Below are 124127 nucleotides of genomic sequence, written 5' to 3' on the forward strand. Positions count from 1 at the left end.
TCTCACGATTTAAACTTCTCCGTCAGTTCATTGTGAACGCTGTAGCCTATTTTATATCCAGCAAGCAAGAGCAAAGTAAGTGACCAAACTATATTGCTAGTTCTGGGACACGCATTGGGCTAGGATACTGGTTCAAGAGCTATAAGAGGAACAGAGGATGGAAGAGAGAGAGCCCATTGGAGATGACAGCAGAGATGCATGAATTGTGCAAGATAGGAACAGTGAAGACAGAGATGTGTAAATGAGAAGTTAATTCATAGGCTATTAATCCACCATTCGTATTCTAGCCTGGATATTTGGCGAAGCCTACTACAGGGAATTTTGGAGACCATCACCTGTGCGATGCAAGCCAGAGACAAAAATGAATTGAAGTTGAACATCGCCAAATGCGTCAGCTTAATTACATGTGCAATAAAAAAGTAGGCCTATAGCGCCTAGACCTATTTAATGAAACCCTGGCTGTTGGCGTAGGCAACAGATCACAAAGCAGGGAATCCCCATTCCACACTGAGCTCATTTTTGGAAATGCCAAGTTCACTTTGTCATCTATAAAGTGAAAGTGCTCTGCCCAGCAGCTCACATCAGCAGGATGGGGGACCTTTCAATTAGGGGGGACTTCTAACGTGGATCGCCCAAAAAAAATATTACAACACATTACCTCAGTTAAAATATTAGAACTATGGGGACACCTATACATTTGGCAGCCAAGCACGAGTGAGCATTGCAGTCTTTTATCATCTAGACATGATGTTGAAATATCTTCATGCCTAGAATAAAAAAAAAACAGGTTTCCGTCACAGACTAAATAAAATAAAATGATAAAGAATTACAGGGGGGCAGTTTAGAAAAATGAATCCCATGCAAATCTTCCTCTGGAATAAGGCACATGCTTGGATAATAATTATATAACCAACCTCTCTACTATAGCCTCCACCTCCCCCTTCAAACTCTTGAAAGGCAACATTATTTTAGCATTGTGCTATAATGTGTATTTGTTACCTTGTGCCTGTATCTTTGAGTAAAGTACGTCGCTCACTCATTTTGCTCTCCTGCGCCTGACTTCATGCACCAGCTACACTCACCTTCTGACATGCATAACATTGTTCAAACAACCATCCTGACAGAAGTCCTCTGATTATTCCTACAATAATGAGTATTTTCACCTGAGAAAACAAACTTTTAAATCTAAATAAATTAGGCCAAGCATTAAATAGTAAAAACATAGTAGGCCAAGGATTAAATAGTAAAAATATAGTAGGCCAAGCATTAAATAGTAAAAATATAGTAGGCCAAGCATTAAATAGTAAAAATATAATAGGCCAAGCATTAAATAGTAAAAATATAGTAGGCCAAGCATTAAATAGTAATGTATCTGTCAAGCCCTGATCTGTTTCACCTGTCTTTGTGATTGTCTCCACCTCCAGGTGTCTCCTGTTTTCCCCATTAGTCCCCGGTGTATTTATCCCTGTGTTTCCTGTCTCTCTGTGCCAGTTCATCTTGTTTTGCCAAGTCAACCAGCGTTTCTCCTAGCTCCTATTTTTCACAATCTCTGTTTTTTTCCTAGCCCTGGTTTTGACCCTTGCCTGTCCTGATGCTGAATCCGCCTGCCTGACCTCTCTGCCTGTTCTGACCTCGAGCCTGCCTATCCCCTTGTACTGCTTGGACTCGGACCTGTTCACCGAACCCTTGCCTATCCCCTGGTACTGTTTGGACTCTGACCTGGTTTATGAACTCTCGCCTGTCCCCGACCTGCCTTTTGCCTACCCCTTCTGGTATAATAAATATCGGCGCTCAACCATCTGCGTCCTATGTCTGCATTTGGGTCTCGCCTTGTGCCCTTATAGTATCAGCGTTAAAGACAAAATGTTTCACTGCTGACAAATGTAATCCAATCAACAAAAGCATGCATGAATGCATGCATAAATGAAATGAAAGCCCTATCATAACACCAATGATTAAATCACTTTTCACAGTGAAAACTCAGTAAACATTATTTTGGATTTCCAATAGGACATGTCTGGTTTTCTGGTTGAATCTACATCAGATATTTGTTTTGATCTCCTGTATGTATCTGGTGTGATTTTAAGCTGCCTGTTTGAGAAAGATTATCTCCACGCTCAGAGTAGTGGTAAGACTTTTCTCTTGTGTGAACTGTCTAATGAATTACATTACTGGTCAAAAGTTTTAGAACGTCTACTCATTCATGGGTTTCTTTATTTGTACTATTTTCTACATTGAAAAAATAATAACGAAGACATCAAAACTATGAAATAACACATATGGAATCATGTAGTAACCAAACAAGTGTTAAACAAATCAAATATATTTTATATTTGTGATTCTTAAAATATCCAGCCTTTTCCTTGATGACAGCTTTGCACACCCTTGGCATTCTTTCAACCAGGTTGGCTATATGATCACACTGGTAATATATCCTTGGTTTTATTACTTGTGAGGCACAGCTGAGTGAGCATACATTTAAACTATTTGCTTTTAATTTTTATTTTACTGGGCTGATGGTGTCTGCATCTGATGGTCAGTCTCAGCGGAGGGAGAGAGCAGCAGAGTGAGGGTCCGCCTCTCAACATCCCTCCGCTCTCCCTTTCCTCCACTGACACTGACCAAAAAGGGATCCCTTTCCTCCACTGACACTGACCAAAAAGGGATCCCTTTCCTCCACTGACACTGACCAAAAAGGGATCCCTTTCCTCCACTGACACTGACCAAAAATGATCCCTTTCCTCCACTGACACTGACCAAAAAGGATCCCTTTCCTCCACTGACACTGACCAAAAAGGGATCCCTTTCCTCCACTGACACTGACCAAAAAGGGATCCCTTTCCTCCACTGACACTGACCAAAAAGGGATCCCTTTCCTCCACTGACACTGACCAAAAAGGGATCCCTTTCCTCCACTGACACTGACCAAAAAGGGACACCGTCTTCCAGCTGATGGGGAAACTTGAGTCGCACTGCATTATTTAATGCAAAAATTGTTGTTACTCCTATGAACAGAGGAAGTGAAATATTCCTCTATTAAAAAATACCCAAGCTGCTAATAATAACAACGCAAGCCTATAAATACACTTGCCCACTCATTCATTACTGCTGCGCTGCTTGCTGTAGAGCTGAGTGGAAAAAGGAAGAACGCACATTTCATGGCTTATAAAAGTGTTGAATACAAAATGTTGACAGTGCGGAGTAAGAACTTAAAGATCAACTCACTGGGCTCCTGAGTGGCACAGTGGTTTAAGGCACTACATCTCAGCGCAAGAGGTGTCATTACAGTCACTACAGTGCAAGACGTGTCATTACAGTCACTACAGTCCCTGTTTAAAATCCAGGCTGAATCACATCCAGCCTTGATTGGGCGTCCCATAGGGCGGAGCACAATTGGCCCAGCGTCGCCGGGGTAGGCTGTCATTGCAAATAAGAATTTGCTAGCAGGAGAACTTCCGGTGAAACTGGAGGGCGCGTAATTCGAATAAATAATCATAAGAATTATAGATATTATACATGTAGGTACATACAAGTGTCTTATATCGGTTGAAAGCTTAAAGTATTGTTAATCTAACTGCACTGTCCGATTTACAGTAGCCATTACAGCAAAAGCATGACATGCGATTGTTTGAGGACGGCACACCACATACAAATGTTTTTCCACCGACACAGGTTTCATAAACTCAAAAAATATTCACTTACTTTTTGAAAATCTTCCACTGATTTGTCATCCAAAGGGTCCCAGCTATAACATGTAGTGCCGTTTTGTTAGATAAAATCCTTCTTTATATCCCAAAAAGTCAGTTTAGTTGGCGCCATCGATTTGAGTAATCCACTTGTTCAACATGCAGAGAAAGGAATCCAAAAATGTACCGCTAAACTTTGTTAAAACAAGTCAAAATACATTTCTATTGACTCCTCAGATACCCTAAAATGTAATGAAACTATAATATTTCATACGGAAAGAAGTATGTTCAATAGGAAACCGATATTAGCAGGTGCGTCTTGTCTTCCTCGCGCGCCCAAACACGAATTTACAATAGTGTGTCCCAGTGCTAAAACTCATATTTCTTACTCGTTTTGGAAGAAACAAGCCTGAAACCTTGAACATAGAGTGCTGACACCCTGTGGAAGCCATAGGAATTGCATACTGTGAGCTAGATTTAATTATTTCCCTATACTTTCCATTGTAAGAGCATGGGCTCTCTCAACAAAAACAAACTGGTTTGTTTTTCTTTGGATTTTCTTCTACCATATCTAATCTCTTATAGTCTCCTACATAAACATTTCTACAAACTTCAAAGTGTTTTCTTTCCAATGGTACCAATTGTATGCATATCCTGGCTTCGGAGCCTGAGCAACAGACAGTTTACTTTGGGCACGTCAGTCAGGCAGAAATTGAGAAAAAAGGACCCTAGCCCTGACTTGCCTGGTTAAATAAAATAATTAAAAACAGCAGCTCTTTGCTGTATTCCTTGACAGTTTCTCTTTGCCTATCCGGCGCGTGAATCGGGGTGCACCTAATGCCAACAGCTCGAGACAAATAAAAAATATAGGAACACAAGGCATTATCATTTTTACAGAAATGTTTGGCGATCGACTAGGAATGCCTTGGAGATCGACCAGTCGATCGTGATCAACCGGTTGGTGACCACTGCTCTAGAAAGTTGAGTGTTCAATCTCATGATTTTCTTCCGGGCTGATATTTCTGCCTTACAGTCCCAGGGAAGATGTGCAGCATTCTTGGGGCTACTGCAAGCACATGCACAGTGTGCAGTTTAGAGGGACCATTGCGCTAATGCTTTATTTATCCTTGAGTGTCAGGGACTACTATTATACTGTACATAATCAGATGGTATTATGTTTGATGAGAGTAAATAAAACGGATTAAATAACATCCAGCTCAACCAAAAGTCTCTAAAGCTCACATTGGCAGTTTGAAGTGTCTCAAATCCTATTTATTTCTTTTCATATGCAATTAGTATCTGTTCTTTTTCTTGCAGTCTGGACAGCCTAAAAACACATGGAATCTGATTTTTCAAGGACCCCACACACACACCAGTCACGAGCTGTTCTCTCCCTTACCATCGGGCAGACGTGTCAAAACATGAGGTCTGATACCAACAGGCTCAGAGACAGTTTCTAGCTACAAGCCATCAGACTGCTGAACACTTGAACTGGACTGACCACCTGCTCTGATTCTCCGCACCTTAGCACACATCACAACTTCTGCTACCAGACTCTTACTATACTGCTCCATTTATACACTTGCTCCGGTCCCCCCTTCACCAATACATGTGTAAATATTGTATTATAAATTGTGCCTTCCTCTATTATACTTATGCTAAAAAAAAATCTTATATTCTGCTGCCATTTACTTTATGTTCCTATTCTTATTTTTCTTATTTCTTATTGTTGTTGCATTGTCGAGAAGGAACATGCAAGAAAGCACTTAATTGGACGATATACAATGCGTATCCTGTTCATACGACTAATAAAGCTTTAAACTTGAAAATATTTCAAAACACATTTCAAACCACCTTCATAGTTAGTTTGAAGTCAGATACAAATCTGATTCCTGGCCATGCGACTTGTGTCTGAAGGGTCAAATCTGATTTCCCTCAAGTGTTTTTTAGACTGTTATTTGGCATGTCTTGTTGCTTACTAGCTACTTTGGTGAGCTGGTTGACAAGAACACGTGGTAGCTAACTAGCTTGTTAATTGTTTAGAAACAAATTATTGAAGATGTTGGGAAGATAAACAGCTCTTGTACCTTGCTAGCTAGTTGACTGCTGTTGTTGTAAAGGGTCATGGGACCCCCACAGGACTCCAAAGGCTTCCAATTTCCCTAGGCCACGCCCCTTCCCTCCACACCTGTTCGCACTCCCTAATCACCTCTACCTTTTTCACCCCTTTCAGTTCCGTATTTAAGCAGCATGCTCCTTCCGACACTCTAGAATAGTTTGATTGGTGATGCCACGGGGTGGCGCTATCCTTCCATTTTGCGTGATATGATTAAGTGTCTTATATTGTAGGAGAGTTAACCATGTATATTATCTCTCTTGAACTTATGTTGTATCCTTTATAGCTATGCTAATTACTTTTTATGTTTAGTCCTGACAGCCTCCTTAGTTTGTAGTTATACTGTCACGGTTGTCTCTGGAATGGAGGACCAAAACGCAGCAGGAATGTGGATGCTCATCTTGTATATTTATTTAAATAACAAGAACACCAAAAAACAACAAAACAAAATGAAACGAACTCACGAACAACGAAACAGTCTTGTCAGGCACACTCAGCAAAACAAGAAACAATCTCCCACAAACACTAAACCAAACACATACCCATATATAGGACTCTCAATCAGAGACAACGAGAAAGCACCTGCCTCCAATTGAGAGTCCAACCCCCCATTAACCTAAACATAGAAACACAACTAACTAGACTAAACATAGAAATACATAAACAAGGAACAGTGCCCAAAAACCCCGGAACACATAAATCAAATACACTTCTACAAAAAACACCACCCTTCTACAAAAAACACCACCCCGAACCACATAAAACAAATACCCTCTGCCACGTCCTGACCAAACTACAATAACAAATAACTGGTCAGGACGTGACAGTACCCCCCCCCCCCCCCCTAAAGGTGCAGACCCCGGATGCACCTCATAAATAAACAAAACCCAAAACAACAACAAAAAAATCCCCCTAAACTAAAGGGAGGGAAGGGAGGGTGGCTGCCGTCACCGACGGCACTTGTGCTACACCCCCCCTCCCCAACCCACCTATACAGGTGGTGGTTCAGGCTCCGGCCTACTGTCCTCCAGAATGCAGACAGACTTAATCTGTTTCGGGCCGTAGGCAGACTCCCCTCGTTCCGGATCGTAGGCAGACCTCTTCCATTCCACACTGTCGGCAGACTCATTTGAAACACAGTTACTTATATTTAGTTCTGGATCATTAATAGACTTACTCAGTTCCGGGTTGCTGCTAGACTCCTTTGGTTCCGGGTCATAGGCAGACTCACCCGGTTCCGGGTCACAGGCAGACCCCTTCGGTTCCGGGTCACAGGCAGACCCCTTCGGTTCCGGGTCACAGGCAGACCCCCTCGGTTCCGGGTCACAGGCAGACCCCCTCGGTTCCGGGTAGACGGGCCACTCTGGCAGCTCCGGGCAGGCGGGCCACTCTGGCAGCTCCGGGCAGACGGGCCCCTCTGGCAGATCCGGCGCGGCGGGTCCCTCTGGCAGATCCGGCCAGACGGGCCACTCCGGCTGATCCGGGCAGACGGGCCACTCCGGCTGATCCGGGAAGACGGGCCACTCCAGCTGATCCGGGCAGACGGGCCACTCCGGCTGATCCGGGCAGACGGGCCACTCCGGCTGATCCGGGCAGACGGGCCACTCCGGCTGATCCGGGCAGACAGGCCACTCCGGCTGATCCGGGCAGACGGGCCACTCCGGCTGATCCAGGCAGACGGGCCACTCTGGCATCTCCGGGCAGACGGGCCACTCTGGCGGCTCCTGACTAGCGGGCGGCTCTGGCGACTCCTGACTGGCGGGCGGCTCTGGCGACTCCTGACTGGCGGGCGGCTCTGGCGACTCCTGACTGGCGGGCGGCTCTGGCGACTCCTGACTGGCGGGCGGCTCTGGCGACTCCTGACTGGCGGGCGGCTCTGGCGACTCCTGACTGGCGAGCGGCTCTGGCGACTCCTGACTGGCGGGCGGCTCTGGCGACTCCTGACTGGCGGGCAGCTCTGGCGACTCCTGACTGGCGGGCAGCTCTGGGGACTCCTGACTGGCGGGCAGCTCTGGCGACTCTTGACTGGCAGGCAGCTCTGGCGACTCCTGACTGGCAGGCAGCTCTGGCGACTCCTGACTGGCAGGCAGCTCTGGTGACTCCTGACTGGACACTGTTGCCGGATACTCTGGACTGCACACTGTTGCCGGACTCTCGAGGCTGGGCTGACGCATTGGAAGCCTGATGCGTGGTGCTGGTACTGGAGGTATCAGCCTGGGGACACGCACCTCAGGGCTAGTGCGGGGAGCGGGAACAGGCCGAGTCGGACTGGGTTGACACACTGGAAGCCTGGTGCGTGGTGCTGGTACTGGACGTGCCAGACTGGGGACACACACCTCAGGGCTAGTGCGGGGAGCGGGAACAGGCCGAGTCGGACTGGGTTGACGCACTGGAAGCCTGGTGTGTGGTGCTGGTACTGGACGCGCCAGACTGGGGACACGCACCTCAGGGCTAATGCGGGGAGCGGGAACAGGACGAGTCGGACTGAGCTGACGACTGGAAGCCTGGTGCGTGGTGCTGGTACTGGACGTGCCAGACTGGGGTTTCGCACTTCCGGGTCCGCACGAGAGACAGGAACTGGAAACACCGGGCCATGGAGGCGCACAGGCGGTCTTGATCTCACCTCCTGCACAACCCGTCTTGGCTGGATGTAACTAGTAGCCCTGTACGAGCGGGGTGCTAGTACAGGGCGAACTGGGCTGTGCAGGGGCCTGATGGTTGCCGTGCGTAGAGCGGGAGTAGGGTAGCCTGGTCCTAGGAGGCGTACCGGCGACAAGACGCGCTGCGCAGGCATCCTCCTACCAGGCTGGATGCCCACTCTAGCACGGCATCTGCGAGGGGCTGGAATAACTCGCACTGGACTGTGCGTGCGTATGGGCGAGATTGTGCGCACTTCAGCAAAACACGGCGCCCTCCACTCCATACGTTCCTCCATATAAACACGGGTAGCTGGCTTATGGCTCACCCTTGGCCCAGCCAAACTACCCGTGTGCCCCCCCCAAAAAAAATTATTGGGGGTGCCTCTCGTGCTACAATGCCAGTCGTGTTCCTCGGTAGCGTTCCCGGTCCTTACCAGCCTTTCGCCATTCCTCCCTCTCTCTTTCCACCTGTCCCCATGGAAGGCGATCCTTTCCTGCCTGGATCTCCTCCCAAGTGTAGGAGCCTTTTCCCCCCAAGATCTCCTCCCAGGTCCATTTCTCACCATAGTCCAACTCAAATTCCCTTTGCTCCTCAAAGTCCACCTGTTGCTCCTTCCTCCGCTGCTTGGTCCGTTTGTGGTGGGAGATTCTGTCACGGTTGTCGTCTGGAATGGAGGACCAAAACGCAGCAGGAATGTGGATGCTCATCTTGTATATTTATTTAAATAACCAGAACACCAAAAAACAACAAAACAAAACTAAACGAACTCACGAACAACGAAACAGTCTTGTCAGGCACACTCAGCAAAACAAGAAACAATCTCCCACAAACACTAAACCAAACACATACCCATATATAGGACTCTCAATCAGAGGCAACGAGAAAGCACCTGCCTCCAATTGAGAGTCCAACCCCACATTAACCTAAACATAGAAACACAACTAACTAGACTAAACATAGAAATACATAAACAAGGAACAGTGCCCAAAAACCCCGGAATACATAAATCAAATACCCTTCTACAAAAAACACCACCCCGAACCACATAAAACAAATACCCTCTGCCACGTCCTGACCAAACTACAATAACAAATAACCCTTATACTGGTCAGGACGTGACATATACAGTGCCTTCAGAAAGTATTCACACCCCTTGACTTTTTCCACATTTTGCCTGGATACAGCCCAAATTTAAACTGTATTCAATTGAGTGTCCTACACACAATACCCCATAATGTCAAAGTGGAATTATGTTAGAAATGTCAACAAATGAATAAAAAATGACATGTCTTGAGTCAAGTATTCCACCCCTTTGTTGTGGCAAGCCAAAATAAGTTCAGGAGTAAACATATGCTTAAATTGCATGGACTCACTCTGTGCAATAATAGTGTTCAAGATGATTTTTTTAATGACTACCTCATTGCTGTACCCCACACATACAATTATCTGTAAGATCCCCTCATTTGAGTAGTGAATTTCAAACACAGATTCAACCACAAAAGACTGGGGAGGTTTTCCAGTGCCTCGCAAAAGGGCACCTATTGGGAGATGGGTAAAAAAAAAAAAAAAAACAGACACTGAATATCCCTTTGAGCATGGTAAAGTTATTAATTACACTTTGGATGGTGTATCAATACACCCAGTCACTACAAAGATACAGGCGTCCTTCCTAACTCAGTTGCCATAGAGGAAAGAAACAGCTCAGGTAATTCACCATGAGGCCAATGGTAACTTTAAAACAGTTACAGAGTTTAATGGCTGTGATAGGAGAAAACTGAGGATGGATCAACAACATTGAAGTTACTCCACAATACTAACCTAAATTACAGAATACAACTATTCCAAAACATGCATACTGTTTGCAATAAGGCACTAAAGTAAAACTGACACATTATTGCCAAAGGAATTCACTTAATGTCCTGAATGCAAAGTGTAATGTTTGGGAAAAATCCACCACATCACTGAGTACCACTTCATATTTTCAATCAAGGTGGTGGCTGCATCATGTTATGGGTATGTTTGTCATCGGCAAGAACTAGGGAGTTTTTTGGGATATAAAGAAATGGAAATGTCTTGCTGTGTTTGGTTTTCGCCAGACATATTGGGACCAATCTTGTACAAAAAGTTGACTACATTTTCCAAAAAGCACCTGGAAGCACCTGGAGGATCATTAACCTCTATGGGCAAGGCGGGACGAATTCGTCCCACCTACGTAACAGCCACCTGAATTCAGTGGCGCGATTTTTGAATCGTTTGAAATACTATTACTTCAATTTCTCAAACATATGACTATTTTACAGCTATTTAAAGACAAGACTCTCCTTAATCTAACCACACTGTCCGATTTCAAAAAGGCTTTACAACGAAAGCAAAACATTAGATTATGTCAGGAGAGTGCCCAGCCAGAAATAATCAGACACCCATTTTTCAAGCTAGCATATAATGTCACAAAAACCCAAACCACAGCTAAATGCAGCACTAACCTTTTATGATCTTCATCAGATGACACACCTAGGACATTATGTTATACAATACATGCATGTCTGTTCAATCAAGTTCATATTTATATCAAAAAACAGCTTTTTACATTAGCATGTGACGTTCAGAAAAAGCATACCCCCCGCAAACTTCCGGGGAATTTACTAACAGTTTGCTAAATTACTCACGATAAACGTTCACAAAAAGCATAACAATTATTTTAAGAATTATAGATACATTACTCCTCTATGCACTCGATATGTCCGATTTTAAAATAGCTTTTCGGATGAAGCACATTTTGCAATATTCTAAGTACATAGCCCAGCCATCACGGCTAGCTATTTAGACACCCGGCAAGATTAGCCTTCACCAAAATCCTATTTCCTATAAGAAAAATGTTCTTACCTTTCCTGTTCTTCGTCAGAATGCACTCCCAGGACTTCTACTTCAATAACAAATATAGGTTTGGTCCCAAATAATCCATCGTTATATCCAAATATCCTCTGTTTTGTTCATGCGTTCTAGACACTATACGAATGGTAAATAACGGTCGTGCGCATGGCGCATGGCGTGACAAAAAATGTCGAAATATTCCATTACCGTACTTCGAAGCATGTCAACCGCTGTTTAAAACCAATTTTTATGCCATTTATCTCGTAGAAAAGCGATAATATTCCGACCGGGAATCTGCAATAAGCTAAACAGCCGAATGAAATTTCTCCACGGGGGCGAATCGTGCACGCGCCTCATTCAATGGTCCTCTGATCGGCCACTTGGATGAGGCGATAATCTGTTTCAGCCAGAGGCTGCCTCGTCATCGTTCAGGTTTTTCCCGGGTTCTGAGAGCCTATTGGAGCCCTGGGAATTGTCACGTTACAGCTAAGATCCTTACTCTTCAATAAACAGATGCAAGACACACGACTCCTTGTCAGACAGGCCACTTCCTGCATGAAACCTTGTCAGGTTTTTGCCTGCCATAGGAGTTCTGTTATACTCACAGACACCATTCAAACAGTTTTAGAAACTTTAGGGTGTTTTCTATCCAAACCCGAACAATAATATGCATATTCTAGCTTCTGAGTTGGTGTAGGAGGCAGTTAAAAATGGGCACATATTTTTTCCAAAATTCTCAATACTGCCCCCTAGCCCAAACAGGTTTTAAAGACTCTTGGAAGAATGTTCTATGGACAGATGAGGCAAAAAACTTTTTGGATGACATGGGTCCCATTATTCCTGGCGAAAACCAAACACTGCATTCCACAGTAAGAACCGTATACTAACGGTCAAGCATGATGGTGGTAGTGTGATAGTTTGGGAATGCTTTGCTGCCTCAGGACCTGGACGACTTGCCTTCATAGAAGGAAGCATGAATTCTGCTCTGTATCAGAATGTTAGGCCATCCGTCTGTGAGCTGAAGCTGAAGCACAGCTGGGTCATGCTGCAAGACAATGATTTAGAACACACACTCAAGTCTACATGAAAATGTCTAAAAAGCAACAAATTTGAAGTTTTGGAATGGCCTAGTCAAAGTCCAGACTTAATCCCAATTGAGATGTTGTGGCAGGACTTGAAACAAGCAATTCATGCTTGAAAACTCACAAATGTTGCTGAGTTAAAGCAGTTCTGAATGGAAGAGTGGGCCAAAATTCCTCCACGGTGACGTGAGAGACTAATCAACAACTACAGGAAGCGTTTGGTTGGAGTCATTGCAGCTAAAGGTGGCACAACCAGTTATTGAGTGTAAGGGGGCAATTACTTTTCCATACAGGGGCATTTATATATGAAATAAATGAAATAAGTATGTAATTGTTGTGTTATTTGTTCACTCAGGTTCCCTATCATTCAGTCTTGAAAATAAGGAAAAGTAGAGAAAATGTGAAAGTGGGCAAATATACTGAACAAAAATATAAACGCAACATGCAACAATTAAAACAATTTTACTGAGTTACAGTTCATATAAATTAATCAGTCAATTGAAATAAATTCATTAGGCCCTAATCTATGGATTTCAAATGACTGGGCATAGGCCCACCCATTGGGAAGCTAGGACCTGTCAATTAGAATGAGTTTTTCGCCACAAAAGGGCTTTATTACAGGTACAAATACTCCTCAGTTTCATCAGCTGTCCAAGTGGCTGGTCTCAGATGATTCCGCAGGTGAAGAAGCCGGATATGGAGGTCCTGGGCTGGCGTGGTTACACATGGTCTGTGGTTGTGAGGCCGGTTGGACATACTGCCAAATTCTTTAAAACTACATTGAGGCGGCCTATGGTAAAGAAATGAACATTACATTATTTGGCAACAGCTCTGGTGGACATTCCTGCAGTCACCATGCCAATTGCAGGCTCCCTCAAAACTTGAGACATCTGTGGCATTGTGTTGTGTGACAAAGCTGCACATTTTAGTGTGGCCTTTTAGTGTCCCCAGCACATGGTGCACCTGTGTAATGATCATGCTGTTTAATCAGCTTCTTGATATGCCACACCTGTCAGATGGATGGATTATCTTGGCAAAGGAGAAATGGTCACTAACAGGGATGTAAACATATTTGTGCACAAAATTTGAAAAAAATAAGGTTTTTGTGCTTATGGAACATTTCTGGGATCTTTTATTTCAGCACATGAAACACGTGATCAACACTTTACATGTTGCATTTATATTTTTGTTGAGTATACTTTTTCACAGCACTCTATATGGGATGGAAGTAACTAGATATGGTTCTATTCCTAAATACACCCTCCGGGTCCTCCCATGAGCATGCCAAACCAAGGGTTGGAAACCCCAGAATCTGAAATGAACTCATTTATTTTAGGAACCGAAAACAAAAGTGATCTATAATGTTCCCGATCAAAACCGTTATTTTAGAAGCATGGGAACCAATAAGCATGGGAGCCAAAGCCCTCTGTCACTCAAACGTATTCCAGCGTCTGCTTGCCAGCTGGAAATCTTTGCCAGTGGGTGTGTGTGTATAAACTACCTGCCCCTCCCCTCTGAATCATAGGTTACTGTAGCCTTCTGATGACGTTACAAGCGTAATTCAGAAATTAGGGAGAGATGTTTAATTAGAGAATAATAAAAACATTTCAATGCTAGTTAATGATTCTATAGCCTAATTATCAAGTTTCACATTGGTATTATTAACTACAAAAAGTTAAGACGAGTTTTTAAATATAGTGCTGCGCTCCACACACAAGCGTGTTAGCTAGCTAGGTAACGTTTGCTCTGGTCCAACATTAAACCAACTCGGAAGTTCAGACGTTCAAAGTTCCTCCATAGAAGCTGCTGCTCCGTAGGTATGACTCTCTGGGCCTAATTCAGATAATGCATGTCATAAAATGCCCAGTGCTTCCTCAATCCTCAATAGCACTCTCCTCACCCTCAAAATTGCAGTTGCATCTCGAACCCTACACTGTGACTGGCAGCACAGTGTGTGTGCTTGTCTTTCATTATGATTAAACCAGGCTGTCACGGCAAAAATACAATTTGCTCTTTACAACTTTGCTATAGGCCTACAGATTAAATTGCTTACCCGCTCCACAGTAAGCTGCTCTATCCGCTCCACCTAATTTAACGTCGAGCTATATGTAAAAATATATATATTTCAGAGGTTTATGAAGGAACAGAAAGGATTTATATAAACCAGTACTTTTTGGGGGGTTCGAACCGGTTCAGAACTTTATTTTCCTAGACAAAACAGTGGGACGGAACAGAAAAATATATAGCTTCGGTTAAGAAGTAATAGATTGAACAATCATTTTGGTTCCAGCCTCTATCGCACTGCTTTGTATGTATGACATGTATGAGTACTTTTCAAACAATTATTTATGAAAATGCTGTGGTGCTTACAAACATAAGGGGAAAGGTTCTAGTAGACGTAAACCATTCCAGGAGACTTGACACCTCTTTCACGCTGAGCATTATTCCAATGACTGAAAACATCCATTAACACCTGAAACAAAATGAAATAGGCTATTGATTGTCCATTGGCTTTAGGCCAATTCTAAGAAGCAGGCCTTGTTAAGATTTATCTTAGCTCAGAAAGGGCTCTGAAATGAAAAGTAGGTACAAGGGCATTAATAGTTCCAAGGTGTCTACTATGGATGAGTTTCTTATACCTGAGAATACAAACATTTGTAATTAAATCAAATCAGCTAATCCGAAAAAGTAAACTAATATGTACAACATTCAAGACAAACATTGTTCAATACTGACACAACATTTTTGTATTGATCATAATGCTTTACGGTGTAGAGGTCCAACCTATAAGCTTCTAATTGTATTGATCATAATGCTTTATGGTGTAGAGGTCCAACCTATATGCTTGTAATTGTATTTTGAGCATTATATTGGCAGTTTATTGTGTTCATCAACATGTCCTGCGTGCAAAATCAATTTTTAATGGAGAGCAATTTCATACTTTGATCAAATTACCTCAAAAGAGAGAGTGGGAAGGGGAAGATTGCACCTAGCTACCGTTTGTACGCCAGATATGTGATAACTATGTTTCCATTGGTAGGTGTTACAGGTTAGCTTATACAAAACACCATGCTTACGCGAAATCTATCGTTCTGCCCCTGAACAAGGCAGTTAACTCACTGTTCCCCGGTAGGCCGACATTGTAAATAAGAATTGCCTAGTAAAATGAAGGTTAAATATTTTTTTTTAAATACATTTAAACAATTTTAAAATAAGAAAAATAACAAATAATTAAGGACCAACAAAAAAATAACAGTAGTGAGGCTATATATAGGCGGTACCGGTACAGAGTCGATGTGCGGGGGCACCGGTTAGTCAAGGTAATTGAGGTAATATGTACAGTTGAAGTCGGAAGTCTACATACACCTCAGGTCTGCCCACAAATGTTCTACAGGATTGAGGTCAGGGCTTTGTGATGGCCACTCCAATACCTTGATTTTGTTGTCCTTAAGCCATTTTACCACAACTTTGGAAATATGCTTGGGGTCATTGTCCATTTGGAAGACCCATTTGCGACCAAATTTAACTTCCTGACTGATGTCTTGAGATGTTGCTTCAATATATCCATATAATTTTCCTACCTCATGATGCCAACTATTTTGTGAAGTTCACCAGTCCCTCCTGCAGCGAAGCACCCCCACAAGATGATGGTGCCACCCCCGTGCTTGATTGGGATGGTGTTCTTCGGCTTGCAAGCCTCCCCCTTTTTCCTCCAAACATAACGATGGTCATTATGGCCAATCAGCTCTATTTTTGTTTCATCAGACTGGAGGACATTTCTCCAAAAAGTACGATCTTTGTCCCCATGTGCAGTTGTAAACCGTAGTCTGGCTTTTTTATGGCGGTTTTGGAGCCATGGATATAGATACTTTTGTACCAGTTTCCTCCAGCATCTTCACAAGGTCTGTGCTGTTTCTGGGATTGATATGCACTTTTCGCACCAAAGTACGTTCATCTCTAGGAGACAGAACGCGTCTCCTTCCTGAGCGGTATGCCGGTTGTGTGGTCCCATGTTGTTTATACTTGCGTACTATTGTTTGTACAGATGAACATGGTACCTTCAGGTGTTTGGAAAATTGCTCCCAAGGATGAACCATACTTGTGGAGGTCTACAATTTTTTTTCTGAGGTCTTGGCTGATTTCTTTTGATTTTCCCATGATGTCAAGCAAAGTGGCACTGAGTTTGAAGGTAGGCCTTGAAATGCATCCACAGGTACACCTCCAATTGACTCAAATGATGTCAATTAGCCTATCAGAAGCTTCTAAAGCCATGACATAATTTTTTGGAATTTTCCAAGCTGTTTAAAGGCACAGTCAACTTAGTATATGTAAACTTCTGACCCATTGGAATTGTGATACAGTGAATTATAAGTGAAATAACCTGTCTGTAAACAATTGTTAGAAAAATGACTTGCCATGCACAAAGAAGATGTCCTAACTGACTTGCCAAAACTATAGTTTGTCAACAAGAAATTTGTGGAGTGGTTGAAAAATGAGTTTTAATGACTCCAACCTAAGTGTATGTAAACTTCCGACTTCAACTGTACATGTAGGTAGAGGTAAAGTGACTATGCATGGATAATAAACAGAGAGTAGCATCAGCGTAAAAATGGGGTTGGGCGGCACTGCAAATAGTCATTTCGGGTAGCCATTTGATTAGCTGTTCAGGAGTCTTATGGCTTGGGGGTAGAAGCTGTTAAGAAACCTTTTGGACCTAGACTTGGCGCTCTGGTACAGCTTGCCGTGCGGTAGCAGAGAGAACAGTTTATGACTTGGGGCCTTTCTCTGACACCGCCTGGTACAGAGGTCCTGTATGTCAGGAAGCTTGGCCCCAGTGATGTACTGGGCCATACGCACTACCCTCTGTAGTGCCTTGAGGTCGGAGGCCGGGCAGTTGCATATCAGGCGGTGATGCAACCAGTCAGGATGCTCTCAATGGTGCAGCTGTAGAACATTTTGAGCATCTGAGGACCCATGCCAAATCTTTTCAGTCTCTTGAGGGGGAATAGGCATTATCATGCCGTCTTCACGGCTGTCTTGGTGTGTTTGGACCATAATAGTTTGTTGGGGATGTGGACACCAAGGAACTTGAAGCTCTCAAGCTGCTCCACTACAGCCCCGTCGATGAGAATGGGGACGTGCTCTGTCATCCCTTTCCTGTAGTCCACAATCATCTCTTTTGTCTTGATCTTATTGAGGGAGAGTTGGTTATCCTGGCATCGCCCTGCCAGGTCTCTGACCTCCTCCCTATAGGCTGTGTCATCGTTGTCGGTGATCAGGCCTACCACTGTTGTGTCATTGGCAAACTTAATGATGGTGTTGGACTCATGCCTGGTTATGTAGTCATAGATGAACAGGGAGTAGAGAATGGGACAAAGCATGCACGCCTGAGGGGCCCCCGTGTTGAGGATCAGCGTGGCAGATGTGTTGTGGCCTACACTTACCTCCTGGGGGCGGCCCGTCAGGAAATCCAGGATCCAGTTGCAGAGAGAGGGGTTTAGTCCCCGGGTCCTTAGCTTAGTGATGAGCTTTGTGGGCACTATGGTGTTGAATGCTGAGCTGTGGTCAATGAACAGCATTCTCACATAGGTGTTATTTTGTCCAGGTGGGAAAGGGCAGTGTGGAGTGCAATAGCGATTGCATCATCTGTGGATCTGTTGGGGCAGTATGCAAATTGGAGTGGGTCTAGGGTTTCTGGGATGATGGTGTTGATGTGAGCCATGACCAGCCTTTCAAAGCACTTCATGGCTACAGACGTGAGTACTACGGGTCGGTAGTCATTTACACAGGTTACCTTGGTGTTCTTGGGCACAGGGACTATGGTGGCCTGCTTGAAATGGTCAGGAACAGGTTGAAAATGTCAGCGAAGACACTTGCCAGTTGGTCAGCGCATGCTCAGAGTACACATCCTTGTGATCCGTCTGGCCTTGCAACCTTGTGAATATTGACCTGTTTAAAGGTCTTACTCACATCAGCTATGGAGTGTGATCACACAGTTGTATGGAACAGTTGATGCGCTCATGCATGCTTCAGTGTTGCTTGCCTCGAAGCGAGCAAAGAAGTTATTGAGCTCATCTGGTAGGTTCGTGTCACTGGGCAGCTCGCAGCTGTGCTTCCCTTTGTAGTCCATAGTAGTTTGCAAGCCCTCCCACATCTGATGAGCGTCGGAGCCGGTGTAGTATGATTCAATCTTAGTCCCGTATTGACACTTTGCCTGTTTGATGGTTCGTCGGAGGGCATAGCGGGATTTCTTATAAGTGTCCGGGTTAGGGTCCCGCTCCTTGAAAGCAGCAGCTCTACCCTTTAGCTTAGTACGGATGTTGGCTGTAATCCATGGCTTCTGGTTGGGATATGTACTGTCACTGTGGGGACGATGTCATCGATGCACTTATTGATGAAGCCAATCCGGGAACATATTCCAGTCTGTGCTAGCAAAACAGTCCGGTAGCTTAGCATTAGTTTTTGCTTGTAAGCCGGAATCAGGAAGATAGAGTTATGGTCAGATTTGCCAAATGGACGGCGAGGGAGAGCTTTGTATGCATCTCTGTGTGTGGAGTAAAGGTGGTCTAGAGTTTTTTTCCTCTGGTTGCACAAATAAACATGCTGGTAGAAATGAGGTAAAATGGATTTAAGTTTCCCTGCATTAAAGTCCCCGGCCATTAGGAGCGCCACCTCAGGATTAGCATTTTCTTGTTTGCTTATGGCCTTATACAGCTCGTTGAGTGCTGTCTTAGTGCTAGCATTGGTTTGTGGTGGTAAATAGACAGCTATGAAAAATATAGATGAAAAATCTCTTGGGAAATAGTGTGGTCTACAGCTTATCATGAGTTACTCTATCTCAGGCGAGCAAAACCTCCAGACTTCCTTAATATTAGATTTGGTGGACCAGCTGTTATTTACAAATAGACACAGACCGCCACCCCTTGTCTTACCGGAGGCAGCTGTTCTGTCTTTTTGATGGACCGAAAACCCCGCCAGCTGTACGTTATCCATGTTGTTGTTCATCGACAACTCAGTGAAACATAAGATATTACAGTTTTTAATGTCTCGTTGGTAGGATAGTCTTGATTGGAGCTCATCTATTTTGTTACCCAATGATTGCACGTTGGCTAATAGGACTGATGGTACACTAACCTGCTCTTGGCGATTCTGTCTTCATTCTCGATTCGGGGAAAAGGTATCTTAAAAATGAGAAGGTTCCTCACCATTTTAGCTGCCACACATCTAGCATTTCCCAGCATCTTTGCAGGAACAAGTCGTTTCTTTGCGATGTGGCCACACACAGAATTAGATGACAGCACGTCACACAGTGCGACCAAAACAAAGATCTACACACACGCAAGAGGCATTTCTCACACGATACAAAACATGAATTCAATATCTTTGAGTTTTCTCTGCCAATAGGAACAATGTCCCAAACATTCTCATGGCCATCTCTCTCCCACTTCACGTGTTGCCAAATTCTAATGTCCCACAGTGCTTTGCTCCTGCCTGTGTGATGTCTGGACCACCTGCCTGGGAAATCCAATCTCCAAAGCAGGATGTGTGGTGATAGTGATGACAATAAATGAGGAAAGCTCCCGCTGAGAAAAGCTTTTGTCGTCTTCCCCTAATAGAAACTTTAAACAGCAGGGCTACTGTGGCAATGGATTTACATGGTTCATGGATGATCAATGCAACAAGGAAGGCTACAAAAGTGACACTTACAATTAATGGAGATTAGAATGTATGGTTGCTGACAGAAGTCATGGTACAGTAGAAATAAGAGGCATGATTTGGAAGCACTAAAGTCTATCTTTTTTATGTATTGTCTTTATACCATGTTTCAGGTAACTTATTTTAGTGAATTTACATGTCAACTCTTTGTTTTGATCAAAATAAGCCCACAAGGACCTCTTTATATGCATGGTTTGATTGCCTGCGTATGGGACAAAGTTCAAGGGTCAGGATTAGTATAGTTCCGGTTGCAGGACCTAACATGAGCTTGAAGGCGTGTGCGAGGGCATGACTACCCTAAATCCTATTGTGGTCAATGTTAGGCTTAGGGATGGTCATTTTAACAGTAGTTATTCGAATAGTCTATGTCCACCGGCAGCAATTTCATCTCCTGGCAATGCTCTGGTGGCCAACAGCATGCTCATAACAATGTCAAAGCGAGCCAGCGAGACCTTGCCTTTCCTCGATCTGTTGTCACACTGCTTCGGGTTGTCATATCGGTTGTCATATCATCACAGATATACTTGCATAAAGTTCATATTTCAGAACTATTTTGCCTGTCCCACTCACTGGAATGAAATCGCCAATGCTGACATATGGCTCGCTTCGCCTCAAGTCGCTCGCCATCCATTGAAAATGAATGACTTCCTATATTTCGGGGAACCTTCCATCTTAGAAGGCAATGCCCTCCAAAGTGTGAGGCCACAGGTGTACTGGAGTCAACAACTGGGGCAGTTGGATGGATACAGCTCTGTTATCACCGAGAAACACGAGTGTATCTGGAGTTCAGATGTGACTGCCAACCGTACTGATCCGTGACTCTAAGCACAATTAATCCCTCGCCTGATCTCTCCAAGAAAGAAACAAAAGAGATAAAAAATAAATCCCTCAATCCTCTCCACGCTTTCATATAATACGATCTCTCGTTCTCTCATACACGTATTTAGTAGAGCAAGAGAGAGGAGGAGAAGAAGGGCAGAGAACAGAGAGAGGGATGAGGTATTTGGATGGGGGGGGGGGGTAAGAAGGGGTAGACCAAGGCAGGGGAGGTAGAGAGAGGGATGAGGTATTTGGATGGCGGGGGGGGGGGATAAGAAGGGGTAGACCAAGGCAGGGGAGGTGAGGTCAAACGTCACTGTCTCAGGCAATTTCGGTGTCAATGGCCGAACTAGGGATTACAGGTGGATTTTTATCAAGGTTCAACAAGAGATGATAGTGTTGGAGAACAAGCCTGACACAGGCAACATTTGGCATATAATGTAAAAATGATGTAATTTTCTGGTGGAGGAGACCAGATTATATAACCAGATTACAACCAGGTAAAGACGTCTTTTTTCAGGGCAACATCAAGACGTCATGGAGAGTGCTGCATTCCCCCCCCCCCCCCCCCCCCCCCCCATCCAATAATTCCAATCATATTAAGTCTCGGCCTTCATGGAGTAAGTCACACGCTTCAGGAAATAAGAGTGGCTGCCTCCTGGTAATGAAGAAATTAATTCACTGGGATAAGTAGGTGCATCGTACAATGCCCACATTCTCCCTCACAGTAGTAATCCCTATGACGTCTCTCAATAGATAATCCTTACCCCAAACGCTATCCGTATGGCATGATATTCCATATATTGCGCATCGTGGATCTATTAGGTAATGATGAAATAAACAGTCATCTATGGCATATGCCTTCCAAGAGTGATATAGTACATTATGCCATGTACACAGATCCAAACCAATCTATACAATTCTATACATTTACAGAGAGGCTATTTTAGTAGAATCCCACACACATTACCCAGCCTCTCCTGTTTAGCAGCAGACTTGTCTGCAAACACGTTCAGTCACACCCACTCAGCACAGGGCCCATAAAAGATGGCATCCTTAAACAAAAGTGAAAATGACTGGCTGGCACGCCCAAGGTCTAATTTGGGTGACAAAACCTATAGCGGGGAGAGCTGGGAGGATGGCGGAGGCGGCCCCCCCACTGACGATGCCATTCTGGTAAGTTATGATTCAGCCATCAGACTCTGCGCAGGCGGCTGTGGCTTTAATGCCTCCCTCCAGGACAGTTCTAGGAGAAGGAAAACATCATGAAAGGTAATAACCGTCATAAAGCAGCCGCTGACAGGCTAGAAACATACCATCTGTCTGTCTGTCTGTCTGTCTGTCTGTCTGTCTGTCTGTCTGTCTGTCTGTCTGTCTGTCTGTCTGTCTGTCTGTCTGTCTGTCTGTCTGTCTGTCTGTCTGTCTGTCTGTCTGTCTGTCTGTGGGAGGAGTCTCTTTCTGATGTAGTTAATGGAGATGAGACCAAGAGGTTGAACCCAGGTCTCCTGCATGCCACACAACAAGACTGAAATCAATTGTTTAGGCATTTACTCCAGGAGCAAACGCAACATACAAGTCACAGTTGCGTACACGTCCCGTCGTTGGCCATAATGGTTAGGTTTAGGCCTATGCTTGGCGGGCAAAGCTGATCAGTTGGCGTCACTGCAACCAGTTTGCAACCGTTTTTTATTTTTTACCACCGGGTGGTAGGGAGAGATGATCTGAAATAAGTAAAAGAGGGAGAAAAGTATTCTTCATCTTTGAATCCCTACCTGACCATTCTGTCACTCTCTCCAGAGATTTGAGCTAAACACACACAACCAGACAAGAATTGAAATTGACAGGCACCGGGCCGAATTACTGCTCACCCAGCTTGGTGGATAAGTTGATCAGTCACGGATGAGAAGCAGCGTGGACACACACTGATACACATGACATGTTCTGTGACTGGGACATTTGCTCATGCATGAATTGGTGAACAACTGGGTTTGGGCAATAAAATAAAACGCATCACAGCGGGCAAAACTGGATACAATCCCGTCAGTCTGACGTCTTCTGTGACATCATGGGCCAGGTTGTTCACTGGACATTGCGAGCTGGCTCTTTACCTGGCTGTAATCTGGTTACATCAGTTCAACTAAACAACCAGTTCACAACCAGAAAAATACAGCATTTTGATGTCCCATGTCAAATTTACTCAGCCTGAAGTGTCCCCACTTGCACCATCAAATAGCTAGCTTTTCGGTGGTGCCGACGGGTAGACACTTTGGGAGAGTGGTCAAGTGTGCTAGCAAGGCAAAAGTCCTGGGTTAGAGCCATGGTGTGAGCCAAATGAGGAGGAAGCGGAACTTGCTAAGCAAGCAGTGTGACGTCTGTTACACATGCATTGGAGCCATTGCTATCCAGAAGAGTGAGACGTATTCTCTGGCTCTGCTTACTCAGGGGTAGTTAGTTTGAGTTCAGTGGCAGCTCCCTGACTTTGTTTACTGCCAAGTCTCCCTCAAAAGCCCTGAAGTGAGTTGCGGTCTGCGAGTTGAAATAAATTGCCTTTTGAGAAACAGGACTACGGCATAAAAAAAGTCTGCTCTTAACGCTCAAAAAGACCATGCCAGGAGGCAGAATGCAGGAGTGCTTTTTGAGCATTAATAAACGAGTGGGCTTAAAATAAATTCTGTCTAGGTGGACAGCAAGTTCAGTTCACTTCCAAACTTTACCTAGAGTGAGTCGATGACCCTTGGTTATTTTTAATGCAGGACTCTGTAAAAAGTGCTTCATAAAAGATGCAGGTGGACGCTCAGCCGCTGTGTGCGCTTTTTACGTTGTTCCTGGGCTGGTGTTAGTGTAGACTGTTCCTGGACTGCTTTTACGCAGTGTTACTGGACTGGGGTTATTGTAGCTCATACTGAAGAGAATGTGAAGATGGATGCCTATCAATGCATGTTTTTCATCATTCAATTACATATAGTAGGCCACATCCACTCAGTACGGCCACATATAGAAACCACATTCAACCAGTAATGCTTACATTTTTCCCCCAACTTTTGACCTAACAATATCTATTCCGCTGTTAATTGTTGTCTTGACTCGAATCCAGAACCAATTTCAGTTCCAGGCTGTATATCAAATGAATACAGAGGAGCCAGGTTAGCATTCCATTTACTCTCCCTCCCTTCTCCTTCCACAGGTCCATGTCCATTCTTATAGGATACCAGGGATTGCGGATCAAGGTTGGACATGTGTTTGAGGGGTGGTGGAGTGTGACTGGTCCCTTATTTCCATATCCCAGGTAGGTAGCGCCCCCTTTCCCATTTGCACACATTCACCCAAGGTAGATCCAACATAGCAATTCTACACTACCCTGCATTCCCCCACGCCAGCTACTTTTTTAATTTGGCTACATCACATTTTTGTGAACACCGATTCCCACCATATACCAACAAGCCTTTGACAGACTACCTTGTGGTGTAAACTGGGTGGCCACGTGGAAAGCTGACCACAAACCCAGGATGCTACACTTTCACTGGTTTTCCTGGTCATGTGACGGGCCACCGCACAGTTCAATCAAATTAAACCCACTTGGTCTTTGACCAGCTGATAGGCTGAGTAATGAATATGAGTATGACACACATAACTGTAATAAACAAATAAATCAATCATGGAACCATAGGCGGGTGCACTGGCGGACTTACCATTAGGCAGAAGAGGCGATTGTCTCAGGCCTCACATTATCCAGGGGCCTCGAGAAGGAAAAAAAAAGTATGCTCCACTCAAGGCATAATAATGAATAAAAAAATTCCCGCTCAAAAACTGTCTGTTTAAACAAGATAGATTTTTTTGGTTGCATGGGCTGCGTCTCAATCCACCGCATCTGCCGATATCGCCCTTCCTCATCTGCGGTGGAAGGTGGCATAGCTACAGCGGTGTTTGTCAGACCAGGAGACATCTCGAAAATGGATCTTTTCACAAAAACATCTGTAGCGTCTGAACAGTTTGGAGAGATGAGACTCTCGTGAACATGATGGTGTTCTACGTTTTTTTCTCTACGACCCCCACAAGACTCACGAGACTCGTCCGAAAGTAACCCTGTACAGGTGAATAGGGCTTTTCCACATCAAAGGTATACAGGCAATTCCACGTTTCTTTCCAACCTGAGCTTTCTTACACTATATATAAACAAAAGTACGTGAACACCCCTTCAAATTAGTGGATTCGGCAATTTCAGTCACACCCGTTGCTGACAGGTGTATAAAACCGAGCACACATTCATGCCATCTCCATACACAAACATTGGCAGTAGAATGGTCTTACTGAAGAGCTCAATGACTTTCAACTTGTCACCTTCATAGGATGCCACCTTTCCAACAAGTCAGTTCATCAAATTTCTGCCCTGCTAGCCTGTTGGGTCTAGGGGGCAGCATTTGCACGTCTGGATAAAAAAAATGTACCCGATTTAATCTGGTTACTAATCCTACCCAGTAACTAGAATATGCATATACTTATTATATATGGATAGAAAACACTCTAAAGTTTCCAAAACTGTTTGAATGGTGTCTGTGAGTATAACAGAACTCATTTGGCAGGCAAAACCCTGAGACATTTTCTGACAGGAAGTGGATACCTGATGTGTTGTATTGACTTTAAACCTCTCCCATTGAAAAACACAGGGGTTTAGGAATATTTTGGCACTTCCTATTGCTTCCACTAGATGTCACCAGCCTTTACAAAGTGTTTTGAGTCTTCTGGAGGGAGATCTGACCGAACAAGAGCCATGGAACGGTGATGTCCCATTAGACACCTGGCGCGCTACTTCATGTTGGGTACCCTCGTTCCAATACGTTATAAAAGGCTATGCATTCGTCCACCTTGAATATTATTCATGTTCTGGTTAAAAAAGGCCCTAATGATTTATGCTATACAACGTTTGACATGTTTGAACGAACGGAAATATATTTTTTCCCCTCGTTCATGACGAGAAGTCCGGCTGGCTTACATCATGTGCTAACGAGACGGAGATTTTTGGACATAAATGATGAGCTTTTTTGAACAAAACTACATTCGTTATGGACCTGTGATACCTGGAAGTGACATCTGATGAAGAGAATCAAAGGTAATGGATTATTTACATAGTATTTTCGATTTTAGATCTCCCCAACATGACGTCTAGTCTGTATCGCAACGCGTATTTTTCTGGGCACAGTGCTCAGATTATTGCAAAGTGTGATTTCCCAGTAAGGTTATTTTTAAATCTGGCAAGTTGATTGCGTTCAAAAGATGTAAATCTATAATTCTTTAAATGACAATATAATATTTTACCAATGTTTTCTAATTTTAATTATTTAATTTGTGACGCTGACTTGACTGCCGGTTATTGGAGGGAAACGATTTCCTCAACATCAATGCCATAGTAAAACGCTGTTTTTGTATATAAATATGAACTTGATAGAACTAAAAATGCATGCATTGTCTAACATAATGTCCTAGGAGTGTCATCTGATGGAGATTGTAAAAGGTTAGTGTATCATTTTAGCTGGTTTTATGGTTTTGGTGACCCTGTCTTTGACTTGACAAAACATTACACACAACTCTTGTAAATGTACTGTCCTAACATACTCTAAATTTATGCTTTCGCCGTAAAACCTTTTTGAAATCGTAAAACGTGGTTAGATTAAGGAGATGTTTATCTTTCAAATGGTGTAACATAGTTGTATTTTTGAAAAATTTGAATTTTGACATTTATTTGGATTCAAATTTGCCGCTCTTGAAATGCACCTGCTGTTGATGGAGTGCACCACAGGTGGCACGCTAGCGTCCCACCTAGCCCCAAGAGGCTAGAGCTTCTCCGGTCAACTGTAAATGCTGTTAATGTGAAGTGGAAACGTCGAGGCGCAACAACAGCTCAGCCGCGAATTGTTAGGCCACACAAGCTCCCAGAATGGGGCAGCCTCGTGTTGAAGTGCGTAGTCCTCGGTTGCAACACTCACTAACGAGTTCCTAACAGCCAATGGAAGCAACGTCAGCACAAGAACTGTTCGTCGGGAGCTAAGATCCCCAATGCGCAATACCAAGGGTCGGCTTGAGTGATGTAAAGTTCGCCGCCATTGGACTCTGGAACAGTGGGAACGCGTTTTCTGGAGTGATGAATCACACTTCACCATCATGTTGGACTACAAATCTGAGTTTGGCGGATGCAAGGAAAACTCTACCTGCCTGAATGCATAGTGCCAACTGTAAAGTTTGGTGGAGGAGGTCCGCTGTCTCCCATCGGCAATATTTTGATTGGATGCTACGTTTCAAGAACCCTCCCCACATGCCCGTTGGTGCTACACATTTTGCAGAGTGTGGTTCCTGGAGGAAAATCTTAATTCTGTTTGTCAGAAGTGTGCTCTATACACAAAATCGACATACATCAACATATTTTGATGGGGCTTTAATAAGTTATTTCCCAGCCATCCTCACCATAGACTGTAAAAAGAATCGTCATGCACTGTTGCACCTACGACAGTAATCTAGTGAGCACTATTTGAGCTCCGCCCAAGCAAGGCATTTGATCGGTTTGACGTGTAGCGAGGCGTCACTGATCCCCACACCGATTTAGCTATTTTTCTGTCATGAACTTCCCCACGCTTACTCGTATTAGGGAAGCCTGGTTCTCGACGAGGCTAGATTAGTAGAAACAAATCCCCGGGCCCTTAAGTAAAAAGACAGGTGCTGATGATAATACTGCCATCGTTGTCGAGACAGAGGACATGTATGTGAAGCCCATGTATCTGATGCTGTCTGGACAAAAAGAGTATGGCATGTCATACAATTTTTTGGGCCAGACAGCATGCGATACATGGGCTACATACACTGAGTGAACAAAACATTAAGAACACCTTCTAAATATTGAGTTGACTCCTGATGCTTCCCACAGTTTTGTCAAGTTGGCTGCATGTCCAGTGGGAGGTGGACCATTCTTGTTACACGAGGGAAAATGTTGAGCATAAAAAAAACAGCAGCGTTGCATTTATTGACACAAACCGGTGTGCCTGGCACCGAACTCCCACACCCCATTCAAAGGCACTTAAATATTTTGTCTTGTCCATTCACCCTCTTAATGGCACATACATCAATTTCTCAATTGTCTCAAGGCTTAAAAATCCTTCTTTAACCTGTCTCCTCCCCTACACCGATTGAAGTGGATTTAACAAGTGACATCAATAAGGCATTATTGCTTTCACCTGGATTCACCTGGTCAGTCTGTCATGGAAAGAGCAGGTGTTCTTAATGTTTTGTACACTCAGTGTATAGTAAGACAGAGGGGCGCTGTTTCGTTCGGTGAGACATTTTCAGCCACCAGAGAATTAAATGAAATTTGGCAGGTGCACAGTGCATTGTTTAGATGTTGCAATTATTTTGGATGAGCGTGTGAAGGTAACCTACTTTTTGAAGTGATTTGTTTGGCAATCAGATTAAAACATCTTGACTGGTTGTGTTCATGGCACATTAAAAGGCAATACATTTTTTACAGATAAATTATGTATTTACTATAAAACCCATGAAAAAATGTTCTTGCATGCGTTTGAGGCCTTCAAATCACTAAGTCTGCCCTGGGGCGGGTAGTTGAGAGAGAAATCTCTAATGAAATGAAATGTTGTTGGAGCCTGGATCGTGTTCATTAGGGCACACCATAGCAAAACGTTTTGCAACGGTAAACTAGAACTCCCCATTTCACTCTGCTTCATACTTTACTCTTCAGTTTCCTGCCTTGAGAACATGACCCTTGTGTAGCTGCTATTTCCTGGCTCCTTCGTAGTTTTTGCTTGCATTGTTCCCCACAATTGTAATAAAGTGCATAATACATTTTATTCGTAACTGACTATATGCAGATTGTTCTGGGGCACTCATTCAAACAGGACCACAGTGTTGCCAGGTTCATGATTCTCACATACATTAGGGATGCTCTTTCTTTGGGCAGCTGGCAGACTATTCTTTTTTATGGTGTTTGAAAATGCAATTTGAAAAATTGGCGAGTGGAAATAATTAATTGTTTGCAGAGCAAGTGTTGGCAACAAAGTAGATTATTATTCCAATAGCTTTAGGGTTACCTTAGGGTAGGTTTAGATGAACAATTAGGGGCGGTTAAGTGTATTTTAGAGTTATTCCATCTGTACTGCAATGTCATTTCCCCCTTCTCGTCATTAGACAGTTTATGGGCAGATTGAAATTGCATAGTTTGGCCATTCCCATTCCAACCATATTCAATGACAATGTCTTGGAGAGGAGAAACTTCAGGGTATGTCAGTTTTAATATTGTTAACAACTGATAAAACACAAACATTCTGAGTAAACCCGCAGGGTGGTTTTCGTTTAGCTGCAATCGAGTTGGGGCCTTCCGTCCTCCCCCACCCTTCCGATAGATTATCAGAAGGACATGACGTCCCCACAGCCCAGTTTGGACATTGTCATTGAATATGGTTGGAATGGGAATGGCCAAACTATGCAAACTACTTTGAAGAATCTCAAATATGAAATACATTTTGATTTGTTTAACACTTTTTTGGTTACTACATGATTCCATATGTGTTATTTCATAGTTTTGATGTCTTCACTATTATTTTACATTGTAGAAAAAAATGTAAATAAAGAAAAACTCTGGAATGAGTAGGTGTGTCCAAACGTTTGACTGGTACTGAATATGTCACAGGCATATGTCACGAGTGCATACTGTATACTTTTTATGGTCTGGAAGTACTCGAGAGCACATCATAAATCGATCAACTCCAAGAAATTGGTGTACGATACACTACATGGACAGACTAAATGTGCATGCAGTGCTTTCTGACTGACAACCATACTGTAATTGAACTAATAATTTGCTTGCACACAACTCAGATTCAGTGCAACATTCCAAGGTACGTTGGTATTAAACCATTGGGAGAGAACAGTGGAATGAAAACATTGGTGCCACAATGACCACGTCCTTGGTCTGGCCTGTTGTAAATGGTAAGAGTACGCTCTCTTGTGTACTAAGCATGTATTGCAATGAAAAGCAAACAACTGAATATGGCCTACAGTCCACAAATAGGTAAAGGGAAGGGAAAGGGGTTACCTAGTCAGTTGTACAACTGAATGCATTCAACCTAAATGTGTCTTCTGCATTTAAAACAACCCCTCTGAATCAGAGAGGTGCGGGGGGCTGCCTTAATCCTGAGTGGTGCAGTGGCCAGCAACCTTGTGGTTACTGGCCCAACGCTCCTACCCGCCATTTAAATAACTTTAAATAAAATTGTTTTAACCGTCATATAGGCAATATGAAGTCCACAAACCCCGAACAAGCCTCAGTCCCGTTTATTGAGTATTGAACTGTAATACAAAAGGGATAAACCAAACAATACACATTGGTTTAATCGTCTGGTCTCTGAGATGCTTACCTTTGCGATGCAGAGTACATGCCAACAACTGGAATTGTATGAACACATACCAGGCCAAATATAGAGACACATATGACTCTGACACAGACATAACTTCATCAGGAAGCAAAAGGTGCTGGTGAGGCCAGGTTAGGACCTAGGCTATAGAGAACCAGGTCCTCATTTCACGACAGGATAGGGACCAGCTCACGGGTCACAAGGTGCCTTCAGATGGAGATGGGGACAGGGCCAGAGGGAGAAAGGAGACCTCCTGGAAGGGAGGGAGGGAGAAGGTCCATCATTAGTTCATATGTTCTATCACATCTAATAACAAATGTTCAGTAATGAGAGCTCTTCTCTTCTACACTGTGATGGTCCAAGACTCCTCGCCTCTCTTTTGAAATAATGTCAGGCATGGGTGCGGACATGACTACTTCTTCTGGGTTTTTTTACCATGTAAGTTCTTATTTAGCCTAGATTTACAGGCTTCTTCCAGAGACTTGGAAGGATGCCATCGGGAGACTATGTCTTCGTAAATACCCGGTAATTTCTGAATCGTCAAATAAAAGTCTATCCATAAGTACTGGGCTCTGTAGGGCACTCATCCAGGTACATCCTCAGCAACCCTCGCCTTTGGCGACCCATGAGTTTCTGCTGGCCAGTTTTCGGACGTGTACAGAAGGGCCAGAACCCGTAAAGATACACCTCGGCAAACAGTTCCAAAGCCAAACTTACAAGCATAAAACCTCGCTGTAGTAAACCTGTTCACCTTCAGGCCCTCTGCATCCCAACATTTTGCCAGCCTCTACAGGTATTCCGGGTTCAGGAACACAGGCCGGTCTAGGTCGTGGTTCTCCTGGAGAGTGTAAACTGAAAGCACAGAGATGGCATGTTGCGCTGGTAGGAGAATGCGGGGAGGAGGAGCATCGCCGTACACGTTTAAGAGATTCCACGAAAGGGCGCCGAAGATCCATCAGTGAGGCAAACCTATCAGAATGGTGACCAAGTTTCAGACCGCTCAACACAGAGGAACCTACAAGGATGCTGGGATTGGCAGTCACAAGGTTGGTCTTGTTGCCAAAATCTCTCTCATAGCCTTGGTTCAAAGGGGGAGAGAGAGAGAGTGGGGTAGAGATGGGGGAGAGAGAGAGAAGAGAGAGAGAGGTGAGGAAGAGAGAGGAGATATTAAAAGAGGGGGGAGAGAGAGAGAGAGAGAGACCACTGGGCACATCATGTAATTTCAACATGAACAATTGGGAAATATTTGCTCGAGACGAAGACAGCCAAAGGTTTGTTGAATTCCCAATGTGTTATCACTATGCTTTCAACCATCTAAAAGCACAACAAAGTTAAAATCGGAAAATTGTATTTATTTATACAACAACTGAATGTGTCATCACTGTGCTTTATCTAATAGCACAACCAAATTACCTGAATTGTAGTTTCTATGGCATTAAAAGTAGATGGTATAAGTGCTCAATAGTCCCGTGTGGCTCAGTTGGTAGAGCATGGTGTTTGCAACGCCAGGGTTTTGGGTTCGATTCCCACGGGGGACCAGTACGGGAAAAAAAACATGTATGAAATGTATGCATTCATTACTGTAAGTTGCTCTGGATAAGAGCGTCTGCTAAATGACTAAAATGTAAAATCAATGCTTAGAGATTCTGCACAGATTATTATACCAATTGTGAAGATCTGCACAGATTATAGTCGTAAAACTGACTATCCTACTGATCCTCGACTTCGGCGAAGTCATTTACCAAAAAGCATCCAACACTCTACTCATCAAACTGGATGCAGTCTATCACAGTGCCATCCGTTTTGTCACCAAAGCCCCATATACCACCCACCACTGCGACCTGTATGCTCTCGTCGGCGGGTAGTCTTCAGACGTGCCCCCAACATCAGTCAAATGGTGGTGAGATCTGATCTTCCAACAGTGCCACGTAGTACTTTTCTAGACAATGTGCCGGACGGCAACTTCACGAACAAACGCACAATGTTCAATCACTTTATTACAGGCAAGGCCATTACGATTAAATGTGATATACCTGATCAAGTGTATTTGTGGTCGGTGCTATTGTAGGAAAAACGAAACAAGCTCTGAAAACAAGGATAGCAGAACACAGGAGAAATATCAAGACCCTTGACCAGATAAACCCTGTGGCTGGGCATTTCCTGGAGGCTCGTCACAACATTAGCTCTTTGAGATACATTGGCATCGAACATGTTAAGACTCCTAGGAGGGGCAGAGATACTGATAATCTATTATTGAGAAGAGAATTGTGTTAGATTCACCGTTTGTGTACCATGTCTCCTAGAGGTATGAACCAAGAGTTTGACATCAGACCATTTCTTACAGGAAAATGTCACTTCGATTTCTGTTGCCTTCAAAGTCATTTTATTAATATATATTATTTTCTGTAACTACTACATGTACCCATCTCATTGTTATAAAATTATTAGAGATACACATTGTTTTTGCACCCTCCATGTGTAATGTCAGCAATGGTCATGTGAGGTGAAATGTGAATATTTTGGGATGTGAGCACTCAGTTTGTTTGTTTGACCTGACCAAGATCGGCTTCGGATTGAAACATTGTCAATAAAGCGGTGAATTGGGAGCTTTAACAGTGTTACGGGCCTTCTTCTTCTTTAGTAGGACTGTTCCTGCTCACTTCATCTGACCTGACCTTGGGCTGAATTCCTCGCTCCTCCCTAGTCCATGGCTTTTGCCTAACCTTAAGAGCCATGCTATTTAACAATAACATGTTTGACAGAATGTAAACTTTCTGCACTCCCTCTTGTCTCAGTCAGTAACTTTCCATACACCTAGTTCTTATCCACCCTCCATTGACCCCAACATATACAGTACCAGTCAAAAGTTTGGACACACCTACTCATTCAAGGGTTTTTCTTTATTTTTACTAGAGGTCGACCGATTAATCGGAATGGACGATTAATTAGGGCCGATTTCAAGTTTTCATAACAATCGGAAATCGGTATTTTTGGATGCCGATTTAGCCTATTTTTAAAAAAAAATGTGTCACTTCTCTTGCAAACAGAGTCAGGGTATATGCAGCAGTTTGGGCCGCCTGGCTTGTTGCGAACTGTGAATACTATTTCTTCCTAACAAAGACAGCCGACTTCGCCAAACGGGGGATGATTTAACAAAAGCGCATTTGCAAAAAAAGTACAATCGTTGCACGACTGTACCTAACCATAAACATGAATGCCTTTCTTAAAATCAATACACAGAAGTATATATTTTTAAACCTGCATATTTAGCTAAAAGAAATCCAGGTTAGCAGGCAATGTTAACCAGGCGAAATTGTGTTACTTCTCTTGCGTTCATTGCACGCAGAGTCAGGGTATATGCAACAGTTTGGGCCGCCTGGCTCGTTGCGAACTAATTTGCAAGAATTATATGTAATTATGACATAACATTGAAGGTTGTGCAATGTAACAGGAATATTTAGACTTAGGGATGCCACCCGTTAGATAAAATACGGAACGGTTCCGTATTTCACTGAAAGGAAAAACGTTTTGTTTTCGAGATGATAGTTTCCGGACTCGACCATATTAATGACCTAAGGCTCGTATTTCTGTGTGTTTATTATATTATAATTAAGTCTATGATTTAATAGAGCAGTCTGACTGAGCGGTGGTAGGCAGCAGCAGGTTCGTAAGCATTCATGAAAACAGCACTTTCGTGCGTTTTGCCAGCAGCTCTTCGCTGTGATTCAAGCATTGCGCTGTTTATGACTTCAAGCCTATCAACTCCCAAGATTAGGCTGGTGTAACCGATGTGAAATGGCTAGCTAGTTAGCGGGGTGCACGCTAATAGCGTTTCAAATGTCACTCGCTCTGAGACTTGGAGTGGTTGTTCCCCTTGCTCTGCATGGGTAACGCTGCTTCGAGGGTGGCTGTTGTCAATGTGTTCCTGGTTCGAGCCCAGGTAGGAGCGAGGAGAGGGACGGAAGCTATACTGTTACACTGGCAATACTGAAGTGCCTATAAGAACATCCAATAGTCAAAGGTATATGAAATACAAATCGTTTAAAGAGAAATAGTCCTATAATAACTACAACCTAAAACTTCTTAATCGGCATCGGCTTTTTTTGGTCCTCCAATAATCGGTATCGGTGTTGAAAAATCATAATTGGTGTTACGGGCGTCGTATGAAGTGGACCAAAATGCAGCGGGAGTCTGTATACTCATCTTCTTTTTATTGGCAGAAAGAAGGAAAACCAAAACAAAACACACGAATACAAAAACAACGACAAACAGTCCTGTAAGGCATACAGCTGTACACAAAACAACTACCCACAAAATCCCTTTGAAAAAACACCCCTCTTAAATAGGACCTTCAATTAGAAGCAACTAGGAGCACCTGCTTCCAATTGAAGGTCAACCCAACAAACACCACATAGAAATAGACATAATAGAACTAACATAGAAATAGACTAACAAGAACATAACCCAACAAACCCCGAAACACTCTAAACAAACACACCCCTGCCACATCCTGACCAAACTACAATAACAAATAACCCCTTATACTGGTCAGGACGTGACAATCGGTTGACCTCTAATTTTTACTATTTTCTACATTGTAGAATAATAATGAAGACATCAAAACTATTAAATAACACACATGGAATCATGAGGTAACCAAAAAAATCTAAATATTTTTTATATTTGAGATTCTTCAAAGTACCCAACCTTTGCCTTGATGACAGCTCTGCACACTCTTGGCATTCTCTCAACCAGCTTCACCTGTAATGCTATCCCAACAGTCTTGAAGGAGTTCCCACATATGCTGAGCACTTGTTGGCTGCTTTTCCTTCACTCTGCGGTCCAACTCATCCCAAACCATTTCAATTGGGTTGAGTTTGGGTGACTGTAGAGACCAGGTCATGTGATGCTGCACTCCATCACTCTCCTTCTTTGTCAAATAGCCCTTACACAGCCTGGAGGTGTGTTTCAGGTCATTGTCCTGTTGAAAAACAAATGATAGTCCCACTAAGCGCAAACCAGATGGGATGGCGTATCGCTGCAGAATGCTGTGGTAGCCATGCTGGTTAAGTGTGCCTTGAATTCTAAATAAATCAGTGTCACCAGCAAAGCACCCCACACCATCACACCTCCTATTAGTATTCATTATTTGTTTCTAAACCGGTATCTCTTTGTTCTCAGTTCTTTTATAACATTCATTTTTTTATTTTATTTATTTAACAAGGCAAGTCAGTTAAGAACAAATATTTATTTACAATAACGGCCAGCCAAAAGGCAAAAGGCCTCCTGCGGGGACGGGGGCCTGGGATTAAAAAAATAAACAAATAAATACAATATAAATATAGGACAAAACACACATCACAACAAGAGAGACAACACAACACTACATAAAGAGAGACCTAAGACAACAACATAACAAGGCAGCAACACATGACAACACAGCATGGTAGCAACACAACATGACAACAACATGGTAGCAACACAACATGGTAGGAGCACAAAAACATGGCACAAATATTATTAGTCTTCCCTGTGGCTCAGTTGGTAGAGCATGATGTTTGCAATGCCAGAATGGTGTGTGCAATGCCAGGGTTGTGGGTTCAATTCCCATGGGGGGCCAGTACAACAACAACAAAAAGTATGAAATGTATGCATTCACTACTGTAAGTTGCTCTGGATATGAATGTCTGCTAAATGACAAAAATTATTAAGCAAAGTCAACAGCACAAAGGTCAAGAAGGTAGAGAGAACAAAGCAGCCACAATTGTCAGTAAGAGTGTCCATGATTGAGTCTTTGAATGAAGATTTTGAGATAAAACTGTCCAGTTTGAGTGTTTGTTGCAGCTCGTTCCAGGCGCTGGCTGCAGCGAACTGAAAAGACGAGCGACCCAGGGATGTGTGTGCTTTGGGGACCTTTAACAGAACGTGACTGGCAGAACGGGTGTTGTATGTGGATGTACGTCATCACTGCGAACCATTTTGCAATGCGTAGCTTCAAAGATGTTGGTTTCTTTTGAGCTCATCTGTTTGATGGCGCTGTTCACGTCAGTGAATGGGAGAACACTGTGAGCAGGTGCAGCCCTTTTCGAATCTGACCGCAAAGACATGTGCAGCGGTGGGCAATGGAGGGTTTCTAACCAACAGCAGCTGTGATCTGGAAATGTAATTGATATTCTATATTCCCCGTGAGGTAGCCACCTGCGGGTACAAACCACTTTCATATATTGGACACGAAACACTCTGTAATTATAATTAAGCATGTGCTGACAATTCATAAGTCATGCTAGGCCCTACATTCATTCATTAATTACATGCATAAATCATGTGTACATATGAACACAAAACTCATTATGATTCAGACCACAGTTTGTTGGTTACCTGGGCAAACATGTTGAACAGTTTGGAGGTGACCAGGAGATTTTTCTTGTCGTCGTCGTAAGTGACGTTTAACCACAACGGGATGTTGGCCTGGGTCACAACAGCCCTGGAGCGCCCGTGACACGTCTTGGCCAGCTGAGACCTGGGAAGTTAGACATAACGCACTAATAGTTGCCTAATTGATGTCATATGGGGAAGGGGGGGGGGGGGGGGGGTGCATTTGTTAACTCAATTACCCAAAGTTACTGAGGTTTCTCATGTCTCTCCCAGGGTTTCCCTACCTGCTCCTGGTCACTGTATTTGACGCTTGCAGTTCTTGGTCAGGATATAAGGTCAAAGTCCTTTTGTTTCCTGAATCTTTTCACATCTGGGTATAAAGATACGTCTATCCTTGCATTCAATACAGTCAATCCCTAACAGTTTACAGACAGACTTTATTATTATAATTCTTTTATTTAGGCTATTTAACCAGGTAGGTCAATTACAGTAAAACATCTTATTTCAACAACTACCTGGAAAAATAACTGTGTGGAGATATAAAAAGCCGGTTGACTGGTAAACGACTGGGGCCTGAGGGCAAGGAGCAGAACAATCTGTCATTACCTTCCGCCGTCATATAGTTGAATACATCATATTTTTTTATCAAAACGAGTGGAGTTGGGCTAGTCTTGGATGGACTCTCTGAGTCGTGCCCCTAGTGTCAGATAAGATGCATAGCAGAGTAGGTGGACACATATGGCATGTCAATGAATGCAGGAGGTAAATAAATATATACAAGGCTGTAGTAGGCTGTGAGTTAGCTCTGAAACTCTCCCTACAGTTCTCAGCCATCAGCTTCGCCCACGACCGCCTCGTGAACTACAATCCCGACGCTGTGTTTTAACGTTTAGAAACGTCAATAATCATCGCTCGCGATACAGCTTTCGAAACGTATGACCCTTCTCTTTCATCAGCGAGAAAGAATCCTTCAAATAAAAAACATACACTTACTGTAGCAATCTTGCACATTATCTACACAGCTATGGGTGCCTCCATCCAACGAAACTACACTTCTGCTACACTTCCCGAGTTACGCTTTCACACAGGTATTTGGAGCATTCTTGACAGATAATTAGTACAGGTGGTCGCCTCTTGTCTTCCGTCTGTTTTCCATAAATAAGCCATGTAACATGGAGATATGGCCGTGTGGGAACACTAACCCTTACCCTATCAAGGTTGTAGTATCTGGGATCTACATCTGTTTATATAACTTTTTATTTATTTATTTTATTTCACCTTTATTTACTACATAATATATATATATATATATTCTGTAACCTATATATATATATACCTTTATTTACTATATATTACTATGCTGTTACTAAGCAGTAATGTATTACGGCAGTGTTACGTTACTACACCTAATAGGAAATGCACATGCGCACTATTGTGCCGGGGGCTGTAGAGTACTAGAGGTTTTGACTAAACGAAAAACTAACTGTACTCCCGTCTCTTGCCAGGTCATTTCTCCACAACACAAATATTACTAAGGTGTGTATGAATTGAACCTTTTCATTCTCACTGATATGATCAGATAAGATCCTTATGCTTCCAATTTAGGGAGTTTCTCTCATTCTTCTCTGCAGCTCCTCTTAAGCTCTGTCAGGTTGGATGGGGAGCGTTGCTGCAGTTATTTTCAGGTCTCTCCAGAGATGTTCGATCGGGTTCAAGCCCAGTCATGGGAAATCCATAGATTAGGGCCTAATGAATTGATTTCAATTGACTGATTTCCTGATATGAACTGTAAAATTGTTGAAATTGTTGCATGTTGCATTTTATATTTTTGTTCTGCTTTGACAGCAATTACAGCTGGGAGTCTTTCTGGGTAAGTCTCAAAGAGCTTTGCACACCTGGATTGTACAATATTTGCACATTTTTCTATTTAAAATTCTTCAAGCTCTGTCAAGTTAATTGATCATTGCTAGACAGCCATTTTCATGTCTTGCCATAGATTTTCAAGCCGATTTAAGTCAAAGCTGTAACTAATCCACTCAAGAACATTCAATGTTGTCTTGGTAAGCAACTCCAGTGTATATTTGGCCTTGTGTTTTAGGTTATTGTCCTGCTGAACAATTACAAGCATTTCCATAACATAATGCCGCCACCAGCCTCCTTGAAAAGATGGAGTGGTACTCAGCGATATGTTGTATTGAATTTGCCCCAATCATAACACTTTGTATTAAGGGCAAAAAGTAAATTCCTTTCCCACATTTTTTACAGTTTCACTTTTGTACCTTGTTGCAAACAGGATGCATGTTTTGGAATATTTTTATTCTGTACAGGCTTCCTTCTCTGCAACTGTTTTGAGTCACCATTGAGTCACCATTGGCCTCATGGTGAAATCCCTGACCGGTTTCCTTCCTCTCTGGCAACTGAGTTAGGAAGGATGCCTGTATCTTTGTAGTGACTGGGTGTATTAATAACTTCAACATGCTCAAAGGGATATTCAATGTCGTTTTTTTTTTTTTTTTATCCATCTACCAATAGGTGCCCATTTTGTGAGGCATTGGAAAACCTTCCTGGTCTTTGTGGTTGAATCTGTTTGAAAGTCATAGTTTGACTGAGGGACCTTACAGATAATTGTAGGTGTGTGGTACAAAGATGAGGTAGTCATTCAAAAATCATGTTAAACACTACCATTGTACAGAGTGAGTCCATGCAACTTATGTGACTTAATTTATATAACTTATTTAGGCTTGCCATAACAAAGGGGTTGAGCACTTAGACTCAAAGATGTTTCAGCTTTTCGTTTATCAATTTGTACAAATTTTTCAAAACAGTCTCTGGCCTACACAAAATACCCCTACCCCTAATATCTCAATGTAATACATGTTTATTTAATTCAAACTGTAAGACAACAAAAGGTGGGAAAAGTAAAGGGTTGTGAGGATACTTTCTGAAGGCACTGAACAAGTTGTGGTATTTTTTCAATTGGTATTGGTGGCAATAGCGAAAGACTTCAGCACATAGTATATCGTCACAGATGGAGACTGAGCCTTGTCTGTTTTGGGTCCATTTGTTTTAATTAACATTGAAAAGGGGGAAGGGGGGTGGATGGGCGACTCATTTCTTGGTCGTCTCCTCCTCCTTTGACAAGGTCTTGATGATCTCTTCCTTCTTGGCCGCTATGCGCTCCTCTCGGCGCTTGCGGGCCTCCTTGGTCTTCGAGCGACGAGCCTCGGCCTGGTCACTGGTGTGCGAGAAACAGATTAGAGGTTACAGAACGCAGATAAATTACAGCCCAGGTTCTAAAGGACTCCTATTCAATTAATACAGGGCTAGGTTTAAATCTGGGTTAGTTAGTCAAGAACTAAACATTTGATTTCATTGATAAACCTTTTCATCTGAAGTGAAAATTAACCATAGTCCAGGAATTATGACAGCCAAATTATCATTCGTTTTGGCTAGGTAACATGCAGAGGTTGATGGGAGTTGTAGTGTCGACTTACGACAGGAGCTTCTTGCGAGCCTTGTCTGCCTTCAGCTTGTGAATGTGTTCCATTAGGATGCGCTTGTTCTTGAAGACATTACCCTTCACCTTCAAGTAGAGACTGTGGTACCTGGAGAGAGAGAGTGTACGGGGAGTTGAGGACAAGCCAAGGTTCCCACTCAAATCACAAACATTCCAGACACACAAATTCTGTGCATATTACAAAATCAGTATGTCCTATTGAGATGGTTCATTAGACGTTCCAACACTTTACCAGGGTTACATAATGTTCCCAAGGACAAAACTACAGTTCACCGATTACAAGTATCATTTTAAAGAACAGATAATGGACTTCACTACAATCTTGACTAAGATACTTTTGTGGTTTGAACACTAATTTCAGGGTCATTGTTGTATTTTGCACTACATTTCATTACAAAGCGATACATTTGTTCAAAACTATAACATTGCCCAGTCTTTTCCAGGATAACATTCTTCCTCAATTGCAACAAGATGATTCAGACATCTAAGTGTAGACTCACATGTGCCTGTCGATTTTCTTGGACTCCCTGTAACGCCGCAGTAGGCGGCGCAGGATCCTCATTCGTCGCATCCACGAGAGCTTCTCTGGCATACGGGCGTTGGCTGTACCCTTCCTCTTACCTGGGCAGGGGGAGAATCATCAAATACCAACACAGCCCAGCAATAGGTCTACACCCTGAACAGGTAATTTGTTAATTAAAACCTTGTCATCATTGGATTTATAGATTTGATTCCCTCTCCTTTTTAGCACTGGTGATATATGAAAATAATATACAAGAGGTCTACAGGACCCAGACATTTTCTATCAACTGTCCAGATATTTCAATAAGTGCGTTTGTTTTAGCTTGCCCGGCGCACCAATTGGGTAAAGATTGAACTTTACAACCAATGGAATGATCTTGAATGTGCAAACTCACCCCCCTGGCGAGCTAAAACAAATGCAGCTTCTCAGTTCAAATGAGGGAGAGAAGGGGACAGGGAGCCACTTTGAACAATGTTATCACAGCCATGATGTTGGCTGTATGATGGGATGACGGTGTTGTGAACCTCTCTGTACCCACCTATGCCCGTGTGGCGTCCTTTGCGGCGTGCCAGCGTGTTCTTGCGGCAGCGGGCACGGGAATGCACCGTCACAGGCTTCCTGATGATCAGACCATCCTTCACCAGCTTGCGAATCTGCTGGCCTGCAGGGGTGGAGGTAGACAAGTTGATTAACTTGTATGTGGCCATCCTTGTCCCATGGTCTATTTCGGTATATGTATCTTACAAGAACACAACTATTGGTATCTTGGAACATTTCCCTGCTGCACAACACATGAACTTTCCAGAATGTCAAAGACAGACAGGCAACAGTCTCCTAGCGCATTCATAGGCGCTAATTACCTTTAGCCCCTATTGACAATAGGATCTTCTGAAAACAAAAGGTTGAATTACTACACACCGTTGTGTGGTTTGGGTTCCCACATGGCCATATTTCCATGTTACAGCACTTGTTTACAGAGAAAAAGACTGAAGACAGAGTCGACTGTCTGTGCTAACTAGCTACTTAACCTCTGAACAACTGTGTGTAAATGGAAGATGGATTCCAGAAATGTGTTGTCACTGAAAAATACTATTGGCTGCAACTGTGTTATAACCGGTTAAAACAGTGTACAGTAAGTGTATATTTTGCATTTGTGAAATAATTTAGACGTGATATGAAAGTAGAGGGCTTTGTGTTTCTAGAACAGTACCGCAAATGCGATTCGATTTTTTATTTTTTTGCCAGGGCCAATTCACCTATAAACAGGCTTCTTTAGTACATTATTGGGCTAGTCTCTCTAGTACGGAGGTGGAGTGTCTTACGGGAATTGGCGTTGGCAATCTCATTGGTTTCATTGGGGTCCAGCCATACCTTCTTCTTGCCACAGCGCAAGACGCTGGACGCCAATCGCTTCTGAAGCCTGAGCATGCTGGGTAAAGCAAAAAAAAACTTAATTACCATCCAAATGAATAGCCTTCAATTGCAGACATATAAATAAGCATTGCACTACTAACTAATAGCAATGGGTAGTTTGCAACACAACCAGGCTACATACCCTGATGTATTTGCTAGTTTTACAGTACAATAACAACTAACTGATTCAGAGCGGTTGGGTTAAATAGGGAAGACCCATTTTGGTTGAATGCATTCAATTGTGCAACTCCCATAGTAAATGTAAATCCGGGAAACTCAAATTAATATGATGTTACGTTTGGTATGGTTACATAAGATTACTTAATTTAATGCAAAAACCAATCGAGGCTGGTTGATCACGTTGATGGGTGGACTTATAAGGCGAACTTCTAGCAACCCAAAGGTTGCGTGTTCGAATGTCATCATGGACAACTTTAGAATTTTAGCTACTTTACAACTACTTACAATGTTAGCTAACCCTTCCCCTAACCCCTAGCCTAGCTAACGTTAGCCAGCTAGCTAATGTTAGCCACCTAGCTAACAATAGCAATCACAAAGTGTAATTCGTAGCATATCGTATGAATTGCATTCGTAACATATTGTATGAATTGCAATTCGTAACTTATCGTGTTAATTGTCATTCGTAACATATACAAAATGGATGGACATTCACAAATATTTAATGCATACCACATGAAAAATAACATTTAACAAATTTGTATTTTGGCTTTACACACAGACTAATACAAAATGCTCTGAGACCAGGTTGGGCTTTGTAAAACCATTAGATTACACTCTGCTTCTCTTCTAATGTGACATTACTGACATGCTGGAAAGTGCAGGGCGCTCGTGGGCAAATTGCTAATGACAGTAAGTAGCTAACTAGCCAACCACAAGTATGAGAGCCACAAATGATGCATGATGACCCCTACCGAGAGATAACGTTAGTAACCTGCTGGCTAGCAAGTTAGTTAACACTACTAAAAAACTGCTAAAAAGACAGTGGTCCATTTTCCCTGTGCATCACACGAAGAAGTCTACATAACTATTAAACTATTGCCCGTTGGCTACATAAGCCCGAATCCTGCATGACCATTGCGTTTGTTACCAACTTTGCATAACTAGGTTCGTGTACTAGACATGTTTCGACATGTCAGATGACATCTCCGACCGTGTACAAGTCAGCGTACAGCAACGTCAACTGTTTCAGCTAGCTATCATGTGATGAGTTCAATGAATTTGTGCCACATTCATTGCCTTCATGTTACCCCAAAACAGAAATACAAGGGTCATTTTAAACGAGTAAAGTCATGACATATTTCAAGACCCTTACCTCATGACTGCGAATCTTAGAGAAAGGAATAGCGTGTGGAGTATGGGGCCCTACCATTATAACGAAGATAATATTGTTATCCATTATCGAGATGTGCACGGGGCTTAACTTAATTCGTGTTAATTAAGCAAACAATATGCGTCTGGTAGAATTTAAAAGGAGTGTTTCTACATGGTTAAACATATTGAATCCTGTGTTACGATTATACAATAATATGATTAAGTACAGTCTCACTATCCTTTGTCACAGTGGTACATTCCAAATAATACAAATTGCATTATGGGATAAGCGTACTAGAGGGAACACACCAACAGATGGCACTGTTTATCAACTTTTTGGTTCAGTGTCAACATTCCAACATCTCTGCCATTCTCTTTTGTGTGCTTTCTCAGTCACAAACTACGTTTTCAAGTAAATTCAACTAATTAAATTAACCCTCAGATTTGAAAGAATATGACACAAGCACAAAACGTTGTTATTTTGGATGTTAATGATGGTCGAGTTTGTTTTGCATGGCCCTGTGCCCCAGGACGGTTGATATTTCACTTACAGACTAATGGAATTGTCTAAAATGAGCAAACTTCGACCACCTCATCGCCATGGAAAATTATACAACGGGTGGGTTAAAACCGCATTCCAGCTGGTGTCTATTGCACAAGTTACCACCGGCTAAATATATGACATTAAAATGACTATTTACTCTGTTCCATCTGACTGCGCAGTACACTGTCTCATCAGCCCAGCCAGGCAATTTATAAACTATAAAAAGCATCTAAACATTATCTCACATTACCTTTAGACAAACATTTAGTTTTCAACAGTGCAGATTTCTGTAAACCTTGCTGTCTGTCTCTCCGACATTTGCAACATTGTTTCAATATTGAAGTTCGATCTCCAGCTGTCCCATAGTAATGAACGTGTCGGGAGTCGGGACGAGACAGACAAGCAGGCAGGGTTTCTCAGCCAGTCGAAACCATGAATCAGTTGGCATCATTTTTATGGATATAAACAAAGAAATGTCAATTGAAAAAAGGTAAAACGAAATGAGGTGGAGAGAGTTTGCAGTCTTTCCAGCTTCAGTTTGAAGTGATTGTGTTGGTTGTGTTGTTGGCTACCAACATTGTCCTGGCAAGAGAGCACATTTTCTATGCCAGGACAAATTGCGCCACATTAGCTCATTGTTATGGATGTATCCAAATAAATGTCACTAGAAAACAGCTTAAACAAATGAAAATGCTGCTACTTTGCTGTTATTCTGGCTGCACTTTTTTGACGTGACTGTAAGTTAGCCGTAGTTGGCTAGCTAGCAAGCAAGGGATAAGAACGTTGCCAGCCAGTATGGCAATGGAACATTTAGAACGAATTACTGGGTCACGTCAATAGATACAGAACAAAAAGACTGAACAACTGGGTCGCGTCTCTAGCAACCAAACTGATAGAACAAACGACCAGCCAGCTTGGGTAGCAACCCTAGATTTGTGTTGGGACTATATCTTGTGGAAGGATGAAATAGTATGAATAAATTAATTAAAATAACGTTTTTATTTAAAATATGTCATACCATGTCTTGTTTTGAGGTGTTTTCACTCATGTCATGTCTATGCTAATTTGGCACAAAAAAAAATGCTTACAAGCTAACCAACAACTGTAAAGATGTATTTGAGAGGCAACAAGTGCTCACTGTGCAAATGTATTCATGTTTTCAATAAACATCTGGATACAAATATAATTTACATGTTGTCAACAATCTAAAGCAACCCCATCTTCTTTGCCCCATAGTTGTGCACACATCGGTTTTGTTCAGTGTTGGATAAAGTACACAACATTCATCCTTGAGTAAAAGTGAAGATACTAATAGAAAATCATTCAAGTAAAAGTGAAAGTCACCCAGTAAAATACTACTTGAGTAAAAGTCTAAAAGCACTTGGTTTTAAATATACAGTTGAAGTCGGAAGTTTACATACACGTAGGTTGGAGTCATTAAAACTTGTTTTTCAACCACTCCACAAATTTCTTGTTTACAAACTATAGTTTTGGCAAGTTGGTTAGGACATATACTTTGTGCATGACACAAGTAATTCTTCCAACAATTGCTTACAGACAGATTATTTCACTTATCATTCAATGTATCACAATTCCAGTGGGTCAGAAGTTTACATACACTAAGTTGACTGTGCCTTTAAAAAGCTTGGAAAATTCTATAAAATGATGTCATGGCTTTAGAAGCTTCTGATAGGCTAATTGACATCATTTGAGTACATTTTGGTGTACCTGTAGATGTATTTCAAGGCCTACCTTCAAACTCAGTGCCTCTTTGCGTGACATCATGGGAAAATCATAAGAAATCAGCCAAGACTTCAGAAGAAAAATTGTAGACCTCCACAAGTCTGGTTCATCCTTGGGAGCAATTTCCAAATGCCTTATGGTACCACGTTCATCTGTACAAACAATAGTACGCAAGTATAAACACCGTGGGACCACGCAGCCGTCATACTGCTCAGCAAGGAGAAGCGTTCTGTCTCCTAGAGATTAACGTATTTTGGTGCGAAAGTGCAAATCAATCCCAGAACAACAGCAAAGGACCTTGTGAAGATTCTGGAGGAAACAGGTACAGAGGTATCTATATCCACAGTAAAATGAGTCCTATATCGACATAACCTGAAAGGTCGCTCAGCAAGGAAGAAGCCACTGCTCCAAAACCGGCATAAAAAAGCCAGACTACGGTTTGCAACTGCATGTGGGGGCAAAGATCATACTTTTTGAGGAAATGTCCTCTGGTCTGATGAAACAAAAATAGAACTGTTTGGCCATAATGACCATCGTTATGTTTGGAGGAAAAAGGGGGAGGCTTGCAAGCCGAAGAACACCATCCCAACCGTTAAGCATGGTTATCCTAACTGACGAAAGACAGGGAATTTTTACTAGGATTAAATGTCAGGAATTGTGAAAAACTGAGTTTAAATGTATTTAGCTGAGGTGTATGTAAACTTCCGACTTCAACTGTACTTGCTAAAATATACTCAAGTATCAATAGTAAAAATATAAATCATTTCACATTGCCTATATTAAGCAAACTGTATTTTTGTTACGGATAGCAAGGGGCACACTCCAACACTCAGACATAATTTACAAACATTTGTGTTTAGTGAGTCCTCCAGATCAAAAGCAGTAGGGATAACCAGAGACATTCCCTTGATAAGTCTGTGAATTGGACCATTTTCCTGTCCTGCTAAGCATTCAAAATGTAAGGAGTACTTTTGGGTGTCAGGGGAAATGCATGGAGTAAATACTACATTATTTTCTTTAGGAATGTCGTGAAGTAAAAGTTGTCAAAAATATAAATAGTAAAGTAGAGCTACTTTAAAGTATTTTTACTTAAGTACTTTACACCACTGGTTTTGTTGCTAAACAACCAACACGTCTATGCTATCACATCAGCAGCATCATGCACATGGCATGCTGCTGTTACCTCTCTCTCACTCCGACTATACCATGACCAAATTCATAATTGACCACGAGTCATGACAGCCTGAACAGGTGCTGTTCTGGTCAGTGATGTATACAAACACTAGATTGGTAATTCTACTGTATGTATTGACCAATGTGGGGCTTTGACACCACCGTTCGACATATTGGTACGACTCAAAAGGACTCAAGTCCTGCATAGGAATTAATTAAATTCTGCAGTATTTCAATGGAATGTTTCAAGGACGAAATTACATGTTTTTAAGTATTTCTTTGTTGTTCTAGGGACAGTAACATTTGTACTCGCTTAAAGTTCTATTTTAAGGAGCATTTTCATATATATCTATTTATATATATATATATATTCAGTTCACATAATATAGACTAGTTTAAACGTTTGCTTTAAGGGGTCTGTAATAGAATATACTTGGCAAAAATGAATGTACTGTCACGCCCTGACCTGAGAGAGACGGTTTATTTCTCTATTTTGTTAGGTCAGGGTGTGGGGTGGGCATTCTATGTTTTGTATTTCTTTGTGTTGCGCCAAGTATGGTTCCTAATCAGAGGCAGCTGTCTATCGTTGTCTCTGATTAGGAATCATACTTAGGCAGCCTTTTCCCACCTGTGTTTTGTGGGTAGTTATTTTCTGTTTTGTATTCGTTACCTGACGGAACTGTTTGGCTTTTCGTTTTTGTTTCTTTGTTATAGTGTTTCATTGTTTAATAAATATAATAATGAACACTTACCACGCTGCGCTTTGGTCCCCTCATTACGACAGCCGTAACAGAACTACCCACCACCAAAGGACCAAGCAGCGTGGTCAGGAGGACTGGACCTGGGAGGAAATCCTGGATGGGGCAGGACCCTGGACAAGGCCTGGGGAGTATCGCCGTCCGCAAGAGGAGATAGAGGCAGCGAAAGCGGAACGGCGATACTATGAGGAACAAGCACGGCAACAATGGAAGCCCAAGAGGCAGCGGCAAAAACAAATTGTGGGGGAGGGGGCATACGGGGAGATTGGCGAAGTCGGGTTTGAGACCTGAGCCAACTCCCCGTGCTTACCGTGGGGAGCGAGTGACCAAGCAAGCACCGTGTTATGCGGTGATGCGCACTGTGTCGCCAGTGCGCACTCACAGCCCGGTGCGCTCAGTGCAAGCTCCTCACAGTTGTCGTGCTAGAGTTGGCAGTCAGCCAGGAAGAAGTGTGCCGGCTCAGCGTTCCTGGTCTCCAGTGCATCTCTTCGGCCCAGGTTATCCTGCGCCAGCTCTACGCACGGGACCCCCCCGTTCACCAGCACAAACCAGTTCGTCCTGTGCCAGCGCTCCGCCCTTGCTGGGCTAAAATAAACATCCAGCCAGGACGGGGTGTGCCAGCCCTAAGCTCCAGACCTCCAGTGCGCCTCCACGGCCCAGTATACCCTGTGCCTGCTCTGCGCACCCAGTCTCCTGTGCGTCTCCCCAGTCTGGTGAGACTGGTCCCAGCTCCACGTAGGAAGCCTCCAGTGATGATCCATGGCACGAAGCCTCCAGTGATGATCCATGGCCCGGAGCCTGTAGTGATGATCCATGGCACGAAGCCTCCAGTGATAATTCATGGTCTGGAGCCTGTAGGGATAATCCATGGCAAGAAGCCTGTAGGGATGATCCATGACACGAAGCCTCCAGTGATAATCCATGGCCCGGAGCCTCCAGTGATGATCCATGGCACAAAGCCTCCAGTGATGATCCATGGCGCGGAACCTGTAGTGATGATCCATGGCCAGGCCGCACGGCCCCAGCGGAGCCTGCATTTACGGTCCCCAGTCCGGAGCCTCCAGCGACGGTCCCCAGTCCGGAGCCTCCAGCGACGGTCCCCAGTCCGGAGCCTCCAGCAACGGTCCCCAGTCCGGAGCCTCCAGCTGACGCTCCCCAGTACGGAGCCTCCAGCGACGCTCCCCAGTACGGAGTCTCCTGAGACACTCCCCAGTACGGAGTCTCCTGAGACACTCCCCAGTACGGAGTCTCCTGAGACACTCCCCAGTACGGTGCCTCCTAAGACGGCCTGCAGCCCGGAACCTCCTCAGCCGGTTTGCAGCCCAGAGTCTTCAGTGGCGGTCTGTAGCCCAGAGTCTTCAGTGGCGGTCTGCAGCCCAGAGTCTTCAGCGGCGGCCTGCAGCCCAGAGTCTTCAGCGGCGGTCAGCAGTTCAGAGCCTCTGGCGATGATCCATGGTCTGGTTCCTCTGGCGACACAGAAGCGGGGGGATCAGCGGGCGGTGTGGGGGCTACGCCCCGAACCAGAGCCGCCGCCAAGTATAGATGCCCACCCGGACCCTCCCCTATAGGTTCAGATTTGCAGCCGGGAGTCCGCACCTTTGGGGGGGGGGGGGGGGTACTGTCACACCCTGACCTGAGAGAGACGGTTTACTTCTCTATGTGGTTAGGTCAGGGTGTGGGGTGGGCATTCTATGTTTTGTATTTCTTTGTGTTGGGCCGAGTATGGTTCCTAATCAGAGGCAGCTGTCTATCGTTGTCTCTGATTAGGAATCATACTTAGGCAGCCTTTTCCCACCTGTGTTTTGTGGGTAGTTATTTTCTGTTTTGTATTCGTTACCTGACGGAACTGTTTGGCTTTTCGTTTTTGTTTCTTTGTTATTGTGTTTCATTGTTTAATGAATATAATAATGAACACTTACCACGCTGCGCTTTGGTCCCCTTTCTACGACAGCCGTAACATGTACACATTAACAAATGCATTTCTATAACTTTCCAACCTTATTTACGAATGCCAAGAGTGTGCAAAGCTGTCATCATGGCAAAGGGTGGCTACATTGATTTGTTTAACACTGTTTTGGTTATTATATGATTCAATATGTGTTATTTCATAGTTTTGATGTCTTTGGTATTATTCTACAATGTAGAAAATAGGAAAAATTAAAAAAAAAACTGAATGAGTAGGTGTGTCCAAACTTTGACTGGTACTGTAAGTCATGGCAAAATGGGTAGAATTGCAGGAAATTAGCTTTAAAACTGAAAAATAGAGTCTGCTAGAGTCACCAGGAGTGGTATGGTGTGATTTATTGTGTCAGAAGAACAAAGGAACGTGTATTATGGCTCAGAAAGGATGGGAGCATGAAGTGAAAAGCTTTGACTTTCTGAGCAGGGCAGCAGTAAAAGGTGTCATCTTTGGCGTCTCGTGGAAATTGAGCTCAATGTCTTAAACACCACATACGAGGAGTAGTAGAGGCACTTCGCCTGAACCATATGGAGGAAGAACGAAAGCCTATCAGTATTATTACTATTTGATGAAGAGTTTCTCTCAAACATGTATAGCTGGGGTATATGAGATACGCGGTGAGAGCTTTTCTGAACAGGCCATTGCAATGTCCTAATTGTAAGAAAGTTTGGCCGTGTGTCAGACGGAAATAAATACTGCATATTGCTGAAGACTCAGTGGATACACAGTGCTGCAATTGTGGTGGGAACCACATTCCCGAGTTCCATTAGTGTCGTGTAAGAGTGAAGGAGGTCGAAGTAGGAAGAATCTAGGCTGTCCAGCAGGTTTCCTGTGCAAAGGCATTGTAAATTGCTGAAGGAGCAAGTTGAAATGAGGAAGAAATGTCAATAGATGTTTTGCAGCCTGCAGAGAATTTTGTTTCTCAATTGAAGGATCCTGAAACTCTGATAGTAAAAACAAGGTGGATTTTGTTGTGTTAATTGTGCAGGCGATAAATTGTACAGGAAAAACCAACAAGAAATCAAAGTAGTTAGACATGATTGTGAATGTGACTAAAAGGTTTTGGGATCTACAGGACATTGCAGGGAATACTGTCTGAAGATGTTCCCACCTTGCAGGCCCCAGAGCTTGTGTAGGGTTTTGAGTAGACATTTGAATCTGACTGAAGGAGAAAGGTGAACAGTTTTTATTAGAATTTCTTTTAACAGTTTTCAGTTTTTGCCCCGCCTAGTTTGTAGCGGCAATGCACCTTTTTGATTGTGGTACGCCAAAAAACCTAAGAGAAGAAGAAAGGCGAGCATTTTTTCTAGCTTGGAAGCCAAACATTGTGCCAGGAAAGAAAGATAGCAGAAGTGAATATTCTGTTCAAAACTGATGGCACATCAAGTGGAGATGCGAGTGAGAAGAAATGGATTACAGTAGCGAACAAAAATGAGACAAGAAGTAAAGTCTAGTAAATCTAGTAAATCCAAGGCTAGTTCTGACTTTTTTTGTTGGAGTGAGGGTTTTGGAACAATGGAGTTACGTGGGAGATTCGAATTGAGTCATATTTTGGGGTTATGTGATATACCCTGTAAGACTTTGTGCCCAAACCTATGCAGTGTGACAAATGCAGAATATTTGGACATGTGTCAAGTGTATGCAGACAGGAGGAGTATTGTATGCCAGCTGAGGTTAAATGCTGAAATTGTGGTGGTGAAACATGTGCCCGAAGTCCTGAGCTGCCCTGTTAGGGTGAAGGAGACAGAGGTGGCAAGAATAAGGGCTGTCCAGTGTGTCTCCTATCTGGAGGAGTTGAGAAGAGGGGAAGAAGGGAGTGACGTTGAAAAAACAATGGTAGTTGGATTTGACAGACAGGTAAATGTTCCTTGCCAACAGAAGGATCCTGACATGTTGCATGTTAAAAATGTGTACTTTGTAACGTTTATTGCAATGGTTATAAACTGCACAGCGCAAATAGAGAGAAAATAGCTGTCATTGTGAGTGCAGCTGAAAGTTCTGGGGGGATTTTACAGCAGCGACATCACAAGGAATCCCGTCGATTAATGTTTTGCCCTCACAGGCCCCTTGAGCCTGTGTAGGGATGTGATTTGGACTGCGAGTGCGATGGGTTTTGATGAATTGATTATTCATTTTTCTTTATTTTTTATGATGTAGTATTTTTTCCAAGCTTTCCCGGTCATGACTAGAAGGGTTACGGCTTATGTCAAAGTGAAGTCACACTCATGCTCTGAACTCAGACTTTGAACAAGTCATCTACTTGTGCTGGCTGGCTGGCGCTAATGAAAAATTGTAAAATAAAGTTATGTTTATTTCTATGGGGGAGGTGCACTTGCCGACGTGAGTTGCTTCCTACTGTATCAGCAGCATCATTATGTCGCCAGCGGTAGCTAACGTGGCCAACTTTTTTCCTCCCAAGACGTATTTATTTAGAGTAGGATAGCAGCCTACATGGGAAATATATTGTAATATTGGTACAATGATTAGTTGGTAGCTGTCATAGAATAAGTCGTACTCATCCTTAAAAATGTCGTACTGGAGAGAAGAGGACCAAAACGCAGCAGGTGTGTGTATGCTCATCGTGTGTATTTATTTACAGACTAAATGAACAACAAAACGAATGCACAAACAACCAACAGTCTGGCAAAGCATAGGCTCAACACAGAACAATTCCCCACAACCCCAAAGACAAACACACACACCGATATAGGACTTCCAATCAAAGGCAACTATACACACCTGCCTTCAATTGGAAGTCCCAATCATCAACCCAACATTTAACAAACACAAACCCCCTGCCACATCCTGACCTAGACTAAGCAATACGCCCTCTGCTGGTCAGGACGTGACAGTAGCACAGTGATCAAAGGAGGCTGCTGAGGGTAGGACAGATCATAATAATGGCTGGAATGGAGTAAATGGAATGGTATCAAATACATGGTTTCAATACCATTCCATTTATTCTGTTCCAGCCATTACTATGAGCACATCCTCCTCAATTAAGGTGTCCCCCAACCTCCTGTGACCGTGATACAGTTTACACAATCAATGGGGAGAGGGGAGCATGCACTATCCTTTGCTCCCATTTGCCGAGCACTGCTGTACAGCAAGGGAAATACCTCGTCAGTTGTACAACTGAATGCATTCAACTGAAATGTATCTTCCGCATTTAACCCAACCCCTCAGAGTGGTGCGGGGGGCTGCCATAATCGACATCCACGTCTTCAGCACCCAGGGAACAGTGGGTTAATTGCCTTGCTCAGGGGCAGAACGACAGATTTTTACCTTGTTAGCTCAGGGGTTCAATCCAGCAACCTTTCGGTTACTGACCCAACGCTCTAACCACTAGGCTAGCTAACGTTAGCTAGTGTAGCCAATATGGGTGACAGCTAAAGCAGCATGAGTATAGGGATCTTCACCGGAAATGTACAACTCGGACATTAACGTCAACATTTTTATGGGAAAAAAATGAGCAATCACTTTGATCAAAAGAAAAATTAATGATTCTGAACACTCTCCCAATAGTGCATGGGCCAGAAGGACAAATGTAACATATTTTAGTATGATAGCCACGTATCAAAGTTAGCTAAATGTGGTTATCAATGCATTCATTATATGTTATGACCCCTATGCGGTTAGTTGGGCCAACAGGATTGAGGGTATTTCATGTAATTTTGTATTATCAGGGAACAATCTTCTCAAACTAAGGATCACCACCTCAAGCTGAACCTCGGCAAGACGGAGCTGCTCTTCCTCCCGGGGAAGGACTGCCCATTCCATGATCTCGCCATCACGGTTGACAACTCCATTGTGTCCTCCTCCCAGAGTGCTAAGAGCCTTGGCGTGACCCTGGACAACACCCTGTCGTTCTCCGCTAACATCAAGGCGGTGACCCGATCCTGTAGGTTCATGCTCTACAACATTCGCAGAGTACGACCCTGCCTCACACAGGAAGCGGCGCAGGTCCTAATCCAGGCACTTGTCATCTCCCGTCTGGATTACTGCAACTCGCTGTTGGCGGGGCTCCCTGCCTGTGCCATTAAACCCCTACAACTCATCCAGAACGCCGCAGCCCGTCTGGTGTTCAACCTTCCCAAGTTCTCTCACGTCACCCCGCTCCTCCGCACACTCCACTGGCTTCCAGTTGAAGCTCGCATCTGCTACAAGACCATGGTGCTTGCCTACGGAGCTGTGAGAGGAACGGCACCTCCGTACCTTCAGGCTCTGATCAGTCCCTACACCCAAAGAAGGGCACTGCGTTCATCCACCTCTGGCCTGCTCGCCTCCCTACCTCTGCGGAAGCACAGTTCCCGCTCAGCCCAGTCAAAACTGTTCGCTGCTCTGGCACCCCAATGGTGGAACAAGCTCCCTCATGACGCCAGGACAGCGGAGTCAATCACCACCTTCCGGAGACACCTGAAACCCCACCTCTTTAAGGAATACCTGGGATAGGATTAAGTAATCCTTCTAACCCTTCCCCCTACCCTCCCCCCCAAAAATATATAGATGTACTATTGTAAAGTGGTTGTTCCACTGGATATCATAAGGTGAATGCACCAATTTGTAAGTCGCTCTGGATGAAAATACCCTCTAATTAAAGCTGACAGTCGGCACTTTAACATCATAGTCATTGTATCATTTAAAATCCAAAGTGCTGAAGTACAGAGCCAAAGCAACAACAAAATTGTCATTGTCCCAATACTTTTGGAGCTCACTGTAACATGTACGGTTAGAGAGCATAATATTAAGATCATGATGGTCAGGGACAGAGTAGATTATAATCACCAATGTTCCTTTTTAGAGATAATTTGTGTTCACCTAAATCTTTCTGGGGACTACTCAACAAATGACAGAGCACACCTTTCATTTTAGCATGATGAGTATTGCTATACAACAGACTATTACAGGTGGCAACTACTCTAGAAAACTAAGATGCTACTGTATTGGCATCTCATGGACTATTATTTCCCAGTATGAGCAATTTCCATAAAACAAATATGTAGTTCTGCTATTTGTAACACTGTTGTTTCAATGATGAGTCAGTCTAGGTAAGTCATTAGATCTGATGGCAAACATTTACCAAATCCCATGGTTTTGAAGGTGAGATCCACTCAATAGAATGTTCCATTGTTGTTTGATACAGTAATTTTCAATGAGCATGTGAACTTTCCAACTTTTCTCCTTTATCCATAGAGATCCTAATAAATTACTATTAAGTATTCTAATTCCTAATTATATGCCTTTATCAGCCTGTGACCATTGACTCCTATTCAACAAGTTATATAAAGGTGTGAAAAACATAGCCTCTACGGAAGCATTCTATCATATATCAATTTGATCAGGGGCTTGTAGGGAACAATTTAGCACCGTCAAACCTTTGCCACACCAATGGGAACATTTTCAAACTCTCGCGGGAGCCATCTTTCCTGCAATGGATTTTTTTCTTCTTCTTGTTCACCCGGTACAGTAGGTGGCGGCAATACACCAGTATGAAATAGATTTCTAAACTAACCTCCTTTGTTCAGTAGGTTGTAGCACAGAAAAAACAATGGGCCAGATATTTCACCGGATGTAAAAATGTGAAGCAACCGGTTCCCGTTTCCACTCACTACCAAATATGGTGATGAGCGGAAGCCCAGTGGCCGGCAGTGGGAGAAGATGGAGCGAGATGGATTTTGTCTGACATTCTGCATATTTTCCCATATAATAAACATTTGATCTCCGTACAGTTTTCTGATTCCGAAACTAGAATCTGTAACAAACCGAGTGGACTGAGTTTGGAAGACTTTGCCAAAGTAAAAAAGGCGTTTACAAGGAGTGCATGGGCGAATTGAGTTGTTGCACACGCGCACTTTACATAGTAGGCGTTCCCTAATGGAAATATGCAAATAAATGCTAGAACGCGCCAATAGGATCTCACTTCTCGTGTTTGTCTCTGCCCACCTCCTTGCTTGTTCGGCCAACTAGGATTAATTTGCTCCCATTGGAAACGACAGGCTCTGGTCTATCTTTAAAAAAATCTTTGGTGATAGTCTGCCATTAACTCTCGAAGAAGAACATTGCGCCAACGGGGGTATATTCTCAAGACATGGTGGTGCAGCTAGAGGTCGTATACAAGGTAAGACTGAGAAACTTTTTTATTTAAATTTTAACGCTAGCTAATGTTGTGTTGGCTTGTCCCACGACGTTGATGAAACGGGTCGGTGCGTTTGTCTGCATAGTGGTTCTAGCCGTTATGCTAGCTAAACTAACGGTAGCTAGCCTGAGTGAATTAGGTTGACCATTGAATGAAATAGCGTCATAGTACTAGCTTATGTTAGCTTAGCTTCAACTGGTTTTGTCTAGAAGGGATACAGATTTTGTCAAAATGTACTTTAATAACAGGTTTAGTGCATGTAAATTCTCCTATCCGCTACCTAGGCAACTTCTATCTTACGCAGCAGGTTATGATAATTAACGTATTATGTTAGGATAATTAGGATAACAAGGTCAGAAAAAGGGTTAGCTCAAATGCAAAAAACGATTTTCGACGTAATTTGACAAAAGCTCTATCCCATCTAAACAACCGAGCCAACTGTGATTTGATGACCAGGCAACAATGTGAACTAGCCTGTGCTGTATAGCTAAACACGCTGCACCTGTCCTTGCCTATGCAATTTACTCAGCCATGAAGCTACTTCACGTTTTTCACACGTCACTTATGTTCACTACAATAACAAATTGCGAAATCATTTTTGTTAAGATGTCAAGATCCCCCACCATGGCATCTGTCTTGTCTGGCTTCATTTGACCTGTTTAGTGAAGATTGACAGGCAGTTTGTGAGTCGGATTAACCTAGCTAGCCACCCACGCATGGATAAGATGTTTTGGCATGCAAACGACCTACTCAGCGTCCCTTTCTAGGAAGAAAACATTAATATATGTATAACTGCTAATGAGTCCAATAAGCGATGTGTGCAGTAGCTTATGCCTAGCTTGCAAGATGTGTGAAAGGTCAATGTACCACAGCTATCATTTTTTATTTTACCTTTTATTTAACTTGGCAAGTCAGTTAAGAACAAATTATTATTTCCAATTCAGGGGCAGAACGAAAGATTTTTACCTTGTCAGCTCGGGGATTTGATCTTGCAACCTTTCGGTTACTAGTCCAACGCTCTAACCACTAGGCTACCTGCCGACCCAATCGTCCTTTCAATTGAAGCATTGTTAATAGGACTAATGATAATAGCTCTCTTAGATTGTTTTGTAAATATTGATGGCCACAGGCAATGAAGCGGATCAGTGACGCGTCCATACGCGTTAAGATTTCTATGAGCAAAGTCCCAAACCCCTGTTTGCCTTGCTTTTTCGGGGCAGGAGTAGTGAAGCCAGGTAATAAAAAAAATAATACTTTTAAAAATGTTATGAAGCCTGTGTTTGGTGTTATGGTGGTAGTCCTACCATCAATAATTTCCTCACCACCCCTGTTTGAACATGGCAGGCCATTGACCTTTGCAAACCCAGCAGAATTCTAGTCACACTTCTGTCATCAATGTGCAGGTCACCTACTACAAGAACACAAAGGGACAATGCAGCAAAGCTCAGTATGTCATTCATTGCTTGCTTGAGCTGGGCAGGAGCAGTTTGGCTTAGTTTATGTCCTATTCAGTGATTAGCCCCCCCACACACACACACATACATGCTCACACACTTACAAACATGCGCGCTTGTTGGTGTAACTATCCATTTATAAAGAGATTCTCTCAGCGTCTGATGGTGACCTAGTTCTAAACTGGAAGGCACTACCCATGGCGTGATTTTTCCGATTAATTACATTAGGAATTCCTCCCCAAGCTATCTGTCCACAAATTAAGTTTTCTTGTTTGTCAATGCACAGTGATTAGCATAAGCCTACCACAGTGAATGTTGAGCTATTATATTGCCCATGGATTTATACTGTAGCCAGGTTCATTTTAGTAATAGGCTTGATGAACTCTAGTAGCCTTTCTGCTTCAGGATCAGAAATGTATTTCAAGCCAATGCATCAGCTTCATTGAAACCGTTTTTATATAGACTTGGCATGAACTGCCAAACATAAGAAATGGAATGATCAGAAGAATAGTCTACATGTCACTCAGCCTGACTGAGGCTTGCCATTGACCTACATCAAAAACAGAGGGACAAAGGGAGTGACGGAGGGAAAGGAGGGGGGGGGGGGGATGGTTCACTTGACTTAAATTCCACCCGGTCCCATAGCTTTGTGCCAGACCTACGTTTCTGAATAAATCATTGTAAATAGGTTGGTAGCAACTAACCTCATGCTTGTTATACGAATGCTTTCCTTTCTTCCAGAAAGTTAAGCTTCCGGCTTACGTACAGCAATAAGGGCTTTTGTGAGGACAAACACTGTTCCGTTGATGACTCAAGCTAAAAGTCCTGACGATGGGCTTTTATGATACTGCATCTCATGTCACCCCAAGGTTGGCTTGCTGCTATGTTACAGTGAGTGGGTTCATTTGACTGCAGGACTACAGGGAAAGGCAATAGTACAGAATATGTTGCTCTTTGTTTAGTGCAAAGTTCCTCTTTCCAGACTGCCTGGGCAATGTGATAAGAACTTTGGCTACAGATACGTATCAGATTGGAGGAGATTGTATTCTCATTGTGCGCTGTTGTATTTTCGCTGAGCTCACTTGGAATAGGCTAACTCCCTTTTTTTGCTCAATTTTAGAGGAAAAGAGGAGAGATTTTTCTGTCCATATTTTCTGTTAAACAAAGAGCCATTTTTCAAAGTAAACACTACAGGGTTCCCGGGGTTTGGGTTAAGTAAACAACATTTTTTTATGCAGCAAGAAAACACATTTATTGCAATGCAGCTGCAAGAGCAATTGTGTTTTGGGGTTTACCTAGGGTTAGGCGATTCCATATCGACGCAATCACCTGTTCTCCCCTATTTATGACCTTGGATCAGATGAGACATACCGCTGAATTTGAACTCAAAGCAGAGTGAAATTTTTAAAAAAGTCCTATGTTTACCCATTAGAGAAATGGTTAGAATGTGATTTCTGGACGTGCCATGTGTATTACCGGATTAGATAATGTAATGTCGAGTCATAGGCAAGACCTTGCCCAACAGCAGTAGACTGCCAAGTCATCATCCCAGTATTGTAGAGATTTGGAAAGGGACATTTCAAGGGTCAACAAAGGATATTGTTATTATGGCTAGTAGGGCATGGGATTGCCAGGGACCTCACGATACTTAGGTGCCGATACAGTGCATTTGGAAAGTATTCAGACCCCTTTTCCCATGTTTTGTTACAGCCTTAGTCTAAAATTGATAAGGGAAAAATAAATGTTATCAATCTACACACAATACCCCATAATGACAAAGCGAAAGCAGGTTTTTAGAAATGTTTGCAAATATATTGAAAATACAGAACTAGAACTGCCTTATTTAGTTGTGGTCGCTGGCGGTGCAGTTGCCATACCAAGCGGTGATGCAACCCGACAGGATGCTCTCACTTGTGCGTCTGTAAAAGTTTGAGGATTTTAGGTGCCACGCCAAATTTCTTCAGCCTCCTGAGGTTGAAGAGGCGCTTTCACCACACTATCTGTGTGGGTGGACCATTTCAGTTTGTTAGTGACTTGTACGCCAAAGAACTTTTAAGATTTCCACCTTCTCCACTGCGGTCCTGTCAATGTGGATAGGGGGTTTCCTGAAGTCCACAATCATCTCCTTTTGCTGACGTTGAGTGAGAAGTTGTTTTCCTGGCACCACACTCCTAGCCCTCACCTCCCTGTAGGCTGTCTCATCATTGTTGGTAATCAAGCCTACTACTGTTGTCGTCTGCAGACTTGATGATTTGAGTTGGAGGCGTGCATGGCCACACAGTCATGGGTGAACAGGGAGTACAGGAGGGGGCTGAGCACTCACCCTTGTGGGACCGGCATCCTTGCGATGATTAACACACTTAAATGTCTTACTCACACCGGCCACGGAGAAGAAGAGCCCACAATCCTTGGTAGTGGGCTGTGTCAGTGGCACTGCTATCCTCAAAGCGGGTGAAGAAGGTATTTAGCTTGTCCGGAAGCAAGATGTCCGTAATTGTCTTTTAGACCCTGCCACATACGTCTCATGTCTGAGCCGTTGAATTGAAACTCCTTTGTCTCGATACTGCCGTTTTGCCTGTGATTGCCTTATGGAGGGAATAACAACACTGTTTGTATTCGGCCATAATCCCAGTCACCTTACAATGGTTAAATGCAGTGGTTCGCGCTTTCAGTTTTGTGCGAATGCTACCATCTATCCATGGTTTCTGGTTAGGGTAGGTTTTAATAGGCAATTGGTACATCTCCAATACACTTCCTGGTAAACCGTATCAGTGTAATTGTCAATATTATTCTTTGAAGCTACCCGGAACATATCCCAGTCCGTGTGATCAATCTTGAAGTGTGGATTCGGATTGGTCAGACCAGCGTTGCATGGGTACTTCTTGTTTGAGATTCTGCCTATAGGAAGGGAGGAACAAAATGGATTCGTGGTCATATTTTCCGAAAGGAGGGTGTGGGAGGGCCTTGTAGGCATCTTGCCAGTTGGAGTAGCAGTGGTCGAGTGTACTACAGTCTAGAGGTCGACCGTTTTTTTTTTTTTTTTTTTTTTTGGAATGGCTGGTTTTTAATTAGGGCTGATTTCAAGTATTCATAACAATCAGCATTTTTGGACGCTGATTACGTTACACTCCACGAGGAGACTGCATGGCAGGCTGACTACCTGTTATGCGAGTGCAGCAAGGAGCCAAGGTAAGGTGCTAGCTAGCATTACATTTATCTTATGAAAAACAATCAATCTTAACATAATCACTAGTTAACTACACATGGTTGATGATATTACTAGTTTAACTAGCGCGTCCTGCGTTACATATAATCGATGCGGTGCCTGTTAATTTATCATCAAATCACAGCCTACTTTGCCAAACGGGTGATGATTTAACAAGCGCATTCGCGAAAAAAGCACCGTCATTGCACCAATGTACCTAACCATAAACATCAATGCCTTTCTTTAAAATCAACACACAAGTATATATTTTTAAACCTGCATATTTAGTTAATATTGCCTGCTAACATGAATTTCTTAACTAAGGAAATTGTGTCACTTCTCTTGCGTTCCGTGCAAGCAGTCAGGGTATATGCAGCAGTTTGGGCCGCCTGGCTCATTGCAAACTGTGTGAAGTCCATTTATTCCTAACAAAGACCGTAATTAAATTGCCAGAATTGTACATAATTATGACATAACATTGAAGGTTGTACAATGTAACAGCAATATTTAGACTAGGGATGCCACCCGTTAGATAAAATACAGAACGGTTCCGTATTTCACTGAAAGAATAAACGTTTTGTTTTCGAAATTATAGTTTCCGGATTCGACCATATTAATGACCTAAGGCTCGTATTTCTGTGTGTTGTCTATGATTTGATAGAGCAGTCTGACTGAGCGATGGTAGGCAGCCGCATGCTCGTAAGCATTCATTCAAACAGCACTTTCATGCGTTTGCCAGCAGCTCTTCGCTGTGCTTCAAGCATTGAGCTGTTTATGACTTCAAGCCTATCAACTCCCGAGATTAGGCTGCTGTAACCGATGTGAAATGGCTAGCTAGTTATTGGGGTGCGCGCTAATAACGTTGCTCTGCAAGGGCCACGGCTTTTGTGGAGCGATGGGTAACAATGCTTCGAGGGTGGCTGTCGTTGTGTTCTGGTTCGAGCCCAGGTAGGGGCGAGGAGAGGGACGGAAGCTATGCTGTTACACTGGCAATACTAAAGTGCCTATAAGAACATCCAATAGTCAAAGGTATATGAAATACAAATGGTATAGAGAGAAATAGTCTTATAACTACAACCTAAAACTTAAAACTTATCTAGGAATATTGAAGACTCACGTTAAAAGGAACCACCAGCTTTCATATGTTCTGAGCAAGGAACTTAGCTTTTTTACATGGCACATATTGCACTTTTACTTTCTTCTCCAACACTTTGTTTTTGCGTTATTTAAACCAAATTGAACACGTTTCATTATTTATTTGAGGCTAAATTGATTTTATTGATGTATTATATTAAGTGTTCATTCAGTATTGTTGTAATTGTCATTATTACAAATAAATTTAAAAAATTGGACGAATGAATATCATAATCGGTCGACCTCTACTACAGTCTGTTGATAGTACTTCAGCAGCCTTTTTCCTCACATTTGCTTTAAAATCCCCAGCTACAATAAATGCAGCCTCAGGATATGTGATTTCCGGTTTGCTTAAAGTCCTGTGTAGTTCCTTGAGGGCCGTCGGGGTGTCGGCTTGAGGGGGGATCGACACGGCCGTGACTATAACCAAAGAAAATTCTCTTGAGCTAAGTCTGTATTTTTTATTTTTTTTTAGGTATTCTGAGTTGGGTGAACAAAAGGACATGAGTTCCTGTGTGTTATCACAATTACACCATGAGTCGTTAATCATGAAACATAAGCCTCCCGGGTGGCGCAGTGGTCTAAGGCACTGCATCGCAGTGCTAGCTGTGCCACCAGAGATTCTGGGTTCGAGCCCAGGCTCTGTCGCCCGGCGTCGTCCGGGTTGGGGAGGGTTTAGCCGACAGGGATTGTCTCATCGCGCACTAGCGACTCCTGTGTCGGGCTGGGCGCAGTGCACGCTGACCAGGTCGGTGTTTCCTCCGACACGTTGGTGCGGCTGGCTACCGGGTTGGATGTGCATTGTGTCAAGAAGCAGTGCTTGGTTGGGTTGTGTTTCGGAGGATGCATGGCTCTTGACCTTCGCCTCTCCCGAGGCGAAGGTCATGACTGAAACAAGACTGTAACTACTACCAATTGGATACCACGAAATTGGGTGAGGAAAAAAGGGGTAAGATCAGGAAACATACACACACACCCTCCTTCTTCCCGGAGAGATGTATTCCTGTCTGCGCGATGAACTGAGAAACCAACTGGCTTTATGGACTCCGACAGTATATCCCGAGAGAGCCATGTTTCTGTGAAACCGAGTGTTACAATCCCTGATGACCCTCTGGAAAGATATCCTTCCCCTGAGCTCCTCAACTTTATTATCCCGAGACTGAACATTAGTGAGTAATATACTCAGAAGTGATTTTGTGCGCGCGTGCCTAAGTCGGACTAGAAGACCACTCCGAGTACCTCTCCTCCACCGGCGTTGTTTATGGTCGGCTTCTGGAATCAGTTTAATTGCCCTGGGGGGTGTGAACAAAAGATCCGCTTCTGGAAAGTCGTAGTGCTGGTGAATTACCGCCACTCTATTTTGCAATAGTTTTTTCCGGCTGTATGTAATAACACATTTTCTGGGCTAACAATGTAAGAAATAATACATAAAAACAAAATACTGCATAGTTTCCCAAGAGCTAGAAGCGAGGCAGCCCTCTGTTTGCGCCATTATAAAACATTCTCACGGTTCTATAGATTGCGATTTGCTCACTGCAGAGAGACAAGAGTCATGGAGATTAAAGTTCTAAAAACATGTTAGCTCGCCATTTAAAAAGATGCTTACTGCTTCTTTTTTTTTTTTTTTAGATCGGTTCGATTCTAAAAGTTATCACAGGTTTCGGTTTAGATAACACATTTAACGCTTTAAAAACATTATCAAATAATGACATTATTTTAAAGCTTTTTAATGGAAATTCCAAAGCCCAAAATGGTGAACATTAATTTCACAAAATATTCTATTGTCTCTGTTGGGTATATTTTGCATAGTTTTTATTTGACTTTATTTTCCATTCCCTTTAACCTCTAAAAATCTAAGCCTTGGGGAGATTCTAAGAAGTTAACGTATGGAATTGTTTTAAGATGGTCATACCATGGATCATTTAGCTATTTGATTTGGAATTTTAGAACCCCTGTAGGTAACATATATTTAATTTCTTTGATAAAATATTGAATTTGAACTTTACTACAATAGCCCATAGAAATGCATTGAATAACGTATTCATAAATGAAAACAGATATTTCAAAACCTGTTAAATTGACTGTCCTATATCTAAGAAAGCTCAGCAAATATACACATACTTAACCCCCTTTTTTTATGGTACAAAACTACTGACCTACTTCCATTCATTTTTCTAAACTGGTACAGGGTTACCTTCAGATGAGTTGAGTAACACTTGTGGGGGTCGTAGAACAAAACAGGACACCGTTGTGTTTCAGAGTCATCTTTCCACAGAATGGACCAAACCGTTTGGAGGCTGTAGACATTTTCGTAAGAAGACCAATTTTGGGATGTTTCCTACGCTGACAAACAGCGCTGGAACTCTGCCGCTTTCCACTTCAGATGCGGAAGGCCGACAGGTGGATGTGGTGGCTTGAGACGTAGCCAATACAAAAAAAAAACTAGGAATTAATATTGCCAACAAACTATTCTACATTACTACTGATGAGTGGAGTTCAGTGTTCGTACGCATAGAAAGTGTGATTTATCAGACAATCCTACGATTGTCATACGCACACTGGTAGGGAATGACCATTGATAAATACCAATCGGTCTCGGTGCTTCTGCACAGCCTTGACTATTTGCATTGTGAAACGCCCCTAAATAACCATAAATGGTCAATCATTCCTTTAAAACCTGTGGGAATATACAACGGCGTACTGTGAAATACAACTTTTCAGAGTCTGAAATACAGGTGCTAGTGTCAGATTAGGTACAATCAAAAGGTTTTATTTGGCTTGCTCAGTTGTGGTTTGACCAGTAAAAACATGGCTCCAAAGAGAGGCCCGTTAGGACAATTCAAGTTGCTTTAACCTCCTCAACAGCCAGTGGAATCCCGTGGCGCGATATTCAAATACCTTAGAAATGCTATTACTTCAATTTCTCAAACATATGACTATTTTACACCATTTTAAAGACAACTCTCGTTAATCTAACCACACTGTCCGATTTTCAAAAAGGCTTTACAACGAAAGCAAAACATTAGATTGTCAGCAGAGTACCCAGCCACAAATAATCAGACACCCATTTTTCAAGCTAGCATATAATGTCACATAAACCCAAACCACAGCTAAATGCAGCACTAACCTTTGATCTTCCATCAGATGACACTCCTAGGACATTATGTTATACAATACATGCATGTTTTGTTCAATCAAGTTCATATTTATATCAAAAACCAGCTTTTTACATTAGCATGTCACGTTCAGAACTAGCATACCCACCGCAAACTTCCGGTGAATTTACTAAATTACTCACGATAAACGTTCACAAAAAACAATTATTTTAAGAATTATAGATACAGAACTCCTTTATGCAATCGCGGTGTCCGATTTTAAAATAGCTTTTCGGTGAAAGCACATTTTGCAATATTCTGAGTAGATAGCCCGGCCATCACAGGCTAGCTATTTTGACACCCACCAAGTGTGGTACTCACCAAACTCAGATTTACTGTTAGAAAAATTGGATTACCTTTGCTGTTCTTCGTCAGAATGCACTCCCAGGACTTCTACTTCAATAACAAATGTTGGTTTGGTTCCAAATAATCCATAGTTATATCCAAATAGCGGCGTTTTGTTCGTGCGTTCAAGACACTATCCGAAGGGTAAAGAAGGGTGACGCACCCGGCGCGTTTCGTGACAAAAAAAATTCAAAATATTCCATTACCGTACTTCGAAGCATGTCAAACGCTGTTTAAAATCAATTTTTATGCGATTTTTCTCGTAAAAAAGCGATAATATTCCGACCGGGAAACCCTGTTTTCGTTCAAAGACGAAAAAATAAAAACATGGTGTCGGCTCGTGCACGCGCCCCAGTCTCATTGTTCTCAGATCGACCACTATCCAAATGCGCTACTGTTTTTCAGCCATGGCCTGCAAAGTCACCATTCAACGTTCTGGCGCCTTCTGAGAGCCTATGGGAGCGTTAGAAAATGTCACGTTATGCCAGAGATCCCCTGTTTTGGATAGAGATGATCAAGAAGGCCAAGAAATAGTCAGAGCGCTTCCTGTTTGGAATCTTCTCAGGTTTTGGCCTGCCAAATGAGTTCTGTTATACTCAGACACCATTCAAACAGTTTTAGAAACTTTAGGGTGTATCATATCCAAATCAAACAATGATATGCATATTCTAGTTACTGGGCAGGAGTAGTAACCAGATTAAATCGGGTACGTGTTTTTTATCCGGCCGTGCAAATACTGCCCCCTATCCCCAACAGGTTAAAGCTAGTGAGGGAGATAAGTGTTTCCAGTTTCAGAGATTTTTGTAGTTCGTTCCAATCATTGGCAGCAGAGAACTGGAAGGAGAGATGGCCAAAGGAGGAATTGGCTTTGGGGGTGACCAGAGAGCTATACCTGCTGGAGCGCGTGCTACAGGTGGGTGCTGCTATGGTGACCAGTGAGCGGAGATAAGGGGGGACTTTACCTAGCAGGGTCTTGTAGATGACCTGGAGCCAGTGGGTTTGGCAACGATTATGAAGCGAAGGCCAGCCAACGAGAGCGTACAGGTCGCAGTGGTGGGTAGTATATGGGGCTTTGGTGACAAAACGGATGGCACTGTGATAGACTGCATCCAGTTTGTTGAGTAGGGTATTGGAGGCTATTTTGTAAATGACATCGCCGAAGTCGAGGATCTGTAGGATGGTCAGTTTTACGAGGGTATGTTTGGCAGCATGAGTGAAGGATGCTTTGTTGCAAAATAGGAAGCCAATTCTAGATTTAACTTTGGATTGGAGATGTTTGATGTGAGTCTGGAAGGAGAGTTTACAGTCTAACCAGACACCTAGGTATTTGTAGTTGTCCACATATTCTAAGTCAGAACCGTCCAGAGTAGTGATGCTGGACAGGCGGGCAGGTGCAGGCAGCGATCGGTTGAAGAGCATGCATTTAGTTTTACTTGTACTTAGGAGCAGTTGGAGGCCACGTAAGGAGAGTTGTATGGCATTGAAGCTCGTCTGGAGGGTTGTTAACACAGTGTCCAAAGAAGGGCCAGAAGTATACAGAATGGTGTCGTCTGTGTAGAGGTGTATCAGAGAATCACCAGCAGCGAGAGCAACATCATTGATGTATACAGAGAAAAGAGTCGGCCCCAGAATTGAATCCTGTGGCACCCCCATAGACTGCCAGAGGTCTGGACAACAGGCCCTCGGATTTGACACACTGAACTCTATCAGAGAAGTAGTTGGTGACGCAATCGTTTGAGAAATCAAGGCTATTGAGTCTACCGATGAGGATGTGGTGATTGACAGAGTCGAAAGCTTTGGCCAGGTCAATGAATATGGCAGCACAGTATTGTTTCTTATCGATGGCGGTTACGATATCGTTTAGGACCTTGAGCGTGGCTGAGGTGCACCCATGACCAGCTCTGAAACCAGATTGCATAGCGGAGAAGGTGCGGTGGGATTCAAAATGGTCGGTAATCTGTTTGTTGACTTGGCTTTCGAAGACCTTACAAATGCAGGGTAGGATGGATATAGGTCTGTAGCAATTTGGGTCAAGAGTGTCCCCTTCTTTGAAGAGGGGGATGACAGCAGCTGCTTTCCAATCTATGGGAATCTCAGACGACACGAGAGGTTGAACAGGCTAGTAATAGGGGTTGCAATAATTTCGGCAGATAATTTAAGGGTCCAGATTGTCTAGCCCGGCTGATTTGTAGGGGTCCACCACGTTCAGCAACGTTTTTTTTCGCGCTTCACACAACCCATCACCTGCACATTTAGGAGTGGAAGCCTTTTCTGTTCACATAGTGGAACTACACTGCTCAAAAAAATAAAGGGAACACTTAAAAAACACAATGTAACGCCAAGTCAATCACACTTCTGTGAAATCAAACTGTCCACTTAGGAAGCAACACTGATTGACAATACATTTCACATGCTGTTGTGCAAATGCAATAGACAACAGTTGGAAATTATAGGCAATTAGCAAGACACCCCCAATAAAGGAGTGGTTCTGCAGGTGGGGACCACAGACCACTTCTCAGTTCCTATGCTTCCTGGCTGATGTTTTGGTCACTTTTGAATGCTGGTGGTGCTTTCACTCTAGTGGTAGCATGAGACGCAGTCTACAACCCACACAAGTGGCTCAGGTAGTGCAGCTCATCCAGGATGGCACATCAATGCGAGCTGTGGCAAGAAGGTTTGCTGTGTCTGTCAGCGTAGTGTCCAGAGCATGGAGGCGCTACCAGGAGACAGGCCAGTACATCAGGAGACGTGGAGGAGGCCGTAGGAGGGCAACAACCCAGCAGCAGGACCCCTACCTCCGCCTTTGTGCAAGGAGGAGCAGGAGGAGCACTGCCAGAGCCCTGCAAAATGACCTCCAGCAGGCCACAAATGTGCATGTGTCTGCTCAAACGGTCAGAAACAGACTCCATGAGGGTGGTATGAGGGCCCGACGTCCACAGGTGGGGGTTGTGCTTACAGCCCAACACCGTGCAGGACGTTTTGCATTTGCCAGAGAACACCAAGATTGGCAAATTCGCCACTGGTGCCCTGTGCTCTTCACAGATGAAAGCAGGTTCACACTGAGCACATGTGACAGACGTGACAGAGTCTGGAGACGCCGTGGAGAACGTTCTGCTGCCTGCAACATCCTCCAGCATGACCGGTTTGGCGGTGGGTCAGTCATGGTGTGGGGTGGCATTTCTTTGGGGGGCCGCACAGCCCTCCATGTGCTCGCCAGAGGTAGCCTGACTGCCATTAGGTACCAAGATGAGATCCTCAGACCCCTTGTGAGACCATATGCTGGTGCGGTTGGCCCTGGGTTCCTCCTAATGCAAGACAATGCTAGACCTCATGTGGCTGGAGTGTGTCAGCAGTTCCTGCAAGAGGAATGCATTGATGCTATGGACTGGCCCGCCCTTTCCCCAGACCTGAATCCAATTGAGCACATCTGGGACATCATGTCTCGCTCCATCCACCAACGTCACGTTGCACCACAGACTGTCCAGGAGTTGGCGGATGCTTTAGTCCAGGTCTGGGAGGAGATCCCTCAGGAGACCATCCGCCACCTCATCAGGAGCATGCCCAGGCGTTGTTGGGAGGTCATACAGGCACGTGGAGGCCGCACACACTACTGAGCCTCATTTTGAGGACATTACATCAAAGTTGGATCAGCCTGTAGTGTGGTTTTCCACTTTAATTTTGAGTGTGACTCCAAATCCAGACCTCCATGGGTTGATAAATTGGATTTCCATTGATTATTTTTGTGTGATTTTGTTGTCAGCACATTCAACTATGTAAAGAAAAGTATTTAATAAGATTATTTCTTTCATTCAGATCTAGGATGTGTTGTTAAAGTGTTCCCTTTATTTTTTTGAGCAGTATAGTTTTGAGATGGTGCTTTTATGGTGATGTGGGTTTCCACCGCTAAGGGTGTGCGTAAAAGTGTATACCTCTATCTGAGCCGGAAAGAAAAGGCACTATGGATTAGGGTCTTAGTTGTTAATTACTACATTTCTGCGCTGACCGGGTTGAATATTTGCTTAATGAAAACAACTCCCTTCAGCCCAGCGTCCCACATAGTCCTTGACTTAATTTCTCTCGTGAATGATTTGATTTCTCTACAGGAATGTCATGTTGGGCTCCCAAAAAAACGAACTAAATGGAACCAACGTTGTTTAATAACCAAAAAATGTATAAATGTTGGAGAATCGCTCAGCACTAGATTTTGGAGAACAAGCTATACGATGAAAAATATTGGCGTTATGGTGCGGATACAGCCGACTAGCACAAGCTAATGCTACCAAGTATCGATACATGTAACTGTTTTATTTTTTCACCACTAATGGCTAGGCTATATTTAGCAATAAGGCATGCAGGGTGTGGTACATGGCCAATATACCAAGGCTAAGGACTCTTACTATGTGTAATGTAGAGTGCCTGGTTACAGCCCTTAATCGGGATATATTGGCCATATATCACAAACCACCGAGGTGCTTTATTGATATTATAATTTGGTTAACAACATAATTAGAACAGTAAAAATACATGTTTTGTCATACCTGTGGTATATGGTCTGATACCACAGCTTTCAGCTAATCCGTATTCAGGGCTCGAACATTATAATAAAACTTGATGATGGGCCAAGCCTAAATAGGCTCTCTGTCAGTGTTGTTCAGAAACACAGAGCAGCAGCGCCACATGCGTGCACACAAACACGACACACACAGCCCCGTGGGTTTGGTGGACCCTGCCTCTGCCATGCCCCTCCATAAATACGGAGTGTCGGGACCCCTCTTCCCGAAAGCTAACCAATCAGGCGCAGGTGCTACTTTACACACACACCCAGGCTCTGGCCCCCGTCGCTGCTTCTCCATGCCTGTTCTCACACACCCCGTGGTGATTGGAGGTCTTTGTCTGGTGTGAGACATGGTCTGTTCTGTTGTATTTTCATCAGATCAAAACTGAATCAATGTCTGCTTGCATTTTTCCTCTCGTGGCCCAAACTCAGCAGCTTGCGCCATTAGGCCAAATATATGCTTTGATTGAAACAAAACATGGTTGTTGGCAATTGGCATGCAGATGCTTTATGGACGTTTTACTGGTAAAATGTGTTGAGCTATCCAGGGATTGGCGTTAGTCTGAAAGGCACTTGCCCATCAGACAAGTCAGCAGTATTTTTGGGGGGGTTGCATGAAGATAAGTCACTTGCCTGAAAATGTGAAAAATGGTTCTTCAGTTTTGAGACTCTCCTATTCATTTAAACGAAACCTGGGCATGAGCAGGCCGGCTCCGCGAGAGAGGCCGGCGCTGCTGTAATGTAAAATTACCTTCAGGTTTTTGTTCAACATTTCGACACACAGCTCATCCCCGGGATCAAAAGGATCTACAGTGCATTCGGAAAGTCTTCAGACCCCTTGACTTTTTCCACATTTTGTTACGTTACAGCCTTATTCTAAAATGGATGGGTTGAAAAAATCCCCCTCAATCTACACACAATAGCCCATAATAACGAAGCAAAAACAGTTTTAATATATATATATATTTTTTTTAATCTCTCATTTACGTAAGTAAACCCTTTACTCAGTACTTTGTTGAAGCACTTTTGGCAGCGATTACAGCCTTGCATATTTTTGCGTATGACACTACAAGCTTGGCACACCTGTATTTGGGGAGTTTCTCCCATTCTTCTCTGCAGATCCTCTCAAGCTCTGTCAGGTTGGATGGGGAGCGTCGCTGCACAGCTATTTTCAGGTCTCTCGATGTTAGATTGGGTTCAAGTCCGGGCTCTGGCTGGGCCACTCAAGGACATACAGAGACTTGTCCCGAAGCCACTCCTGCGCTGTCTTGGCTGTATGCGTAGGTTTGTTGTTCTTGTGGAAGGTGAATCTTTGGCCAAGTCTGAGGTCCTGAGTACTCTGGAGCAGGTTTTCATCAAGGATCTCTCGATCCTGACTTGTCTCCCAGTCCCTGCCACCAAAAAACATCCCCACAGAAAGATGCTGCCACCACCATGCTCCACCATAGGGATGGTGCCAGGTTTCCTCTAGATGTGACGCTTGGCATCCAGGCCAAAGATTTCAATCTTGGTTTCATCAGACCAGGAAATCTTGTTTCTCATCGTCTGAGAGTCCTTTAGGTGCCTTTTGGCAAACTCCAAGCGGGCTGTCGTGTCTTTTACTGAAGAGTGGCTTCCGTCTGGCCACTCTACCGTAAAGGGCCTGATTGGTGGAGTACTGTGTAGATGGTTGTCCTTCTGGAAGGTTCTCCCGTCTCTACACAAACTCTGGAGCTCTGTCAGACTGACCATTGAGTTCTTGGGCACCTCCCTGAGCAAGGCCCTTCTCCCCCGATTGCTCAGGTTGGCTGGGCAGCCAGCTCTAGGAAGAGTCTTGGTGGTTCCAAACTTCTTCCATTTAAGAATGGAGGCCACTGTCTTCTTGGGGACCTTCAATGCTACAGAAATGTTTTGGTACCCTTCCCCAGATGTGCTTCGACACGATCCTGTCTTGGAGCTCTACGGACAATTCCTTCAACCTCATGCCATGGTGTTTCTCTGACATGCACTGTCAAGTGTGTGACCTTATATAGACAGGTGTGTGCCTTTCCAAATCATGTCAAATCAATTGAATTTAACCACAGGTAGACTCCAAGTTGTACAATTTCTAGTCCTATAGCAAAGGGTCTGAATATTTATGTAAAAGTATTTCTGTTTTTAATTGAATACATTTGCAAACATTTCTTAACCTGTTTTCGCTTTGTCTTTATGGGGTATTGTCTGTAGATTGAGGATTATTTAAAAAAAAAAAAAAAAAAACATTTTTAGAATAAGGCTGTAACGTAACAAGATGTAAAGGTGTCTGAATACTTATCGAATGCCTAGGCCTGGTTGATAGTGCTCTGCTCACACGGACAAAGTTATGCTTCAGTGTAGCAGGTAAAATAAAACATTTAAACAGTGTAGCACCTATGTAAGGCTATTAGATGATTATAATTGTTTTAATACCTTAACCTGTCAACCACAGAGCAGGCTCAACCTGCCTGGCTACCTTAAATGCCTTACATTTTCCATCTTTCACTTAAACTTTAGGGATGGGCTAGGTATACTGGAATTCTTTGCAGTTTTGTTTTTTAATTTGAGGTGTGTTGGGTGGGGCGGTTCGGTCTGGTCGCACACTTCTGCCTCAAATATCCCTCTGAGATGGTGTGTGTTTTCCCCTCGACTCTGAACCAGCCAGCTCAGTTGTTCTTACTAGGGCTGGGACAATACCAGTATCACTATTTCCATGGCAACAAAAGAACAAAGCAAACCCAAACTCTTTGGTCCTTTTAAAATTCTGCTGTATGTAATATATTGTATGCTATAGCTTGGAAAATAAATTTGACTTGAAGGCAACATGCGCGGTTATGTGAATGTATGAATCTATATAGAGGTTAACTTATTAGTTTATACATGAGTTTATCTGCATGTATTTTTACGTGTGTGTGTGGGTCTGCGTGTATTTGTCTGTGTCATTTGGGGTGGGGGGGGGGGGGGTGTTCAGGGGCCAGAGCCTGGGTAGCCTATAACCTGACACCGAAGGGGAAAAGGCTCTCGCCCACAGGTCAGCAAGTTGGTTTCTGGCGGTAATGCATACGTAGGTCATGAAGGACGTGAAGGAAAGAACTCGGGCTGGGAAAAAAATATCTCCACTCTTTTTGCCATGTGATGCCCCATGATCTATTTTGAGTAGCTGGAGAGGTCACTCACACCCCCAATTCTGTCATTCCCAGTCCCAACTCTAGGGCCCTATAAAATCTGCGACGCAGACGGAATTGCCGAAATCGGGCAATAAAACGGAATTCGACAACAATATATTAAAAAAAACATAGCAGGAATTCAACTTATTAGAACATTTATTTGCCCAAGTTATCATAAGACATGAACAGAATGCATCAGTGACTTGTATTTCTTGCAACTTTCTGAAGAGGCAATGACACAGGAACGCCCATCTGTAAGTGTGCGGTGCGCGATGATAATGGTAGATGGAAAGGCTGTCCCAAAAACCTCAATTCAATGTTAGCTAATAATTCTGCCAGGGGAGACATATCATGACATTTTGTCTCAATCCAGTGGGGATTTGTTTCAAACTCTGCCATGATCATGTGTGGTCCAGAAAACGGTCTCCTGCTAGCTGCGCAATTGAATTAAAAAATAACTACAATCTGAAATGGACATTTTTTTTTTAATATTTGACACAACCCCAATTCTATCATCTGTCACCCCAGTCCAAACCCCCTCAATTGTTTGGCCTGCTCTGTTAGGTATGCAAGCGCCATATGGCTTAGAGCTTGGTCATGGCTGTGGGGACCTCTATTCATGGCATTTGTGTTGATCTGTGATTGTGAGTCTCTCTCGATTCCGCAGATTCCTAGCTGGTGTGTGATATAAAGGGAGGAGATGGAAGTGGCCGTCACGATTGGGCCAGACAGCCTGCTCCAGGTCAATGGAGCCGACCAGGGAGGCAGCCGCTGGAAGCAGCCTAACGATGACTCAGTAAGATGGGATTGAACGATGAAGTAGTGATGTGGTTCCCCGTTTTTTTTTTTTTTTTAGTTGCTGGGATTTTTATTTTAGGTGGGTGGGAGCTAATTTAGGGAGGACTGTCTTGCTCAGTAATGATAGAGGAAACACTAAGAAAGACTTGACCACTGATAGTGAGGAGAATTGCTGTTGGTTGAGAATTTTAGTGTGGGTGTGATAAGACCGACACGGCACAAAAATCTATTTCCTATATGGGATTCTTTTGTGTTTTGAACAATGGCTCAAACTGAAGTGTCTGTGTCCAGGACCGCAGTTCCAGTCCGTCTGTCCTGCGCTGTGTGACCAGCACGTGGAAGGAGGGCTTGTTGAACAGAAAGAGGCCGTTCGTGGGCCGCTGCTGCCATTCTTGCACGCCGCAAAGTCAGGTGAGCCGTCCCGTGGTCTAGTTTACTTTAGTCTAGCCGTTGGGTTACTCAAACCCCAGCCTGGCGATCCCAAGTATTGCTTGGTTGTGTTCATTAGGGCATGACGTTTTGTGACGGGAAAAGACTCATTTCAGGTTTTCTTCTGTTTGGTGTCTACATATTCATTACACCAAACAGAAGAAAAAGACTGAATCAGGAAGGGACTAATTAATTCCACCTGGAGGACGGGAAAAAGTATTCCACTGAATAGATTCTATGGATGATTCACCCCTATCTGCTCCATCCTCCATTTTAGGTAGAGCCAAGCCACTGTTGGTGATATTTGATTTCTTCGAACCCCAGAGCATTAACTTATGCATACGTTTCAGTGTCCCAGCTTGCAGTAGATTTACCTGACAGAGCTCCTCTGTTTTCTTCCAGGCGAGACTCTTCAACTCGAGCATTCCTTCTCTAGGACTGCGCAACGTGATTTACATCAATGAGACACACACCAGGTAAGCCCACCACAGCACTTAAGTCATTGGTCAGAGCCCATAGTGATCGTCTCTCTTTAATAGACCTTTTTCACGTGGCGGTGTATTCAAACACTGTTCAACACGTGCCGACATTCAACGTATTTCAAGCACGAAGGTTTGACACCTGGTACAGTGTAGTAGATATGCTGGACTCGTACTGTACTTCAAACGACATGTACTCACCACTTGTCTATGAAGCTCAGGGTGTCCCTGTGAAACAGTGGAAACCTAAAGGATGAATAATTGACTGTCAACGGACACCAGCCACTCCTATCCGGTGACTGACCTCAGTGGTCCCAAAGTTGGCGATGGCTGCCTTGTGCCTTACAAAACAACAGGACAAATGCATATATGTTCATGTCAACAAAACACTAACTTGTGCATTTGACAAGAGTCTTATGACAGGTGGATTTTGGTGGTGGTAGGGTTGTAAAATGACTAAGTAGAAATTGCTATTTAAAAAAAAATAATGACAAGTATTTCACTGTAACCATATTACTGTACAAGATAATATAAACATTTAAATTCCACCCAAGTTGATCCTGTGCTTTGGTGGACTCCAGCTGTTACAATGTAATCATTTTTATTTTATTTGTTTCTGTAATGCTACGGTAACTATGTTAATAGTATACACTTGTGATTGGGTGCACTCTGTCTGTTGTGGTTACTGGGTATGCACAGTATGTGACGAGTGTTCCCTGTGGTCTTGCAGACATCGGGGCTGGCTGGCCCGCAGGCTCAGCTATGTGCTGTTTGTTCTGGAGAGGGACGTCCAGAAGGACATGTTCGCCCGCAACGTGGTTGACAATGTACTCAACAACAGCAGGTATCACAGAGAGACACAGAGGGAGGGACGGGGAGGATGAAGGGAAAAGGGAACCAGCAGGGATTTGGAAGAAGAGACAATGATGTACCATGATTATTCAGTAAATTACTTCCTCATCTCCTTTTGAACTGACTTCATAGACTTGAAGACAAACCAGCCCTTGGTTTCATCTCTAATGTATTTATATCAGAGGTCGTGAAGTGACGGAAAGGAGATCATGTATTGGTGCACAGCCAAAGAAACCAAGCAGACAACTCTCATGAGTTTAGCAGTGCGTTTGTAACAGTAATTTCCCATGAACGTTACCCATGAAACTGTCATATCCTGAGCATAGCTCCCTTGAAACTCTGAGTATAATGCCTTTCAAACCTCCATTAGCTTTTGATTTTCCAGTAGAAGAAGAATGCTCGTCTCTGACAGTACTTCTCTGTCCCAGGGTGGAGAGTGCAATTGTGGAGGTGGCCACTGAGTTGGATCCTGCGGCCACCGAGGCTGGGGTGGAACATAAAGCGGTCAGCAAGGTGAGGCGGAAAGCCAGAGGGTTCCTGCAAGAGATGGTGGCCAACATCTCACCAGCCTTCATCAGGTACAGCACATTTCAGCGCGTCCTTTCATATCACTTCATCTAATGTTCTTTGGCACTGGCAGGGTTCCCACCGGCCTTTTGAAATATTTGAAAATGGGCGACGTCGTGGTTGAGGAATCACAATGTCCTTGATAAGTGTGTGGTTATTTTCAAACAAATGTATGGTTGTCTATGGATATTGCTGCCAATCAGATAACACAGATTTGTATCAATCCTCAAATGCTAGTTCTAATCAATGTAAGCAGTGCTCAAATGAGGAAGACCATAGCATGCCGTTTTGTCCCTGTTACAACGAAAGTTAATAAACAAACAAAACCAAAAAACACCACTTTGGCAGTGACAATGCCACTGAATGAGCCATATTTGTACATTTTTGTCTTTCAGGTTGACGGGATGGGCGCTTCTCAAGCTCTTCAATGGCTTCTTCTGGAGCATCCAGATCCACAAAGGCCAGCTGGAGATGGTGAAGAAAGCTGCTACGGAGGTTAGAATCACCGCTAACACTTTATACTGCTGGCACGATACTGTTGCGCCAGCATGAAGAATGTCTTCATGTTTTCGAATACGTAAACAACTTTTTGATAGTTTAACATTTTATGCATAATCTGTAACATTTGTCATTAAAGGTACACTATGGAATTTTGAGTTCTTTACCTCAAATGTTGGCGTGTGTTGACTGTATGGTTCATGGAATTATGTAAATGTCTTGCTTCATTAAACCATATAAATCTTAGAAAGGGTCCCATGATTGACCAGAACGGTCTACCCCGGGGACAGAGCTTCCGCAATGTTACCTTAACCGTCTTTTTTGATTGTTGATAAAGCTACGTCAGTCTTATGTCAAGACAGCTAAACCTAAGATGACGTTTACACGACCTTTACCACCTTGAACCATCATTGATTGCCCATATCACTTCTATTGATTGTTAGCTATTGATGGCTAGAGTTAGCTGAGGTTGTTTGTGGCTGTTTTAAAGAACCAAACCATGGATTATAATGTTTCCTGGCCAATACACTTGACTACTTCCAGGGTTAGGAAACGTCTAACATCCTGAACTTCCCCTTTTTTTATAGGGCGTTCACTCACTGCTCTAGCATGTAGTGAAATATGGGTAAATTCAAGAGGGTGCTACTAAATTAATGTCTAAACCTAGTTTTCTTCAGCCTTTGTCATTATGAATCGCATAGAAATAATCAATAGATTGTTCTCTACAATAGTACAACCTTTAATGTGCTTGTACTTAATAGTGTTGAATTAAATAATAACGTCAGTTTGTTGTGACCGTTGCTAGTTTAGATCGCCCTACTCTTGGCTGTATTTCTTCCATATTTCAGCATTGGGAGGTGGTAACATTAGGCGTTTCCACGCTTTGGGTCAATCAACGTCAGCTTGACACCCTCGTCATTTTAATCTCCAGATCCGTGGCTTTCTATTCCTCTAACCCCGGTCAATCAATGTTGAGGGGCTGTTTCTATGGCAATTTTAAAGGGGGAGACTCACAAAATTCACAATGCAAACTGGAACAGATTATTTTTTTTTCGGGGAGGGTAAATATGGAAATTCAGTCTGTTCGCTTTATACTGAACAAAAATATAAACGCAACAATTTAAAAGATTTTGCTGAGTTACAGTTCATATAAGGAAATCAGCCAATTTGAATAAATGTATGAAGGCCCAAATCCATGGATTTCACATGACTGGGCATAGGCCCACCCACTTGGGAGCCAGGCCCAGCCAATCAGAATGAGTTTTGCCCCACAAGGGCTTTATTACAGACAGTAATACTCCTCAGCACCCCACCTCCCCCTCCCCTCAGAAGATCCCACAGGTGAAAAAGCCACGTGGAGGTCCTGGGCTGGCGTGGTTACACGTTGTGAGGCAGGTTGGACGTACTGCCAAATTCTCTAAAATGACGGAGGCGGTTTATGATAGAGAAATGAACCCTGAATTCTCTTGCAAAACTTGAGACGTGGCATTGTGTTGTGATAAAACTGCACATTTTAGTGGCCTTTTATTGTCCCAGCACAAGGTGCACCTGTGTAATGATCGTGCTGTTTTATCAGCTTCTTGATATGCCACACCTGTCAGGTGGATGGATTATCTCGACAAATGCTAAAATCCTCGCTAATAGGGATCTAAACAAATTTTTGCACAAAATTTGAAAAATAAGCTTTCTTTGCAGAATGAAAATGTCTGGGATCTTTTATTTCAACTCATGAAACATGGGACCAACACTAAGTTTATATTTTTGTTTGTATGTACAATGCATAAGGAAAGTATTCAAACCCCTTGACTTTTTCCACATTTTGTTACATTACAGCCTTTCTAAAATTGATTAAATTGTTTTTTTCCCCTTGTAAATCTACACACACAGCCCCATAATGACAAAGCAAAAACAGGTTTTTAGAAATGTTAGCAAATTTATGAAATGACAAAAACAGGTACCACGTTTACATAGGTATTCAGACCCTTTACTCAGTACTTTGTTGAAGCATCTTTGGCAGCGATTACAGCCTCGAGTCTTCTTGGGTATGACACAAAAAACTTGGCACACCTGTATTTGGGGAGTTTATCCTTTCTCTGCAGATCCTCTCAAGCTCTGTCAGGTTGGATGGAGAGCGTCCTGCACAGCTATTTTCAGGTCTCTCCAGAGATGTTAGATCTGGCTCAAGTCCGGGCTCGAGACGTGTCCCGAAGCCACTCCTGCGTTGTCTTGGCTGTGTGCTTAGGGTTGTTGTCCTGTTGGAATGTGAACCTTCGCCCAAGTCTGAGGTTCTGACTGCTCTGGAGCAGATATTCATCAAGGATCGTTCTGTACTTTGCTCCATCCATCTTTCCCTGACTAGTCTTCCAGTCCCTGCTGCTGAAAAACATCCCCACAGCAACATGCTGCTACCACCATGCTTCTCTGTAGGGATGGTGCCAGGTTTCATCAGACCAGAGAATTTTGTTTCTCATAGTCTGAGAGTCTACAGCTGCCTGTTGGCTTCCATCTGGCCACTCTACCATAAAGGCCTGATTGGTGGAGTGCTGCAGAGATGGTTGTCCTTCTGGAAGGTTCTCCCGTCTCCACAGAGGAACTCTGGAGCTCTGTCAGTGACCCATAGGTTCTTGGTCACCTCCCTGACCAAGGCCCTTCTCCCCCGATTGCTCAGTTTGGCTGGGCGGCAGCTCTAGGAAGTCTTGGTGGTGCCAAATTTCTTCCATTTAAGAATGGAGGCCACTGTGTTCTTGGGGACCTTCAATGCTGCAGAAAGGTTTGGTACCCTTTTGGACTCCAATCAAGTAGAAACATCTCAAGGATGATTAATGGAAACAGGATGTACCTGAGCTCAGTTTCTAGTCTCATAGTAAAGGGTCTGAATACTTTTGTAAATAAGGTATTTCTGTTTTTTGTTTTTAATAAATTAGCAAACATTTCTAAACTAGTTTTTTTCGTTTTGTCATTATAGGGTATTGTGTGTAGATTGAGAAATGTATTTAATCAATTTTAGAATAAGGCTGTAACATAACAAAATGTGGGGAAAAGGGAAGGGTTCTGAGTACACTGTATATATGGTAGAGAACCAGGGTCTGAACTATTGTTTTTCGGATGCAGTTCTCTATTGAATAAAATAATACATTTTATGGGTGAACACCATGCCCTTTAACCATGGCCTAAATTGTGGGGTTTTTTCTTCTGTGTTTTGCAGTACAACGCTCCCCTTGTCTTCCTGCCCGTGCACAAGTCTCACATCGACTACCTGCTCATCACCTTTATCCTCTTCTGCCACAACATCAAGGCCCCCCACATCGCTGCCGGCAACAACCTCAACATCCCCATATTCAGGTGAGCCTTCAACTAGAAGACCGATCTAGATGCTGATCTAGATCTGTTTTGCTGAGCTTGGTCCACCCCCTCCTGTCCCCTTCGCCTAATGATTTGGGAAGGGTAAACTGATCCTAGATCTGTGCCTGTCTAGCACTACCTGGTGAAAGCTGATCTCAGGTCTGATAATGGATGAGGTTAGAATCAAGGTAGGAGAAACTGAACCTAGATCTGCACTTGGAAGAAAATGTATTTCAAGTCACCTGTGCAATGTGGGAGTTATTGAGCTAGCCTAGCCATTAGAGTTGTTTTGAAATATACCATCCAGATGCAGGATTGGTTTAGTTTTCTTATTAGACTGTATTGTTTCAGTGAGCGACTGGGCTTGCTTGTTTTTTTTCAGCACGTTGATACGTAAACTGGGAGGATTCTTCATTCGGCGAAAACTCGACGAGACGCCAGACGGAAAGAAGGATGTCTTGTACAGATCTCTATTATATGTAGTAAGTCTACAGAGGATAATGGTATCCCCTTTACGGTACTTATTAGCCTGACAGTGCACTATGTGTGTCTGTCCATGAGAGATAAGGAATGTGTGTGTCATCTGCCTTAGTGTAAAGTGCCTCTGGGGCTTTGCTAATGGCTTTAGTCTGTTATACCATGTTTGGTGAAATGTGGATATGCTGGCTAAACTGGCACTAGCTGTGTCTCCCTTGTGACATTGAGGGATTTATTTTAACAAACCTAGCGCAATCGTAGCGCAGCCGTGCAGCGCTGGTCAAGTGGTTGTCGGAAATATTTCTGCTATTATCACAGCGGGAATCATGGGCGCAATAGCTGGCAGTGACGCGAAGGTCTGGGTTTTGATGAATGAATGAATGAATAAATAAATTGTTGGTGTGAAGGGCTTGACAACTCACTGGCCAATACATGTTCTCCGAGGCTAAATACTGCATGCGATTTTTGTCTCAAGTTGTGTAGGTTATTGAGGGTCTTTGTTATCATCAACTCTAATTCGGCTGGAGGGTGCGGAATGTTCTCAACCTAGGACATTGTGGGTTGATACTGTTTATTAAATGGCATACAGTAACTAATAATAACAGTGAAATGCATCCAGATTTGCTTAATATTGTTGTTGTGTTTGCAGTCCACAATGTTCTAGTTGGCTTCAACATGTAGTAGGGCTGGGACATATGGTCTAAAAATCATCTCCATTTTCTTTGTAACTTACGGTATGTATCGTTTAAAAAAAATAAGCATTGTTACTCAATTTAAAGATCAATACACGGCATTTCAAATGGCCAGGAATAATCAAATAAATTGTTAAAGTATACCTAGGCTAATTATAAGCCTTCCACAACCGTAAGACCCACTAATAATTGTAGTTTTTTTTTTAAATAGTTTAACCTGCATTTTTGCAATAGTCACTGATTTGGCTTTCAAGTCTATGAAAAATGTAAATTTTGTTAAAAATGTAACCAGAACCATGCACAATGCACCTCCACTAATAATGACTAACTTCTTGTAGTAGGTATTATAGTTCATGAGACCCGTATTCATTTTCTATCCCTCAAGCACAAGCCCCACGTGCTAGTGAGTAGCCAGCTAATCTTTATATTTTAAGTCCCACCAACTTGGATTTATTTGCTTTGCTAACAAGGTAGAACAGTTGAACTGTTATGAATACATCCTCCTGTCCGTCTCCAACTGTTGGACAACACAGCCTGTTAACTTATTTAGGTATTGTAATCAAGTGGCCTACCTGGATAAGTAGATACATATTTCTCAGAATGATAATGATTTACCAAATCCTTATGAATGTGTATTGTTATGCTCATTGCACATTTTTGTAAACCAGACTAGACAGCTAGCACAAGTCTGTGGCTAAATTCTTGATTTTTGCGATTCGGGCATTTGGAACATCGCGCTAAAATATACATTCAAATGTATCGAATTAATTCAATACATCGCCCAGCCCTAACATGTAAGCCTAAATAGCTTTACGTATCACATTCACACTTCTCCAGAGCTTTATTTTTTTTTTTTATATATTAGGCTACTATGTGCGAGTCACAATGTACATTTGCCGTTGATATGGCTATATAGGACTGAATAATTGTAAATATGTTGGCGGACCTTGTCTTTGGTAATTGGAAGAGACATGCTCTTTAAAAATGGGGATGGATACTTGAACACGTGAAACGAAGTATGGGGGTACTGTACCGGTCACGTTTGGACACCTGCTCATTCCAGGGTTTTTCTAAAAAAATTTAAAATTTTCAACATTGTAGAATAATAGTGACGACATCAAAACAATGAAATAACACACATGGAATCATGTAGTAACCAAAAGTGTTTAAAAAAATAAATAAATATGAAAATATATTTGAGAATCTTCTAAGTAGCCACACTTTGCCTTGACAGCTTTGCACACTCTTGGCATTCTCTCAACCAGCTTCATGAGGTAGTCACCTGGAATGCCTTTCAATTAACAGGTGTGCCTTGTTAAAAGTTAATTTGTGGAATTTCTTTCCTTAATGCGTTAGAGCCAATCAGTTGTGTTGTGACAAGGTAGGGGTGGTATACAGCAGATAGCCCTATTTGGTAAAAGACCAAGTCCATATTATGGCAAGAACAGCTCAACTAAGCAAAGAGAAATGACAGTCCATTACTTTAAGTCATGAAGGTCAGTCAATGTGGAAAATGTCAAGAACTTTTAAAGTTTCTACGAGTGCAGTTGCAAAAACCATAGGGCTATAGTGAAACTGACTCTCATGAGGACCGCCACAGGAAAGGAAGACCCAGAGTTACCTCTGCTGCAGAAGATAAGTTCATTACAGTTACCAGCCTCAGAAATTGCAGCTGAAATAAATGTTTCACAGAGTTCAAGTAAGACACATCCCAACATCAACTGTTCAGAGGAGACTGCGTGAATCAGGCCTTCATGGTCGAATTGCTGAAAAGAAGCCACTAATAAAGGATACCAATAAGAAGAGACTTGCTTGGGCCAAAAAAACACGAGCAATGGACATTAGACCGGTGTAAATCTAATTTGAGACCGGTGGAAATAAAATTTGAGATTTTTGGTTCTAACCGCTGTGTCTTTGTGAGACTCGGAGTAGGTGAATGGATGATCTCTGCATGTGTGGTTCCCACCGTGAAGCATGGAGGAGGTGGTGTGATTGGTGTGGGGCTGCTTTGCTGGTGACACTGTCTGATTTTGAATTCAAGGCCCACTTAACCAGCATGGCTACCACAGCATTCTGCAGCGATACACCATCCCATCTGGTTTGCGCTTAGTGGGACTATCATTTGTTTTTCAACAGGACAATGACCTTAAACACACCTCCAGGCTGTGTAAGGACTATTTGACAAAGAAGGAGAGTGATGGAGTGCAGCATCACATGACCTGGCCTCCACAATCACCCGACCTCAACCCAGTTGAGATGGTTTGGGATGAGTTGGACTGCAGAGCGAAGGAAAAGCAGCCAACAAGTGCTCAGCATGTGAGGGAACTCCTTCAAGACTATTGGAAAAGCATTCCTCATGAAGCTGGTTGAGAGAATGCCAAGAGTGTGCAAAGCTGTCAAGGCAAAGGGTGGCTACTTTGAAGAATCTCAAATATAAAATTAATTGTGTATTTGTTTAAACTTTTAGTGGGAGGTTACTATATGATTCCAAATGTGTTATTTCATAGTTTTGTCTTCACTATTATTTTACAATATAGTTTTTTTTATAAAGCCTTGAATGAGCAGGCGTGTCCAAACTTTTGACTGGTACTGTATGTGAATTATGCAAAAGCATGAGGGCAAAGACCTCCATAGGCTATTTGGCTAATGCATGGTCAGAATTGTTAAAATACACACAAACACATTGCTGTTGAATCAGACTTTGTAATTGTAGGGTAGTCTGAGGGCTTGGTTGTTTATCTAATGAACCGGGAGGAAGCAATTGTGCAGGGAAAATAACTGACTAAATACAAGGGCCACTGGCATCATTGCATCTCTTGTTTCATGATGGGTCTATTTCCCAGCTCTGTCAAATGTCATGGGACTATTTAAAGCCAAAGCATCGCTTCCCTAAAGCCTTTACGCTGTTGACCAGTTGGAACACATTGCATTTATTACAGAATGGGGACAAAAGCTCACGCACACCATAACTGTGGTCGGTTAACCGCAGTAGGGGGCTGTTGCATCTCTTGCTTTCGCCGCTGTGTGTTATAGGGACCACCTGCTGGGTGCCGACGAGTGGCTACTTGCACCAATTCAACACAGAATCGTCAGAATTAACAAATATCAGCTGGTATTCTGGTCAGATGCACCAGGTTGCACTTGGCTGTCCATTGTTCTGGTGTGTGTTGTGCGCCCGGGAGTAGAAATTGGCAATTTAGTTCTAGATGAGTAGATTTAACCCATGTGTAAGCATGTCTCAAAAACAGCTAATTTATCATATTGCTAATCTCTTTCCTCCCCCCTAGTACACAGAGGAGTTGCTGAGGCAGCAGCAGTTCCTGGAGGTCTTCCTGGAGGGCACGCGCTCCCGCAGCGGCAAGCCCTCCCCGGCACGCGCCGGCATGCTCTCCATCGTCGTGGACGCCCTGTGCAACGGCGTCATCCCCGAAGTGATGGTGGTGCCCGTGGGCATCTCCTATGACCGCATCCTTGAGGGCAACTACAACAGTGAGCAGCTGGTACGGACGTGTGTTTGCGGGCGGGGCAGGCAAAGGCGCGTGTGTGTGATGGGTTCTGTGTGTTGGATTTGTGTTGGCGTATGTTTTGTAGTTGGGGGGGGGGGGGGGAGATCTCTGAATACCACCCTAAATGTGTATAATAGAGCTATGTGTGAATTCTATTTCTGTCTACAACCCTCAGGGGAAGCCGAAGAAGAATGAGAGTCTGTGGGGTGTTGCGTGCGGAGTGTTGCGGATGCTGCGGAAGAACTACGGCTGTGTGAGAGTGGACTTCACCCAGCCGTTCTCTCTGAAAGTGAGGACTGAGAGCGAGACCCCGTGAAGCTCCTCTGTTAACTGAACCTTTGAAAATGTCAACTAGCCTACTCCCTCTTTTAACCTACCAAACGTCAACTAACTCCCATTGTAAAGTGCACCAGAGTCGTGTTAAGGGCACGATATAGAAAACGATATTTAGCGTTTGTTACTGGATAAGTCTAGGTAGTCCCTACCTGTTTCAGTCTGTCGTCTTTCGTGTGGTGCCTAACCAACACGTCCCAGTCTTATCCGCTCACAGAGGAGATGAAATTCATCTTAAATACTTCCTAAAGAAAGTTGTGTAAGTGGGGCAGACTTGTGGAAAGGTTGGTGAAACACTGTGGGTGAAATTTGTCACACATGAGTACTAGACCCGGTTTCCAAAAGCATCTTAAGGCTAAATTCATTGTTAGAACCATCATAGGAGCATTGATAAATCTCCAAGCTGTTGCTCCAAACCATTGCTACCTAAGTTACAAAACATTAGGAACAACTGCTATTTCCATGAGACTGACCAGGTGAAAGCTGTGATCCCTTAGTGATATCACTTGTTAAGACAGACGTGGATGGACTGAGACATGGATTGTTTGTCATTCAGAAGGTGAAGGGGCAAAACAAAAGATTAAAGTGCCTTTGAACTGGGTAACGTAGTAGGTGCCTGGCGCACAGGTTTGAGTGTGTCAAGAACTGCAACGCTGGCAGGTTTTTCACGCTCAACATTTTCCTGTGTATCAAGAATCGGCCACCACCCGTTTTTGATACAGCACGTCCCAGTCTGTAACAGTGTATTTTGCTAATTGTAGGCTACGGTGTAATTTTTCCTTCAATACATTTGTGTGCAATGATGTGCCACATCTGTGATTTTTAGTGCGTTGTTATTATAGCTTAGGGTAAGCGTTAGAATTAGCTGCCTTAATATTTTCAGCCATATACAGTGCCTTCAGAAAGTATTCATACTGCTTGATTTATTCCACATTTTGTTAGTCTGAATTCAAAATTGATTTTCCCTCACCCATCTACATACAATTCCCAATAATGATCGTGAACATTTTTTGGGGACATCTCTGGGACGCTGGCCTAGAAGGGGACAAATACAAGAGGACAAGTACATTAGTGTCTAGTTCTTCACTGTTGACGTTGAAACGGGTGTTTTGTGGTTATTATTTAATGAAGTTGCCAGTTGAGGACTTATGAGGCGTCTGTTTCTCAAACTAGACACACTAATGTACTTGTCCTCTTGCTCAGTTGTGCACCGGGGGCTCCCACTCTTTCTATTTTGGTTAGAGCCAGTTTGTGCTGTTCTGTGAAGGGAGTAGGACACAGTATTGTCCCAGATCTTCAGTTTGTTGGCAATTTCTTACATGGAAATGCCTTAATTTCTCAGAACAAGAATAGACTGACGAGTTTCAGAAGAAAGTTCTTTGTTTCTGGCCATTTTGAGCCTGTAATCGAACCCACAAATGCTGATGCTCCAGATGCTCAACTAGTCTAAAGAAGGCAAGTTTTATTGTTTCTTTAATCACAACATTTTTCAGCTGTGCTAACATAATTGCAAAAGGGTTTACAATTGATCAATTAGCCTTTTAAAATGATACACTTGGATTAGCTAACACAACGTGCCATTGGAACACAGGAGTGATGGTTGCTGATAATGGGCCTCTGTACGCCTATGTAGATATTCCATAAAAAAATCAGCTGTTTCCAGCTACAATAGTAATTTACAACATTAACAATGTCGACACTGTATTTCTGATCAATTTGATGTTATTTAAAAAAAAAAAAATGCATCTTTCAAAAACCAGGACATTTCTAAGTGACCCAAAACTTTTGAACGGTAGTGTATGTAAATTGAAAACAGAAATTTCTAATTTTCAATAAATGTGCAAACAATTGTAAAAACATGTTTTCACTTTGTCATTATGGGGTATTGTGTGTAGATGGATGAACGGGGAAATGTATTTCATTTTGTATTCATGCTGTAACATAACAAAATGGATTAAGTCAAGGGGTATGAATAGATTCTGAAGGCACTGTAGGTGATTTCTCTCCGTCAGTATTGTGAAGTAACGATGCAGTTATGGAACGTTCTCTCCGTGGGGTTTTGGGAAATGCACGTTACATCTTCAACCGTTGTAGGAATGATGCATCGTCAAAACGCTCGTTAGCTTATGTTCCATCGCTATCTGGAAACCCAGCCTTGATCTGTGCAAAAAATACTGTAAAACTCAATCTACAGCACAATTTCATAGGAAATGTTAGAATAGGAAACGTTAATGATGTGTGTTAAACAGGTGAATATTTAACAAGGAGTTTAGTCAACGGTTGTTCAAGGGTCGGCGTGACGCCATGCCTTCACCTTTCAATTGATTGGAACTATGTTTATTTTGCTCACTGCCAATTACTCATGCAAGATGTCGCCCTATCTTTTTGTGTCCTTAAGGAGTACCTGGACACGCAAAAAAGTCGGCATATTCCTCCCACCCTCTCCCTGGAACAGACCTTGGTGCCCACCATCATCGATGCACAGTATGTAAACATACACACTGTCTTTTGGACCAGGCCTACGTGATTCCATTGGATTTAATTGAACTTTATTCCCAAGTGGGAAGTAAATATGTTCAAAGGCTTACATACCACCACATAATAAAACATTTAACATACACATTACGGACATAGTGCTGATTCCATGTATTTTTACTAAATGTTATTCTGTTTTCAAGTGAAACACAATACCTTGCTCTTGTTAAAGCTTTTAGAATTTTTCCCCCACCCCCCTCCCTGTGTTGGTTCAGGCCGGATCAGGCCCAGTTTGAGGGCGAGCAGGAGGAGCAGCCCAATTCCAGGGACCTGTCGGACGAACCCTGGAGAAGACAGGTCATCGCCAACCTGGCCAAGCACGTGCTCTTCAGTAAGTAACAATAACACCCCCTCTTATAGGTCTTAGTCCTATGTTGGTTTTGTGTGGCTCAGTTGGTAAGAGCACGATGCTAGCAACACCACAGTGGCAGTTTCAGTTCCTGCAGGGATCACAAACGCATACAAAGAAATGTATGCACTTTATTATAGTCCTAGCGTAGTCATTTATTGAAGCCACTCTCCACGTGCACCGTCAGTGGGGCCACCAACTAAAAGCGTAAGCAAATGATGGTTCAATTGCCTCCCATTACATTTTCAGATACAGATAATTGGTTTAGAGTAGCGCACTCTTCAGCCCACGACTCTTCATCCAATTCAGTTTATTTTAATAATATAACACGTGTTCTTATGTACCTGTAAAATGTGTGCATTTGTAAAAAGTATATTTCCTGTGTTATTCATATGATCTCCACTTATCTAGTCCCCCTCACATTTGTTCTCTTGTTATTCATATGATCTCCACTTATCTAGTCCCCCTCACATTTGTTCTCTTGTTATCTGCTTACTGCACTTTGACTTTCCTTATCACTCCTCTCTCCAAGAGCACCCCCTTTTTTGCTAAACAAATCCTTATACTTAGAACCTACACTGAAGGATATGACCTTAGAACTTCATTTTTCATGATCCCCGACAACAATCTGCTTTGTGCTGTGGTCTGAAAACAAACCGGTTCTCCCTAGCTTCATTCAGGGGCATTCTCCTCAGCTAGTCCTATTCGTGTCAGCCAATCAGCTGCTACAGAGCCATATGGCATGTTGTTTTCAGCCAATCCCAGCGAGGGGAGGATAGAGGATCTGGTCAGGGGTGGAATTGCAGTATCAGTGGCTGCAGTTGTAAATGTTTTACACCCAGACTGACATTAAACCCAAGATTAGGCACTAAAGACACCCTCTCTGCAGTCAGATTGTACTGTATTGGATTAAATGATGCCTTTTTGTAAACCCACACACACTCTTGCTCTTTCCCTCTTGCGTCTAGTTCTCTCCCTCACGTCTAATTATCTCTTGCTTTCGCTCTTTCTCCCTCTTTATCATGTTCAGGCTATTCCCAGTCCTCTTATCTTGCACCCTTTTTTTTTTGGTCCCTTTTTGTTAGAACAATATAGAAATCACAAACCCTAACAAATTTTCCACCTTTTTATAGAGCTCCATCTCACTTGAAGACGTGAGATCTCGTCTACTTAGTTGAGAGTTCAAAAGGACTAATTTCACAAGGGCCGTATTCAGTGGCTCAGAGTAGGAGTACTGTTCTAAGATCAAGTCCCCATGTCCATGAAATTGTATTCATTATGATCTGAAAGTCCAAGCTGATCCTAGATTAACACCCTTACTCTGAGACGCTTTAGGAATACAGGCCTTGACCTGTTTTAGCGCCAGCTGACACTGTCATGTTATTTAGAGACAGTCTCTCACTGTTTACTGTCCTTTCTCTCGGTCATCCATCTGGGCTTCCTGACTATGACCCTGGTCAGATAACATGCAATCTCTGTTTCCCTCCCACAGCGGCTAACAAGTCCTCCGCGGTCATGTCCACCCACATTGTAGCCTGTCTGCTCCTTTACAGACACAGACAGGTAAGCAGCCCTACTTTTCACAAGAATAAGATCCAACGATCACTTTTTGATTCAAGGCCTTGCATTAAAGTAATTTATCCCCATTCATGGTTTGATGCGCTTATGCTTAACTCCCTGCTAACAGACGTCAACAACAATAATTTGAATCTACCTTGACTGCTGTTTATTGGCTCTTCCTGATTTGAGGGCCTTGAGTCATAACCCACATCGAGATGAGCCGATCATTGCAGATTTTGACTTTGTTGATTTTATCTAAAAGGAATTACTCCTAGCTGGGTATGATGTCATAATGTGGATTTTACAATTTTAAGTTGTCAATAAAATTACACATTGCTACTCAAAGTATACTTGGTATATACTTTGTGGAAGTATAGAATGAACATTTGCAAGTATTTTATGAATGAACATTTTTGAATGAACATTGTGGAAGTATTATTTTTCACCACGTCTGTGTGTCTCCCCTTTGCTCCAGGGGGTTGCACTGTCCAAGCTGGTGGAGGACTTCTTCAACATGAAGGAGGAGATCCTGTCGCGGGACTTTGATCTGGGCTTCTCCGGCAACTCCGAGGACGTGGTCATGCACGCTCTCCACCTCCTGGACAACTGTGTCAACGTGACCAGCACCAACCGCAACACGGAGTTCACCATTGCCCCGAGCAAAACGGTGCCGGCGCTGTTCGAGCTCAACTTCTACAGCAACGGCCTCTTCCATGTCTTTATCTCGGACGCCATCATAGGTACTGGCACCACACGTTGTACTCCGCCACTCTGTTTTGACATGGGGAAACGTATTGAGTGAAATAAAGTACACCAATTTATCCGTGTTTCCCAATTGTGTGTTGCGGCCAGTCCCTTTTGGGTTCTGTACAGATTTCTTATCTTTTTTTTTTGTAGAGAATTTGCAGACATGACTTGAATATATTGAATTGCCTCCACTAATGTACATTTTATTTTCATCAATGTCTCAACACCGGTTTCATTTTGACGTCTCACCATCCGTTCTGTGTCCCCCTTTTTTCATTTATTTTTTTTTCTTCATTTAAAAAAAAAAATGTTGCCCTCTCAGCATGCAGTGCTCTGGCATTGCTACGGGAACAGGCGGCGTCTGAGGTGGAGGGGGAGCAGGGCGGGCCCAGCATCCTCCTCAGTCAGGAGAGACTGATCCGGAAGGCCGCTGGCCTCTCCCATTTCCTCACCAACGAAGTGGCTGTTGCACCGGTCAGTCACTTCCTCCACACCCCCCCCCCCCCCCCCAGTACACCTATCCCGTTCACTTAACAACGTTGTAACATTCTGCGCATGTGTTACTTTACGCACACAACTTCTTGAACAGCCACTCCGTTTTAGTTATTCTCTCGCAATCTTGTTCAAAATGTGTACATAGGAAAATTACACCCAAAACTATTTTGGTATTTGTTTCATTAGTCCACTGTTGATATAGTTCCAAAACTTTTCAAGAAATATAATTTGTATGTCTTAACTTGATTGCTGACAGTCAAAACATTTTGGGACTATATCAACAATGGACTAACGAAACAAATACCAAGTTTTCCTTAGTAAGTGCTAAATGGAAGAGATGAGACTGCTTGTGCAGTATTTCTGTTCTGCCAAACCAGTGTTTTCTACCATTTTGATAGAACTATGATACAACTGCACCACCTAGCAGGGAAGATAAAGCACTGTTTCCTTGAGTCAGGAGTAGGCTGGTGGTATACCTGGATATTTGGAAATGGCCACAGGATGGTTTTTCAATACTATCAAAATAATTTATTTTGAATTATAAAAATATATATATTTGTAGCTACTTTTTGAGTTAATACCTGTAGACAACTTGTGCAATACATTAGGAGATAAAGCAGATTGCATTCTTCATTTCACCTGTCACATTAGTTTACGTTATGAAGCTTAACGTAGTTCCCCAGAACAGTTGAGCCAGTCAAGTGTTTTTCTAAATAGCACAATGGGGAAAAAGCTGTAGCTGGTATTTGGTTTAACTTGCTTGTAAGCTAAGTGGCCTAATTAATAAGGAGACGGGACATCCTATAGTGTTATCTTTCTGCTGTGTTTGAGAAGTCAAAGCTCTTTGGATGAGTTATCTGTACAGCTGCCACTGCTATTTTGATTTCCTTGCGTTTTTCTCTCCTCCGTTCTCGGCCCTTCTCCAAGCTGAGCAGGTATTGCCCTAGCGACTCAGTCTCCGCACAGACGGCGTGAACACATGCTGCTCCAAAGCTGGTGCTGTTTTTATGTCAGACAAGCATAAATCAACTTTGTTAATTTGCACAATGTCTCTCGTTCACATTGTCCAAACTCAACAAAAATGTGTCCCTGTGCCCAAGAACACCAAGGTAACCAGTCTATGACTATTGCTTGGTTAGCACTCACATCTGTAACCATGAAATGCTTTGAAAGGCTCCCCCTCAGGAGGCTTAAAATATTCTGCATGGGACCACATTTTCTCAAAGTTCTAGAGCTGCACCATTGAGAGCATTTTGACTGACTGCATCACCGCTGCACTGCTGGCAACTGCTTGGCATCCGGCCACAAGGCGCTACAAATGCTAGTGCATACAGCTCAGTACATCACTGGGGCCGAGCTCCGTGCCTTCAGGGCCTCTGTTGGAGTCATGGAAATAGAATGACTATTTTAATTCTGTAGTTAAAATATAATAGTGGGCACTTAGAATATAGTTTTTGACATGTGAAGAATAAAAAAGCCAGGGAGTTGTTATTGTGACAGGGTAGGGACCATAGTGTTGAGCAGTGTTTCCTAGGGGACCTTATAATCTTTGGCTATGTTCAGGGTTTTTCTCTGAGCTGTGTGGAAAGTCGGTCTGTGTGGAATGAGAGGGCAGGAGAGGAGAGGGGTGACTCAAGTACCGGAGTAAACGAATACAAATGGATGCTACACACAACAGAGTAGCGTATCACATTTAACAAGCCAAACATTGAAATATTGGTATGGAAGGTGAAGTAAAAACCCAAACTGGTCCATGCATCAATACCGGTGTATATCGTATACTCTACTACTACCTACAGGGCCTTCAGAAAGTATTCACACCCCGTTTTACTTTTTCCCAATGTTGGCACTAAAGTAATACTGCAAAACACAACTTTTTTTCCTGAATACAAAGTTTTATGTTTGGGGTAAATCCAATAGAACACATTAATGAGTACCACTCGCCATATTTTCAAGCCAAGTGGTGGCTGCATCACGTTATGGGTATGCTTGTAATTGTTAAGGTCTGGGGAGTTTTTCAGGGGGGAAAAATGGAATGGAGCTAAGCACAGGCCATATCTTAGAGGAAAACCTGGTTCAGTGTGCTTTCCACCAGGCACTGGGAGAAGAATTCACCTTTCAGCAGGACAACAACCTAAAATACAAGGCCGAATCTACACTCTGGTTACTTGACCAAGAAGACCGTGAATGTTGCTGAGTTACACTTTTGACTTCAATCTACTTAAATTGATGGCAAGACCTTAAAAATGATTGTCTAGCAATGATCAACAACCAATTTGACAGCGCTTGAAGAATTTTGAAAATAATGATTGTCAAATGTGGAAAGCGCATAAAGACTTAGCCAGAAAGACTCACAGCTGTAATTGCTGCCAAAGTTGCTAATACAAAGTGTTGACTTGGGTGCGATTACTTATGTAAATGAGATTTCTGTATTTCATGTTCAATACATTTGCAAAAATGTCTAAACATATTTTCACTTTGTCATTATAGGGTTTTGTGTGTAGTTTGGTGAGGGGAATAAGCATGTCTTAAATCAATTTTGAAAATGGGCTGTAAAACACTGGAATAAGTCGAGGGGTATGAATACTTTCTTGTGTAACTTTGAGCTGGATTGCCTGTCCTTGCCATTATCTTCATTTTTGCTCATTAGCATATTTAGCTAGCCGTCTCTGGAAATCCTCTAGTAAAATGTGTTAAATAGGCTTCTTTTTTCTTCATTTTTAGCTCCCCTTGTGTACTAAGATGGTAATACCGTAAATCCCGGAATGAGGACGATATGAAAATCTGGATACACCCTAGTCACTAGAGCGTAAAGGGGAAATGTTGCTTAACGGTCCACAATATATCACATGTTCATCCAGGGTGAAAGCTGTATCAATGTGGGATCTGTACTGTGTGTCTCTCTCGATAGTGACCTTTTGTCTCCTCTCCAGCCCTGTCAGACTATCTATCAGGTGTTCCACGATGCTGTCAGCCGTTTGATCCAGTATGGAGTTCTGTATGTGGCAGAGGTGAGTTTTACATGCTGTCCGGCTGCAAAATGCCAAAACAAGGTCTTCAGGCTCAAATGAAATCGTGATTGAAAATGCTTATATTTAACAGAATTTTCTAGCAAATGTTCTGAACCGTGTGTGTGTGTGTGTGTGTGTGTGTGTGTGTGTGCGCGCGCGCGTTTGTTATTGTGTGTGTCTGTGTATTCATCCAGGAGGACCAGGAGGAGCTGACCCCCAGCCCCACCGAGGAGCCATGGCCTAAGAAGTTCCCTGAGCCCCTGTCGTGGAGGAGTGATGAGGAGGACGAGGACAGCGACTTTGCAGAGGAGCAGAGGGACCGCTACCTCAAAGTAAGCTAGCCACACTGAACTTGGAAAACGATCACCAGTCAGTTAGCTTGGGTGTCCAAAATGGCACTTTTTTCCCCCTATATAGTACAATCAAAAGTAGTACAACAGATACAGGTAACTGACAAATTAAAGGATACACCAATATAAAGTTTCTTATTAGGACGTTGGACCACCACAAGCTGCCAAAACCACTTCAGTGCACCTTGGCATAAATTCTACAAGTGTCTGAAACTCTATTGGAGGGATGCAACTCCTCCATTCTTCCAAGATAAAGTCCATCATTTGGTGTATTATTGATGGTGGTGGAAAACGTCTCAGGCACCGCTCCAGGATCTCACGTCTTCAATTGGGTTGAGATCTGGTGACTGAGACGCACACACACACACACTATGCTCCTTTAAGACCCCTCTTTCAAAGCCACTGAGATCTTCTAGCCATGGTATCCAAAATAATGGGCAACTGGGCTTTTTAAAATTTTTTATACGTGACCACTAAGCATGATGGGATGCTAACTGCTTAATTAACTCAATAACCAAACCTGTGTGAAAGCACCTGATTTCAATGTACTTTATATCCCTAATTTACTCAAGTGTTGCCTTTTTTATTTTGGCACTAAACCTGGATACCCCTTCAAATTAGTGTATTTGGTTATACCCGTTGCTGACAGATGTATAAAATCAAGCACACAGCCATGCAATCTCCAGAGACAAGCATTGGCAGAATGGCCTTACTGAAGAGCTCAGTGACTTTCAACGTGGCACCGTCAGAAAATGCCACCTTTCCAACAAGTCAGTTTGTCAAATTTCTGCCCTGCTAGAGCTCCACCGGTCAACTGTAATTTTGAAGTGGAAACGTCTAGGAGCAACAATGGCTCAGCCGCGAAGTGGTTTTGCCACACAAGCTTACAGAACGGGACCGAGTGCTGAAGCACGTATTGCATAAAAATAATCTGTCCTTGTTTGCAACACTCGCTACAGAGTTCCTAATTGCCTATGGGAGCAACATGAGAACAAGAAATGTTTGTCAAGATGCTTCATGAAATGGGTTTCCATGGCTGAGCAGCCGCACACAAACCTAAGATCACCATGCGCAATGCCAAGCGTCGGCTGGAGTGGTGTTAAGCTCGCCACCATTTGGACTCTGGAGCAGTAGAAACGCATTCTCTGGTGTGATGAATCATGCTTCATCTGGCAGTCCGACAGACTAATATGTGTTTGGCGGATACCAGGAGAACACTACCTGCTCCAATGCATAGTACCAACTGTAAAGTTTGGTGGAGGAGGAATAATGGTCTGGGGCAGTTTTTTCATGGTTCGGGCTAGGCCCCTTAGTTCCAGTGAAGAGAGATCTTAACTTTCCAGCATACAATGACATTCTAGATGATTCTGTGCTTCAATGGTTTGGAGAAGGCCCTTTCCTGTTTCAGCATGACAATGCCCCGGTGCACAAAGCGAGGTCCATACAGAAATGATTTGTCGAGATCGGTGTGGAAGAACTTGACTGGCCTGCACAGAGCCCTGGCCTCAACTCCATCGAACACCTCTGGGATGAATTGGAAGGCCGGCAGCGAACCAGGCCTAATCGCCCAACATCAGTGCCCAACCTCACTAATGCTCTTGTGGCTGACTGAATGGATACAAGTCTCTGCAGCAATGTTACATCTAGTGGAAAGCCTTCCCTGAAGAGTGGAGGCTGTTATAGCAGCAAAGTCGGACCAACTCCATATGAATGATTTTGGAATTAGATGTTCGATGAGCAGGTGTCCACATGCTTATGTCCATGTGGTGTATGTATGTGTTGCATTTATATTTTTGATAGATATAGCTAATTTAATTAGATTTTACTGAGTTACAGTTCATGAGGAAATTCGTCTATAAAATAAATTCTTTACATTTTAGTCATTTAGCAGACACACTTATCCAGAGCGACTTAGTAGTGAGTACATAAACAATACTTTTTTCGTACTGGTCTCCCGTGGGAATCGAACCCACAACCCTGCCGCTGCAAGCGCCATGCTCTACCAACTGAGCTACACAGGATCACAAGGCCTTAATATATGGATTTCACATGACTGGAAATGGATGTGCATCTGTTGGTCACAGATACCTTAAAGAAAAATGGATCTCAGGATCTCATCACGGTATTTTTGTGTGTTCAAATTGCCATCGATAAAATGCAATTGTTTTCGTTGTCCATAGCTTATACCTTCCCATACCATAATCCCACTGCCACCATGGGGCACTCTGTTCACAACACTGACATCGGCAAACCGCTCGCCCACACGACGCCATACACGTGGACAATTGTGCATTAATCTGCTGCCGACCAAAGAAAGTATCTGCCCTGTAGCTGCCGCGGTGGCTGATATTTTATTTATTATTTTTTTATATATTTTTACATGCAAATATAAAATCTATGATGACTTTTCAGCTAGCTGAATAAGAAGTGATAAACAAATATGAAGTTCAGTTCAATCAAAGCTACCAGAGATAAGATGTGCATTTATCTGTGGCCAATGACCTTGAGGCTTTTTATGTGGGGCAGTTCTTATTTAACTCTATGGCAGCACCCCAAGGGGGCTAAAGCTGCCAGGACCTCCCAGTATGTGCTGCAGTCACACACTATCCTTCACTCACCCACCTGAATCCCTTGAGCATGCTCCAATTACACGCATCCTATCACGCGCAACCGGAGAAAAACTGAGGGCTAGCCCCTCCGTAACAGCTTCAAAAGAGGCTGAAATAGCTGAATACAGGAGCTGCCTTACTCAAAGAAAATGTACCAAAACGTCAGTACAACTGGGAAGCGGCCGTGTATGATTTTATTATTCAAGCAATTAAAAAAACTGAAACATGTTTGCTAACTGATATATGTTGTGGCCTGAATGAATGCCAGAATTGCATGCAAAACCGATGTATCTGCTGCATGGTGGTGCGGCTGAGACCAACTTGCCCTGAATGACGCGTCGCCACTGAGCTGTCGGCTCTCTCACTCTATCTAGCTAATGTGTTTTTAGTTCCCACTTCTTCAGGTGGTAAATAGCCTAAAAAAGATGCAGGCATATTAATCTCTAAAGAGCCAAAAAGAAATCGGATCCATCTGGATCCTATTTTGACTTGTTACACATCAATCATGCTTTCCCTGATCATGTTAGCTCAAATAGCTAACTTCTTTCTTGTCTTACTACTAAATGGTAGTGGAAAAAGTTAGTCTAGAGCCCTGGCGATAATAGGAAGTAACTGCTGCATTGTTATTGAGCAAAATGTCAATTTATTGTGCTATTACTTTTTATCCATATCGAATAGGATGCAGCCCTTTTGTTATTCTGCAATTATACCTTGACTCATACACCCTTACATTAAACTCCTACTACATACACCCTTACACACGCTGATATTGCCTACACCTTTATGCACCAGGTCCAGTGTTTCTGCTGCTGTTTTGTCCACAACAATCCTGAGCTGTGTCAAACTTTAAAAAAAATACATCTCTGACCATTTGCTGTGTGTGTCCACAGGTGAGCCTATCCCCCGAGCACCAGGAGTTCTTTGTCTTCCTGCAGCGTCTCCTCAGCCCCGTACTGGAGGCCTACAGCGGGGCGGCCATCTTTGTCCACAGCCTGAGCCAGCCCATGGCCGAGCCCGAGTACACGCAGCAGCTCTTCCGATACCTGCTCACACGCACCGAGAAGGGAGTGGCCGCCTACGGTACGAACCTTTGTTTGACATTTTATTTTCTGTACTGTGGCTTTTACCAGATAAAGACCTCGGGGGGGCTCTGCAAATCGTACACTGTAATGCTGCCAAATATCCCCTTTTTTTTTTTTTTTTTTTTTTTTTTGTCATTTAGCAGACGCTCTTATCCAGAGCGACTTACAGTAGTGAATGCATACATTTCATACATTTATTTATTTATTTATTTTTTTCTGTGCTGGCCCCCCGTGGGAATCGAACCCACAACCCTGGTGTTGCAAACACCATGCTCTACCAACTGAGCTACAGGGAAGGCTTTTAATACTTTTTAATACTTTTAATACTAATGTTCAGACCTGGGGCCATAAGTATGAAGCTTCTCAGAGTAGGGGTGCTGATCTAGGGTCAGCTCCCAACGTCTATGGACTCTAATTCATTGTCATCTAAAAGGCTAAACTGATCCCAAATCGGCACTACTCTGAGACTACTACATACAGCCCCCGAGGTTGATCATCTTAGCCAGGACAAACAACCTGAAATAAGATTCTCTCTCCTCTTCTGTTCTCTTCTCTTAGGTGAAAGTGCGACACACTACCTCGTGAAGAACACCGTGAGAACGTTTAAGGAACTTGGGGTGAGAGACCGCTAGATTCTAGCATGTAGCATCCATCCTCCCTCTGTTTTGGTAGTTCTGAAGACTGTCTTCTGTTAGTCAACTTCTGAAAAGATCTACGCACTAAACTCAGTGGTGGCTCACTGCAGAACAAACTCTGCTGATATTCTAATCTCAATTCCAAAAAGCTGTTCAAATGTGGTTTTTTTTATGTCCATCTCTGGTGTTATCTAATTTAAATGGCTGCAGGTCCTGAAGGAGAGGCGGGAGAACCATGTGTCATTGGTGGAGCTGAGCAGCACCTTCCTACCTCAGGCGAATCGGAACAAGCTCCTGCATTACATCCTGGGCTTCACCCTCCTGTGACCTACAACCTTCCCACCGAGCTCCACCCACCCTGTCTCCCCTCCACAAGGGCTTTTACTGGCTAGTTCTAACCAATCAGAGGTGCTACTCTATGGAAAGCTTTACCAGGAAGTGCCTTTCGTGAAACCACTATTAGCCAGAAGAGACTTGAAGTCAGTCTTCCTCCTCCAGTTGAGACCCTTCCACCTGTAGAACTGTGCAGCTAGATTGAAAGGAAAAAAAACAAAACTGTCCCTCATCTGACTCTATAATCGTCCTTCAGTGAAAGTCAGTTTTTAATTGGATTGGTCATTTAACTATAGGAATACTTATTCATCTTCGTTGGACTAATCATATTGTTTTTCTCTCAGTCCAGTAAATGAATGTCATCTTTACAAACACAAAAAAACAATGCCTTTGGTGTAAAAAAATAAATAAATAAATAAGAGGCAGAGGGCATTTTTTTTGCACCAGAATGCATGTAGAACATTTGCTCATTGCTAGGCCCCTATCCATACGTTAGAAACTGAAACCACGTATTAGAAACGGACATAATGAAGACTATAAAAATTTTAAAAAGCATGCAAGTCAAAGAACTCACTATATACAAGTGTTACTCATCTCAAGTTTAGTCCATGGGCATATCTACAGTGAGCAGGCAGCCCATGGTTCTGTAGACCTCTAAAGACTTTAACCTCCTGTGTTGTTATTTTTCTATGTTGTATGAATGAAAGGGCATTCTGGTGCAACCACCACATGAAACTTGCCCCTTGTGTTACCTTGAACATGGGCCACTTTGATGTCTGACAATCGGCAGACTCGTCGCGCAAACTTTTTTTTTCCTGACTGAATTGGCAAATGTGGCTCAAATTCCAAGGCACTTACCGCTGTTCAACATGAATTCCTGGTGTTAAGACCTAGTTGTATGATTTCCATAGCCATTTGGAACAGCAATGTAGCTACATGTAAAACATTTTGTTAGTGTTTTACATCTGCCGAAATGGAATTAGAATTTCTCAATGTGTAACTAAAGCAGAGAGCTGATATGAACAAATATTAATTGCTGCACAATATTTAAAAAGAATAATAATAAATACTCTTCCCAAGAGTCATGAAGCATTACGATACCTTGCAAAATCCAGCACTTCCTTTTCATGCACGAGAGAATGTAGTTTAGGTATTAAAACTGTAGTCATGCAAAGGTTACAGTGCAGCCAAGTAGGTCATTGCAGCGCTGGCACCCTTTTTACAAAATGATTCAAATGTAATAACTGATTTTAGTGTTGCTAAAACAACACGTGTTGTATATTACTAAATGTACTTGGAAGCCTTAAATGGCATACAAGGCTCTTGCAATGTATACTTTGACTTTGTCGTGAATCATTTTTGGGTACGGGGGTGGGGGATCCGATGTGTGCGTTTACCCAACATCTACATGAATGTTACGCATCAGAGCACACTTCCTCAAACCTGTCATACGAGTTACATAAGGCATAAGATCAGCATAGCTAGCCTTTCATTTTCCGTGAACTTATCTATGGTCTCCCGCTTTATCTTCCTTGTAGCGGGTGGGATGGGAAACTACTCTGTAAATTTTACTTGTTCTTACTCGTTAAGACTGTACTGTAGAATAACTTTACTTAGGGCAACTTGGTTACTCACATGGTTGCCTCCACGCACAACTTCCAGAGAAGGTTCTGTCGTTAGCATAGTCACAGGAGGACCTTTGGTTATGAACGGTAAATACCTGATGAATATGTAATTTGGTTCATCAAACAAGCTAACTGGTCCTCCTGAAGCTAGCAAGTTAGATGGGAGGTATTGGCTTAGATAGCTTTGCACGCTGGAATAGGTTATTTTTAGTCACTTCGAGGAAAAGATCTGTCTCCCTTTTTTGCTTTTTAGCCTCATGTAAAGCCGCAAAGCTTTATCTAGTTAGGATAGAGGGACTATTGATGTACCAACTCCATTTCTCCTGGTTGTCTTTGGTATGGAGTATGACCCTAATAATCCATCAGCTGCACGGCTTGTCCTTTTACAAGTGTGTGTTGACCCTTCTTGTTGTGGACTAGCCTCTCTGGCTGGATAATGGGGCACTGTTTTAAGACTTTAGAAATGCATTTCTCCTGTCTTGAACATCTCTGATCTGTGAAAGCAAGGTTTCTACTGTACTTTATTACTCTGTCTGATCCATCCTTGCTAAGGAGGGAAAGAAGGAATGATTCATGTTCTAGACGTATATGAACAGGGCCCAACTCCCCGTCTGGTAATATTGGGTCTCTGAGACGTTGGGGTCGTTCATGCCGATGTGCAGCACAAGTTAGTTTGAAAATGAAGGTTTGAGGTAATGGGAGCAGAGGGGAAGCCAATGAAAGTGCAAGGGATGGCTGTGACGACATAAACGTTGAAAAAGATGAACTAGAGAGATGACAAAACGGAACGTCTCAAGACCAGTCTAGTTTACACTATTGCTACCAATTTTGATTTGAAGAAATATACTAATTTGGTGTTGTAGGGTGTTAAGGTGGAGAAATATGGGTTTGTGTATAATCCCTATTGTGATATTGTTTATTAATTTGGGAATCATGGTCTGCAAAGGCACAGTGATATGTAACTCATCAAAATTAGTTTCAATGCTTTAAGCTGAGCTTGAGTCAATGTCAAATGTAGCAGATTCCATTTCCCTGTATTTATAGTGTAGTTGTGTAAAACTGTTTAGATTAAACACTGGAACTCTGCGTTGGTGTCGGTTGTTTAAAAATGTTGGACCTGAATGCAACTCTGCATTATGATATGGACTGTCATTTTCCATTTGAATTGCACGTCTTCAGTATTCATTAGGATAGAGTTGACGCCATTGAATAGCAGAGGCTCGCAAGGGGAGTTAAATGAGCACAGAGCATCAAATCCTCATTTTGAAACTTGGTGTTGCCAGGGCCTGGATGTTTCTTTTGGGAACCACACATGGGGAAATACACTTTCGTAGCAACTTGTTTGCTAGGTGCCACACGGTACAGATATTGAATGTGGACACCGGTGTGCAGCGCACACTATAAGAACACAATCACAGCTAACGATCTACTCTCTCGGTACAGACTGTCTCTCCAAGAGACCAGTATTTAAAGCAATAATAAACCCAGATTCTGTAAGTTAGTCAAACTCACCCCTGTGGCACGCCCAAATTGAGACAAGGCTTTGTGCATGTATCCGCTGGTCGCCATCAATTTCATAGGTACCTAAATGTGAACTCTATACTTAACCTGAGAGATGTAGACTAGTGTGTGTGTGTGATAGTAGGAAACCAAGTTGGGTTTGTTACTTCTGTATCTTACCTTTCCCCCAAATAGATGTGTTAATTGGAAGACTCTCGCTCAATCGGCACTCAAACATGTTTAGTTTTGGCACATGGTGGTTGAATCATGTCACTAATGTGGGAAACATGTTGATGCCAAAAGGATGCATACAAACGACGTTAACCTTTTGTAGACAATAAACCTTAACTGTATTCTTTGAGCATGATGCCTTTTAATACATTGTAGTTTTTTTTTTGTTGGTGTATGTTGTGCATGTTAGCTGAGGCCCATGTAGCATGGCCACTAAAAGAACTCACTGTAAGAGTAGTAACTCGTTAAAAACAAAAGGTCATTATTTTCTTACAAGAACACAAGTTTACCATAGGAAGAGTCACCAGCTACTAAAAAAAACATGTCACTCTTTTTATGTTCCTGCTTCCATAGAACAAAAACAATATTCAAGCACAGTTGTGAGTACATTTTTTTGTTTTGTTTTTAAATAAATTAATGATTAACAATGCAGTTTTGTCTTGTCATTTTTGAAAGGAATGATGATCAATCACAAAAATTGTGGTGATACATTCATGCCTCTGCGTTTTGAAAAGAAGAATTGCCTTTTGTCCATAACATTTGTAATCAGTTTACATTAATAAGATCCTTCTATGTGAGATGAAGACAATACTCACACACGTGCCAAACCTTTATTTATATATGAGGGGAAGTCGCTTAAAGGACAATGTAACATTTGGATTTCTACAGAACTACACTGCTCAAAAAAATAAAGGGAACACTAAAATAACACATCCTAGATCTGAATGAATGAAATAATCTTATTAAATACTTTTTTCTTTACATAGTTGAATGTGCTGACAACAAAATCACACAAATAATCAATGGAAATCCAATTTATCAACCCATGGAGGTCTGGATTTGGAGTCACACTCAAAATTAAAGTGGAAAACCACACTACAGGCTGATCCAACTTTGATGTAATGTCCTTAAAACAAGTCAAAATGAGGCTCAGTAGTGTGTGTGGCCTCCACGTGCCTGTATGACCTCCCTACAACGCCTGGGCATGCTCCTGATGAGGTGGCGGATGGTCTCCTGAGGGATCTCCTCCCAGACCTGGACTAAAGCATCCGCCAACTCCTGGACAGTCTGTGGTGCAACGTGGCGTTGGTGGATGGAGCGAGACATGATGTGCTCATTTGGATTCAGGTCTGGGGAACGGGCGGGCCAGTCCATAGCATCAATGCCTTCCTCTTGCAGGAACTGCTGACACACTCCAGCCACATGAGGTCTAGCATTGTCTTGCATTAGGAGGAACCCAGGGCCAACCACACCAGCATATGGTCTCAAAAGGGGTCTTAGGATCTCATATCGGTACCTAATGGCAGTCAGGCTACCTCTGGCGAGCACATGGAGTGCTGTGCGGCCCCCCAAAGAAATGCCACACCATGACTGACCCACCTCCAAACCGGTCATGCTGGAGGCAGCAGAACGTTCTCCACAGCGTCTCCAGACTGTCACGTCTGTCACGTGCTCAGTGTGAACCTGCTTTCATCTGTGAAGAGCACAGGGCGCCAGTGGCGAATTTGCCAATTTTGGTGTTCTCTGGCAAATGCCAAACATCCTGCACAGTGTTGGGCTGTAAGCACAACCCCCACCTGTGGATGTCGGGCCCTCATACCACCCTCATGGAGTCTGTTTCTGACCGTTTGAGCAGACACATGCACATTTGTGGCCTGCTGGAGGTCATTTTGCTGGGCTCTGGCAGTGCTCCTCCTTGCACAAAGGCGGAGGTAGCGGTCCTGCTGCTGGGTTGTTGCCCCCCTACGGCCTCCTCCACGTCTCCTGATGTACTGGCCTGTCTCCTGGTAGCGCCTCCATGCTCTGGACACTACGCTGACAGACACAGCAAACCTTCTTGCCACAGCTCGCATTGATGTGCCATCCTGGATGAGCTGCACTACCTGAGCCACTTGTGTGGGTTGTAGACTCTCCCGCTTTATCTTCCTTGTAGCGGGTGGGATGGGAAACTACTCTGTAAATTTTACTTGTTCTTACTCGTTAAGACTGTACTGTAGAATAACTTTACTTAGGGCAACTTGGTTACTCACATGGTTGCCTCCACGCACAACTTCCAGAGAAGGTTCTGTCGTTAGCATAGTCACAGGAGGACCTTTGGTTATGAACGGTAAATACCTGATGAATATGTAATTTGGTTCATCAAACAAGCTAACTGGTCCTCCTGAAGCTAGCAAGTTAGATGGGAGGTATTGGCTTAGATAGCTTTGCACGCTGGAATAGGTTATTTTTTGTCACTTCGAGGAAAAGATCTGTCTCCCTCTTTTGCTTTTTAGCCTCATGTAAAGCCGCAAAGCTTTATCTAGTTAGGATAGAGGGACTATTGATGTACCAACTCCATTTCTCCTGGTTGTCTTTGGTATGGAGTATGACCCTAATAATCCATCAGCTGCACGGCTTGTCCTTTTACAAGTGTGTGTTGACCCTTCTTGTTGTGGACTAGCCTCTCTGGCTGGATAATGGGGCACTGTTTTAAGACTTTAGAAATGCATTTCTCCTGTCTTGAACATCTCTGATCTGTGAAAGCAAGGTTTCTACTGTACTTTATTACTCTGTCTGATCCATCCTTGCTAAGGAGGGAAAGAAGGAATGATTCATGTTCTAGACGTATATGAACAGGGCCCAACTCCCCGTCTGGTAATATTGGGTCTCTGAGACGTTGGGGTCGTTCATGCCGATGTGCAGCACAAGTTAGTTTGAAAATGAAGGTTTGAGGTAATGGGAGCAGAGGGGAAGCCAATGAAAGTGCAAGGGATGGCTGTGACGACATAAACGTTGAAAAAGATGAACTAGAGAGATGACAAAACGGAACGTCTCAAGACCAGTCTAGTTTACACTATTGCTACCAATTTTGATTTGAAGAAATATACTAATTTGGTGTTGTAGGGTGTTAAGGTGGAGAAATATGGGTTTGTGTATAATCCCTATTGTGATATTGTTTATTAATTTGGGAATCATGGTCTGCAAAGGCACAGTGATATGTAACTCATCAAAATTAGTTTCAATGCTTTAAGCTGAGCTTGAGTCAATGTCAAATGTAGCAGATTCCATTTCCCTGTATTTATAGTGTAGTTGTGTAAAACTGTTTAGATTAAACACTGGAACTCTGCGTTGGTGTCGGTTGTTTAAAAATGTTGGACCTGAATGCAACTCTGCATTATGATATGGACTGTCATTTTCCATTTGAATTGCACGTCTTCAGTATTCATTAGGATAGAGTTGACGCCATTGAATAGCAGAGGCTCGCAAGGGGAGTTAAATGAGCACAGAGCATCAAATCCTCATTTTGAAACTTGGTGTTGCCAGGGCCTGGATGTTTCTTTTGGGAACCACACATGGGGAAATACACTTTCGTAGCAACTTGTTTGCTAGGTGCCACACGGTACAGATATTGAATGTGGACACCGGTGTGCAGCGCACACTATAAGAACACAATCACAGCTAACGATCTACTCTCTCGGTACAGACTGTCTCTCCAAGAGACCAGTATTTAAAGCAATAATAAACCCAGATTCTGTAAGTTAGTCAAACTCACCCCTGTGGCACGCCCAAATTGAGACAAGGCTTTGTGCATGTATCCGCTGGTCGCCATCAATTTCATAGGTACCTAAATGTGAACTCTATACTTAACCTGAGAGATGTAGACTAGTGTGTGTGTGTGATAGTAGGAAACCAAGTTGGGTTTGTTACTTCTGTATCTTACCTTTCCCCCAAATAGATGTGTTAATTGGAAGACTCTCGCTCAATCGGCACTCAAACATGTTTAGTTTTGGCACATGGTGGTTGAATCATGTCACTAATGTGGGAAACATGTTGATGCCAAAAGGATGCATACAAACGACGTTAACCTTTTGTAGACAATAAACCTTAACTGTATTCTTTGAGCATGATGCCTTTTAATACATTGTAGTTTTTTTTTGTTGGTGTATGTTGTGCATGTTAGCTGAGGCCCATGTAGCATGGCCACTAAAAGAACTCACTGTAAGAGTAGTAACTCGTTAAAAACAAAAGGTCATTATTTTCTTACAAGAACACAAGTTTACCATAGGAAGAGTCACCAGCTACTAAAAAAACATGTCACTCTTTTTATGTTCCTGCTTCCATAGAACAAAAACAATATTCAAGCACAGTTGTGAGTACATTTTTTTGTTTTGTTTTTAAATAAATTAATGATTAACAATGCAGTTTTGTCTTGTCATTTTTGAAAGGAATGATGATCAATCACAAAAATTGTGGTGATACATTCATGCCTCTGCGTTTTGAAAAGAAGAATTGCCTTTTGTCCATAACATTTGTAATCAGTTTACATTAATAAGATCCTTCTATGTGAGATGAAGACAATACTCACACACGTGCCAAACCTTTATTTATATATGAGGGGAAGTCGCTTAAAGGACAATGTAACATTTGGATTTCTACAGAACTACACTGCTCAAAAAAATAAAGGGAACACTAAAATAACACATCCTAGATCTGAATGAATGAAATAATCTTATTAAATACTTTTTTCTTTACATAGTTGAATGTGCTGACAACAAAATCACACAAATAATCAATGGAAATCCAATTTATCAACCCATGGAGGTCTGGATTTGGAGTCACACTCAAAATTAAAGTGGAAAACCACACTACAGGCTGATCCAACTTTGATGTAATGTCCTTAAAACAAGTCAAAATGAGGCTCAGTAGTGTGTGTGGCCTCCACGTGCCTGTATGACCTCCCTACAACGCCTGGGCATGCTCCTGATGAGGTGGCGGATGGTCTCCTGAGGGATCTCCTCCCAGACCTGGACTAAAGCATCCGCCAACTCCTGGACAGTCTGTGGTGCAACGTGGCGTTGGTGGATGGAGCGAGACATGATGTGCTCATTTGGATTCAGGTCTGGGGAACGGGCGGGCCAGTCCATAGCATCAATGCCTTCCTCTTGCAGGAACTGCTGACACACTCCAGCCACATGAGGTCTAGCATTGTCTTGCATTAGGAGGAACCCAGGGCCAACCACACCAGCATATGGTCTCAAAAGGGGTCTTAGGATCTCATATCGGTACCTAATGGCAGTCAGGCTACCTCTGGCGAGCACATGGAGTGCTGTGCGGCCCCCCAAAGAAATGCCACACCATGACTGACCCACCTCCAAACCGGTCATGCTGGAGGCAGCAGAACGTTCTCCACAGCGTCTCCAGACTGTCACGTCTGTCACGTGCTCAGTGTGAACCTGCTTTCATCTGTGAAGAGCACAGGGCGCCAGTGGCGAATTTGCCAATTTTGGTGTTCTCTGGCAAATGCCAAACATCCTGCACAGTGTTGGGCTGTAAGCACAACCCCCACCTGTGGATGTCGGGCCCTCATACCACCCTCATGGAGTCTGTTTCTGACCGTTTGAGCAGACACATGCACATTTGTGGCCTGCTGGAGGTCATTTTGCTGGGCTCTGGCAGTGCTCCTCCTTGCACAAAGGCGGAGGTAGCGGTCCTGCTGCTGGGTTGTTGCCCCCCTACGGCCTCCTCCACGTCTCCTGATGTACTGGCCTGTCTCCTGGTAGCGCCTCCATGCTCTGGACACTACGCTGACAGACACAGCAAACCTTCTTGCCACAGCTCGCATTGATGTGCCATCCTGGATGAGCTGCACTACCTGAGCCACTTGTGTGGGTTGTAGACTCTCCCGCTTTATCTTCCTTGTAGCGGGTGGGATGGGAAACTACTCTGTAAATTTTACTTGTTCTTACTCGTTAAGACTGTACTGTAGAATAACTTTACTTAGGGCAACTTGGTTACTCACATGGTTGCCTCCACGCACAACTTCCAGAGAAGGTTCTGTCGTTAGCATAGTCACAGGAGGACCTTTGGTTATGAACGGTAAATACCTGATGAATATGTAATTTGGTTCATCAAACAAGCTAACTGGTCCTCCTGAAGCTAGCAAGTTAGATGGGAGGTATTGGCTTAGATAGCTTTGCACGCTGGAATAGGTTATTTTTTGTCACTTCGAGGAAAAGATCTGTCTCCCTCTTTTGCTTTTTAGCCTCATGTAAAGCCGCAAAGCTTTATCTAGTTAGGATAGAGGGACTATTGATGTACCAACTCCATTTCTCCTGGTTGTCTTTGGTATGGAGTATGACCCTAATAATCCATCAGCTGCACGGCTTGTCCTTTTACAAGTGTGTGTTGACCCTTCTTGTTGTGGACTAGCCTCTCTGGCTGGATAATGGGGCACTGTTTTAAGACTTTAGAAATGCATTTCTCCTGTCTTGAACATCTCTGATCTGTGAAAGCAAGGTTTCTACTGTACTTTATTACTCTGTCTGATCCATCCTTGCTAAGGAGGGAAAGAAGGAATGATTCATGTTCTAGACGTATATGAACAGGGCCCAACTCCCCGTCTGGTAATATTGGGTCTCTGAGACGTTGGGGTCGTTCATGCCGATGTGCAGCACAAGTTAGTTTGAAAATGAAGGTTTGAGGTAATGGGAGCAGAGGGGAAGCCAATGAAAGTGCAAGGGATGGCTGTGACGACATAAACGTTGAAAAAGATGAACTAGAGAGATGACAAAACGGAACGTCTCAAGACCAGTCTAGTTTACACTATTGCTACCAATTTTGATTTGAAGAAATATACTAATTTGGTGTTGTAGGGTGTTAAGGTGGAGAAATATGGGTTTGTGTATAATCCCTATTGTGATATTGTTTATTAATTTGGGAATCATGGTCTGCAAAGGCACAGTGATATGTAACTCATCAAAATTAGTTTCAATGCTTTAAGCTGAGCTTGAGTCAATGTCAAATGTAGCAGATTCCATTTCCCTGTATTTATAGTGTAGTTGTGTAAAACTGTTTAGATTAAACACTGGAACTCTGCGTTGGTGTCGGTTGTTTAAAAATGTTGGACCTGAATGCAACTCTGCATTATGATATGGACTGTCATTTTCCATTTGAATTGCACGTCTTCAGTATTCATTAGGATAGAGTTGACGCCATTGAATAGCAGAGGCTCGCAAGGGGAGTTAAATGAGCACAGAGCATCAAATCCTCATTTTGAAACTTGGTGTTGCCAGGGCCTGGATGTTTCTTTTGGGAACCACACATGGGGAAATACACTTTCGTAGCAACTTGTTTGCTAGGTGCCACACGGTACAGATATTGAATGTGGACACCGGTGTGCAGCGCACACTATAAGAACACAATCACAGCTAACGATCTACTCTCTCGGTACAGACTGTCTCTCCAAGAGACCAGTATTTAAAGCAATAATAAACCCAGATTCTGTAAGTTAGTCAAACTCACCCCTGTGGCACGCCCAAATTGAGACAAGGCTTTGTGCATGTATCCGCTGGTCGCCATCAATTTCATAGGTACCTAAATGTGAACTCTATACTTAACCTGAGAGATGTAGACTAGTGTGTGTGTGTGATAGTAGGAAACCAAGTTGGGTTTGTTACTTCTGTATCTTACCTTTCCCCCAAATAGATGTGTTAATTGGAAGACTCTCGCTCAATCGGCACTCAAACATGTTTAGTTTTGGCACATGGTGGTTGAATCATGTCACTAATGTGGGAAACATGTTGATGCCAAAAGGATGCATACAAACGACGTTAACCTTTTGTAGACAATAAACCTTAACTGTATTCTTTGAGCATGATGCCTTTTAATACATTGTAGTTTTTTTTTGTTGGTGTATGTTGTGCATGTTAGCTGAGGCCCATGTAGCATGGCCACTAAAAGAACTCACTGTAAGAGTAGTAACTCGTTAAAAACAAAAGGTCATTATTTTCTTACAAGAACACAAGTTTACCATAGGAAGAGTCACCAGCTACTAAAAAAACATGTCACTCTTTTTATGTTCCTGCTTCCATAGAACAAAAACAATATTCAAGCACAGTTGTGAGTACATTTTTTTGTTTTGTTTTTAAATAAATTAATGATTAACAATGCAGTTTTGTCTTGTCATTTTTGAAAGGAATGATGATCAATCACAAAAATTGTGGTGATACATTCATGCCTCTGCGTTTTGAAAAGAAGAATTGCCTTTTGTCCATAACATTTGTAATCAGTTTACATTAATAAGATCCTTCTATGTGAGATGAAGACAATACTCACACACGTGCCAAACCTTTATTTATATATGAGGGGAAGTCGCTTAAAGGACAATGTAACATTTGGATTTCTACAGAACTACACTGCTCAAAAAAATAAAGGGAACACTAAAATAACACATCCTAGATCTGAATGAATGAAATAATCTTATTAAATACTTTTTTCTTTACATAGTTGAATGTGCTGACAACAAAATCACACAAATAATCAATGGAAATCCAATTTATCAACCCATGGAGGTCTGGATTTGGAGTCACACTCAAAATTAAAGTGGAAAACCACACTACAGGCTGATCCAACTTTGATGTAATGTCCTTAAAACAAGTCAAAATGAGGCTCAGTAGTGTGTGTGGCCTCCACGTGCCTGTATGACCTCCCTACAACGCCTGGGCATGCTCCTGATGAGGTGGCGGATGGTCTCCTGAGGGATCTCCTCCCAGACCTGGACTAAAGCATCCGCCAACTCCTGGACAGTCTGTGGTGCAACGTGGCGTTGGTGGATGGAGCGAGACATGATGTGCTCATTTGGATTCAGGTCTGGGGAACGGGCGGGCCAGTCCATAGCATCAATGCCTTCCTCTTGCAGGAACTGCTGACACACTCCAGCCACATGAGGTCTAGCATTGTCTTGCATTAGGAGGAACCCAGGGCCAACCACACCAGCATATGGTCTCAAAAGGGGTCTTAGGATCTCATATCGGTACCTAATGGCAGTCAGGCTACCTCTGGCGAGCACATGGAGTGCTGTGCGGCCCCCCAAAGAAATGCCACACCATGACTGACCCACCTCCAAACCGGTCATGCTGGAGGCAGCAGAACGTTCTCCACAGCGTCTCCAGACTGTCACGTCTGTCACGTGCTCAGTGTGAACCTGCTTTCATCTGTGAAGAGCACAGGGCGCCAGTGGCGAATTTGCCAATTTTGGTGTTCTCTGGCAAATGCCAAACATCCTGCACAGTGTTGGGCTGTAAGCACAACCCCCACCTGTGGATGTCGGGCCCTCATACCACCCTCATGGAGTCTGTTTCTGACCGTTTGAGCAGACACATGCACATTTGTGGCCTGCTGGAGGTCATTTTGCTGGGCTCTGGCAGTGCTCCTCCTTGCACAAAGGCGGAGGTAGCGGTCCTGCTGCTGGGTTGTTGCCCCCCTACGGCCTCCTCCACGTCTCCTGATGTACTGGCCTGTCTCCTGGTAGCGCCTCCATGCTCTGGACACTACGCTGACAGACACAGCAAACCTTCTTGCCACAGCTCGCATTGATGTGCCATCCTGGATGAGCTGCACTACCTGAGCCACTTGTGTGGGTTGTAGACTCTCCCGCTTTATCTTCCTTGTAGCGGGTGGGATGGGAAACTACTCTGTAAATTTTACTTGTTCTTACTCGTTAAGACTGTACTGTAGAATAACTTTACTTAGGGCAACTTGGTTACTCACATGGTTGCCTCCACGCACAACTTCCAGAGAAGGTTCTGTCGTTAGCATAGTCACAGGAGGACCTTTGGTTATGAACGGTAAATACCTGATGAATATGTAATTTGGTTCATCAAACAAGCTAACTGGTCCTCCTGAAGCTAGCAAGTTAGATGGGAGGTATTGGCTTAGATAGCTTTGCACGCTGGAATAGGTTATTTTTTGTCACTTCGAGGAAAAGATCTGTCTCCCTTTTTTGCTTTTTAGCCTCATGTAAAGCCGCAAAGCTTTATCTAGTTAGGATAGAGGGACTATTGATGTACCAACTCCATTTCTCCTGGTTGTCTTTGGTATGGAGTATGACCCTAATAATCCATCAGCTGCACGGCTTGTCCTTTTACAAGTGTGTGTTGACCCTTCTTGTTGTGGACTAGCCTCTCTGGCTGGATAATGGGGCACTGTTTTAAGACTTTAGAAATGCATTTCTCCTGTCTTGAACATCTCTGATCTGTGAAAGCAAGGTTTCTACTGTACTTTATTACTCTGTCTGATCCATCCTTGCTAAGGAGGGAAAGAAGGAATGATTCATGTTCTAGACGTATATGAACAGGGCCCAACTCCCCGTCTGGTAATATTGGGTCTCTGAGACGTTGGGGTCGTTCATGCCGATGTGCAGCACAAGTTAGTTTGAAAATGAAGGTTTGAGGTAATGGGAGCAGAGGGGAAGCCAATGAAAGTGCAAGGGATGGCTGTGACGACATAAACGTTGAAAAAGATGAACTAGAGAGATGACAAAACGGAACGTCTCAAGACCAGTCTAGTTTACACTATTGCTACCAATTTTGATTTGAAGAAATATACTAATTTGGTGTTGTAGGGTGTTAAGGTGGAGAAATATGGGTTTGTGTATAATCCCTATTGTGATATTGTTTATTAATTTGGGAATCATGGTCTGCAAAGGCACAGTGATATGTAACTCATCAAAATTAGTTTCAATGCTTTAAGCTGAGCTTGAGTCAATGTCAAATGTAGCAGATTCCATTTCCCTGTATTTATAGTGTAGTTGTGTAAAACTGTTTAGATTAAACACTGGAACTCTGCGTTGGTGTCGGTTGTTTAAAAATGTTGGACCTGAATGCAACTCTGCATTATGATATGGACTGTCATTTTCCATTTGAATTGCACGTCTTCAGTATTCATTAGGATAGAGTTGACGCCATTGAATAGCAGAGGCTCGCAAGGGGAGTTAAATGAGCACAGAGCATCAAATCCTCATTTTGAAACTTGGTGTTGCCAGGGCCTGGATGTTTCTTTTGGGAACCACACATGGGGAAATACACTTTCGTAGCAACTTGTTTGCTAAGTGCCACACGGTACAGATATTGAATGTGGACACCGGTGTGCAGCGCACACTATAAGAACACAATCACAGCTAACGATCTACTCTCTCGGTACAGACTGTCTCTCCAAGAGACCAGTATTTAAAGCAATAATAAACCCAGATTCTGTAAGTTAGTCAAACTCACCCCTGTGGCACGCCCAAATTGAGACAAGGCTTTGTGCATGTATCCGCTGGTCGCCATCAATTTCATAGGTACCTAAATGTGAACTCTATACTTAACCTGAGAGATGTAGACTAGTGTGTGTGTGTGATAGTAGGAAACCAAGTTGGGTTTGTTACTTCTGTATCTTACCTTTCCCCCAAATAGATGTGTTAATTGGAAGACTCTCGCTCAATCGGCACTCAAACATGTTTAGTTTTGGCACATGGTGGTTGAATCATGTCACTAATGTGGGAAACATGTTGATGCCAAAAGGATGCATACAAACGACGTTAACCTTTTGTAGACAATAAACCTTAACTGTATTCTTTGAGCATGATGCCTTTTAATACATTGTAGTTTTTTTTTGTTGGTGTATGTTGTGCATGTTAGCTGAGGCCCATGTAGCATGGCCACTAAAAGAACTCACTGTAAGAGTAGTAACTCGTTAAAAACAAAAGGTCATTATTTTCTTACAAGAACACAAGTTTACCATAGGAAGAGTCACCAGCTACTAAAAAAACATGTCACTCTTTTTATGTTCCTGCTTCCATAGAACAAAAACAATATTCAAGCACAGTTGTGAGTACATTTTTTTGTTTTGTTTTTAAATAAATTAATGATTAACAATGCAGTTTTGTCTTGTCATTTTTGAAAGGAATGATGATCAATCACAAAAATTGTGGTGATACATTCATGCCTCTGCGTTTTGAAAAGAAGAATTGCCTTTTGTCCATAACATTTGTAATCAGTTTACATTAATAAGATCCTTCTATGTGAGATGAAGACAATACTCACACACGTGCCAAACCTTTATTTATATATGAGGGGAAGTCGCTTAAAGGACAATGTAACATTTGGATTTCTACAGAACTACACTGCTCAAAAAAATAAAGGGAACACTAAAATAACACATCCTAGATCTGAATGAATGAAATAATCTTATTAAATACTTTTTTCTTTACATAGTTGAATGTGCTGACAACAAAATCACACAAATAATCAATGGAAATCCAATTTATCAACCCATGGAGGTCTGGATTTGGAGTCACACTCAAAATTAAAGTGGAAAACCACACTACAGGCTGATCCAACTTTGATGTAATGTCCTTAAAACAAGTCAAAATGAGGCTCAGTAGTGTGTGTGGCCTCCACGTGCCTGTATGACCTCCCTACAACGCCTGGGCATGCTCCTGATGAGGTGGCGGATGGTCTCCTGAGGGATCTCCTCCCAGACCTGGACTAAAGCATCCGCCAACTCCTGGACAGTCTGTGGTGCAACGTGGCGTTGGTGGATGGAGCGAGACATGATGTGCTCATTTGGATTCAGGTCTGGGGAACGGGCGGGCCAGTCCATAGCATCAATGCCTTCCTCTTGCAGGAACTGCTGACACACTCCAGCCACATGAGGTCTAGCATTGTCTTGCATTAGGAGGAACCCAGGGCCAACCACACCAGCATATGGTCTCAAAAGGGGTCTTAGGATCTCATATCGGTACCTAATGGCAGTCAGGCTACCTCTGGCGAGCACATGGAGTGCTGTGCGGCCCCCCAAAGAAATGCCACACCATGACTGACCCACCTCCAAACCGGTCATGCTGGAGGCAGCAGAACGTTCTCCACAGCGTCTCCAGACTGTCACGTCTGTCACGTGCTCAGTGTGAACCTGCTTTCATCTGTGAAGAGCACAGGGCGCCAGTGGCGAATTTGCCAATTTTGGTGTTCTCTGGCAAATGCCAAACATCCTGCACAGTGTTGGGCTGTAAGCACAACCCCCACCTGTGGATGTCGGGCCCTCATACCACCCTCATGGAGTCTGTTTCTGACCGTTTGAGCAGACACATGCACATTTGTGGCCTGCTGGAGGTCATTTTGCTGGGCTCTGGCAGTGCTCCTCCTTGCACAAAGGCGGAGGTAGCGGTCCTGCTGCTGGGTTGTTGCCCCCCTACGGCCTCCTCCACGTCTCCTGATGTACTGGCCTGTCTCCTGGTAGCGCCTCCATGCTCTGGACACTACGCTGACAGACACAGCAAACCTTCTTGCCACAGCTCGCATTGATGTGCCATCCTGGATGAGCTGCACTACCTGAGCCACTTGTGTGGGTTGTAGACTCTCCCGCTTTATCTTCCTTGTAGCGGGTGGGATGGGAAACTACTCTGTAAATTTTACTTGTTCTTACTCGTTAAGACTGTACTGTAGAATAACTTTACTTAGGGCAACTTGGTTACTCACATGGTTGCCTCCACGCACAACTTCCAGAGAAGGTTCTGTCGTTAGCATAGTCACAGGAGGACCTTTGGTTATGAACGGTAAATACCTGATGAATATGTAATTTGGTTCATCAAACAAGCTAACTGGTCCTCCTGAAGCTAGCAAGTTAGATGGGAGGTATTGGCTTAGATAGCTTTGCACGCTGGAATAGGTTATTTTTTGTCACTTCGAGGAAAAGATCTGTCTCCCTTTTTTACTTTTTAGCCTCATGTAAAGCCGCAAAGCTTTATCTAGTTAGGATAGAGGGACTATTGATGTACCAACTCCATTTCTCCTGGTTGTCTTTGGTATGGAGTATGACCCTAATAATCCATCAGCTGCACGGCTTGTCCTTTTACAAGTGTGTGTTGACCCTTCTTGTTGTGGACTAGCCTCTCTGGCTGGATAATGGGGCACTGTTTTAAGACTTTAGAAATGCATTTCTCCTGTCTTGAACATCTCTGATCTGTGAAAGCAAGGTTTCTACTGTACTTTATTACTCTGTCTGATCCATCCTTGCTAAGGAGGGAAAGAAGGAATGATTCATGTTCTAGACGTATATGAACAGGGCCCAACTCCCCGTCTGGTAATATTGGGTCTCTGAGACGTTGGGGTCGTTCATGCCGATGTGCAGCACAAGTTAGTTTGAAAATGAAGGTTTGAGGTAATGGGAGCAGAGGGGAAGCCAATGAAAGTGCAAGGGATGGCTGTGACGACATAAACGTTGAAAAAGATGAACTAGAGAGATGACAAAACGGAACGTCTCAAGACCAGTCTAGTTTACACTATTGCTACCAATTTTGATTTGAAGAAATATACTAATTTGGTGTTGTAGGGTGTTAAGGTGGAGAAATATGGGTTTGTGTATAATCCCTATTGTGATATTGTTTATTAATTTGGGAATCATGGTCTGCAAAGGCACAGTGATATGTAACTCATCAAAATTAGTTTCAATGCTTTAAGCTGAGCTTGAGTCAATGTCAAATGTAGCAGATTCCATTTCCCTGTATTTATAGTGTAGTTGTGTAAAACTGTTTAGATTAAACACTGGAACTCTGCGTTGGTGTCGGTTGTTTAAAAATGTTGGACCTGAATGCAACTCTGCATTATGATATGGACTGTCATTTTCCATTTGAATTGCACGTCTTCAGTATTCATTAGGATAGAGTTGACGCCATTGAATAGCAGAGGCTCGCAAGGGGAGTTAAATGAGCACAGAGCATCAAATCCTCATTTTGAAACTTGGTGTTGCCAGGGCCTGGATGTTTCTTTTGGGAACCACACATGGGGAAATACACTTTCGTAGCAACTTGTTTGCTAGGTGCCACACGGTACAGATATTGAATGTGGACACCGGTGTGCAGCGCACACTATAAGAACACAATCACAGCTAACGATCTACTCTCTCGGTACAGACTGTCTCTCCAAGAGACCAGTATTTAAAGCAATAATAAACCCAGATTCTGTAAGTTAGTCAAACTCACCCCTGTGGCACGCCCAAATTGAGACAAGGCTTTGTGCATGTATCCGCTGGTCGCCATCAATTTCATAGGTACCTAAATGTGAACTCTATACTTAACCTGAGAGATGTAGACTAGTGTGTGTGTGTGATAGTAGGAAACCAAGTTGGGTTTGTTACTTCTGTATCTTACCTTTCCCCCAAATAGATGTGTTAATTGGAAGACTCTCGCTCAATCGGCACTCAAACATGTTTAGTTTTGGCACATGGTGGTTGAATCATGTCACTAATGTGGGAAACATGTTGATGCCAAAAGGATGCATACAAACGACGTTAACCTTTTGTAGACAATAAACCTTAACTGTATTCTTTGAGCATGATGCCTTTTAATACATTGTAGTTTTTTTTTGTTGGTGTATGTTGTGCATGTTAGCTGAGGCCCATGTAGCATGGCCACTAAAAGAACTCACTGTAAGAGTAGTAACTCGTTAAAAACAAAAGGTCATTATTTTCTTACAAGAACACAAGTTTACCATAGGAAGAGTCACCAGCTACTAAAAAAACATGTCACTCTTTTTATGTTCCTGCTTCCATAGAACAAAAACAATATTCAAGCACAGTTGTGAGTACATTTTTTTGTTTTGTTTTTAAATAAATTAATGATTAACAATGCAGTTTTGTCTTGTCATTTTTGAAAGGAATGATGATCAATCACAAAAATTGTGGTGATACATTTAGCCTCTGCGTTTTGAAAAGAAGAATTGCCTTTTGTCCATAACATTTGTAATCAGTTTACATTAATAAGATCCTTCTATGTGAGATGAAGACAATACTCACACACGTGCCAAACCTTTATTTATATATGAGGGGAAGTCGCTTAAAGGACAATGTAACATTTGGATTTCTACAGAACTACACTGCTCAAAAAAATAAAGGGAACACTAAAATAACACATCCTAGATCTGAATGAATGAAATAATCTTATTAAATACTTTTTTCTTTACATAGTTGAATGTGCTGACAACAAAATCACACAAATAATCAATGGAAATCCAATTTATCAACCCATGGAGGTCTGGATTTGGAGTCACACTCAAAATTAAAGTGGAAAACCACACTACAGGCTGATCCAACTTTGATGTAATGTCCTTAAAACAAGTCAAAATGAGGCTCAGTAGTGTGTGTGGCCTCCACGTGCCTGTATGACCTCCCTACAACGCCTGGGCATGCTCCTGATGAGGTGGCGGATGGTCTCCTGAGGGATCTCCTCCCAGACCTGGACTAAAGCATCCGCCAACTCCTGGACAGTCTGTGGTGCAACGTGGCGTTGGTGGATGGAGCGAGACATGATGTGCTCATTTGGATTCAGGTCTGGGGAACGGGCGGGCCAGTCCATAGCATCAATGCCTTCCTCTTGCAGGAACTGCTGACACACTCCAGCCACATGAGGTCTAGCATTGTCTTGCATTAGGAGGAACCCAGGGCCAACCACACCAGCATATGGTCTCAAAAGGGGTCTTAGGATCTCATATCGGTACCTAATGGCAGTCAGGCTACCTCTGGCGAGCACATGGAGTGCTGTGCGGCCCCCCAAAGAAATGCCACACCATGACTGACCCACCTCCAAACCGGTCATGCTGGAGGCAGCAGAACGTTCTCCACAGCGTCTCCAGACTGTCACGTCTGTCACGTGCTCAGTGTGAACCTGCTTTCATCTGTGAAGAGCACAGGGCGCCAGTGGCGAATTTGCCAATTTTGGTGTTCTCTGGCAAATGCCAAACATCCTGCACAGTGTTGGGCTGTAAGCACAACCCCCACCTGTGGATGTCGGGCCCTCATACCACCCTCATGGAGTCTGTTTCTGACCGTTTGAGCAGACACATGCACATTTGTGGCCTGCTGGAGGTCATTTTGCTGGGCTCTGGCAGTGCTCCTCCTTGCACAAAGGCGGAGGTAGCGGTCCTGCTGCTGGGTTGTTGCCCCCCTACGGCCTCCTCCACGTCTCCTGATGTACTGGCCTGTCTCCTGGTAGCGCCTCCATGCTCTGGACACTACGCTGACAGACACAGCAAACCTTCTTGCCACAGCTCGCATTGATGTGCCATCCTGGATGAGCTGCACTACCTGAGCCACTTGTGTGGGTTGTAGACTCTCCCGCTTTATCTTCCTTGTAGCGGGTGGGATGGGAAACTACTCTGTAAATTTTACTTGTTCTTACTCGTTAAGACTGTACTGTAGAATAACTTTACTTAGGGCAACTTGGTTACTCACATGGTTGCCTCCACGCACAACTTCCAGAGAAGGTTCTGTCGTTAGCATAGTCACAGGAGGACCTTTGGTTATGAACGGTAAATACCTGATGAATATGTAATTTGGTTCATCAAACAAGCTAACTGGTCCTCCTGAAGCTAGCAAGTTAGATGGGAGGTATTGGCTTAGATAGCTTTGCACGCTGGAATAGGTTATTTTTTGTCACTTCGAGGAAAAGATCTGTCTCCCTTTTTTGCTTTTTAGCCTCATGTAAAGCCGCAAAGCTTTATCTAGTTAGGATAGAGGGACTATTGATGTACCAACTCCATTTCTCCTGGTTGTCTTTGGTATGGAGTATGACCCTAATAATCCATCAGCTGCACGGCTTGTCCTTTTACAAGTGTGTGTTGACCCTTCTTGTTGTGGACTAGCCTCTCTGGCTGGATAATGGGGCACTGTTTTAAGACTTTAGAAATGCATTTCTCCTGTCTTGAACATCTCTGATCTGTGAAAGCAAGGTTTCTACTGTACTTTATTACTCTGTCTGATCCATCCTTGCTAAGGAGGGAAAGAAGGAATGATTCATGTTCTAGACGTATATGAACAGGGCCCAACTCCCCGTCTGGTAATATTGGGTCTCTGAGACGTTGGGGTCGTTCATGCCGATGTGCAGCACAAGTTAGTTTGAAAATGAAGGTTTGAGGTAATGGGAGCAGAGGGGAAGCCAATGAAAGTGCAAGGGATGGCTGTGACGACATAAACGTTGAAAAAGATGAACTAGAGAGATGACAAAACGGAACGTCTCAAGACCAGTCTAGTTTACACTATTGCTACCAATTTTGATTTGAAGAAATATACTAATTTGGTGTTGTAGGGTGTTAAGGTGGAGAAATATGGGTTTGTGTATAATCCCTATTGTGATATTGTTTATTAATTTGGGAATCATGGTCTGCAAAGGCACAGTGATATGTAACTCATCAAAATTAGTTTCAATGCTTTAAGCTGAGCTTGAGTCAATGTCAAATGTAGCAGATTCCATTTCCCTGTATTTATAGTGTAGTTGTGTAAAACTGTTTAGATTAAACACTGGAACTCTGCGTTGGTGTCGGTTGTTTAAAAATGTTGGACCTGAATGCAACTCTGCATTATGATATGGACTGTCATTTTCCATTTGAATTGCACGTCTTCAGTATTCATTAGGATAGAGTTGACGCCATTGAATAGCAGAGGCTCGCAAGGGGAGTTAAATGAGCACAGAGCATCAAATCCTCATTTTGAAACTTGGTGTTGCCAGGGCCTGGATGTTTCTTTTGGGAACCACACATGGGGAAATACACTTTCGTAGCAACTTGTTTGCTAGGTGCCACACGGTACAGATATTGAATGTGGACACCAGTGTGCAGCGCACACTATAAGAACACAATCACAGCTAACGATCTACTCTCTCGGTACAGACTGTCTCTCCAAGAGACCAGTATTTAAAGCAATAATAAACCCAGATTCTGTAAGTTAGTCAAACTCACCCCTGTGGCACGCCCAAATTGAGACAAGGCTTTGTGCATGTATCCGCTGGTCGCCATCAATTTCATAGGTACCTAAATGTGAACTCTATACTTAACCTGAGAGATGTAGACTAGTGTGTGTGTGTGATAGTAGGAAACCAAGTTGGGTTTGTTACTTCTGTATCTTACCTTTCCCCCAAATAGATGTGTTAATTGGAAGACTCTCGCTCAATCGGCACTCAAACATGTTTAGTTTTGGCACATGGTGGTTGAATCATGTCACTAATGTGGGAAACATGTTGATGCCAAAAGGATGCATACAAACGACGTTAACCTTTTGTAGACAATAAACCTTAACTGTATTCTTTGAGCATGATGCCTTTTAATACATTGTAGTTTTTTTTTGTTGGTGTATGTTGTGCATGTTAGCTGAGGCCCATGTAGCATGGCCACTAAAAGAACTCACTGTAAGAGTAGTAACTCGTTAAAAACAAAAGGTCATTATTTTCTTACAAGAACACAAGTTTACCATAGGAAGAGTCACCAGCTACTAAAAAAACATGTCACTCTTTTTATGTTCCTGCTTCCATAGAACAAAAACAATATTCAAGCACAGTTGTGAGTACATTTTTTTGTTTTGTTTTTAAATAAATTAATGATTAACAATGCAGTTTTGTCTTGTCATTTTTGAAAGGAATGATGATCAATCACAAAAATTGTGGTGATACATTCATGCCTCTGCGTTTTGAAAAGAAGAATTGCCTTTTGTCCATAACATTTGTAATCAGTTTACATTAATAAGATCCTTCTATGTGAGATGAAGACAATACTCACACACGTGCCAAACCTTTATTTATATATGAGGGGAAGTCGCTTAAAGGACAATGTAACATTTGGATTTCTACAGAACTACACTGCTCAAAAAAATAAAGGGAACACTAAAATAACACATCCTAGATCTGAATGAATGAAATAATCTTATTAAATACTTTTTTCTTTACATAGTTGAATGTGCTGACAACAAAATCACACAAATAATCAATGGAAATCCAATTTATCAACCCATGGAGGTCTGGATTTGGAGTCACACTCAAAATTAAAGTGGAAAACCACACTACAGGCTGATCCAACTTTGATGTAATGTCCTTAAAACAAGTCAAAATGAGGCTCAGTAGTGTGTGTGGCCTCCACGTGCCTGTATGACCTCCCTACAACGCCTGGGCATGCTCCTGATGAGGTGGCGGATGGTCTCCTGAGGGATCTCCTCCCAGACCTGGACTAAAGCATCCGCCAACTCCTGGACAGTCTGTGGTGCAACGTGGCGTTGGTGGATGGAGCGAGACATGATGTGCTCATTTGGATTCAGGTCTGGGGAACGGGCGGGCCAGTCCATAGCATCAATGCCTTCCTCTTGCAGGAACTGCTGACACACTCCAGCCACATGAGGTCTAGCATTGTCTTGCATTAGGAGGAACCCAGGGCCAACCACACCAGCATATGGTCTCAAAAGGGGTCTTAGGATCTCATATCGGTACCTAATGGCAGTCAGGCTACCTCTGGCGAGCACATGGAGTGCTGTGCGGCCCCCCCAAAGAAATGCCACACCATGACTGACCCACCTCCAAACCGGTCATGCTGGAGGCAGCAGAACGTTCTCCACAGCGTCTCCAGACTGTCACGTCTGTCACGTGCTCAGTGTGAACCTGCTTTCATCTGTGAAGAGCACAGGGCGCCAGTGGCGAATTTGCCAATTTTGGTGTTCTCTGGCAAATGCCAAACATCCTGCACAGTGTTGGGCTGTAAGCACAACCCCCACCTGTGGATGTCGGGCCCTCATACCACCCTCATGGAGTCTGTTTCTGACCGTTTGAGCAGACACATGCACATTTGTGGCCTGCTGGAGGTCATTTTGCTGGGCTCTGGCAGTGCTCCTCCTTGCACAAAGGCGGAGGTAGCGGTCCTGCTGCTGGGTTGTTGCCCCCCTACGGCCTCCTCCACGTCTCCTGATGTACTGGCCTGTCTCCTGGTAGCGCCTCCATGCTCTGGACACTACGCTGACAGACACAGCAAACCTTCTTGCCACAGCTCGCATTGATGTGCCATCCTGGATGAGCTGCACTACCTGAGCCACTTGTGTGGGTTGTAGACTCTCCCGCTTTATCTTCCTTGTAGCGGGTGGGATGGGAAACTACTCTGTAAATTTTACTTGTTCTTACTCGTTAAGACTGTACTGTAGAATAACTTTACTTAGGGCAACTTGGTTACTCACATGGTTGCCTCCACGCACAACTTCCAGAGAAGGTTCTGTCGTTAGCATAGTCACAGGAGGACCTTTGGTTATGAACGGTAAATACCTGATGAATATGTAATTTGGTTCATCAAACAAGCTAACTGGTCCTCCTGAAGCTAGCAAGTTAGATGGGAGGTATTGGCTTAGATAGCTTTGCACGCTGGAATAGGTTATTTTTTGTCACTTCGAGGAAAAGATCTGTCTCCCTTTTTTGCTTTTTAGCCTCATGTAAAGCCGCAAAGCTTTATCTAGTTAGGATAGAGGGACTATTGATGTACCAACTCCATTTCTCCTGGTTGTCTTTGGTATGGAGTATGACCCTAATAATCCATCAGCTGCACGGCTTGTCCTTTTACAAGTGTGTGTTGACCCTTCTTGTTGTGGACTAGCCTCTCTGGCTGGATAATGGGGCACTGTTTTAAGACTTTAGAAATGCATTTCTCCTGTCTTGAACATCTCTGATCTGTGAAAGCAAGGTTTCTACTGTACTTTATTACTCTGTCTGATCCATCCTTGCTAAGGAGGGAAAGAAGGAATGATTCATGTTCTAGACGTATATGAACAGGGCCCAACTCCCCGTCTGGTAATATTGGGTCTCTGAGACGTTGGGGTCGTTCATGCCGATGTGCAGCACAAGTTAGTTTGAAAATGAAGGTTTGAGGTAATGGGAGCAGAGGGGAAGCCAATGAAAGTGCAAGGGATGGCTGTGACGACATAAACGTTGAAAAAGATGAACTAGAGAGATGACAAAACGGAACGTCTCAAGACCAGTCTAGTTTACACTATTGCTACCAATTTTGATTTGAAGAAATATACTAATTTGGTGTTGTAGGGTGTTAAGGTGGAGAAATATGGGTTTGTGTATAATCCCTATTGTGATATTGTTTATTAATTTGGGAATCATGGTCTGCAAAGGCACAGTGATATGTAACTCATCAAAATTAGTTTCAATGCTTTAAGCTGAGCTTGAGTCAATGTCAAATGTAGCAGATTCCATTTCCCTGTATTTATAGTGTAGTTGTGTAAAACTGTTTAGATTAAACACTGGAACTCTGCGTTGGTGTCGGTTGTTTAAAAATGTTGGACCTGAATGCAACTCTGCATTATGATATGGACTGTCATTTTCCATTTGAATTGCACGTCTTCAGTATTCATTAGGATAGAGTTGACGCCATTGAATAGCAGAGGCTCGCAAGGGGAGTTAAATGAGCACAGAGCATCAAATCCTCATTTTGAAACTTGGTGTTGCCAGGGCCTGGATGTTTCTTTTGGGAACCACACATGGGGAAATACACTTTCGTAGCAACTTGTTTGCTAGGTGCCACACGGTACAGATATTGAATGTGGACACCGGTGTGCAGCGCACACTATAAGAACACAATCACAGCTAACGATCTACTCTCTCGGTACAGACTGTCTCTCCAAGAGACCAGTATTTAAAGCAATAATAAACCCAGATTCTGTAAGTTAGTC

General features: G+C 43.1%; 2 protein-coding genes and 1 long non-coding RNA gene across 5 annotated transcripts; 1 reads left to right on the forward strand and 2 right to left on the reverse strand.

The window, feature by feature from the left end:
* Positions 1 to 34536: 34536 nt before the first annotated feature.
* On the reverse strand, positions 34537 to 37926 carry LOC106579368 (uncharacterized). 2 transcript variants are annotated; one of them, XR_001322637.3, is made up of 3 exons: positions 37709 to 37926; positions 36719 to 36860; positions 34537 to 35321 (listed from the first exon to the last, which is right to left on the reverse strand). It is a non-coding gene; the product is annotated as an uncharacterized LOC106579368 (long non-coding RNA). The 2 variants fall into 2 exon arrangements; XR_001322636.3 differs by having other exon boundaries at positions 34537 to 36538.
* A 1831-nt stretch (positions 37927 to 39757) lies between these two features.
* Positions 39758 to 43627, reverse strand: rpl19 (ribosomal protein L19). 2 transcript variants are annotated; one of them, XM_014158480.3, is made up of 6 exons: positions 43502 to 43627; positions 42078 to 42184; positions 41294 to 41416; positions 40733 to 40853; positions 40210 to 40320; positions 39758 to 39950 (listed from the first exon to the last, which is right to left on the reverse strand). In XM_014158480.3, the coding sequence occupies exons 1-6, from the start codon at positions 43504 to 43506 to the stop codon at positions 39824 to 39826; spliced, it is 594 nt and encodes a 197-aa protein (XP_014013955.1). In that variant the 5' UTR covers positions 43507 to 43627; the 3' UTR covers positions 39758 to 39823. The 2 variants fall into 2 exon arrangements, with proteins under 2 accessions (XP_014013955.1, NP_001133153.1); NM_001139681.1 differs by lacking the exon at positions 43502 to 43627 and adding an exon at positions 43101 to 43255 and having other exon boundaries at positions 39765 to 39950.
* Positions 43628 to 55587: 11960 nt separating this feature from the next.
* On the forward strand, positions 55588 to 102288 carry gpam (glycerol-3-phosphate acyltransferase, mitochondrial). The gene is made up of 21 exons (XM_014158745.3): positions 55588 to 55796; positions 73491 to 73619; positions 73913 to 74032; positions 74453 to 74526; positions 75260 to 75373; positions 75810 to 75959; positions 76344 to 76443; positions 79652 to 79788; positions 80171 to 80270; positions 84245 to 84457; positions 84639 to 84752; positions 87195 to 87280; positions 87547 to 87662; positions 89173 to 89243; positions 89716 to 89980; positions 90310 to 90461; positions 93416 to 93493; positions 93688 to 93825; positions 97343 to 97532; positions 98093 to 98151; positions 98380 to 102288. The coding sequence occupies exons 2-21, from the start codon at positions 73524 to 73526 to the stop codon at positions 98494 to 98496; spliced, it is 2490 nt and encodes an 829-aa protein (XP_014014220.1). The 5' UTR covers positions 55588 to 55796; positions 73491 to 73523; the 3' UTR covers positions 98497 to 102288.
* Positions 102289 to 124127: the final 21839 nt, after the last annotated feature.

The sequence above is a fragment of the Salmo salar genome, chromosome 19, assembly GCF_965601325.2.
Source record: "Salmo salar chromosome 19, fSalSal1, whole genome shotgun sequence".
Classification (NCBI taxonomy): Eukaryota; Metazoa; Chordata; class Actinopteri; order Salmoniformes; family Salmonidae; genus Salmo; species Salmo salar.

What these genes read in the sequence shown, in the direction of transcription:
- gpam (XM_014158745.3), top strand. Translation starts at nt 73,524, where the DNA reads ATGGAAGTGGCCGTCACGATTGGGCCAGACAGCCTGCTCCAGGTCAAT. An exon ending in GAAGGGAGTGGCCGCCTACG is followed by an intron (nt 97,533 to 98,092) that starts GTACGAACCTTT and finishes CTCTTCTCTTAG; the next exon opens with GTGAAAGTGCGACACACTAC. An exon ending in GAACGTTTAAGGAACTTGGG is followed by an intron (nt 98,152 to 98,379) that starts GTGAGAGACCGC and finishes AAATGGCTGCAG; the next exon opens with GTCCTGAAGGAGAGGCGGGA.
- rpl19 (XM_014158480.3), bottom strand. An exon ending in GATTGCCAACGCCAATTCCC is followed by an intron (nt 41,417 to 42,077) that starts GTAAGACACTCC and finishes CCACCCCTGCAG; the next exon opens with GCCAGCAGATTCGCAAGCTG. An exon ending in GCTCGCAAGAAGCTCCTGTC is followed by an intron (nt 39,951 to 40,209) that starts GTAAGTCGACAC and finishes CTCGCACACCAG; the next exon opens with TGACCAGGCCGAGGCTCGTC.